The 120741-nt window shown below is 38.4% G+C and overlaps 5 protein-coding genes across 6 annotated transcripts; 1 reads left to right on the top strand and 4 right to left on the bottom strand.

Moving 5' to 3' along the window:
• Positions 1 to 1225: 1225 nt before the first annotated feature.
• rpp25a (ribonuclease P and MRP subunit p25, a) lies at positions 1226 to 1970 on the bottom strand. The gene has a single exon (XM_056271043.1). It carries the CDS (start codon positions 1968 to 1970, stop codon positions 1284 to 1286), a length of 687 nt encoding a protein of 228 aa, XP_056127018.1. The 3' UTR covers positions 1226 to 1283.
• Positions 1971 to 11030: 9060 nt separating this feature from the next.
• parp6b (poly (ADP-ribose) polymerase family, member 6b) lies at positions 11031 to 29517 on the bottom strand. The gene is made up of 25 exons (XM_056270982.1): positions 29366 to 29517; positions 28736 to 28912; positions 28410 to 28487; positions 24776 to 24870; positions 24275 to 24335; positions 23822 to 23912; positions 23678 to 23744; positions 23435 to 23584; positions 22953 to 23091; positions 18323 to 18454; positions 18062 to 18157; positions 17895 to 17969; positions 17500 to 17503; positions 16169 to 16182; positions 15208 to 15333; positions 15037 to 15102; positions 14705 to 14772; positions 14586 to 14634; positions 14383 to 14495; positions 14218 to 14290; positions 14046 to 14115; positions 12719 to 12798; positions 12420 to 12483; positions 12223 to 12307; positions 11031 to 11773 (listed from the first exon to the last, which is right to left on the bottom strand). Exons 2-25 carry the CDS (start codon positions 28778 to 28780, stop codon positions 11677 to 11679), a joined length of 1938 nt encoding a protein of 645 aa, XP_056126957.1. The 5' UTR covers positions 28781 to 28912; positions 29366 to 29517; the 3' UTR covers positions 11031 to 11676.
• A 5951-nt stretch (positions 29518 to 35468) lies between these two features.
• pkmb (pyruvate kinase M1/2b) lies at positions 35469 to 63528 on the top strand. Its single transcript, XM_056271052.1, has 11 exons — positions 35469 to 35544; positions 37064 to 37239; positions 37334 to 37425; positions 42959 to 43090; positions 43187 to 43373; positions 43517 to 43787; positions 47064 to 47214; positions 47312 to 47464; positions 57895 to 58061; positions 61368 to 61549; positions 63397 to 63528. Exons 2-11 carry the CDS (start codon positions 37089 to 37091, stop codon positions 63501 to 63503), a joined length of 1593 nt encoding a protein of 530 aa, XP_056127027.1. The 5' UTR covers positions 35469 to 35544; positions 37064 to 37088; the 3' UTR covers positions 63504 to 63528.
• A 4267-nt stretch (positions 63529 to 67795) lies between these two features.
• Positions 67796 to 93932, bottom strand: hcn4l (hyperpolarization activated cyclic nucleotide-gated potassium channel 4l). The gene is made up of 8 exons (XM_056271050.1): positions 92880 to 93932; positions 83410 to 83833; positions 81201 to 81362; positions 78843 to 79061; positions 74590 to 74736; positions 74236 to 74476; positions 70909 to 71073; positions 67796 to 70262 (listed from the first exon to the last, which is right to left on the bottom strand). The coding sequence occupies exons 1-8, from the start codon at positions 93518 to 93520 to the stop codon at positions 68695 to 68697; spliced, it is 3567 nt and encodes a 1188-aa protein (XP_056127025.1). The 5' UTR covers positions 93521 to 93932; the 3' UTR covers positions 67796 to 68694.
• Positions 93933 to 97100: 3168 nt separating this feature from the next.
• Positions 97101 to 120228, bottom strand: nptna (neuroplastin a). Of its 2 annotated transcripts, none has more exons than XM_056271055.1 (8): positions 119948 to 120228; positions 110788 to 110962; positions 109462 to 109556; positions 105336 to 105469; positions 104555 to 104828; positions 100784 to 100793; positions 100502 to 100577; positions 97101 to 98040 (listed from the first exon to the last, which is right to left on the bottom strand). In XM_056271055.1, the coding sequence occupies exons 1-7, from the start codon at positions 120018 to 120020 to the stop codon at positions 100517 to 100519; spliced, it is 822 nt and encodes a 273-aa protein (XP_056127030.1). In that variant the 5' UTR covers positions 120021 to 120228; the 3' UTR covers positions 97101 to 98040; positions 100502 to 100516. The 2 variants fall into 2 exon arrangements, with proteins under 2 accessions (XP_056127030.1, XP_056127029.1); XM_056271054.1 differs by having other exon boundaries at positions 100784 to 100805.
• Positions 120229 to 120741: the final 513 nt, after the last annotated feature.

Here is a 120741-nt window from a genome sequence, read left to right on the forward strand (position 1 = left end):
TATGGATCGCAGAAGAACAGAGAAGAAAGTTGACTCAACACTTACTTCTGCAATAAAAACGAAAAAATGAAACACAAATGTGATGTTTAACTGAAGTAATTTTTGCTTATTAGAATGGTTGAATTGGATCATAGATCAGCAGCAAAGAAAAGTGAGATTAAATAGTTTGTGTTAACATATTTATTGCAGGTTTGTGTAATATTCTGAGTTTGCATTTCACTGTTTTTATGCATTTTGAGGAATACTGAATGTATTTGTTCAAGTGAGATGAGTAAATGCATGCTCATATTTAATCTAGAACTACAATAACCATCATGTTCACACAGCGAACAGAACGCCTCCGCACGTACCTATGATTTCTCATGTGGACAGAACAGCTGTCAGTTTATAAATGGGAAAACAAAGCAACTTGTGTTACTTATTTGAAAAAAAGTCACTCAGATATTTTGTTGTACATTTAAAAGTAATGCTTTACTTTACTAGTGACTTTAAAAAAGTACTCTGATTACGTAACTCGCATTACTTATATGAAATAGTAACTCAGATATTTTGTTGTAAATTTAAAAGAAATGAGTTACTTTACTAGTTACTTGAAAAAAAGTAATCAGATTATGTAACTTGCGTTACTTGTAATGTGTTCCCCCAACACTGTAACTCCTTTAGAAGGATGTCGTAACACTATGCAAAACCTTACTGTCTTCAGTCATTACTAGGGAGTTATCATGCTTTTCACTTTAGAAAACTGTTCCAAATAATCAGTAATTCCTTCTGAAGGATTTGGTAATACTTGAGTCATTATAGTGGGTTATCATGACCCTCATTTTAAAATGATACTTTATGCATTATTCACATTAATTATGAACCTGTATGGTAGTTCTGGGAAGTATACAGTGATTAGCTAATAGAGAACTACCACATTCAACTGAGCACTTACTTACTAATTCATAAATCAGAGTTTCTTGTTGGTTAAGGTGTTAATATTGCGTTACTCATTTGTTCATAGTTATTAATTAATGACGGAACAGTTTTCCAAAGTGTTACCAAATGAATATTGAATACAAATATGAATAACATCGAGCAGGCAAGATGAAAGTGAACGTGTAAGAGAACTAGCCGACAATAAATTATTTGGTTTTATATTTTGGATGTAATTTAAACACAGACCATGAGGTAATACTAGCAAAATTACTCCATGCATTTTATCATTCAAATTACACACATATGGCCAAGCTGTATGACAGTTATAAGCATATAGCAAGTTATACACAAAATATACTTTTATATTAACATTTTTTAACTGGTTCCAAAGCTGCCATTTTGTCCTGTTCCAGAGCAGCTCTTTTAAGACTGGGAAGATCATGAGAACAAGGACTCGGTGGTCTTTTTTCTGGCTTTCCATTCCCATGCGGTCCATCTGCCCATTTGCTTTCCTCCGGGAGAGTCTCGACTGGAGGCTGATATCCCGGCTCCTGCTGGTCCAGCGGTTCTTTGGACAGAAGAATACAAATGGAAGGAAGCGTTCTGTGTATGGTCATCTGAACCGGGCCGCTCTCCTGGCTCTCCCACACCTCAGTCACTGTCCTGTACTGGAGCTTTGACACCTGGTGCAAGCCCTGCACTTTCCGTTTCATAATCTCCGCACAGGTGATGGTTTTGGTCACGGCCCGTCCCGTCCCACTGAACAGAACCTGCGACGTTGGAGCCGCGTGCCCGTCGCCTTGAAACCGAGACATGGCAAAACCCAAAAGGTTCCTGATCTTGCTTCCTTCCTTCACACGCATTTCCAGCACATCAGACGCCAGTCCTGGGATTGGACATGGGATTGGTTCTCCAGTGGAACAGACCTTCCTGAATCCTTCTTGCTTTGGTTTGTTAGGAGATCCAGTAAAGTTTGTGGGATTCAGTTTAGAGGGTTGGATAGATGTGGTACATGTAGATTGTGTGTTATCATGGAGCTCTCTGCCCGCCATAAACATATTTATAGGTTATTTATATGTTCTTGAGAAGGCAAAATTTAGTACGACTTGATAATATTTCCCAGAACTGAGTTCTAGCCCTATTGTATTCCAACATAAAAGAAGTTGCACAAACGTGAGGGAAACCAAATTATATTAAATGCTAATGTTCTGTTATTCCCAAAGCTCTGAACTGAATGACAAGGCAGTTGACATGAAGAAAAGAAAAAAATCTGTTCTGTAAATCGAGCAAATTCATCAAAGCTGAAAGTGCTGAGTATCAGCAATTTCTCAGTCACTACCTTTGAAGCATATTTCAGTGTCCGTTAGAGGGGAGCTGTAACCAAACAAGGGGAAAACATGATGAATTGAGAGGCAAAACCACATTTTAAATTTAACTAGCTCATTTTGGGCATAATGTCATTTTTATCCAAACTTTTAAATATTGCATCAAAGTTTTCAGCTTGTAGTTGATGGATTATACCATGTACAGTATAAACAAATGTATTCAAAATTACACAAATAAAATAATAATTTTAAATAAAATAGAATTGCAATTAATAATTCTAAAATAAAAACACATAAATAATAAACACATTAATATGAGACAAAATCTGCTAAGTGGTAATAATGGAACAACAGTTTTAAAAAGCGATTTTCCACAATTATTTGCAACAGGATCTGCAGGATCTTTTTGTCATCAGAGACAATAGAAACAACTGTGCATCAAAACCACTCCTTTCCTGGTTAAAAAATCAACTTGATTTTCAAAAGTCAATGAATTTGCGACAGCTGAACGTAACACTTTTGACAAGCCAAACATGTCGGCCTCTGAGTTACATGTAATTTAAGCTATACAAAATAAACTTTATTTCAAAAACACACTCATGGGCATCAATCACTTGACTGAATACTTTGCTGGCTAATAAATTATTACCGCAGGATCCTTTTTTTTTTTTTAAATCCACATCATTTGAATATCACGACATCGAAGTCTGTCAAAAAATAACATGCACAAGACAGTAGTATTTACGAGAAGCAGAAGTCCAGCAAGTACATGCATTTACTGGAAAACCCACACTACTGGATGTTTTGAGTGCGTCATTGCTTTCTGAGAAGAGGAAAAAAATGGCGGCCTGAGTGACTTCAACATTCGGGCTGCATCCGAAATCTCATGCTTCTCTACTATATAGTAGGTGAAAAACAGTATGTGACAAAAGATGTATGTTTGAATTCACAGAACTCATAAAAGAGTAGAATAAAGTAACCGGATGACCTACTTCTTCTGGTGAGATTCTGAAGTGTGCAAACGATGGACACTTTACTATCCCATGAGGCCATGGGAGATGATTTATGAATGACAGTGAAGCGACATAACATGGCAGGTCACATGATAATGGCAACATGGCGAATGTAGTACGTCCAGATTACAGTCATACTACACACATTCATACTATATAGAACATACCTTTTTAGCAGTCATGAAGTAATTACTTATTCAAAATAAGTACCTACTCAAGAGAGTATGTGATTTCGGACCCAGCCGCTGTCTGTCAGAGACGGTAACGTACGTAATACATAACGCACACAAGTATAAATGTGAATGATCAGGGAAGTGAGTGAAATACTTCCCACTCCATGCTAAAGAGAATAAATGCCAATCCAATAGAAAAACCTCACCGGGTTTGTGAACATCGTACAACGCGTTGATCTTGAAATGAGTCTCATATGCTGATGTAATATAAATTTGACAGTTGATTTTTAGAAAATGCAGTTTGATCACTATCCTCTCAGTTGTTTAAAAGATTAAGGCAATAATCAAAGTTTGATCAAATGTTGTTTAATTTTCCAATAAAAGATGATACATTTTGAACATGATTTGTAACATTAAATCATGACCCCTTAGCAGATTTTGACTCGTATAAGAAATCAAAATAAATAATAATAAAGGCAATTGTATTTAGATATACAATTACACGCAATGGAAATAAAATGTGTATATAATAAAAATGTAATTGAATAAATAAAATAATAATAATATAAAAGTCAAGCGTATTTAAACATGCAATTACACACAAATACAATAATAAAATAAAAATGTAAGAACTTTATGGAACAAGAACAAATTAACGTTGAATTGACTTTGAAGAAACGTCTAGTGATGCATTTACCTTTTTGCTCTAAGAACTCTCATAAACGTCCACTGTAAGGTGAAGTTCTGCATCTGTCACCGCGTTTCACCCTTGACGCCTGGTCATAATCTGAGACCTTTCGCATATTTACTCTTAAGTGGTGACTGCCACACTCCAGAATGCACTGAAGACCCAATCTGAGAGGTTGTGAGGGACATAGAGAGGGAGGAGGAAAAGAGCAAAAGATCTCTTAAAGAAACAGTAACTGTGTCTGGCAAGTGCTCCGTGCAGAATTGAAAATTTCATCCTGGCAAATGCTTACCCGAGTTCCCCGTTTAAAATCCTCAGTGTTAATTAAGTCCTGTCAATCAGCGCGTGTCTGTGGCTGATTAACATGCGTGACTGATTAAGACTGAGAGTTTAAAAACACATCCTCCCATGCATGACGGCACAATCCAGCCAGTAAACAATTATCTATATAAGCACAGTTGACTTATGCCAGGAATCTGCTTTTAAAAGTTGGCTTTGGGCCAGCTGCTTAAATGATGAAATTATGTTTATATATAAAAAAACGAATGCCAAATTGATACAGCAACAACAAACCGCCCGAGTGAAGATTTACGGTGAACCAAAGGTGGCTGTTTCGTCAGTTCTATTTCTGCATCTATTCCCACTGTGGCTGCTGAACGCTCTCAAAGTGTTCGAGCCCCGAGGCTGTGATTTCAATCAGAGAAGAGGGCCACGCGGTTCTGCTTGACAAAATACACAGTCTGTATCCTGAAGGGGAGCATCCAACATTCTAGAGACTGGGTCGACAGAAGGCAAGGCAAGCTTTCTGTTCAACGAGACGAAGCGTGGAAAGAGTAAAAAGCACAATTATACACTGTAAAATGTACAGTAAAATATATTTTATACGCAGTTAGATTAATGGAGGGTCTTAAAGTTTATCATAAGTTGCTTTTCCTGTAACTATGGTCAGTACTAACATATAGACAAGGTACAAAAACAAAACACCAACACTAAAAGAATGCAGTAAAAATTAATGTAAAATACAACATTAAACACTCCTTTGTACATAACCGATAACAAAAATAATAAGAAATATAACTATAAAGAATTCGATACAAATGTGGTTGTTCATGCAGTGATTGTTACGGTACACGGTGGTAGGAAGCACGAGGAGACGAAGAATAGAAGTAAACAGGATTTAATTCCAAACTCAGGACAACACTGTAACTTTACACACCAAACACAAACGTACATACGAACGTTACATAAACGTACATACGAACGAGAACCGACAAGGAGTGAGGGAGAACACGGGGATTACATACACAGAGAATAGATTAGGGAAACAAGGCACAGCTGGGGCAAATGAACTAGACACAGGTGAATAAACTAAACACTAACGAGGAGCGGGAAACTGGAAACAGGACTGAACCAAATACACAAAGAACGGGGGAAACACAGGACATACATGTAACATTAGCTCCCCCTCCTGCAAGGCGCGTCCTCGCGCCGAGTAACATCAATAAGGGTGGGGGGGTGGGCGCCCTGGAGGCTGACGAGGGAGTGGCCTACCCGGAGCAGGAAGCCTCCAGGGCGGAGCAGGACATGCAGGAGGCCAGGGCGGAGCAGGACGTGCAGGAGGCCAGGGCGGAGCAGGACGTGCAGGTGGCCAGGGCGGAGACTTTCCCTCGGGTGGCCAGGGTGGAGACTTTCCCTCGGGTGGCCAGGGTGGAGACTTTCCCTCGGGTGGCCAGGGTGGAGACTTTCCCTCGGGTGGCCAGGGTGGAGACTTTCCCTCGGGTGGCCAGGGTGGAGAGGCCACTTCAGGTGGCCAGGGTGGAGAGGCCACTTCAGGTGGCCAGGGTGGAGAGGCCACTTCAGGTGGCCAGGGTGGAGAGGCCACTTCAGGTGGCCAGGGTGGAGAGGCCACTTCAGGTGGCCAGGGTGGAGACTGTCCCTCGGGTGGCTTATATCCCCCCCCCAAAATTTTCTTGGGGGGAGTGACGGGTTCAGAGACAGGCTTGGGGGAACTGGACGGGACCAGCGGAGAAGGCACGGGAGGACTGGACGGGACCAGCGGAGAAGGCTCGGGAGGACTGGACGGGACCAGCGGAGAAGGCTCGGGAGGACTGGACGGGACCAGCGGAGAAGGCTCGGGAGGACTGGACGGGACCAGCGGAGAAGGCTCGGGAGGACTGGACGGGACCAGCGGAGAAGGCTCGGGAGGACTGGACGGAACCAGCGGAGAAGGCTCGGGAGGACTGGACGGGACCAGCGGAGAAGGCTCGGGAGGACTGGACGGGACCAGCGGAGAAGGCTCTGGCGGGCAGGCGACGGGCTCAGGCTCTGGCGGGCAGGCGACGGGCTCAGGCTCTGGCGGGCAGGCGACGGGCTCAGGCTCTGGCGGGCAGGCGACGGGCTCAGGCTCTGGCGGGCAGGCGACGGGCTCAGGCTCTGGCGGGCAGGCGACGGGCTCAGGCTCTGGCGGGCAGGCGACGGGCTCAGGCGGGCAGGCGACGGGCTCAGGCTCGGGCGGGCAGGCGACGGGCTCAGGCTCTGGCGGGCAGGCGACGGGCTCAGGCTCTGGCGGGCAGGCGACGGGCTCAGGCTCTGGCGGGCAGGCGACGGGCTCAGGCTCTGGCGGGCAGGCGACGGGCTCAGGCTCTGGCGGGCAGGCGACGGGCTCAGGCTCTGGCGGGCAGGCGACGGGCTCAGGCTCTGGCGGGCAGGCGACGGGCTCAGGCTCTGGCGGGCAGGCGACGGGCTCAGGCTCGGCAGGGCTGCAGGGGAGCTCAGGCTCGGCAGGCGTGCAGGGGAGCTCAGGCTCGGCAGGCGTGCAGGGAAGCTCTGGCTCGGCAGGGCTGCAGGGAAGCTCAGGCTCGGCAGGGCTGGACGTGACCAGCTGTGAAGGCTCGGCTGGGCTGGACGGAACTAGCTGTGAAGGCTCGGCTGGGTTGGACGGAACCAGCGGTGCGGGCTTGGCTGGGCTGGACGGAACCAGCGATGAGGGCTTGGTTGGGCTGGACGGAACCAGCGGTGCGGGCTTGGCTGGGCTGGACGGAACCAGCGGTGCGGACACGGCGTGCCATGGGAGAAAGCTCTCCAGACATCTGGAGAGTGCCTCTCTCCAGTCCAGACCAGAGAGATCTGGAAGTTCCCTTGGGTCGACCACCTTGGCCCCTCGCCGGTAACACGCCTTGATTATCTCATCGCCCAGCGAGCAGGAGGCAGCGAGTGGAACAAAGCCCCAGGTAAAGTGGAACAGATCACGGCTATCCAGCGCCAAAGCAGTGATCTGTCCCGCGAGCTCCCAGATCTCCATCTTCCTCTTCTTTCTTTTCCTTTTCCTTTTTGGTCGGTTCTTCTGTTACGGTACACGGTGGTAGGAAGCACGAGGAGACGAAGAATAGAAGTAAACAGGATTTAATTCCAAACTCAGGACAACACTGTAACTTTACACACCAAACACAAACGTACATACGAACGTTACATAAACGTACATACGAACGAGAACCGACAAGGAGTGAGGGAGAACACGGGGATTACATACACAGAGAATAGATTAGGGAAACAAGGCACAGCTGGGGCAAATGAACTAGACACAGGTGAATAAACTAAACACTAACGAGGAGCGGGAAACTGGAAACAGGACTGAACCAAATACACAAAGAACGGGGGAAACACAGGACATACATGTAACAGTGATGTGTTTCTCCATAATTATAAAAATATAATTAAAAAAATATTATAATGGTAAATATACTATATTTTCATATGAAATATCATTACTTTTTTTTTTTAAAGAAACTGTTTTAACTATATTACACAGAAAAAATACTTGTCAGGTTTTTTAATTAATAATTAAAAATTTATTAAATTATTAAAATATTGTTTATTAATATGCTACTTTAAATTGCAATACAACATTAAACCGTATAATGTACACAATAATAGCAATAATAATAATAAGAGAAAAACCCTTTAATAAATCAATGCAAATGTGATGGTTCATGCAGGGATGTTTTTCTCCAAAATTATAAGGCGATTCATAATTAAAAAATATACTTAAAAATATATTTTACTTTAAAAGTATATACATTGTATTTTAAAATATAACACAATTTCATATAAAATTATTTATAATGTTTACTTGTAAGAAACTGTTTTATCAATAGCAAAATTACTACAAAACTGTATTATTAATAACTTAATATGTATTGAACTATTAAAAATATGTTACTAAATAATATATACTTTATCATTTAGAGTTAAATTGCACAAATTATGAATTACTTATTATTATTTATACTTTTTATATATATAGAATGTTTTTGTTTTATAATTTTATTTTATTTGTGTGTATTTAAAAAAATATATATTTATGTTTATCTTGCATATTTGGTTAGGTAAAGATTTTTGCTGTAGCATTTTTACATTGTTTCCCACCAAAATGAATGCTATTTTACAGTGTAAACATGTTCTTGTATTAATCTGAAGAGTGGACACATTTCAGTGAGTGTCTTTAAAGATGCTATAGGACCAGTTACAGATATGCTGGTGGTAAAACTGGGCCTTTCAAGTGCACTGCCAACCAGACGGTCTTATTTTAGTAAGCTCCCAGAACAGATAAAAGCGAACATGTTGACAATTACTGTTTCAATTACTTTATCAATCTCCATAGACGACACACACTCACAGCCGTTATCTACCCGACAACAGAAACCAAGCCGCAGGGCCTCTCTGGCGGATTTCTTTGGAAGTCTTACTAATTTAATTAAAGGGAAATTAAGTCTCAAAGAGGAGCACTGCAGATTGCAACACCCATAGGGAAATGAAGTCAGAATGAAGTTTGTTTAATGGTGTGAGGCAACTGAGTGGGGCTTCAGTGAGAACTTTGGTTAAAGAGGCAATCTCTCTTACAAAGGGATGAGAGGAATATAAAAGATTTGCTTTTTACTTCACGTCCGCTGGTGTGGAAGGAGAAATTGGGCGCCAGTCAAGAGCGTTTCAAAAACAAACTGTAACAGCAAGTTCCTCTGTAGCGAGAAATATGCAAGCTTGAAAACTGCCCGGGTAATTTTCTCGCTGATGAAAAATTGGGAAAGGGCTCCTTCATGCCTCACTTCCATTCTGGAACAGTTCTCCCTTACGGCACAGGCCAAGTGCTTTTTAAACACTTTTTGCTGAGGGTGTCAGAACTACTCGAGCTGGATTGTATCGAGGTGTGTTCAGCCGTGATCTGCACTTGTACAACATTTGCGAGGGTCAAAGCATTCAAATGTGTCCCGAGAAAGATAATAACCACACTCAGTAAAAGGTAAAGTGTAAAAGAAAGGGGAATAGAAGGACAAACAGAATAAAAAGTGGATCATTTAAACTAACATCGGGATGTCTCAGTAGTGATGTCTGCACTGGGAAAAAAATAGTTGTTTCAACTTAAAAAATTAAGTGTTCGTGCTGCCTTAAAAATGGTAAGTTTAGTCAACTCAAATATCCCAAGTTGTCTCTTAGTACACATTTCAAGTCGACTAAACTTAACATTTTAAGGCAGCACGAACACTTACTTTCAAGTGGAAACAACATTTATTTTACAGTGTAATTTAATGAAAGATGTGCTAGACATCAATCCATTTTGCACATCCTGTCAACTAAAAGAAAACTAGAGTAAATGATAAAGAAAAACCATGTGCACATTATCATACGAAGCAGTTTTCGGAAGTCAAAACATAATTTAGCCTACAAAGAAGAGGAAATTTAGTCAAAGTGGATAATTAGGACAAATTAAAGCAGGAGATGTTCCACTGCCTTTTTCAACTTTGTTATTCTAAAATAAGAAGATAGAACAATTGTGTTTTATATGACATAGGCATCTTCAAAACAGAGATTGTGTTGGACCCCCAGTTACATAATATATAAAATGAGTGTTTTTAAGCCTGGCCTATAACATTTTTGTATATGACCTTAATGTAACCTATTTACAACGTAAACACTTTGTTAATATAATAATAATAATCATTTTTTGAATGGCTTTATAATTGCACATTATAATTTTGCTAAATGCATTTTAATATGGGATGAATATGTAGCAGAACTTTAGCAGTAAAGTTAACTTAACATTGTATTATTATTAATATTATGTTGTATCATGTTTTTTATTCATATAATACATTATATAATACATAAATAAAATAAATAATTATAAGTAAAACTATCTCTCTCTCTCTCACACACACACACATATAATATTCTAATAAAATGATGAAGGCTAATTAAAAATGTAATATGATAAAAAAAGGAAGGGTATGGGGTCTCGGAGCAGATGCGGGGCTCATGTGGATGTAGTGCACTGTTATGAATTATTATGTGTTTCTGCTTCAGAGGAGAACAGACCCGCTGGCTAAACCGAGAAGTCAAAATGTCCTTTGGGACTTTGGCGCGATGCAACACACTATTAATTTTTTTAGGGGTCGTGACAGATAACAGTATGACAACAGACCTAGCCTATTTATTTCTACCATTATGGGGACTTTCCATTGACATCTATTGTTTTTACAAAGTTATATTTATAGACTGTACACCAACAGTTTGCAGTAACGTTTCGGCAGGTTTAGTCATTATTCAGTCCGTTTATAAACCGTTTTCATTGTTAGGGAAATTGAGAGGTCTTAAAGGGATAGTTCACCCAAAATTGAAAACTCTATCATGATTTACTCACCATCATATGTTGTTTTAAACCTGTATGAGTTTCTTTGTTCTGCTGAACACAAAAAAATATATATATTTTGAAGAATGTTGGTAGGCTATGTTGTCGTTATGCTCTAAATTTATTGAAAATGAGCTAACATAATAAAATGGGCCGTTTGAAAGCATGACCCTCAGATTAGTTTAGTCTTCTTAAGTTTGACATCTACAAAAATCATACCTTTTTCGTCTGTAATGTGTCATTACGTGTAGTTTATTGTCAGTCTTCTCCGCTCGAAGCTCTCTGAAGAGTGAATGAGAACACGATGCCTTTATAGTGCACAGCACCAAACTTGTTAACATTTCATGTAAGACGTTTAAGATCCATATAACAAGTGGCATCACAACATTCTCATGAAAATAAACTGACGGATATGCTGCATTTCACTAGTAAACATACATTAAACAGGACCTATAATCTCTAGTGGTAGATGTAAATAGACGTAAACACTTTAAATGGCAGGTTTATAGAATTAGAAGCCTTTCCTATTTCATTTCCAAGTTATTTTTTATGGTTCTCTTTAGGCAATAGAGACCCCCAGTGGGCAAAATGGGAATGAAACATTTTTTCAACTGCTGTAAATTCAACGCTAATTAACAGCACTTCTCATGATGTAGAAAAAATGTAAAGCGAACATGACATAAATAGACACTACATTAAAATTCAAGAAAATGTTTTATCAAAAAAGTTACAAAAGGGGTTTCCGTTCTTTCCATGTAAAGACAAACTTGACTGGAGCGTCACCAAAAACATCTAGTTTGAGGTAATTCTTTCCCATATCAGTTGATATGTTCCCTTGTAGAGTTTCTCAAAGCGTCACAGTGGTGAAACGGGTCAGTCAGGTCGATTGTCCTCCAATCACCCGCAATATCTCCTTCTGTATCCGGACGTCCTGTGTGTTTATGTTAGCATCTCCTACCTGACCGTCCTCGTACCTGAGGAATGACAGACCAAGAACATGCTAAAGCGTAGACCCAGCAAACAAAAGTTATGATTGTTTTGTTAATGTTCACATTCATATTTAAAAATGTTATATCTGAATGTTCTCTGAACTTTAAAAATATCCACATATTTAAATGTTTTAAAAACGCCTTTTCCCCCTTCATTTTCTTCTTCATTTATGGGATTGTTACTTTTTAATGTTCTCTGAACTTTCTTACACAAGTAGTACAATTTTAGAAATGTCCAACTAAACGTTTCAGGTAAAAACGTTCCATGAATGTTCTATAAATTATGTTTTTTTATGCTAACGTTTTGAGAACTTTAATAAGACCAGATAACTTTGAACATATGTTTTATTAAAGGCGAAATTTAAATGACCAAAATGGACAATTTTTTTTAATCATAAAAGTTAACCTCCCCTGTTAGCTGGGAAGATACTCACACAAAAAAGAACCGTGTGCAGACGTGATCAGAAATCGGGCAAACCCAAATATTTCCATGTTTCTGTAGATCTTTGGATGTTATCACTGTTGAAAAAAAATGTAATAAGGCACTTTTAAAATGTTTACTATTAGTAAAAAATCTCTACAATGATTTGAATGACATAATTTGTATTTCCAGGTATTATTAACATCATACCCTCACACAGAGCAACGCAGTTCAGATTCCGACTCTGAAGAAACCTTGAATGTACGGGTCGACACTGCAAAAGAACAATAACACATTTAACAGTGATACATACAATACAAGAAGTGTCTTTCCTTTAGCTGACAAACTAGCGATGTGAGTGCAATCCCAAAAGTGAACAAATAACACTTATATGACTCTGCTTATATTGTTTCCAATCAGGTTCAACTCACCTAGTACGATTAACTACAGATTGCACCTGTAATACATCCGTATCAGTCCAATCTCCACAGCACAGATAGAGTTAATACCTGTAAGACAGTGTTGACCCGGTTGTAGTGCTGTACTAATTCCTCTTTAGTAGGGATGTGGTGCTGTCCTTTTCCCATTCCTGCACACAAATACAGCACCATTAATTAACACTGCAGTAAAACCTTCAAAATTAGTTCAAATACTTCAGAAAAGTTTCCTTAAAAGCATAATCTGGCAGTGGTGTTGATGGTACTTGGATATAAATCATAGTACAGAATGATTGATTATCATATTCAAATATTATTTATAAGGGTGTTTGTTTCAGAGTTCTTGATGCCAAGGACCCTCAAAACGTATGGTACCTTTGTGAGGGGCCTCCTCCTTAGAATATAAAGGCAGCTGTATGTTTTAATACATGAAGATACATTTATATGAAAACCATTTATTATGATACTATAAAGTGTCTATAATACAAAAAAACCATGTTGTTTTCTAAATGACTTTAATCCCAATAAATATAAATGATTTATAATTACTTTTTAATAAAAAAAAAAAAAAAAGTTATAAATAACTTATAAAAAATCTCATAATCTGAGCAGTTTCTACAGAAAATACAATTAATTCATATTTATTGTGATTAATCTCAAAATTCCGAACAGTTTCTATAGAATATACAAATAATTTATATTTATTGTGATTAATCTCATAATCTGACCAGTTCCTATGGAAAATACAAATAATTCATATATATTGTGATTAATCTCATAATGTCTGTCCAGTTTCTATAAAAAATACTAATAATTTATATTAATTGTGATTAATCTCATAATGTCTGACCAGTTTTTAAATTCTATATATATATATATATATATATATATATAATATATATAAACAATATAAAAAAATGTTAATTTATATTTATTTTGATTCATCTCAATCTGGTATGTTTTTAGGAAAATAAATTATAGATATATTGTGATTAAACACAATATTGTGAAAAAACATTTTTTTTTATAAATAATTTATATTTATGGTAATTAATCTGACCAATAATATCTGACCAGTTTTTAGAAAATGATCAATAAAAAATGTAAAATTATTGCATTAAACATATTTAATTAATATCTTAAATTAAGATTAATATCTTACACAATAACCTTGAAAAACCTAAAATACATTTCAATATGCTTTTCTTTCTCTCAAATTTTCTGTGGACCCCCTTGCAGCCATGGTGCATGTCTAGAAAATTATGGTATTAACATGGTTCCTGTCCCAAATTGTCAAAATATGAAAATAATAATCCAAAATGTCTCTGTCTCTCAAAATGTCCAAAACGATTTACTTTTCGATGCATATTTAAAAAAAAATTGCACCAAAGACTCCTACCTGAGTATCCAAATGAGATGCTGGAGATGGGGCTGAGGTAGATGCCCTTCCCATAGGCCGCCCCATGCAGCTTGTGTCAAAGAGAACAGGAAGAAATATTGGCCAAGGCCCAATATGCTAATTAGCAAATATGTGGTAGGGTAACACACTACATTAGGGGTAACCGTGGTACCTGCAGTTTCGTGTAGGAGGCATTTACAAGTCCATTTCGTAGAATGGAGTGCCAGTTTTCAATATGAGAACCACTGAAGATAGAGAACCAGGGATTAGTCACAAAAGTCAAGATTTTCATGATGCTCCAGGCTGGTTTATGTTAGCGATCATGATATGAACTCACTGAAAAGCGAACGTGCTGCCGTGGAGTTTTCGGGCGGTGCGAAAGCGGGCCTCTTTGGCAGGAGGACTGCTGAGGAGCAGGAACTGATGGGAGGTGTGCATGAACCTCAGTTGCTGGAAGCACAAAAACGGAGGAGTGAGACAGAGGAAATAAAGGTTTAGGCACACTGTTATTTGAGAGAATATGTGATCAAACGCCCTTACCCTGCTGGAGGGGAGCTTGACAAAGTGAGACCTGTTGCTGGATATAATCCTGAGAAGAAAAAGAAGATTAAGGGTCATTACGATGACAGGAAGGAAGGAGGAAATACAGCTTCACTCACCACTGTAGCAGAGGATGTGCAAGCGGGTCCATTTTGTCCATCTGTTTCTTTATTTCAACATAAGGGCCCTGTAAAATATTAGTTTAGGTGTCAATCATTTCCTTAACAAGGACTATGGATGGTCTATAAAATGTGAACGTTGATGTAGCTATTGTGAGTCACAGTCATAGCGCCACCAACTGGCAGCAGGAAGTGTGTCACAACAACAAGGCTTTGAAATTGTCCTCTTATATTAACCAGAATCGCTTCAAACTCGGTTAGAATAATGTCAAGACACGGATAATGTAAAATTGCGTATCTCAAATAGTGTTGGCATTTTGCAAATGACTCACTTGTGTTATTTCTCGGATTGACATGATGCTGTCTAATGCTCTCTGCAGCCGCTCGTAACTTCTTTTCTATAAGCGAAACATGAACGAAGAAAGTCACACAGTCATTCTAAACAGGAAATTCCAGAATCCTTAAACTGAAATTAGAAACGTTTTGTTTGGTAAAGAAGCTACCTTCGGATTGAAGGCCAGAGACTTGGGGTCATGAGGGTCAACGACAGAGGGGTAAGGGTCAAAGATAATGCTTTTACGGGCAGATTCAAGTGCAGCACGACACATTGCCACCAGCAGGTCCACTACCTGTATAAAACAGTCATTTTATTTAGTGTTTTTAAAAAGGTATTTTATGCTCAACGAGGATGCATTTATTTGATCAAAAATACACTAAAACAGTAATATTGTGAAATATTATTAGAATTTAAAAGATTTTTTTTCTATTTACTGGTGAATATACACAAAAATGTCATTTATTCCTGTGATAAAAGCTGAATTTTCAGCATCATTACTCCAGCCTTCAGTGTCACATGATCCTTCAGAAATCATTCTAATATGCTGATTTGGTACTCAGTTATTAATAATTGTTATTATTATTGAAAACAGTGCTGCCACCGTGATACTTGATATGTGATAGAAAATTCAAAAGAAAAACATTTATTTTAAATAGAAATCTTTTGTAACATTATAAATGTCTTTACTGTCACCTTTGATAAATGTAATGAATCCTTGCTGAATAAAATGATTAATTTCTTATTTAAAAAAAAATAAAGCACCATAAGCACCAAATCAGCATATTAGAATGATTTCTGAATGATCATGTGACACTAAAGTAATGATGCTGAAAATTCAGCTTTGACACCAAAATAATTAATAACATTTTAAAATCTATTCAAATAGAAAACAGTTATTTTAAACTGTAATAATGTTACTATCACTGTTTTCCTGTATTTTGATCAAATAAATGCAGCCTTGGTGAGCATAAGAGAGACTTCTTTCAACAACATAACAAAAATCTTAATTATACCAAACTTTTGACCGGTAGTGTATCTAAATTTGATATAAAACCATCTTATAGAACAACAATAGAAGTCTACGGTGTGGTATGGCTTGATTTAGCTAAGTGAAGTGTGTGTGATACCTCAGCTCCTGTGGCTACATCCAGGGCCGGTTCTAGACATTTGGAGGCCCTAGGCAATATTCATGTTGGAGGCCCCCCACCCCCAATAAAAAACTCTTGAAACAAATATGATTCCTAACCTTTTAATTTATACAACATTTAATTTTAGATGTTGTATATTTTTACTTACACAGTACATAAGATTGGACACATTACCATTTTTAATGTTTTTGAAAGAAGTCTCTTATGCTCATCAAGCCTGGATTTATTTGATCAAAAATACAGAAAAATATATAGTGAAATATTATTACAATTTAAAATAATGGTTTTCCTATTTTACTATACTTTAAAATATATTTCTGTGATGCAAAGCTGAATTTAGTGTCACGTGATCCTTCAGAAAACTTTATAATATTCTGATTTATTATCAAATGTTAGCAATGGTGCTTAATATTTATTTTATAACCTGTGATACTTTTTTTCAGGATTTTTTGATTATTAAAAACTTGTTTGAAAAAAGTCTTCACTATCACTTTTTATATATTTAACACATCCTTGAAGAATTTTTTTTTTTTTATTCAAATAAATGCAGGCTTGTAGAGCATAATAAGAAACTTCTTTCAAAAACATTCAAAATAGTAATTGGTCCAGACTTTTTACCAGTAGGCTACTGTATGTAGGCCTACATATTAATCAAACTTTAATCTCTTTTTTGTTTAATGAAGATGTTATTGTTATTTTGCTGTTTTATTCAATTTATTCACAGTTCCAGAATACCACTTCAGGAGATGAACATAGCCTAAGTGCTTTTATCATTTTTTTCATAGCTGCGGTATTGGCAGGGTTTTTCCCTCCCATTTAATCAATATTGACTGTAGATATTGTCATATTATTAATATAAGTAATATGATATTATGCATTGCATTGTTAGCTTATGCTATACACAATTCAAGAGAAAGACACGGTCGCTACTGATTAGAAAAAAAATTCTAAACTGATATTATTGGCGATATTATTGGCGTAACTAAGTAGATGATGTCAGGGTAGGCTATAATCTAATCATCAGCAGAATTTAGAAGATAGACCCGAGATCCTTTATTTTAAACATTTAAAATGTTGTAGTGTGTTGGCTTTTTTTACTTTTGTAGCGTTTTTAGTCAGCTCCCGACGCGATGTTATTCATTGTACGCGCAAATTCAAAGCGTTAGTGCTGGGCACGTTAATGACGCTCGCGCTCTTTTAAACTCGTAATAAAGCGGTGAATGATTTTTCCAGAAATGACGCTGATCTACAGTACAAGTTTATATTTAGAATACATTGCAATCACTCCAAAATAGATGACGACAACTCACACACCTGCATTACGAGCTGTGCTTCTTTGCGTGCCTATTTAGGCTTTTGCTTCGCAAGCACCTGATGGATGCGTCCGTTACACACACTTTCAGAAGCCGGCACCCGCTTTGAAACGGAAACATTAAGTGGTTTAACTGCAGATGAGTGACAATTGGCGCCTCTATATGTATACAGTCATGGGCTGGCGTTAATCTGAGGTAATGTAACAGTCTATGGTTAAGATAAACATCGTCACTATTTTTAGTTAATTAATAAATATTGAAATAAATTGTAGATAGGACATTTGTACATTTTTTTATTTTTTTATTTTTGTCCCTCTGTCTGGGCCCCATCCCGCCAATCGGGCCCTAGGCACGTGCCTAGTTTGCCTTTGCGTTAATCCGGCTCTGGCTACATCTTCCGCAGCTCCTGACATGACGCCCAGAGTGTTGAAGGAGAACACGCACAGTTCTCTTGTACAAACAGCAGGCTGAACGACACAATGAGAAAATAGATTGTGATTATATAGTGGTATGGACGTACCGGTGTATTTTAATGGAGATTTCCAAGTATGTGTTGTACCTTGAGCATGGAGCCGTTCTGAAAGACATGCTGTTCATCACAGACCACGCAATAATCGTTCAGAGTTGGGATCCTTTGTTCTGAGTACTTCATAACCTAGAGGACAAAAAAGGATAATTAGGTAAATTTAAGGTTAAATAGTTGTAGGAATAAAACAGCAAGAAAGAATACAAGAAATAAGACCAATTGCAATTCATTATGCAAATATTAGAAGTGTTTTACATTTAAACGTAGAATGCATTGAATAATGTTGAGGTTTACCTGAACGAGGAAGCCGTACTCCAGGGTCGGGATGCTCTTGCAGTGCATGAGCGCTTGTGAGGAGAAGAAGAGTTGAATGAGCTGCCTGGTGGTGATGTGTACTGTGGATCTTGAGCCTGGGACGGCCACAGTCTGTTAAAAAAGCACTGCGTCAATCATTTGACATAAATAGTTTAATAGATTAAAGGGACACTAAGTAAGAATTACCCCCATCTAGTGGTGAAATAGTATTTTGCATTCAAACGAATTTTGCTCTCCAGCGCCTCGAGTAAGGGGAGGCTGCAGACCTGGAGCCGGCAGATATACGCCCCTGGCAGTTTTACGCCCCTGACAGTTTTACGCCCCTGTTGTTCCTGACGCGTCCAGTAGGGGGAGGCTGTACAGCGACACGAATTGAGTTATGTTAGTAAATAATCTTCTTTCTTTTTTTTAAATTAAGAAATGTATTTATTTTGTGTTGCAAATGAAAGGATACAAGACATTAACAGTGAGAAAGAGAAAAAAAATAACAAAGGGGGACATCAAAAGAGATTGAGGCTACACAAATCAATACAATTTTATATTTTGTCAATATAAAAAATTAAAGGTTTACAACAGACTCAATGATATTATTTATTTTAGAAACCTTTGAGTTTAAAGGTTTTGACATTTTCTTAAAAGAAGAAAAAGGGGACTTTATATCAGAGGAGAATATTCTTAAATCAGGATCATTGAATGGTTCTGTCTTTATGAAGATGAATCTTGCCCAGAAGTCAAGTCAAGTCAAGTCATCTTCATTTATATAGCGCTTTTAACAATGGAGATTGTTTCAAAGCAGCTTTACAGAGATAAACATACAATTTACGGTAACAGAGATTGTTTTGGCTTTATAGCGAACAAAAAGCAGAAGACAAAGTAATAATACCGTATAATCAAGATTTTTATCGTTAGAATGAAAATCTGACAAAAAATTATAGATTCTGTCATTTGTATGTTAAATAATCTGCTAAAGTTATTGTTGTTTAGTAATGATGCAACATTTAGCCTATTATTTATAAACGATTAGCTTGGTATAGGTAGCCTAGATATCAATTCATTTCTATATCAATGGATGGGTCTATAATTTATTGCGAAAGACAAAAAGTTCTTGATGGTCAGGTTTATGTTCTATCTGGCTTAAACTTAGCTAACCACGTGTAGGTTTAGCTGCCCCTAGTCTTCTCACTTTAAAATTCATTTTCTTTTTAATTTTCTTTTGTTGCCTGTCTTTAGCTTGCGTGAGATGGCCTCTTCTGGGAAGACCCTGTTTACTCCTTACATTAAAACATACTCCACATGGTTTCTGGGGCAACATTACAGTAGATATTGGAAATATATTAACTTGCTTTTTTACAGTCTATGGTGTGAACACACAAAAGACAGATTTATAATAGGCATATTGTATATATGTATGTAAATCTCAAGTAAAGAGTTGAACTGCACACTCACTCAAATATTTTGATGATTTCCAACATCATTTCTTAAAATAGCTTACTGACTAAAATGTAGGGTATGTGCACTTAATGTGGGTTTTATCATACTCTGTCTTTACCAAATTCTTTTTAACTTGCATCTCATAAAGCTGTGTTTGCTTTAGCTATAAGAAAATGAAAATCTCTCTAAACTTAAAGACCCATCTTTTTTTTACGACTTACAAAATAAACTTACAGAGACATACATGGACGTGGTTTTAAAGTAATTTTCAATTTTCTCTGCACAGTCCATCATTGGTGGCCAAAAGAAATTAAAGTGGCTTGACACTTTTTTCACTATTGTTCCACCAACAAGTGTGCCGTTGTACATTGAAGATCAGGAGCAAATTGATGCAATCCACACACACCTGACATCAATTCTGCACACACACACACACACACACACACACACACACACACACACACACACACACACACACACACACACACACACACACACACACACACACACACACACACACACACACACACACACACACACACACACACACACACACACACACACACACACACACACACACACACACACACACACACACACACACACAATAAAATCACCATGGATGTCCTTTTAAAAAATAGTTAAAGAAGAGGGGCAAACCATAGGGGAGTCATGGAATTTTAGAAAAGGGATCAATTGTGTTTGTCTTCATAAAATGCTGTGTAGGACACTGTTTTGTAGCTGTATGACGACCAATAGAGAATAGTACAGCTAATCAAGGATCCATATGATTACATGGTACTGTATGTCTAATGGGCTAAATTCGGTTAATATCTAAATGTAACTATAAATTCACAACAACATATTTCACTCAGTCTTCCATATAACAACCTACGGTGAATAGGCCTATAACTGCAGTAGGTCATATACTTGTCATAACATAGTTGATCCAATTGTGTATTTTTAAATGTTCAATTCACAAAAACACATAGGCTAGTCTTCTGTAGGCTGAGTGAAGAGAGTTAAGCCCAACTGAATAGCTACAGACATTTTAATCCGTGCAGATCTACACTGTAACGTTTATATTTAAATGAACAAAACACACAAAAAATGTCTATGGACGGGTTATTAATGTGTAAGAGTCGATTTAAATATGTTATTTCGCAGTATATCCCCCTACTGGACGCATCAGGAACAACAGGGGCGTAAAACTGTCAGGGGCGTAAAACTGCCAGGGGCGTATATCTGCCTGCTCCAGGTCTGCAGCCTCCCCATATAGAGCGCCTCGCTTTTTCAAGTGCGTATTGCATCTACGGTTGCCGTTATGTACCAAAAATGCTATGACAGGATGTCTTGTAGTAAAGACTTCATCGAGTTTTTCTCCGGGTGAACAGCAACATGACACAACGAACAAACGAATGTTACAGTATGAGTTGCTGAATAAAGCAACTCATAAGACCACACTGAAAAACATGAACTGTTGTAATTAGTAGTAATGCCGCCTTTATTCGTTATATTTTCTAAATTACGTGATTGTTAGATATCATCATCGGATGATTCAGCAGTAGGGAGAGGAAGAGGGAGAGGTAGAGGGAGAGGAAGAGGACAGAGAGGCAGTGGATCAGTGGGATCTAGGCGAGGAGATGGACGACGAGGAGCGCGAGAGTCAACACAACGACGACAAAGATGCCCGGCAGCTACAAGAGACGATCAAAATAGAATTGAAAGTTTCCAAAGGCAGCGAAGAGAAACGACCGAGGTTTGTACAATTTATGTGTCTAGCAGTAGTATAAATTAATTGTAATTCTCAGTACAATCTTATGCACATAGCAAATTCACAACTTGAGCTAATATTAAAAACTTGAAGTAGCCTTAGGTGTGCAAACCATGCAAAAACAATCACTATCTCTATATTCTTACTGAATTTATAGGTTATAAAGAGTAAACTTACAAACCTTGTTTTTAGCACCTTCTAAATAGCAGCTATTGAGTAAAGTAATCAATAGCTGCTATTGAGTAAAGTAGCCTAATCAATAGCTGCTATTCATCAAAGAGCCTGTTTAACTTTTTTGACTATAAATGTTATACTGTCTATATAATAAAGTACACAACCAAGCAATGACAAAAAAAAAATAATTAAGACTGTAACATTGACTTAGCTGTCGAGGAGAAAGCAGGCAACTTCAGCGTCTCTTCTGAAATCTTTCTGCTGCATTAACGTTAGCTCTTTCCACCTTGAAAACGCTATCCCGACATTTACTCTTTTTTTTTTGCAATCTCCGGTCACGTTTCCTTTTTCGTTCAAGTCTGGCCTTTTTTTGGGACGAGGATGTCTTCTCCTGTGGCTCGGCATATGTATGGTCCGCCATTACAAATAATAGAGCAATCAGCAATTATAGGAGTGCAATACAGCCGTTTAAACTTGCCGGGAATGCGCCTCTCACTGCTCTCCTCCTCCGTTTCTGCTGCTTTCAGTCACGTGACGCTGGCTCTGAGTCTGAACGAAAACGCGTTGTGGAAACGCGTTTGGTTGGTACTTTTTGACCCTCTCTGCTATTATAGTTTTTCAAGATGGCGGAACGACATGGAAGCCTCCGTGAACCTACCCGTCCCATGTACATAAAGATAATAAATTCTTCATTTACGAGGATAAGTCAGATAATTTGCAGAGGTATTTGTACACCATTGAGGACATATTTATGAATAAAAATATCGATTTCAGATAATAAAATACCTAAAAACCTACACAGTGTCCCTTTAATATATACAAAGAGACAGTGTGTTTGTGTGTGTGTGTATATATATATATATATATATACACATACATTACCGTTTGGGGTCAGTAAGAGAAAGTGATACTTTTATTCAGCAAGGATGCATTAAGTTGGTCAAAAGTGACGACAATATAATAGATTTATATATGCTAAATATATAATATATAAAAAATGCTGTTCTTTTTAACTTTCTATTGATCAAAGAATCCTGAAATAAATGCATCACAGTTTCCACAAAAATATTAAGTATTAATATTAATATTAACAATTGTTTTCAACATTGATAATATTAAGAAATGTTTCTTGATTTCTGAAGGACGTGACATTGATGAAATCTATATGTATCATGTGATATCATGATACATATAGATTACATTATTATATGTAGGCATGTTTAAACGCACTTGTCCAATTGGGTTGGAGGTGTGCAGATCTCCTTTGGTGCAGGACATAGAGCGGCTCATCAAGCGGGTCACTCTCAACTCTTGTCCTGCTGGCCTTGCTTTCACCCCAGGGCCCTGAATGAGAGGAACACTGGAGCACCTGGGGGGGAAAATAGCCGTTAACATGTAACACTGTTAATATTACTATTAGGATATTTGGCATATTTTTTACTCTCTAGATCAGTGGTTCTCAACCTTTTTTTACTCCAAGGTCCCCCTTCTTCTCCAAATCAATACTGCAAGCGGTTCTATGAATATGCAAATTAGCCCCGCCTCCACTCACTCACACCAGCTCAGAGATCCACTAGTTGTCGATCACACGGTGACGTGATTGGTTACAATGTAGCTTGTGAATTCTTTTTTTTATATTATCTCGCGGTTCCCTTTGGATGATCACTGAGGCTAGTGGGAGAACCACTGCTCTAGATTGGATCTTATCTTACTTGGTTATTGGTGAGAAGATGCTGAGTCCAGCTCTGAACTTCTTGATAGTTCCTCCAGCCTTAAACCAGCTGTGTCTCTTCCTCTGTTGTGCGTTCAGGAACTCGTTGCTGAGATGTTTCCATTGATTAGATACAAAAGTGCTGAGAATTCTGGGCGAAGACATCAATATTTGTTGGCGTAATCATTACCGAGGCATATGCAGTATGTCAGTTTGGACAAAATAGAATAGAAACACAGCTCACCTTTTAAGCTGCACCCCAAGGCAGAAACCATCTTTACAAGTTGGCTGGAACACCTCCACAGTGGGTTCTTAAAGAGGTGGAGATGCTGTCAGCGGATTTAAGTGGAGTCACTTCCTGTCTTTCGTAACTAAAATAGTTACTCACCTGGTCCATCCAGATACTGGGAGAGGGAGAAATGAAGGCGTAAAATGATTGGCTCTGTTCTACTGACCTTCCATGCTGATGCCACCTCCTCCTGCAGAATGCAAACATTATTTTAGTAGCATTACAGTTTTTTTTTTATGTTGATTTTTTTTTTTTTTTTTTTTTTTTTGAGTTAAAAAAAAATGTACATCAATCTAAGCTCAATGAAAATGTTGCATTGGGAACTAGCTGTAATGAAATACGTTTTTTATATTTTATTTGAGTTAATGTTTATTTTATTTCAAGTAACAAAAGTTTTATGGTTTTAGTTTTAGTTAAAGTTAACTATAATAGCCCTGAGTAGGGGATGTGAACTTTTTCCTACGTGATGGGGCATTTCTGCCCTTTTTCAAATGGCTCATTTGGAATATGTTAAATATGGAAATGATTAAAGTAAGTTCCAAAAGCTCTTACATCCAGGAAGCTGACATTAATGTGCAGGTCAATGTCCACATCGTCAATGGTCTCATAATCCCTGAAATAAAGAGAGCAGGTAAAAACTCCAGTTACATTGATGGCGAACATTTTGTGGACAGAGGCTTCCCAACCAAGCACTGTACAAAATGTGGCTGCAATTAGATATAACAACTTAAAATTTGCTGAGATAACTTAAATATCCAACTTAACTAAACTAAAGTTAACTAAACTTAATTATTTTAAGTCAAGCATGAACACATACTTTTTAAAGTTGAAACAACGCATTATTTCTTATTCTAATGTTGAATTTTTTAGTTGTGATAAATAATCACAGCAATCAGGTTTTCCAGTGTAATAATATAATAAAATAATCATGAACAATGACCTCAAACACAGTAGAAATGACACGATCCTCATATACAAGCTTAGTTGATTTCCTTTTATTCCCATGTTAGCATTTGTTGAAGACTTGTTGAAGCTTCGTAGGTCAAAATGTACCTGACAAAAACGGCACTTTCAGAATAGATGTCCTTCACTGCACCAACATCGATGTCCAGCTGCGGGTGTCGACTCAGGTCAGTGGCATAATGACCCTGCATAGAAACTTGCGTTAGCATAAGAGTCATCAACAACGTACAAGGATACATTTCATGTCTATTGAGGATAATAAATATAAGTAATAAAAATAAAACGTTTTATTTAATGACAATAACCCTCCCTGTACTAAACGAAAAACTGGTGTATCACATTCACAACACCATGTGACAGGCATCTTATGGTGTTATTTTAAATACATTATAGGAATAAAACGAGAGGGCTCTTACAATAATGTATCTAAAATAACATGTCAAGTCAAGGAGTATATTAATTAACTATCAACTATGTTGGGTACATTGTTATGGTTTGCAATATATTTATGTTATATACACTCACCGGCCACTTTATTAGGTACACCTGTCCAACTGCTCGTTAACACTTAATTTCTAAGCAGCCAATCACATGGCGGCAACTCAGTGCATTTAGGCATGTAGACATGGTCAAGACAATCTCCTGCAGTTCAAACCAAGCATCAGTATGGGGAAGAAAGTTGATTTGAGTGACTTTGAACGTGGCATGATTGTTGGTGCCAGAAGGGCTGGTCTGAGTATTTCAGAAACTGCTAATCTACTGGGATTTTCACGCACAACCATCTCTAGGGTTTACAGAGAATGGTCCGAAAAAGAAAAAACATCCAGTGAGCGGCAGTTCTGTGGGCGGAAATGCCTTGTTGATGCCAGAGGTCAGAGGAGAATGGCCAGACTGGTTCGAGCTGATAGAAGGGCAACAGTGACTGAAATAACCACTCGTTACAACCGAGGTATGCAGCAAAGCATTTGTGAAGCCACAACACGCACAACCTTGAGGCGGATGGGCTACAACAGCAGAAGACTCCACCGGGTACCACTCATCTCCACTACAAATAGGAAAAAGAGGCTACAATTTGCAAGAGCTCACCAAAATTGAACAGTTGAAGACTGGAAAAATGTTGCCTGGTCTGATGAGTCTCGATTTCTGTTGAGACATTCAGATGTTAGAGTCAGAATTTGGCGTAAACAGAATGAGAACATGGAACCATCATGCCTTGTTACCACTGTGCAGGCTGGTGGTGGTGGTGTAATGGTGTGGGGGATGTTTTCCTGGCACACTTTAGGCCCCTTAGTGCCAATTGGGCATCGTTTAAATGCCACGGCCTACCTGAGCATTGTTTCTGACCATGTCCATCCCTTTATGGCCACCATGTACCCATCCTCTGATGGCTACTTCCACCATGTCACAAAGCTCTAATCATTTCAAATTGGTTTCTTGAACATGACAATGAGTTCACTGTACTAAAATGGCCTCCACAGTCACCAGATCTCAACCCAATAGAGCATCTTTGGGATGTGGTGGAACGGGAGATTCGCATCATGGATGTGCAGCCGACAAATCTGCGGCAACTGTGTGATGCCATCATGTCAATATGGACCAAACTCCCTGAGGAATGCTTCCAGCACCTTGTTGAATCTATGCCACGAAGAATTGAGGCAGTTCTGAAGGCAAAAGGGGGTCCAACCCGTTACTAGCATGGGGTACCTAATAAAGTGGCCGGTGAGTGTATATTTAGTTCAGTTCAAATATATGTTCAAATGACGTTAACCTGACCAAGAAAATAGCATGTGGTTGGCCAGAAAAGGCCTGCAATTGAAATTATGAGTCAAAATGGTGAAATTGTCAACTATGCGACCTATAAACTTCTAGAGCCGATTCTTACATAACAAATACTGTCCTGGCTCTATGTGATTATGTCCACTGGCACTGATGATAATGAATTGTTTGCCATAGACATGAAAACAATGTCCCGAACGATACGTTAATTTGTTATTCATTAAGAGAGGACAGATACTCTTCATTTTACCATGGAATCTGAACCAAGTTCAGGTAATCTGAAAAACTGGAGCCATCTCTCTCTAAGTCGTCCTCAGACGAGCCTTCCATCGTTGCCTCCAGGCATCCCGATTCTCCATGCATCCGGCCAGTTCGTTGGTGCTCTGAGCTCCTGTATCCCTCTTGAGTATGTCCACGTATGTTAGCGTGGGACGTCCTCTTGACCGATGGCCATGTGTTGGTTCCCATAGCACCAGCTTGCTGGCTGGCAGCTCGCGATGCCTTCGGCAATGTCCTGCAAGTCTCATTCTCCTCACAGCAATCTTGTTGCTCACTCTTGATACTCCCTCATACAGGATTTTGTTGGTTACATGCACACTCTTACTGATATTAAGCACTGCACGCAGCATCCTGGTGTAGCACCCGTCCAGGGACTTCTCTAGGGTTGGATTCAGGGTCCAGCATTCACTGCCATAGAGGAGAACAGACTCTACTGTCGCGTCGAAGAAGCTGAGTTTGATTTGGCGGGAGAGGTTGGAGTTCCATACACTGTTCATGCCGTTCAGGGCCCTCCATGCAAGTGCCTTCCTCACTTTTAGATCTTGCTCAGTTGAGTTGACCCATGCGCCCAGGTACTTAAAGTCCTCAACTTCTTTCAGCACAGTGTCTCCTACTGTTATCAGAGGTTGATGTTCTGGTGGTACGTTGTAGGTCATGACCTCAGTTTTCTTTGCATTTACCCTAAGGCCAACCTTAGTGCACTCTAGCTCCACCCTGTGTAGTAGTTCCTGAGCTTGTTCCATGTTATTGGAGAGCAAACTAATGTCATCCGCATAGTCAAGGTCTGTCAAGACTACTGCCGGGTGCCGACTTGACTTCCTTGGTGTCAACGTGAAGCCAAGTTCCTGCTCTCGCCCACTGATTGCCTTCTTGAGCGCATAATCAAGGACTATGATAAAGAGGAAGGGTGCTAATGTATCCCCTTGCATAACTCCAGCCAGGATGTCAAACTCCTCGCTGTTGCCATCTGGAGTCACCACCCTGGCCCTTGTTCCTGAGTACATGGACTCTATTGCCCGGAGTAGTTTCGGAGGAATTCTGTATGCCTTCAGGATCTTCACCATCATGCCTCGATGAATCGAGTCAAATGCCTTTTTGAAGTCTATGAAACATAAGACTGCAGTCAGGTTGTCCTTCCTCACCTCCTCTATCAATCTCCTGAGTGCCAAGATCTGGGTTGTAGCAGTTCGCCCTACTCGAAATCCATTCTGATTTACTCTCAGGTGAGGGTCGATTGCTTGCCGGACCCTGTTTAGAATCATGCGGTTGTAGATTTTCGCAGTGATACAGGTCAGGCTGATACCTCGGTAGTTGTCCGGCTTCGAGAGGTCTCCGGATTTGGGCACTGGCACGATGTTTGATAGAGACCACATATCAGGCTGCCGATTGTGAAGCAGCTGCTCCCAATCTGCTGCTCCTCATTCTAGGGAGCTGCCTTTAAACCTACACTAATCCCCTGAAAACCCCACAATGCACTTTGGTAACCCCAATGCACTCTACATTCAGCCACTGACGTATGTGCAAAATTAACAAATTATAGATAAAATACATGTAGATAGATAAATAAAATACATGAATAAATGAACAAAACTAGCTTTGTTTACTAATTTAGCTAATTAGCTTCAGGTTTAGCTTGAGTTTCTAATAGATTGTTTGGTAATATGCTAACCTGGGCGCCGTAGATGAAATCCTCACCATCGCTGTCACCATCCGAGTCCTCGTCACTCCACAATTGCTCACCGATGCTCTGAAAAAGATATCAGGGGTCAATCACAGCTAATTTCCCCTGTGAAGCACTAATTCATTACCCATCCCCCATTCATTAGACACTGAATAGCCCTTGTCAGTCAGTCAGTAATCTACTCAACGAGGTGAGTGTGTCAGTAGGGCAGCCTTCATCTTAGATCATCCGCTTGGTCTGGTTATACTGTCCGTCGAGGCATGTTATTTGCGTACAGGGGGTTAGATAATGGTTAGCATGTTTGTTTTCCCTACCATGCTGTTCATAGATGCTGCTCTAGTGAGTTTCCTCTGCCACATTCATCCATTCCAGCGAAGTGTGGTTTGGCTAGGTTGGGAATTGTTTGGGAAGTCAACGCAGGTTGAACAAAGCCGACTGAAGGGCTGAGCTCATTTATTGGGGTCCATTAGCAAAGTCATCTCCATGGCAGTCTGTGACAACACAATTCAAGAGTGGTAATTCATTAAACATTCATTTAGAGTTCATTTGTGTCACCACATATCGACTTTGTGTGTGGTGCACATTACAAAACACTTAAAATGTGATTTCATGTATGTATTTTATATGGAGGATTACATTTATTGATTTATTTTTAATATATATATTTTATATCGAATACAGTATTTTTAAATAAAGTAATTATAATAATCAATAATGTGGACACTGTATAAGTCCATTGTTTCTGTTCTTTACAGACGTCATTTGTCTTTGTTAATTATCCTGTACACCTGTTGGATGTTCTGATGTTTTCTTTAAACAATAAATAAATGAACACAAATATGAATGAATACAACATAATGTGAGCACAAGAATCCATCAAATATTAAACTAGCTATATTACATTTGCAGTAGTTCTGCACTGTAAAAGAAAATTCCAGTCTTACCTCTTGAAGACAAGGCAGATGCTTTAAACGAGGTTTGTATGGCATTACCTTAATAAAACATCCCAAAATGCTCTACACCAGGAAGCGTGTGTATATATAAAGTGAGATGGCTGACACAAAGAGTCTTAGAAATGAGTCCCCCTATTGTCTGGCGTCACTGTCTCTCGTCTGGCTCCTCTCATGGCTTGCTTTTCTCGCTGTCTCCGCTGTGCTTTCTCCCTGACAACACCCGACAGCTCGGGCATGCTCAGTGTGTGCCGTCCGGGTCATGAGACCGGCAGCTGACAGCCAGTGTGTGTGGTAGCAGGAGAGGAGAGGAGGGGTTGAGCTGAAAAGACATGCCTGGTAGATCATGGAACAGAAGATCAAATGCAACCCCCTGCGTGCCATGACCTGATATTTCCATCTCTTAATGCATGCTGTGTTATACACACGCTGTGAGTGTGTGTCATTCATTAAACAAAGGGCTGATCTGTTGCTGTATTCTATTGTGCTGAGTTGTTTTCTATTCTATATTCTATTCTATTTGGTCATATTCTATTCTATTCTATTCAGTGTTTGTGGCGTGTTAAGTTCTATTCTATGCTATTCTTTATGGCGAGTTAAATTCCAATGTGTTTTCATTTTTTTTTTTGGTGTTCTATTCTATTGTGTTTTATTGTATTTCCTTCTATTATTTTTCTTATAAATTCTTTTCTGTTTTGTTCTTTTGTGGTGTGTTGAGTTCTTTTTTATCATATTAAGTTTAATTATATCCTATCCTATTGAGTTTTATTCTAATCTGTGCTTGTGTGTTGAGTTCTATTGTGTTGACTTGTGTCCTATTCTATGTGCTGTTCTCTTCTAGTCTTTTTTGGTATCTCTGTTCTATTTAAAAAAATTTCTGTTCTGTTCTTGAGGTGAGTTCTATTTGTGTTATTTTCTAGATAGTTATTTTATGGTGTGGTAAATTCTGTTCTATAATGTTTATTATATTCAGTTAATTTATGGTGTGTTAAGTTGTATGCTATTGTGTTCTATTCTATTGTGTTGTTTTATTATATTCTATTATTTTGTAGGTAAATTAAATTGTGTTCTGCTCTTTTTGTGGTATGTTGGGTTCTACTCTATTGTTTTTATTATATTATGTTCTTTTATTGTGTGATAAGTTCTATTCGGTTGTGTTCTAGTCTATTGTGTTGAGTTTTATTCTATGCTTTTATTCCACGAACATAATGAGAGACAGGTGCAAATCATAAGTAACCATAGAAACAAACAAGTGTATAATCAGTAATCAAGGAAACCGAAACTATACAAAGCGGAGGAAAAAACAAACAAACAGAATATCAAAGAAAGGGTCAATAACGTAAAAGTTCTATTTTATTCTATTAAATTCTATTCTGTTTTTTATGTTCTATTTTATTCTATTGTTGTGTTATGTTGTATTTGGATCTGTTGAGTTGTGTTCAATTCTATTTGTTCTATTATGTTGTGTTTTGTTTGTTGTTCAATTGTATTGTATTTATGGCATATCACTGGGCATTGGTATTACACTTAAAATGAATTGGCTGCCAAAACTATAGAACATGGACAAGCGATACATTTTGCAGCAATAATGTTTGGAAGATTGTGAATTTTAAAAGATTATAAAACATTTAGATGAATTGTCCTGGAGGGCCTTAGCCCTCAACAAATCATACCTTCCTGTTCCAGGTATATGTTAAGCTGCTCAACAAAGTCATTTTCATAATTTATCATTTTAACAAGAACTTTGAGTGGATAAAAATAGGTTACTTTGTGACAGTACCTCATCATTTAGTCATTACGGCGGGTGGGGAACAACACAGGAGATCTGAAAGAGATGGATGGCGGTGGAGACATGCGAGAGAGATGGAGAGAGGCCCATATAACTGTACAGAGCAAACAGTGCAAAAGAGATCATGACACAAACACTTAGCCTGTCAACAGCCGAACCCATCCAATTTGTATCATGTTCACGTTACACTAGGGGCGTTTTCTGTTGACATACTCTGTAGCTACAGATGGTGCCACAATCATTGCTTTGCAATAAAAAAAATATATATTTTACAGTTTATGTTATATATTTTGTAACTATTGCAGCCTACTATAGCAATTACAATACGCAAGTAACGTGGTTTGTGTGTTTTACCTGATGTCAGACACAACACCCTGGCCTTAATCTGTAATTATCCTCGTCTCAGACACCTCCTAAAGCAGGTACTTCAGAAATAACATTAACAACTGCAGTTGCTGTGGACACTACAGACGCACCAAAAAGTATTTGGATACTTTTAAGTCACAATTTAAATGTTAAAGGGGCTATGTAAGAATTTTTATGTTTTACTCGGTTTTTTATTGTCAATGTGTGAACAGCTTGAAATGAAACTTAAACAACGACTTCCTGGGTTGCCTATGAAAGCCTGTAAGCTGATTTTTGTGTGGAGGGACGTTTTTGCCAGGAAAATCAAAAGGATGTGACGTTTACGCGTGCAACCAAGCTTCTCTGTTTGTTCTGACACATGAAATGAAATCTAGACATACAATGTTCCTGATTATGCCGAACGAGCCATTCTGTTCTTTAATTTCAATGTGTCATGCAAATAAAATGGATTCAAACACACATACAAGATCTATGTCTTCAAACAAACTTTATGTTCGAACTACCTTAACAGTGTATTTATTTACCTCATCTGTCGACATGATGCCGGTGAATTGCAGAGCTGAAACAGATGCTTTCTCATCCGCTGTAATTTTTGTTGTGTTTAGTTACACATTCATCTAAAAACGTCACGCTCAGCAGCACGGACGGCGTCTGGATGTTCGCTAACATTGTCGCTCGCTACAAAGGTATTCAGCTTCTTTTAATTTTAAGGGAAGAACGAAAAAGAACTTCGCCGTGAGTATATCCGGGTCTTAAAATCACGTTCAGTCTCTCGTATGTTACGTGTGAACGAGTGCGCTAAAAACACTAATAAAAAAAGTTTTTTTAATTCTACATATAGCCCCTTTAAATGTTTAATCCGACTCTTTCTGGTCAGAAAGTGTGCTGTCTGTTTTTGAAATCAATGCCACATGGTTTTATATTTTAGGATATTTGAATGAACCATTTCTATATTTTAAGTGTGGCTTATACTTGTATTAGCCAATGTACTGTATGTGAATGTTCTGGTTGTGCATATGTATTTTATTTGTGTATTCACGCAAATTTTAACCAATATATTTGGTTTTCTGTTACACAATTAACAATAGGATTAAGAATCAGTAAAACTATTTAAAATCCTAAAAATGTTCCAGAAAAATACAATTAAATAACAAAATGTTTTTTTTACATGAAATAATTCAATATAAATTAATTAATATATAAATACACACACATGCTTGTATATATTTAAGAAATATTTTCATGTATATACTGTATATAGATTTATATATAATTTATATTATATATAAATATAAATATTTTATATATAAATAATATTTTTTTCTTAAATATACATGTGTGTGTATTTATATATACAAAATAATTATACACAGTGCACCCACATATATTATGTAAAAAAAACTTTTATTTTGGATGTGATTAATCGTGATTAATCATTTGACAGCCCTATTAAGTACAAAAATAATTACAGTAATTTAAATAAAATAATTGCATTAAAATTAACTGAATGCCTCAACAGTTCTCACAAGCAATTTGTCTCGTGTCAAGACTGCTTTATGTTGTATGAAACGGTACATACGTACATCACCGCACATGCGCCAGAGACAGCTGAACTGTGAACCTCATAAGCAAATGGATCTAAAATGAGGACAACAAACCTTATTTCCCAAAGTCTGATACAAAAGAATTAAGCTGTGTAAAAACAGTATAGAGAAAATAACTACAGGACAAACTGTTCCACAAGAGCAGTGCTGACTGCTGTAGATGTAGACTGTGTGAGTATGGGTGTGCCTTGAGTGCAGGTTGTTTAAATATGACCTTATAGAGACAGGAGACACTTTCAGACACTAGTTGTCCATGGAGTTAGCCTGATGGTTTTTATATTGTCCACTAGATGGCTGTATGTTCAGACTCATTTGGTCTCTAATAAAAAAAAAAAAAAAAAAAAAAAAAATCAGATTACACATTTGACCACATGTTCTCAAAGAAAGCAAATCTTTCTGACAATTAATATATATTTTAATCTTTTATAAAATATTTATTTTGCATATTGGCCCATTAATATCCCTCACTTTCCAATGAATTTGACACAGTTATGTGAATAATAATAATTTACAATCATTATTTAGTGATTGAATTTAATTTAAAGGTACACGATGTAATTTTTCGGTTAAAAAACAAAACTAAAATATAAACACTTATAATAGGCTTACCATATACTGAATCAGGGTATAAGACAAAATCACGTTTTGGAAGAAGGATTGATGATGTGTTGACTCATTATTTAAATGTTGTCAATTCAGAACAAAAAATGTTACATGGTGTAAGTTTAAATGATATTTACAATTTTAAAAATATACATCAATAAGTAATGTTCATGTTCTTAGCAGATGCTAAATGTCTTCTAATACAGCGCAAAATCACATTACCAGTATGTTGTGTATGTTCCATATGAAACTGCAAACCTATAATTTAGACCAATGTGCAAACCCGTGTAAAGAAATCCCATACCTATAGGTGTCCATTCCTTATGCATTTTTGGAGCTTAGTCCAAAGATTTTCGAATGCCAATGGTAAAGGGTTTTCTTTGAGACATGTTCTCCCTATGACAGAGAGAACATGTAGTACCAGTGAACAGAATTGGACTGTGCATGATTGCTACATTGCTAAAATGTTTGGTTGCCTTCAAGCAGTCATTTTGGCTTTAAAGTTGATTTGTTGTATTCCAGTTCTGATGTTAGTTGATGTCATGCGATACTGTAAACAAAACAAATATTCACATTTAGAATTTATTACTACAACATCTCTCACATGCATCCGTCTGTGCTTGCAGTTACAGCCTTCTTTAGGAGTGAATAAAAAGATAGACAATTGTAGAAACATGAGTGGCGGACTTTATTTTGTCCATAGGGAATTGATTGGATGGTTGTGGTTTGCTATTGGTCGATCTCATGTGAGTGACAGGTTGCCCTGCCCTCACGCCAGTAAACACATCATCAGAGAGAAGAGATGACTCTGAAACAAGAAAGGGGAAGTGATTTTGATTAAAGATGAGGGCACATGAATAAATAATGATGTGCACGGATAAATCATTTATAATAAATCATACAAAATAAGAATTGTCAATTTTGATTTAACGGTGGCTTTGAAAGCAGGTAGAATTAGTTACACCTGAACTAATTTTAGACAGGAAGCTATGGATTTTTAAAGGTCACCCATAGGCCTACTGTTACCATCTATCCATCAACTTGAAGGGTAAGTATGTGTAGTGAATTTAATGACAGAGTAATTATGACAATACACACAATATTTTGATATAATATATGCAAAACTTCAGATGATCTGACCTTTCCTGATCTGTGGAAATGGCATACAGAGTGGGCATCGAATCAAATGAGCAAGCCTTTCTATCATGGGCATCAAAGTTTCAGCTGTAGGCCTTGAGCTATTATTAGTACTCCAGATGCCAGTAATGGCTGGTATTTATGAAATGACATGAAGGAGTGGTGAGGGTGTTGGGGGACAGTCATGTCTACTGTTCTTTTCATTGAGTGAAACAGGATCATACAATACTCTGAACAGCAATACAAAATCAAAATGGCATGCAAAATTGAAATCTTACAACATGGGAATTTGAATTCATGCGATAATGTGCTTTTAGTTCGTTAAATCCCAAAATGAAAACAGCACTTACTTCTTCAGATAACGGTCTCAAGTTCATTCCTATTTACTTGCAGGTGGCGTCTGATTAACTACATTCGCTCAAGATGAAATAACACCTAATACATAACAGAAGTGTATACATATAATCAATATATATCGTATTATTAATATTATTAATGTAATCATATGCGCTAGTGCTACATTGAAAATATCGAACTATAATATCCATCCGATCCCGTCGGAAGAACACGGAGAGCCTGTGGGAAGTAGTGCCGGTCAGTTCAGACTGGATAAGTTCAGACAGTGGCGGTGATAGAGATCAGAAGTTCTGACCTGCAGGCGTTCATCTTCTGAGGTAGGAGGACAGAGGATTTACAGCGAAGATCAAACTCACTAGATGCTTATTACGACCTGAAAACAGGCTTTAAATAAACGGAGACGTTTTAACCTCTAAAATAAACGTTTATTTGAACCATTCCATAAATATAATTAGACATAAATATTTTTTTCCACGTAATTACAGGCGCATTTTGGAGATATGGTTATTTATTGACAAATTACGCACTTAGTTCATTGATTTATAGAATATGTTTAGTCAAAACTTTTGCATATTCTGATGTTTATGGATATTTGATGTTTATTTTATATATTTTAAAATATATTCTTGAAAATATATATTTTGTTAAATATTAGGCTAATTCAATTTGGCCGATTATTGTACATAACATTATTTAATATGTATGTTCATTAACAATAATAATAATAATGATGATTATGATTATTTATTAATTTGACAAGTTGTCTTTTTTTCCATGAGATCACTGTTTGCTGGAATGTGTGTGTAAGAGTGTGTGCAGCCCTAATTTAAACCCACTCCTCCTTTCTGGCTCAGGCAGAGCTGCCAGTGGCTCTCATTTACTCTTCATGTAACTTGTGGGTTAAACATAGAGAAACATATAACACCAAATATAAGTAAAGTTGATTAGTGTCATTTTATTAACATAAACACATCTTACATCAGTAGTAAAATAGGGTTTGTGTTCTCCTGTTGACTGGTTGACTGATCTTTTCTTCAACTAACCTGCTACAGAAGTTATACAACTAAATCATATGATAGCTAGCCTATGTGCAAGGATCAGAATTTGTCATTATTCTCTGAAAATCTTGCTTTTCCAAATTGTTCACCCTTGTGAAAAAGAAGTGCTCCTAATTGTATTGATTGTGAATTTTCTAGTGAAATTAAAATCTTTTTTTTATTTTTTAATAAACTGTACTTGCAGATAATATAAATTAAAAAAAATTGTTGATGTTGACTAACATACTAAAGCACATGTACATTTCAAGTTAACATATTTCAAATGTACTAAATTGCAACTTCATCAATACAGATGTGTAATAACAAATATACTTAAATACATGACAAACAAGTTTCAATAGAAATTGCATGTATATTTTAGAATACAATTAAAATGATAAAATTCCATATGAAGATGTACTTAAGTCCTACTTAAGTGGGTCTAAAAAGCACTCTTAAGTTCAACTAATGTAATTTAATATAAATGTACACTTTAATACATTTTAATTTAATTAGCATGCAATTAAGTGTCAAAAACAAACATTCACACAAGTATATTCTTTTAATGTACATTATTTTTGTAATTAGTTCTTAAAAGTATGCTAAAGTGTACTTCTTTTTCACAAGGGCAATCTTGTTAGAAATTGTGGTGGGAAATTGTTGCAGCTTGGACATCTTGTCCATTTGTGTTCCACAGAAAAAAGGAAAGTCAAAGGGGTTTCAGGGATAATAAAAAGCTCAACATAATCAGTGTCCTTACATAAGCCACCCAAACATGCTTTGTCCATGTTTCTTCCAGGACTTTCCTAGTCGCAGCTCCAGCCATGTCTCAGACGAAGACTACGGGCTCTGCCTTCATTCAGCAGCAGCAGATGCACGCTGCTATGGCAGAAACCTTCCTGGAGCACATGTGCCTGCTGGACATCGACTCTGAACCTACAGTGTCTCGCAACACAGGCATCGTCTGCACCATCGGTTAGAGGACCACATTAGGAAGTTCTTAATGCAAATGGTCCCTCAAAACGTTAAGGAAAAGTTTCCAATATTGCGTTTTTTTTTCTTAATGCAGGACCTGCTTCCCGATCTGTGGAGACACTGAGGGAGATGATCAAGACCGGCATGAACATTGCACGTATGAACTTCTCCCATGGATCTCACGAGGTACATGATCGCATCCATTCCGCAGTCTATTAATCTTACTTATTAATATATTAATAGGATTTCTTCAAAAGTCTCTCATCCCCTTAGCTAGACTTTACGTTCGTACCATCGTAGATCCTCCGTTATTGTGGCATTTCCCATGTGCCTCTTCAAATGTCAGAAGTTGTAAGCTGATCTTGTCAGCCGCTCTGATCCGTCTGCTCAGTACTTTGAGTCATGTTGGGCTCAGGCCAGAGCGTGAGTTTAGACTGCTCTGACCTCTCCCTTTTAAAAGTCATGGCTTTTTACCTTTTTCTGCATGGCACCTTTACTACAGATTACTACATAAGGCATATCATCAAGTGATGCAGTAGATATTTCCATCTCAGGGCTTCAGAGGTTCAAAAGCTCATGTTCCTTTTTATAAAGGTGCTTCTAGTGTATGACAGGTAAGTGTGAGCACCAGTGTTGGGGTAGTTACTCAAAAAAGGTAATTAGTTACTAGTTACTAGTTACTTCTGTAAATTGTAATGAGATTACTTTACTAGTTACTGCGTTTGAAAAGTAACTTCACTACTTATTACTTTACTTTCCCGTTTCTTAATTTATGGACAAATATCATAGCCCTATCATCACTTTGCCTGTCTACATAGTGTTTATTGTATAAATATATACAAAATGGCATGTAAAACCATATGAAAGAACAATATCCCTGTCTGCACAAGGAAATATATCTCACTGTAAAATCCACAAACAACAGGATAAAGGAGGCTATGGTGCGGTCATTTTAAAATGGGGTCAACACACAAGTTTTAAAACACAGGCTTTGGGAAACATGAGAATAAACTCTTCTCCTGAGAACAAAACAAGCTTTTTATTCGACTCATGGCAATAAAAATAAAAAATGAAGTGGTCAATGAAAAATAATAAAATAAAGGTCACTTTTACATTTTTGATCTTAATTTAAAATGCATTTTTCTTGGCGATTCAATAGTCGGCAGGGGAAGCATTCCTCTACAATGAACCCTGCAACAAGCCTGTTCATTTTGTTTTGTGTTACCTGCTGTGCTCCAAGACTTGAGAAGAGTTTTTGTAACAGCGTGCGCGGCGCCGAATCCGAGGATGAACGACTTCAAGAAGCCGAATCTGCCCGAGCATGTAGCCTACGTCTCACCGTGACCGCATCGGCACACAGTTTGCGTGTCTAAATCAGTTGCTTATGTTTACAAAATGAGCCTACAATAGCATAATAAGCATTTTTAATAGAAAGATCCATGTTTTATCAAATGTCCACGAAACTTAATGAAATGTTTAGTGAAATTAGAAACCATTTAAGAGATCGTTGATTTAGTTCTATAGTCTACATACATGTTTTTATATCCACATTTTGTTCTAATGTCACAAGTAATAATCTCAGGGTTTACTGGATTTTACGTACACGATTCTTTTTGTAGTGTTATTGGTGGTGATGTAGCCTACTAAAATAAACATCGTCACGTGTGGACCTTTCTTCTTCTCACCGTTGATTCCTGATGGTTAAGAGGACAATTACTCGAGTCGCCCCGTCGTTTCACAGAATATTACAATGGCGAGCGCGTCGAGTATAAACACCTCGTCCGTTTGGGGAGGTGCGCGTGCAGTCAGCGGAGACTCGCGCTGCAGAGACCCCCTGTCTCCGTCTCCGTCTCCATTTCCCTCTCTCCTTCGCACCGGCAGCTATGTCACTCAAATCGATCTCTATGGCAACGGTGCGCACGCACCACTAGACAGAACTTTACACACAAGCAAACACGGCTTGGGTAACGCAGGAAAGCGCGTTCCTATAGTATAGTAAAGTAGTGTAGTTACCGATATTTTTAGTGTAATGCGTTACTTTACTTCGTTACCCAAAAAAGTAATATCGTTACTGTAATCCGTTACTTTGTAACTCGTTACCCCCAACACTGGTGAGCACACAGTTCATTGAAAGGTCCAATGAATCGTCCAATTCACAAATGTCTAACCTTTCATTGAAGTAAAACAATTGGAAATGGGGGGACAATCTCATTATGAAATAAATGTTTTTCTCTAATACACATTGGCCACAATTAATGGGACCCTTTTATTCAATATTTTTTGCAACCCAAGTCCATGTTGATACACTCTCCTCTTCAGTTTTCTATAGGGTTCAGGTCCTTAATTTTGTGCTCAGTGACACATTTTTGTGTTGATTTTGATGTTTGTATTGGTTCATTGTCCTGATGGAAGATCCACAAATGGTCCATTATATGATTTCAAGCAGAGGCCGTCAGGTTTAGATTTTTTATCTGTTGGTATTTGCTAGAATCCATGATACCATGTATCCAGGACCTCCAGCAGAAAAAAAGGCCCACAATATTAAATATCCAGCATTATATATAACTGTGGGCAAGGGGTACTTTTTATCCCTGTGTGCACTAAACCCATCTGGTGGGTTTGCTGCCAAAAAGCTCTTTTTTACTTTTATCTGACCATAGAACCAGGTCCCTTTTGAAGTTCCAGTCGTGTCTTGACAACTGAATATATGCTGGAGTTTGTTTTTGGAGGATAGCAGAGGAACACTCCCAGACAACTTGTGTTGATTTAGGTGCTGTTTGATATATTCTTTTGAGGCTTTCTGACCACAAGAATCAACTAATTTCTGCAATTCTCCAGCTGTGATCCTAGGAGAGTCTTTGGTCACTTGAACTCTCCTCCTCGCCGTGCATTAAGACAATATAGACTCACGTCCTCTTCCAGGCAGATTCGTAACTGTGGCAAGCAGGGAGGGGCCGAGAGCCATGGGAACGAAGGCCTGGCCTCCCTGTCCGAATATCGTCACGCGATTAGTTTTAATATTTGTTAATATCAAATTTTGGATCTGAGGTCACTGCAAATTTAACAAATTTAACCTGAGATCACTGTAAATTATTTCTAATTCATAAACTAAAGAAATATGAAACTGTCCTTGTATTATTGTACTCTGTATTGCATTTGTTACTCATTGAAATAATAACTTGTTAATATAATGTTGTTATATAGCATTGTTACAGTTAGCCATTGTGGTATGGTTGTAAAGTGACAGTCTTGTACAGGGTTCTCAAGTCTCACGCATTGGCCGTGAGACACACGCAATTCAACCAGTTCACACGCTCACACGCCACACCGTGTATATCTCACGCTGAAAAGGCAATGCCATTGCCAACCAAGTTGTCCTGCAAGCTTTATATATAACGTTGTATACGAGGCGCATGCACACAAAGATAAGTTTCCTGCCGCCAGCGCGTCCGCATCTCGGCCAGATTGAGTTCGTTACTAGGCAACTTATAGACGCGCGAAGTCCGCGAACACACACGGAAGTTCGGCCACGGCACCGACATCGCGCGAACACACGTCGTGATGGAGAAAGTAAGTTGGAAGAAAGCTCGCCTAACATTTTTAGACTAGAACATTTAATATATAGCCCATCGTATACATTATTGATGCAGTCAAAAACTCTACAACTGCTTTGCAACCAGGCCAAAAGCTTTGGCTCAGTTTGGCTAAGGAAATGTTATTGGGTATGGGAAGGAATGAAGATGTATTTCTTCAGTTTATTTTAAATTCTATATTATACTGTATTATATGTAATAGTATTTCTAGTTACATTAAGGCTAAAGCAGAGTGCTCTTGGTAATATTGTATATCCTGTCAAAACATACATTAGCCTAATCATTGCCATTGCATTTGTATTTTTCAAAGATGTCAGGGAAAAATGCAAAAATATTGTTTTTCCAAACATTTTGGAGCAATTTGTTATATATTTGTAGCCTAATTTTGAAATATAACATTAAAGAGTAGGCCTATATTTGATATGATGAATTGCTCTGTCATTTATCAGATTTACCAATTGTTATAATTTCAATTTTTGCTGGTTAATTATGAACAATGGGTAAAATTGGGGGCGGGGATAGGTGGGGGCGGGTCTCCATTTAGGCCCCTCCCCTAACCGCATGTGATCTCACTCCAAGCTTTTGATAAAACTTGAGAACCCTGGTCTTGTATTTTGACTACATACGTTCTGTAATGAAAGGGATGGCAACCAAAATATTGACTGAACTATCGGTAAAGCTGTCAGACCATTCATATTTATTCACTGAGTTCAGAAGCTGTCAAATGTTTGTGTGGGTCCTTGGAAACATAACCTCTCTCTCCCTGATTCTATATATACCTCTCTGTCTCATGCCTCAAGCCAGCGATAAGACAGACAGGACAGAGACTAGCATGGCGATTGAGCGGTAGACTTTACTGCAAAGACATGTTCACTTTGTCCTTTTTATTTTGCATTCGGTAGAGTCCTACGGTTCTCAGAGCTCATGCTATCAATCGATAAAAACAAGAATAACCCCCCCCCCCATAAATATCCGTCCTCCTGGATGTCAAGTTGAAGTTGGTAAATGTTTTTAAATGTTTCTAAAGGAGTGTTCTTGAACAAAACATGGTCTCATATATAGATTTGGGGCCGGTTGCACCAGCTGTGCGTAAGCCTAGTTTTGACGTAAATGGGCACTAAGTTACAACTTACGCACTACTAAATATTTTTCCGTTGCACCATTAAACTTAGTTTAAACGTAACTCTACGTTCCAACTAAATATTTACGGCAGCCTCCGATCAGGAGTAACGGTTGGAATAAAATATCAGACAGACTGAACTGCATCAATAAGCTCTTCTTTTACCTGACAGACTTCAATTCTTTAGACATATATGATAATGCTGACATTTACACTCGCTTACATTTTAAGAGAGAGAACATTATGTGAAAAGATTACTTTGTTAGCAGCTCTTTAACACGGACCCGTCCTAAACAGCGCCGCTGTGTGTGCATCGGTCCATGTTGTGGATGTCAAATATCAGTCATAATCAATAAACGTAATTTCTTGTTTTTTGTATGAATATTTATTTATTAATCCTTATTAATTTCATTTCAAATACAGTTTCTGAATGTTATTTATATATAAAAACACTTATGTTATTCATGATCAAGTTTTACCGTTAGTAACGTGAGGCAAAAGAAGTTAGAATGAAGGATAAACTGAAATTCAAGGCATTTCAACACAACTTCTGCTCACGTATTTGAAGGCTGCTATTGGTTCAACGAGGCTAAACGTCATATTATGCGACTACGCATTACTTTACGGAGAGTTTATGACCTACTAGCTAAGTTCTACCTTACGAACAAATGGTGCAACGGAATAAAGTACAGAGTTAGTTACAAACTAGCTAGTAGTTACTAAGCCTCTAGTGTGGACTTTACGTTACAATTTAAGAAAGAAGTTACGAACGGCTGGTGCAACCCTACCCAGGTCACCTGGATGGCATGCTGAAGAAGTGCTGGCTTGGAATATAGAGTATTATATATATATATATATACAGTATTGGCCACTATTGTATATTCTTCTTGTTCATGCTTATTTGTACATTTAAATAAAAACCTCTCTTATGCTAACTTAAAGTTAATATTTAAAACCATTGACACTTAATTTTACAGTAGGCCTACATTACCTTTTTTTCATGCAGTACCATGCTGAAACCATCAAGAATGTCCGTGAAGCCATTGAGAGTTTTGGAGCTGGTAGCATTGAGTACAGACCTGTGGCCATTGCCCTGGATACCAAAGGCCCTGAGATCAGGACCGGACTTATTAAGGGCGTAAGTATAGCGTCTCACTCTCTGATGTCTTTTTCAATATTAGAAACTCTGTTATAGATCTATAGGTCTAATTTCTCATGTATTTGGTTTCTTCAGAGTGGCACTGAGGAGGTCAAGCTTGTCAAAGGTAACATGATCAAGCTCACTCTGGATGACAAGTTCATGGACAACTGCGATGAGAAAACCCTGTGGTTGGACTACAAGAACATCACAAAGGTGGTGCAGCAGGACAGCCATATTTTTGTGGATGATGGTCTTATTTCACTCAAGGTTAAGGAAATTGGTGAGTTCCAAGTCGAAATTGACTTCAATGATTCTCTCCTCTCATTACCACATAAAATGTACAACCCTTTAGCACATAATAAAAGTGATGCATCATGGCAGGACTGCCAAGTTTCAATGTGTTAACATGGTTAAATGTTCCAGGTTCTGATTTCCTGAACTGCGAGATTGAGAACGGAGGCATGTTGGGCAGCAAGAAAGGCGTGAACCTGCCCGGGGCCAATGTTGACCTGCCCGCAGTGTCTGAGAAGGACATTCAGGACCTTCTGTTTGGTGTGGAGCAGGGCGTCGACATGGTTTTTGCCTCCTTCATCCGCAAGGCTGCTGACGTGCAAGCTGTCAGGAAGGTGCTCGGAGAGAAAGGCAAGGATATCAGGATCATCAGCAAGCTGGAGAACCATGAGGGTGTACGCAAGTGAGTGATAATATAAGTAATATATATATTTAAAAAAAATAATATATATATATATATATATATTTTTTTATATATATACAGGTCCTTCTCAAAAAATTAGCATATTGTGATAAAGTTCATTATTTTCCATAATGTAATGATAAAAATGAAACTTTCATATATTTTAGATTCATTGCACACCAACTGAAATATTTCAGGTCTTTTATTGTTTTAATACTGATGATTTTGGCATACAGCTCATGAAAACCCAAAATTCCTGTCTCAAAAAATTAGCATATCATGAAAAGGGTCTCTAAACGAGCTATTAACCTAATCATCTGAATCAACTAATTAACTCTAAACACCTGCAAAAGATTCCTGAGGCTTTTAAAAACTCCCAGCCTGTTTCATTACTCAAAATCGCAATCATGGGTAAGACTGCCGACCTGACTGCTGTCCAGAAGGCCATCATTGACACCCTCAAGCAAGAGGGTAAGACAGAAAGAAATTTCTGAACAAATAGGCTGTTCCCTGAGTGCTGTATCAAGGCACCTCAGTGGGAAGTCTGTGGGAAGGAAAAAGTGTGGCAAAAAACGCTGCACAACGAGAAGAGGTGACCGGACCCCGAGGAAGATTGTGGAGAAGGACCGATTCCAGACCTTGGGGGACCTGCGGAAGCAGTGGACTGAGTCTGGAGTAGAAACATCCAGAGCCACCGAGCACAGGCGTGTGCAGAAAATGGGCTACAGGTGCCGCATTCCCCAGGTCAAGCCACTTTTGAACCAGAAACAGCAGCAGAAGCGCCTGACCTGGGCTACAGAGAAGCAGCACTGGACTGTTGCTCAGTTTTGCATGTCATTCGGAAATCAAGGTGCCAGAGTCTGGAGGAAGACTGGGGAGAAGGAAATGCCAAAATGCCTGAAGTCCAGTGTCAAGCACTGTGTTTTATCAAGGGCAGGGTCAATGCAGCTAACTATCAGGAGATTTTGGAGCACTTCATGCTTCCATCTGCTGAAAAGCTTTATGGAGATGAAGATTTCATTTTTCAGCACGACCTGGCACCTGCTCACAGTGCTAAAACCACTGGTAAATGGTTTACTGACCATGGTATTAATGTGCTCAATTGGCCTGCCAACTCTCCTGACCTGGGGCCGTATTCACAAAGAATTTTATCTTACCACTAGGAGTACTCCTAAATCGCACTAAAATATTTTAGCTAGGAGTTTTCTCTTAAAAGTTATTCACAACGCCTTATACGCGTCTATCGCTTGAACATTCGCTCGAGTTCAAATTTTTCAACTTGCGCGGAAGACATTCGCGGCAAACGCGTCGCCCAATTCGCGTCATTTGCAACGCCCGGCGCGAATGATGCGCCTATTCGCGTCTTTGCATTGACTTTGTATGTAATCTACTCGCGCAAATAATTAAATTCGCGTTCGGTGTGAACACACCATAATAGTTGAATGACGGTGGATTATGAACTCGCCAAAACGGAAAAGAAAGCCCAACTGGACGCAGGATCAGTTACTGCTGCTGGCCCAAAAACATAATAAAAGTGAAATTCGGCACTGGGATATCAAGCAAAACTAAGCGTGAGAATGGGAGAGGATTTGTTTGCAGATCAATGCAGCATTCCTTCTTGTGTCGCGGACCCCGGACGACTGCGAGAGGCGGTGGTATGCGCTACAATCCTTTGTGAATAGGTCTTAGTGAGTTAGGAGTCCTCTCGACTTCTTTTAAGCTGTCCCAGACTTAGGTGCTACTTTTAGGGCTAAAATGCTTCGTGAATTACTCTTAGTGAAAAAAATTAGGAGTCCTAAAGTTAGGAGTGACACGCCCATTATTTTTAGGAGTTGCTCCTAAATTTGCCAGTTAGGAGCTACTTTTAGCCTTAAAATTCTTTGTGAATACGGCCCCTGAACCCCATAGAGAATCTGTGGGATATTGTGAAGAGAAAGTTGAGAGACGCAAGACCCAACACTCTGGATGAGCTTAAGGCCGCTATCGAAGCATCCTGGGCCTCCATAACACCTCAGCAGTGCCACAGGCTGATTGCCTCCATGCCACGCCGCATTGAAGCAGTCATTTCTGCAAAAGGATTCCCGACCAAGTATTGACTATTGAGTGCATAACTGAAAATAATTATTTGAAGGTTGACTTTTTTTTTTGTATTAAAAACACTTCTTTTATTGGTCGGATGAAATATGCTAATTTTTTGAGACAGGAATTTTGGGTTTTCATGAGCTGTATGCCAAAATCATCAGTATTAAAACAATAAAAGACCTGAAATATTTCAGTTGGTGTGCAATGAATCTAAAATATATGAAAGTTTAATTTTTATCATTACATTATGGAAAATAATGAACTTTATCACAATATGCTAATTTTTTTAGAAGGACCTATATATTAGGGATGCACCGATATGAAAAATTTGTCTGATACGATAACCGATGATTCTTTATATTTGAAAGCCGATAACCTATATATTGTCCGATAAATCTAAATCCAAATTTGTATATAATTTTTGAGAGCCTGATTACAAAAACAAAAGCCTCACCATTAAAAGCCATGTCCCAAGCACACAATTATAATGTTCTCATTATAATTTTATGTAGCCGATATGACAGCACATGTTGCATTAACTGTATCTTCCTTTTTTGAAGTGATTCCAATCATATTTCAAGCAATTCAAAACCATCATGGCGAACAGTGCTCATTTGAAGTGTCTCTGCTGAAGGAAATAATCCATTATTTATCGTTTTTTATATATCGGCCAAATTTTCTTATCAGGCCAATAATAATAACATTAAAAATCAATGCATCAAAGAATGCAGAAAGAAAATATATCCTGGTTTTCACAAAAATATAAAGCAGCACAATCATTTTCAACATTGATAATAATAAGAAATGTTTCTTGAGCAGCAAATCAGCATAGGATCATGTGACACTGAAGACTGGAGTGATAATATTGCATCACAGGAATAAATTACATTTTAAAATATATTCACATAGAAAACAGTTATTGTAAATATATTCACAATATGTTAAACAAACAAACCTCAATTTAAGTGAGTGTAATGAAAATGATCTGTTCTATTTTGGTTTCATTTTACTCTGTTTGCCTTTATTCATTATTAGTAGTTTATTATCCCACACCTCTTTCTGTTCTTCCAATTAGCTCCCTGTTATTTAAACCCTGAGTTCTCCATAGTGCTTTGTCCTGGATTGTTGTGTTATGTGGTTATGCTACCTGTTCCCGGAGCCTCTGATTATTTCTTTATTTCTTTATTTGTGTAGGTTTGATGAGATCCTGGAGGCTAGCGATGGTATCATGGTTGCCCGTGGAGATCTGGGTATTGAGATCCCTACTGAGAAGGTGTTCCTGGCTCAGAAGATGATGATTGGTCGTTGCAACAGGATTGGGAAACCAATCATATGCGCCACACAGGTTAGGACTGATACCATGCAGAAGCAAGTGAGCCGGCTCAGTCCAGCGAGCACGAATTGACTGTTGTTCATCCACCGATTTTCTCTTCGACTGACAGATGCTGGAGAGCATGATAAAGAAGCCCCGCCCCACCCGCGCCGAGAGCAGCGACGTGGCCAATGCCGTGCTCGACGGTGCTGACTGTATCATGCTGAGTGGAGAGACCGCAAAGGGAGAATACCCAATAGAGTCTGTGCACATACAGCATCAGGTATGATCAAGAGCGCCCCCTTCTGGCTGTGCCCTGACTGGTGCCTGATAAGTGTGGCAATGCTAATATTCTAATAACATACTGTAAGTTTAGCATGCTAAGCAGAACATTCATGTAATCTTACCCCAGACCTCTTAACTCTAGAAGCACAGCTAGCAAAACTAAACAGTAGATTAATGCTATTGCTGTAACTGTACTGACTACACGTGCAATTAACAATTACTCTTATGAAAAAGAAATACAGTTTAGCAAATTTTTTAAGTACTTGTTATTATGGAAATAATGTGCTTTAAAAGAATATACTTAAAGGGTTAGTTCACCCAAAAATGAAAATTCTGTCATTAATTACTCGCTCTCATGTCGTTCCAAACCCGTAAGACTTTTGTTCATCTTCTGAACACAAATTAGGATATTTTTGATGAAATCCGAGAACTTTCGGATACAGCAATGTTATTACCACTTTCAAGGCCCAGAAAGGTAGTAAAGACATTGTTAAAATAGTCCACGTGACTACAGTGGTTTAACCTTAATGTTATGAAGCGACGAGAATACTTTTTGTGCACAATTATCATTATTAAAATTATAATCAAGTACTTTAAATGTGCTTTAATATGTTAGTCATCATCAAAATAAGTGTTTATTAAAACACAATGATTTAAAACGTAAAGTAAAACGTTTCATTTGACATCATCACAAAGTGCACTTGAGTGTGATAAGAAACATAGTCATGAAAGTGTACTCTCACACTTAAGTGGCCTTTTATTTCATTAATATTACATTACCTGCAAGTACTGTTTTTTAAAGCAACACCAAGGAACTTTTCCTCAGCGGTCGCCCTACAGGTTGGAAGCGGAATTGTCCATTACCGCTGTCGTAAAATAATTTAGCCTACCGCAGCCTACTGTCGCACGCGCACGCTCGCTGTTTATCCAGGACCGACTTTGGAATCAACAATGGCAGACATCCCAACCTGCAAGAAGTCATTTCAGGGAGGTATATCTTGGTGACTGGATTGTTGACGGGGGGGTGGCGGGTTGACTAGCTTTCGTGAGGCACACTCGCAAGGTCTCTTGCTCTCTCCCTCTCTGCCGTGCTCGCGCTATGTATGTTATGCGCGCAGTGTGTTCTGTCTCGCATGCGCGCTCTAGATTCCGGCAGATTTGAACTAATTTGCGGGCATCAGGGAGATGCTATAGACTTGGGATGTCTGCAATGGCCATAGACAATTTCAGGAAATGGTGGGGAAAGTGACGTATGCCGTAAAGCAGTCGAGTTTTGTAGTTCCTTTTGTGCTCGGGTTACTACCCGAAACCCGAAGTTACATAGTGCGAGTAAAAGCGATACAGACCACGTCAGGCTATGGCAGACGTGTCATTTAACCTATTGTAAGTCGATGTACCATCACAAGGGTCTTGGAAATATATTATGAAGGTTGAAAAGTTCCATAGTGCTGCTTTAAAAATATACTTTTTAGATTTGAGGTACACTACATGGGCACAATTAAGTGCACTTGTTTTTCACAAGAGTATGTTAGCCTACCAGGATTTGTGCTTTGACATGCTTGTTTCTGTGCCATTTGTAATTAAGATTACCTGTTGGGCTGCTGTGGCGATGATTTCTTGCATGCTTATGAGGATCTGCAACACGCTAGACAGTTCCAGCTTCTTCATTCACTATCAAAGGTTCCTTATCAAATTTACCAGCTATCAAGGTTTTTATCATTATCAAACGGAGTACATTTCCATCAATAAAAGTATTCTGGTGGTATCATGATACCAATGAGGGTATCAGATGCTAATACTGTGATCTATACTATGACAGAACACTAAGGACCAGATTTAAGCCAGGGCAAACCCTCTTTTGCCGTTAAAAACTACTGTCAGGATTTACTAAAGACACAAGGTGATAAAATTAGCGCTGAAAAGGCGTGGACAGGGTTGTTTTTGTGGCTGATCTTATTGCATATGCATTTGTAGGAGTTTCCCATTCAGACGAAAAATGTATGGGAGGAGAGTATTTAAAGGGGAACTTGGCAACTATTTCAACTTAATAAAACCGTTTAGAAATCATTTGAATGGTTCAATAACCTGTTCTGGAGCGAATGGTGACTTTCCACCGCTCCCCCCAGCGTTCCCAGGTGGAAAACTAACCTTGCAACATCGGGACTAACGTCCCGGTAAGTTGGAAATAGGAAGTCTCGTGAGAAGCGAGAACGAGCGAGAAACACAAACTGCTTTATGGCAATTCGACATAATTCTATGATACTGTGTATGATGTATTACCCACCTCGGTAGACATAGCTCCACACGATAAAGTTGGCCGGCTCCGATAATAACAAATGCACATAAGCAGCGGTAGAAAGCGGGAGAAAGGTGCCGCAAGTGAGGTTTTTTTATGACAGTGTTGTGAAAATATACGCCGCTCAGCTGTAGGGGGAGCTTGATGAGAAAACATGCGACAACAAAAGTAAAAATCAGCGAAGAAATGGCTAGAGTTGCTGTAGCGGCAACCTATAGCCGCTGAGAGGCTAAGCAGCAGGAAATATCCGTGACGCGTTTTCTTTCATTGAATAACCAATAACATTTTATTGGCATGATAACAGACTATCCACGTAAAACATGATAAAGATACGTATAAACGGTCAACAGAAAGTGAGCACTCCCCGCTACTCACCCCCTTTCTACACAATGAACCAAACAGGAAATACTACCAGGTATATACCCACTGATACCCATGTGACCAAACCACCTGGAAACGTACACGCAAAAATACAAAATAAAAGACAAACATTTTCTGCACTTACATTCCAGCCCCTGATTATTACACAATAAACCTGCAATAATCACAGACACAATCAAAATATGAACAATATTAACATACATTACATAATTAATTGTTATACATGATCTTCTTTTTCCTTTTTTTTTTTTCAAAAGCTTAAGGAAATGTGAAAAAACATGTGTGCAAGAATGTCCAGAGCACTCAAATGTTCATCATTGTAAAGTTGGAGTAAAGTTAATGTAAAAGTCAAGTCTAAGTCAGTAAAGTCAGTAATTCGATCAAGTCCAAGTCAAAAAGGTCAAGTCAAAAAAGTCAGTTGAGAGCTCTCAAATGTCAGTCATAACTAATCTTTAGATTCCTCAGCTTCAAGAAGACGACAAATTTTTGTAATTGGCCTGGTCAAGCAGGTACTCATAGTCTTGATCTTAACTTGCCGTGTGAATCCTTTTTTGTCTGTTATCACGTGAATAATTTTACCCATGATCCAGGAACTTCTTGGTGTGTTTTCATCCATCATCAGTACAACATCTCCCAACTGATAGTTCCGTGTCTTTACCATCCACTTTTGTCGTTCTTGTAGTAAAGGTAGATATTCACAGATCCATCTTTTCCAAAATTGGTTGGCTAAATACTGAATTTGACGCCATCTTCGACGAGCATACAAATCTTCCTGCTCAAACAATCCAGGTGGTAATGTAAGCTTTGTTTTTAGAAGGAGAAGATGATTAGGTGTTAAAGCTTCCATGTCGTCAGGATCCAAAGATGATCTAGTTATGGGTCAGTTGTTAAGTATAGACTCTACTTCACACAAGAAAGTATGAAGACCTTCTTCATTCAGACTTTGCCCTCGAAGAATGGAGTTCAGTATTTTCTTTATTGATCTGATGAGCCTTTCCCAGATCCCTCCGTGGTGTGAACCGGTAGGAGGATTGAAAGTCCATTTAATTTTCTTTTGTAGAAGAACGTCGTTTATCTGACTGTGGTTCCAATTTTGTATCGCCTCTTTTAATTCACGATCGGCCCCGACGAAGTTCGTTCCATTATCTGAACGTATTTCAGCCACTTGTCCTCGTCGGGCGATAAAACGTCTGAGTGCGTGAATGAATGAGTCGGTGTCCAGTGATGCAACCATCTCAATGTGAACGGCTCTAATGTTCAAGCAGGTGAAAATGACTCCATAACGCTTTAGAGTGGTTCTTCCTCTCTTTACTTCAAATGGACCGAAACAATCCAGTCCAACATGAGTAAAGGGTGGTTTGTCTGATGAGACTCGATCATGAGGTAAATCAGCCATCTGTTGATGACCTGCAATTGCGTTAAACCTTTTACACACTACACATTTTGACAGAAATGTTCTTATGGCTACGCTAGCTCCAGGGATCCAATATCGCTGTCGAAGAGTTGCCAGCATGAAATTCCGTCCACTATGTCCCACTTCTTCATGAATTTGTCGCAGGATTAGGTTAGAAATGTGTAAGTCCTTTGCCAATATAATTGGGTGTTTAGAGTGTTCAGGAATCAATGCGTTATCAAGACGTCCACCAACCTTGATGATATCACACTGAAGTATTGGATTAAGACTATAAAGAGGACTATTTCGCTTGACTACTCCACACTTTCGTAGACTATTTAGTTCCTCCGGGAATCTCTTTCTTTGAGAAAGTCGAATGATTTCCATTTCAGCCCTTTCCAATTCTTCCAACGACAGTAAGTCCTTACGCACTGTAGGTTCAAACTTCTGTATCTCCTGATTAATAATCATCTCTCGTTGATATGGATCTATATCAGAGCAGACAAAAACAGTCTGCAGTCGTTTCCTTTCCTTGCTACGGTCCATCAAGATTTGTCTCAAACGAAGGATCCATGCTACGGCTTTCTTTAGTCGAATCCAAGAGGAGAAGTAATCAAAGAGATATGATATGGAGTCAAAATTTTCATTGACTTCTATCATGTTTACCAAAGCACTCCTTTTAATCTCAGGGTCACGAGGCAATATTACATCCCTATAGGTGGGGTCCATAGGCCACTCCTTTTGTGATCGAACGAGAAATGCGGGACCAGAAATCCACGTCTCATTCTTCAAAAGTGAATCCGCCTTCACTCCTCTAGACGCCAAATCTGCTGGATTACTTGACGAATTCACGTACCTCCATTGTTCTACATCGGAAGCCTTCAGGATTTCGGACACTCTATTAGCCACAAAGCACTTAAATCTTGAGGAGCTATTTCGAAGGTATTTGAGTACCGAAGTACTGTCAGTCCAAAACACGGAGTTCTGAAAGGGCATCTTGAGTTCTTTCATCCAGATCTTGTCAATACGGCTTGCAAGAGTGGCAGCTGTAAGTTCCAGGCGAGGGATTGTAATGGATCTTAATGGTGTAACTCTTGCCTTACTTACTAAGAGGGTAGAATATGCCTGTTGTTGGTCATTATGGAGCAGCAAATAGGATACCACGCCATATCCTTGCTCGCTAGCATCTGAAAAATGATGCATTTGAGCAGAAATTACATCTCCAAACCCATCAGGCTTCAAACATCTTCTGACCTCAAAACTCTCCAAGTGATGCAGATCATCCAGCCAGTTCATCCAAAGTTGAACATACACTGATGGAATTTCATTGTCCCATCCAATTCCCTCCCTACATAGATCTTGTAGTATCCTCTTGGCAGACAGAATCACAGGTGACAAGAACCCCAAAGGATCGTAAATGGAACTAACCACTGAGAGAATTCCTCTCCTGGTAAGAGGTCTATCTTTGACTACCACTTTGAATTGAAAGGCATCCGATTCAGCACACCATTGCACTCCTAATGCTCGTTCCACTGGCAAAGTGTCACGATCGAAATCCAAATCCTTTACCTTTTTCTCTCTGTCCTTCTCAGGTACTACACCCAATACAGCACGGCTGTTGCTCGTCCATTTTGTTAAACGAAATCCACCTTTAGCACACATACTAGTAAGATCCTTGTACAACTGAACAGCATCTGATTCGGAAGATACGGAAACAAGGCAGTCATCCACATAGAAATTATTGAAAACGACATCCATTGTCTTGGGGTCGAATAGATCCTTTTGATCCATTGCACATTTCCTCAATGCAAAACTCGAGCAACTTGGTGATGATGTAGCCCCAAATAGATGGACCACCATTCTGTATTCCTCCAGACTGCCGTTTACATTACCTTCTGGCCACCACAGAAATCTCAAGAGATCACAATCTTCTGGGTGAACTCTGATTTGATGGAACATGGCTTCAATGTCGGCCATCAGGGCAACAGGTTCCAGCCTAAATCGTAGAAGTACACTCACCAGTGAACTGGTCAAGTCTGGACCTTGTAGAAGCTTGCTATTCAGTGATGTACCCTGATAAGAAGCTCCACAATCAAACACAACCCTAATCTTGTGTTTCTTGAGATGATATACACCGTGATGGGGCAAATACCACAGACGTCCGTCACGTCTCTCCAGTTCAGCCGCCGGTACCCTTTCTGCATAACCCTTATGGATCATATCCTCCATAAAGGTGGAGTAATCTGCATGAAAGGAAGAATTCACTTTAAACCTTTTTTGAAGAGTTAAAGCACGTTGTTCTGCAATTCTCCTGTTCATAGGCATGACTACTTCAGCATTTCTGAATGGTAGACCGATGTAATAATGACCCTTAATCAGTCTTGCTGAATTGGACACAAAATTCATAAACTGCTGATCTTCTTTAGATGTTCCTACCATTTCTTCATGAGCAGTCTCTGGAAAATCGGCCTTAAATTGCTGCTTCCACAACTCTTCCAACTTCATTACTGCAATCCTATTCACAGTCACAGGAAGTTGGTTGGCAGCATCATCTCCATTCATGCCTACTCCTTTAAGTGGTCCATTAACAGTCCATCCGAACAGGGTCCTTACAGCATATGGGCCATTATTTTGACTACGTATGACCTCCCAAGGCTCCAGTGCTTCTGGAACATTAGCTCCAATCAAAAGCTCAATGCCAGCATTAATCATAGGTAGACAAATATGACTCAAATAAGGCCAACGTTCAAGATCTTTCTGTGAGGCGATATTTGCTGTGGTCACAGGCATGCTCTTTTGAGTATACACTTCGGGCAATGCACAGTAATATTCTTGACTCAACCCAGAAATCTCTAAATCCTTTAGAACGTAGCTACCGACTGATTTATCTTGACTCATAGTTCTGAGAAGAATATTAACTCTCTTTCCGGGGAGATTGAGCTTGTTCATCAAACTTTCCGTACAGAAAGAAGCAGAACTTCCAGAATCAAGAAAAGCATACGTCATCACCACACTGTTTCCCTTTCTTGATTTAACACAAACTGGAACGATAGGTAACGCACAGCTGTCGTTACCAGCCCCAGTAAGCCCACTAGTTTGGAGAGAGACCATGGCACTAGCTACTGCTGAATTAAACTCAGCTTTCTTCTGGTCCAAAGTATCTACCTTTTCATGAGAATAAATGTGAAGAAGACTGGGGTGTTTAAGACTACATATATTACAGATACTTCTCCTTTTGCAGTCCCTACTGAGGTGACCTGTATGCAAGCAGCCAAAGCAAATTCCTCTCGTCATCAGAAAGTTCATCTTTTCTCTATGGCTTTTTCTGATAAGTTTATTACAGACATCCAGTAAGTGTTCACCACCACAAGAGACAGGTTCTGTTGGTTGATATCTTATGGTGTTCTTTCATTTCAGGTATAGCAGTGACAGTGGTTGCAAAGCTGCTTCTAGTTTTTGGCTGACTTGCTTTGAAATTAGTCTTCCTACCTCCAGCAGGCGATACATCCTGAATATTACCAAATACAGGGTCAGATAGAATTTTTACTTGTTTCTCGATGAAGTCAACAACATCAGAAAAGGTGGTTTGATTGTGGCGTCGCTCCTTTAACTCATATGCAATGACTCTCCATCTGTCTTTGAGTTTATAAGGAAGCTTTGAGAGGATAATTTGCATGTTAGTGGTGAGATTCAGCTCATTCATATAGTTAATATCTTGCATAGCGTTGCAACAACTCCTTAGGAAAAGACCATACTCTTGCAGAGACTTAGCATCTTCAGATTTTATAGCTTTCCATGAAAGAGCCTTTTCCATATATGACGAAGCTATTTTTACCTCATTACCAAAGTTCTCCTTAAGCAATGCCTTAGCCTTTAAGTAACCTTGTAACGGGGTCATGAGCTGGCAACTTCTGACAAGTTCTTTCGACTGTCCTCGTGTATATTGCTCCAGAAAGTGCAGACAATCTCCTGGGTTGTCTGCCTTCTTTTCCACAACTTCCTCAAATGTGCGCATAAACTCATGAAAGCGCAATGGATCTCCATCAAAGTACTGTATTTCTCTGGGTGGAAGTGAAGACAAGTTATGCTGTTTAACCAATAGGGTAGCTATTTCATTCTGCTTACCCATAAGCTGAAGCATGCTTGTATGGCTTGCGTCAATTTGAAAACTTGATCCTGACCCATGAGCATATTCACTATTCTGATTATCCAATGATGACCTATTAGGCAATGTAGATTGTGAAGGTTTCATTTTAGATCTTGTTGATTGTTGTTGTCCTGACTGAGATAGAGAATAATTTGAAATCCTTTGTATATTATCGACATGTGATGTACGTGTTACAGGTATGGACTCTGATGCTGCTGGCACATTAGCAGAAGGAACAAATGGTTCCGCCACCGAATGAAGGGGTTTCGACACAGTCCTATCCGCAGATGAATGAGATGCAGAATGAACGTCTTGATACACCTTTACTCTTGCCATTGACTCTGCTAATTTAGTTTCCAACTCCAGTTTTTCCCTCCTTCTCCTCAACAGTTCCTCTTGTTCCTCTAAATCATGTTTCCTTTGCAGCATTTGTTGAGAAGCCAATAAAGCAGCCAGTTCTGCCTCAGCCTTAAGACGAATGGAAGATCGGCATGATCGAGACCCATGAGATGTAACTCCAGAAGATCTTTTACTGCTTATATTTGAAGCGCTGTCCATTGGTTGAATTTCATTTTCGAGGTTCCCAGAATCCATTCCAGCTTGTAGATGTACATTAAAGGGGTTAGTATTGTGTGTCGTGGACACCACGTCAGCAGAGGGTGAAATATCAGATGCACGAACCCCTTGAGATGTTGTATATATGGCTTCCTCAACCACAGGCCCGCAGATATTAGAAGGAGCGGTGCAGGTATTCAATTTCCCAACTTCATTCATCCATTGTTTAACGTCATCCACAAAGCCATTGTAATGTTCCAAAATGGAGTCAAACCATTCATTTTGTTTACTTTGTTCCTCCGGAGGAAGTAGAGGCAATACTCCTTTATGCAGCGCAGATGCATCATCCATAAGCAGCTGTGTCGTTTTCAGCATAGAACACACTTGAGACGCATTGTCATCGCATATCATCAGCTCTTTCATTGACCCAATCAAACTCTTCACTTTATTCACTTTACTCTTGCGATCCCTTTGCAAGGCTTCAATTTTAGCCACCAGGGCTTTTGCCGTGGGTTTATGCTCTCGTTTGCCGCTACCAGCAGCGTGCTCCATATCCTCAGAATCCATCATTCTCCAACGCAACGGACAATGTGAGCTCCGTTTCAAACAGCGCGCTCACAGAGCCAAACAATGAATGAACGTAACAAGGCAGCACACGAGAGCCCATAAATATGCACGAGCAGCACAAAGCGCATTCAACCCAACTCCAATCCAACGACTACAACAGCGTCTTCCACAACGGTGATACAGCACAATCCATTAAAACCGCCAACATACCTCGTTTGCCGTCTGTATGTGCGTCGTGTCCGTCAATCTACTTCATGGTGCACGTCGGCCACAACATGCTGTATGCAGAAACAGCCGTTTCCAAGTCGCGTCCATAATCCATAAATTGTGCAGGTTTTCTGTTGACTAATGTAGCGGCAACCTATAGCCGCTGAGAGGCTAAGCAGCAGGAAATATCCGTGACGCGTTTTCTTTCATTGAATAACCAATAACATTTTATTGGCATGATAACAGACTATCCACGTAAAACATGATAAAGATACGTATAAACGGTCAACAGAACAGAAGCACGTCTTAAATCAGACTCAAATTTGCACTGCTCTTGGTAGATTGCCTTAGTCATTATGGAAATGATCCGGCTGCGTCTGTGTTCATTAATTTGCATGTCGTCAGTTGATCACATGCAGATCTTTCCACTCCCAATGGCTCTTTTGTGGAATTGCGCTCTAACGCTAATTTAGCCTGTAGTAAATCTGGCCCTAAAGGTGCAGCCACATTTACGATATTTGGGCGTCCAAGACATCCATGGTCTGTTATTGTAGTGATACACGAAACACCACTCACATGGAAGTCAAATTCAAACCAACCAGCTTTCTGTTACGCAATATCTTTTGCCTTCACTTGAAATTCCCGATCAAGTGGATTCCAGTTAAAATGACTATTAAAATGTATTTATTTATTTTGTCCATTTTCAAAATTCCAAAATGTAACCATATTATGAATGTGAAATTTATTAAATTCCTATTAAATTACCGGATTTCACTGAACAAGAGTAAACGTGACCACACCTTTAGTCAGAGCTGCATTAGCTTGACAATAGAATAATAAGGTTGTTGTAGACTCATTTGTTTACATTTTTTGTTGCCTCAGATCGCCCGTGAAGCAGAGGGTGCCATGTTCCACAGGCAGTTGTTTGAAGAGCTTCGTCGTACTTCCCATCTGACCCGTGACCCCACAGAGTCCGTGGCCATTGGTGCAGTGGAAGCCTCCTTCAAGTGCTGTGCCAGTGCCATCATCGTCCTCACCAAGACTGGCAGGTCAGAGACAACCTTTAAAACCCTAAAGTCTTACAGTGGCATTTACACACACACACACACACACGGTTCTAATATTAGGTACAGTAACCTTAACTCAGTGTTGTGCACATGAGCTAAAGAATGTAAAACTTATGAATGCAAATGCTTTGTAGTATGCACCTCTTCTTATGCCATTTTAAGAGAGATTTTGCTTCCTCTTAAAACACATAACTTCATTTGAACAGTTGTGTAGAGTTAAGTTAGCCACATTAAAGAGTCTCTGTCTCTTTGTCATTCTCATACATTATCCAACTTGCCTTGTGGCTGATCGAAATGCATCTCGTTGCGCTGAGCGAGACAGTCTGACCTTTGCAGGCCTGAACCTTGACATTTCATAGGCTAATTTAAACTCCTTATTCACTTGTCCCGCAGTAGGTTGCAGAAAGGCAAAAGTGCACACTTGCTGGGGCTTTTATACAGGAGTACGTGTTTTAGACTGACTCCAACCAGAGGAGATACAATTTCAAACAAGCATTTGAATTATATCTATTTATTGCACGGCTATCTGGAGTATTTGATTCTGATTGGTCAGTTGCATCATGTTGTCTAGTATTTTGTATAATAGTTGCTAAACTGTATAATTGACAGTGGTACACTTCGGGTTTATAGGGTTAATGATACTATTTTATATTGTCACATGTATGTTCTGTTTTGGTTTAGTTCTAATTCCTGTACCTGTTTTCCCATTTTCCCGCCACTAGTCTGTTTCTATGGTTATTGGTGGTTACTGATGAGTTGATTAGCCTCCCTTGTGTATTTAAGCCCTGTGTTCTCTTAGTTCTTTATTTGCTGTTGTACATGTTGCTTGCATTTAAGTGGTTGTGTATTATTTCCTGTTCCTGTTGGATTTATTGATTTAAAGGATTTATGGATTTGTTGGATTTATTGTTTCTTGGATTTTCCTGCGCTGTGTACCGTATTTTCCGGACTATTAGTCGCACTATGAAAAGTTTGGCTGGTCCTGCGACTCATAGTCAGGTGCGACTTATATATCAAAATTAATTCAGACTGAGATGAAGCAAGAGAAAACATTACCGTCTACAGCCGCGAGAGAGCGCTCTAGTTGGCGGAGTTGTTCAGAAGCGACATCGAGGATGAAGAATTCAATGGATTCAGTGATGTGGAATGAGATTGCGGGAGCTTGGTGAACTTGACTGATGCGACTTATACTCCGGAGCAACTTATAGTCCGGAAAATACGGTAATTATTATAAGAACACGAACCAACCCAACAAAAAATGGACTTACCAGCAGTCCGCCTGCTCTTCTTAGATCAGGTGCAGCATACCCTCGAGGACCACACAATAGACTTTTTAGACCTGGCGTGCCTTACACACTTTCCAAACCGCTCCCTATGTATTTTTTCAGGCAAGTCTCAATGAGCGAACTAAGGCACGCCTCCTGGTGATAGTCCTTGAGGGAAATTCGCAGGATCTGTGGAGTGGGTGCTGGTGAGCTGCGGCTCCCCATTCACCATCTACCCAGCTGAGGAGGACATCACCAGCCCCACTCCAGACCCAGAGCGCAGCCAGTCTTCAGCCTTGCCACCTATGAACCAAGAACCTGAGCCTACCGTAGACTGGGAGAACGAGCCCACCACAAAGACAGCGACAGAGCTCAAAACTGAGGCTGTCTTCGTCCTGCATCCCGAGCCCCGCAGAGAGCCTGACCAGGTGCGTGAGCCGGCAAAACCGTCTTTTCAAGTGGGCATCCTCGTGGAGTACGAGGGCATGGATGAGAACCCCGCCTATACTCCCGCTGCTGAGAGGGAGCTGTGCCAGGTCTACATAGAATGTTTTGAGGAATTGGAGGAGGTTATTCCCCTAAGTCTCCTGTCATCGCCTGTCCCACCCAGCGCCAAGTCTCGCCATTGGTCCCGCTCTCCTGCATCTCTGATGGTCCCACCCAGCCTCCCTCTCCCACCTCCTCTACCAAAGCAAGCCAGTCCTCTGGCCCTGCCTCCGCTGGTTTCCTTCAGTTCTTCGGCTTTTCCTCTGTTTTCACTATTCTGCTGCGCGAATCCACCTTGGGCCTTCTGTTCTCCAGCTTCGGCAAAATTGGGGTCCAAATGGGGATCCCATGTCTCTGTCTGCCGAGCCCGTCACTCCACCTTGGCCCGTCGACCAGTCGGCTACGTCATGGATTCTCCCTCCCTCTGCTCCACCTGGGAGTGTCGTCCTTATGACTCCACAGGGCTCCCTCGTCCCTCCGGCTCCACCTGGGTCAGTCGTCACTCTGCCTACGCCACAGACTTCCGGGCCTTTGGTTGCGCCTCATCCCTCCACCCCTTCGGCTCAGTCGGGCTCCGCCGAGGTCCATTGTACTTTGTATGCTCAGGTCGCACATGCGCATTTAATTAGTACTTAGTTTATCCAAAAAGTACCCTCATTTATACAACTCAAAAGAATTCAAAGATATTTACATGGGTTGTAACTTGTGGCAAGAGATTCCTCAAAGCTGCTCGTGTCGAACGCCAGTTTACGCATACGAGTCAAATAAAGTATACTTTGCAAGGCTGTGCGTTCTACTGCGTAAAAAACTAATTATACTTTCTGCTTCAGTCCTCTGACACCCAACGGTGCAAGGACACGAGTTCTGGGAGGGGGGGGGGGGACTAATGTCACGTGAATGTTCTGTTTTGGTCTAGTTCTAGTTCCTGTACCTGTTTCCTTTGTTCCCATTTTCCTGTCACTAGTCTGTTTCTATGGTTGCTGATTTGAGTTACTCACCTGTACGCTGTTACGTTGATTAGCCTCCCTTGTGTATTTAAGCCTTGTGTTCTCTTAGTTCTTTGTTTGGTGTTGTACGTCATTTGGTTGTGTATTATTTCCTGTTCCACCTGTTGCTGACATGTATGTTTTACATTTTAAATATTAAAATACATGCATCTTGTGTCCTCACGACCTAAAGAGCAATTAAACAGTCGTGTTCTATTAGCAAATTAAAATCTCATGTAACGTGAGCTCATTTTAAAAGGAGACTCCATGACTTATAATATTATTAGCTCTTTAAAATATGAATAATTTGAATTAATATTAATAATGTTAATTAATTATTTATTACACATAATACAAATATGTATTATTAATTTTAATATTAAGAAGAAAAATAAGAATTTATTGTGGTTGAATCTTAAAAGGAGAATAATTAGAATAATTATTGTATTATTATGTATATTATCATTAAGAATCAATTTATTATTATTACTTCTTTTATAATTCTGTCTTAATATTTTGTGTTAAACTTCGACCTGTTTATGTCTCCTCAGGTCTGCCCAGCTGCTTTCCAGATACAGGCCACGTGCTCCTATCATGGCTGTGACCCGTAACGGCCAGACATCTCGGCAGCTGCACCTGTATCGCAGCATCATCCCCATCCTCTATACCAAGCCTGCTAATGATGTATGGGCTGAGGATGTGGATCTACGTGTCAGCTTCGCCCTGGAGATCGGTAATGAGACATCTAGACAAATCTAGTACTTCATCTAGTGTGACACTAACAGATGCACATTGATTTAGTCTTTAGTCACTTACCGAGCTGGTTACCTTTTACAGGGATGCAGTTAGGGAAAATCACTTTGTTTAGTCAATAGTTTTTTTTTTTTCAATAGTCAATACAATACAATACAGTTTATACAAAGCCATAATTTGTTGCTTGTTATTGCTAATCAAAAGTAGACAATGGCATTTTTCTTCTAGAGATAATTTAATTAGAGAAAATTGAGTGTATATGCCCCTGAGTGCAATATGATGTCAACAATAATTTTGGTTCCTTTATCGCAGACAAGAATATCAATACCGAATATACATTTAGTTAAATTTAATGTTAAATCCACTATTGTATACAGAATTGTTCTATAGTCTATTCAGTATTTAATGCAATTACATCAGAAGTAACTGTAATTAAATTACAGAAAAATTAAGACTAATCCCTTACTTTACTTTTTCAAGGGAAAAGTAAATAAATTACAGTAATTAATTACTTATTAATGCATTACACCCAACACTGATTATAACTATAAAGTTTCAATATTTGACTACAGGTGTGTCTCAACTCAGAGGAATGATATCATTACTTTTAGAACGTTTTTTTCCTCAGCTGATGAAGAATAAGAACATTTACACTCAAGTCAGAATTAACTGACTTCAAACAGCTTGCCTTAAAGGGATAGTTCGGCCAAAAATGATATTTAAACCATGCATTACTCACTCTCAAGCCGTTCGAGATGCATATGTCAATCTTGTTTCAGACGAACACATTTTCAGTTATTTTAGAAAATGTCTTAGACCCTTCAGTGGATATAATGTGAAGCAATGGGGTCCACCTCCTTCAAGTCCCAAAATGTGCATATATCCTTCACAAAAGTAATCCATCCGGCTCCAGGGGGATAAACGAAGGCCTTATGAGGGTAATCCGTGCGGTTTTGTCGTAAAAATATACATATTTAAAACTTTATAAATGAAAATATCTGACTTCCGGCAACGATCGACGCGCGTCCACGGGTGATGGAAGTCGGCGTACGAGGTAGGACGTAGCGTCGTGACGTAGAACGAACGCGCCCGCGCAGCCAGAGAGGCAGCTATGCAGAGAGCAGAGCAAAACATCACCCGTGAACGCGCGTCGATCGTTGCCGGAAGTCAGATATTTTCATTTATAAAGTTTTAAATATGTATATTTTTACGACAAAACCGCACGGATTACCCTCATAAGGCCTTCGTTTATCCCCCTGGAGCCGGATGGATTACTTCTGTGACGGATATATGCACATTTTGGGACTTAAAGGAGGTGGACCCCATTGCTTCACATTATATCCACTGAAGGGTCTAAGACATTTTCTAAAATAACTGAAAATGTGTTCGTCTGAAACAAGATTGACATATGCATCTCGAACGGCTTGAGGGTGAGTAATGCATGGTTTAAATATCATTTTTGGCCGAACTATCCCTTTAAGCTGTGCTTGGTGTGAAAGGCCTCAAAGCTAAAGCTAAAAGCTAAAAGCATGTAGCCTATGTAGTAAAAAATCACAAACTGTAATTTAACATGCAGTTAGTAAATCATTGATTATATGTGATTATATAATCTGGGAAGGGTCATAGAACTTGCATAGTGTTGTCATATTGTTAGGTTAACTGCTTCTATTGTTTTCATTTGTAAGTTGCTTTGGATAAAGGCGTCTGCTAAATTAATGTAAATGTAAATGATTAGATGTGGTCAAGAGTGTTTGATATCCATATATCAGACACTAAAACCATTTACATGTAGGCCTACTTGTTTACAACCTCCATTTTGATTTTCAGGTAAGACCCGGAAGTACTTCAAGTCTGGCGACGTTATTATCGTTGTCACAGGCTGGCGCCCAGGATCTGGCTACACCAACACCATGCGCATTGTTGTGGTGCCTTAAACACGACCTCATGAACTGTAAACCCCATATGTTTTCACATGCAAACAGCTGTTCATCCTCCAAACAAGATATTCAAGTCCCAAAAATAGACTTGTGGTTTAAATTCCCATCAAACTCATGTTATGTCGAGGAGATCCTTTTAATCCCTTTTCATCCCACTGCAAAATTATTTTCATCAGAACTGTACTGTATGTGTTTACAGTGACCTTTTGAGTATCCTGAATTTATTAATGTATTGTGGAATTCCATTATTTTCCCTGTATGTTTTTTTCTCTCTCTTTGAAACAGCTTATCGTTTTGTATATGTTGTGCTTTCGCATAAGGCATTTTGGCAAAGGCAAATATTCCAATAACGCCACCTCGTGGACTAAATTGAAAATACAGAATCTCGACAATTCAGGTCAGTCCAATGTCATTTCTCTGTGTTGTTGGTGTGTTTATACTTCTAAATAGCACCTCATGCAAAGTAATATCAAATATTTTTAGAGAAATTATATTGAGTTGTTGGCTACATGTGCTTGGATTAGAAAGTTCTGGATTTATTTGGCTATCAGTCTGTACTCGATTAGCTGTAATATTAAATAAATTACCTGAGATAAAAAGAAAGGTAATTTAATAATTCATTGGCTTTAGACAGACCACTAGGGGTCAGTGTGTAATTGGACACCCAAGGCGCATTATTAAAAACAAAACATGTTAAACGTTCATAATCTAATCCTTTAATTTAGTGCTGCTAAATAGCGACAACTAATACTCTTCCACCGGGAAGAGGGTGCTGGAAAAAAAGCACGGTCTAAATAAAAACTTATCTTCTGTGCAGGAGCCATTCGATTGCAGTGAGTCAGCAGTCCTGATATGCGCAATTAAAATTTACACAGTAACTTTTCAAACTTTCTCAAGGGCCGACAATAAGGGGAAACTTCAGGGCATCAGGTTTCAGTGCAGACTAGGGATCCATTTGGCATTAATATAAGGGGATCACGCTGTAATTAGCAGGGCTTGCAGTCTGGGTGTACCTTGGCTGCATTGTCAGAGTGACAGGGATCAGCTGGTCAATTTGTATGCAAATAGGGTGAGGCTTAGCCAGACTTTGATTTGCCAGCAGGGCTCGCTGACATCAAGCCGCTATGAGTGGAATTCTACGAAGCATCAGCGCCAGAGCAGGACAAAGTATTATAGCTGCCTGCCATAAACACCATTTCAGCCTTTGGTTTGTTCTTTACAAGCCATGGGAAGGATAATACTTCTCTGGTGAGCATCAGATCTGAGCGTAACGTACAGATTAGATGCTCTGTTTCGCGATGATACTGATAGGGGTTAAACAGTCCAGTATAGTGGGGGATGGAGAGCAAGCAGTGGGAGATTGATCCACTACTGTCTCGGGGAAGTGGACGATGCTATCTCAGTTCCCCACTGGAGCTACATCGAGTGTCAGAAGCGCTGGAAAGACTCAATAAGTGGGAGAAAACAGCAGTTTGGATTTTCAAGGACACGACCTTGTGATTGTCTCGTTCTGTGGCTGTGTTACAGAAGCCGTATGCTCGATTCGAGATGATGCATGAATGCGAGAAATGCATTAAGGCTGTCCTTCGATTAAACATTTTGACTCGAAATAATTAACGTTATATTGAATTTATTCATATTAATAATAATTAAAAAAAATAAAGTATAATTTCAATATTCAACACCTTATTTTTCAACAGGGAAGTTGCTTCTGAATGTGCAAGACCGATTCATCTGCTTGTTAAAGTCACCATGAAATCAAAATGAACAATTCTTATTTTTTATGGAATATTGCAGCATGTGTTATAAATGATTTATCCGTGCACACATCTTTTTTTAAATTATGTGCCCTGTAACTCCCTCCCTTTTGTAGCGTCATCTCTTCTCTGATGACGTGTTTATTGGCGCGAGGGCGGGGCAACCTGTCACTCACATGAGATTGACCAATAGCAAACTACAACTATAATCAATTCCCAATGGACAAAATCAAGTCGTGTCTTTTTTCATGTTTGAGAAGTTGTTTCACTGGAATAGATGTCACAAAAGAGAAAGTCAGTCTCAGATGTTGAATGACAAAATAACCTTATAAAATGCATACACACAGATGAGTGTACATAGTGCACAAGTAGTGCAGTGTGTAATTTGAGATGCAACTATACACTGTAGGCTAATAACGAAAAATCATTACCCTAACCTTAATCTCCATACCGAAATCTCAGATGGCCAGATAGTCATTCATCTTTTATGAATCCTTAAAATATTGGTGCCTGAGATATCATGAGCCAGGAGACTGAGGTGTACACAGTGAGTCTTTAAAAGCTTGGATTCATACAGGATAAATACAGGATTCATAAACGACTGCTAAGAGAGTAGGCCTATTCTCAATTGAAATGAGTAAAGGCTTGGACCCGGACACTGAATTTCTTAAGTCAATAGGTAAATAATTTTACATAACTATAGTAAATTAAAATATACCCGTTTGCAACATCAAGGAACTTGACAGATTGTTTTAGTACCGCTAAAATAACTGGAAGCCACTCTTACAAAAAAAGGGGGGGGTAGGTATTGTTTGTTGTATTTAATATCATTGAAAATTAAATGAATGTGGTATCATTAACAGCTCTGATACAAATATAATAAAATACGGGGAGGAACTTTACTCAAGATGGTACATGGTCAGGATGAAAGAAAGATAAACAAAGGTCTTTATAACGAAGACAAAGGAAAACAATATAATTTTTTTTTAACAATTATTTATCAATTAACAGCTCAAATGAAGTATCATATAGCTATACTCATGAATATTTGTACATACATGATTATTCAGTATTCATGATGAACATTATATTCTGTAATATTTTGATTCTGAAGCATGTTAGTCATATTACATCGTTACTATAATTATCATTATAATCAAGATAAAGTGAAACACTGACCAAATATGACAAGTTGGCTATCTAACTCCCAAAAAAAAGAGGGAAACAAAGGCTGTAATTGTTCAAAACGTGAAAATATTGCACTATGTTTGTGAATTCGGAAGGGGGCATATTGAAGCTGTTTAAGTTGGAAGAAAAATTATTTTTTTGATTAATTGAAAGTGCACTGCAGACTGATGCATAATGACACAACTTGTTCATCGTGGATATGCCATATGGCTTAACCATTTTGCCATACAGTGACTATAAAATCTGTTTTGAACTATTACAATTTTTAACCCAAAATGACTGAGTATCCTTTATGAACTCATAGGCCATCCATACGTGACCACCTCTTAATAAAGTCAGGCTGTCTGTAATGACGTTGGTGGGGTTTAAATGCTACTATAACGATCATAAATGATACCTCACTTTGGTTATGGTAAACAATTAATGCACAGAATATTGTAAAATGCTACAACATAAATGCACAGTAAAACGCACATACACTCACACTCAGACCTGAAAAGGAGAAATATTACAGTGTAATGCATTGTGTGCTCTGTAATACTAACAAAAACCTCTTTGATGCTTTGATATTTAACTCATTAATTTTCAACATCACATACCACTCTCATTTGCATTTTGCCTTGCAATTCTATCCGACTTCAATGGAGGGAAAAATGTTAACTTGAAAAAATCAGGCTCAGAAAATTAAAATAATGATATGATAATCAAATGCATATTGCAAGAATGGAACAGAATTGAGTGGAAGGACCGAGTGTTGCATAATGACAGTATCTGTAGACTGATGGTGACAGTATATAGATTATGAATATATAGATTAACAAAACAAACACATACACAATAAATAGATATATACATAGACATGTATTATAAAATCATATAAATTATACAATATATAATAACCTGGGACAAAGCAGGGAATTTCCATGATCAAGCTGTGTAAGCTTTGCTCAAAAGGAAGGACACTTAGAAAAATACTATTCCTCCTTTTACCACCAGCCACATATGACATGTCGTAGCAGGTGCTAAGCTAACTATTGTGTTAGTAGAGTTCTTTCATGTTAGTCTGCTGTACCTCTGCTGCAATGCATCTCAAATGGTCAAAAATGTTTAATTTAACAGATATGAAATATAATACATACTAACCAAAACATGTATTGCACAACCAGAAAACATATGCAACCTCATGCAAATTGTGGGGTAGCCTATAAACTAACTGCATTTTACAAAATGTGCATTTTAACAGATGCCAAATGGAAGTTAAAACATACAAACCAAATTCTAACATGACTTATGTAACTCATAAGCTTTGGTAACTGCAGTGGGCTCTTTTTTTTTATAACTGTGTCATATTGGTTGTGTCACTGCCATTAACAATCCTCCAGTATGTTTTGTTTGACAGGAAGAAAGCTGCAATTTACAGATCAACCTCTGTGCACGTACAAAAACCAAGCATACAGTTTTATTGCTTAAGTACTGCACAAATTCACATACAAAGCGCATACAAAATGATTGCAAAACATTCTTAATGTTCTCGGTTCTGTTGTGGAAGTGAGGGTGTAATTCCCTGGTGTCCAGACACTAAGGCAGTATTGTTACAAAAAGGAAAGGCCATAGATACTGAGCAGTACCTCTTTGTCAGCAAGGAGGTATGGGGTCAAGGTCAAGCGGAAAGTTCATACTAGGTCTAGATACTTGGGATGTTGAGGGCTAGGTTTTGATTGTGCATGTGTGAATGTTTGTGTGCATCTCTGTTTGTATATATCTGTGCCAGTGCCACCTGCCCGGAGAGACCTGTTCTTTCACAGTGACTGATGAAGTGCGATGGACAAATGTAGCTTTGCTTCCCTGACCCAGCATAATTCCCTTCTTTAAAAAGAGCACACTATTATAACATTACAATAGCAATCGCACACTCACACGTACACACAATCACAAACATACATACATCCTTTAGAATTATTACTTTGAAATAACTTTTTTTTGGAAGTCATAATTTGCATATCCCTATACAGTCTTATCATCAGACAATAATATTGCAAAAATTACTGACAGAACATGGAAGACAAATTTAAGTCCCACCTTAATTTTTCTATCAGTTTTTAATCCATTTCTTCTTTTGGCATAACAAATAGGGAAGTCATTGGACCAATAAAAAATCCAAGTAGATGAACATACACCCTCCTTCTCTGGTGAGAAATGTCAAAAAAAGTTGCTCAATCATTGCAGGAGGGTGCAGACCATTCTCACAAGTTCGATGGGAGTTTTGGGTGTAAGCTTGGTGTCCCAGGGGTGGACCTATCACTAGACCCATGGGCTGGTGACCCACCTGAGGACCCAGTCTGAGTTATGGACAACTTGGAAGTTTGTCTCGATAGGACAACATGACCAGGTATTGAGCTAAATGGTTTCATAATCGGAGGGGGCGATGGGAGAGGTGAGTAACCTGAAGCCGATCCTCTGTGATGGGATAAGTCTGGCGGTTCTGGTCCTCTTCCAACTAACTTGGACTTTTCAGGTAGTCCTGGGGTGGGGAGGGACTTGGAAATGGTGGTTAAGTCTTGTGAAGGTAGGTCAACTAGAGATCCACCCCTTTGTCTTGTTTGAGGTGGTGGTGGAAAGAGTGTCTGAGGGGTTATGAGTGAGCTTTGGGATCCAGAGATGCTAGCAGGGTTGCTGTGCATGGACATCCTCATCTTCTCCACTGTAGGACTCTGGCGCGTGGGACTCCAAGCTGAAGGTGTGCTACATGGGGACACATTTCCGGACCCATATTGTGCAAGGGAAGCAAGAGCAGATGGTTCTTGGGAAAGCTGGGAAAGAACATCTGGCTGTAGACTAATCGGAGTGTGCTGGGATGGGACTTGTTGGGATGAGATGGGACTTGTTGGACCCGAGACTTGTTCAAGAATGCTCCTGGAGTGGATAGGGGATTCTGTTACAGGAGACTGGGAGGCTGTCCTTTTAACTTTATTCAAGCCTTGACTTGGTTTTGTTGGTTGAGGATTTGGCTGAGCTGAATGCAGTTGGGTCAGGATGGGACTTACAGAGTGCGCTATCAAAGGAGTAAGGGTGGATGTAGGGGGAACTGAAAGCTGGACAGCCTCTCCTCCAACTGCTCCTTGTTGGAAGAAACCACGAAGTGATGCAGCAATGCTGGGGAAAGAGGCCTGAGGAAGTTGTGGTTGAGAATGAAGCTGGGCAACACTGAAGTCTTTGGACCCGTGGGAGACAAGGGGTCTATGAGGGTAGAAGGAAGACTCTGTGATGCTGGAGGTGGTAGTGGTGACAGTTGTTGTGATGGTGGATGGCAGAGAGCTGGAGGACGGTGGTGGAGGTGTGGAGGTAGATGATCTCTCGGCCCTGAGTGTGTCCAGAATTGGGGTCTCTATACAAGAGCTGAACTGTGAGCTGGTTGATGAGGAGCCACTAAATGCAGCAGCGCCCGAAAGTGCAGTTGGGAACCTTTTTACATATCCTGGCTGGTCTTTCAGCGAGCCAAGCAGCGGGACAGGGGGTCGGAAGAGGGAATGGGGCAAATGGGGGTGGCGAGTCAGGGCAATGGCTACGGAACTGGTGGCTGCGGCAGCTTGTAGTGGAGCCTGAATAAGAGGTGCCCAGATGACGGGGGTGTGGGAAGATGGTGTCGGTGCTGGGTGAGGAGCTGGGGGTGGTGTCTGCATGAGGTGGGCACAATGGGCCATATCCCTGTCATGCTGCACAATCTGCTGGATGATCTCGTTTTCTTGGTAGTTCAGAACTCCGGAATTAAGATCCCGTTGGACCTTGTGCTGGAGGACAGAGTTTTTCTTTCCTGTGAGGACAAAAAGGAGGACAGAAAAGCATGGATAACAAACTCAATAATGTAGTTTGACTTAAGCTTTAAAAGGAAGGAAAATGTAGGGCTGGGAAAATTAACATGTTTATTTAATGTGATTAATATGGAATGGTTCCTTTGATTGCTTAAACCTGTACTTGGATACTTTAACTGGCAATTCCAGAGCTAATCCGTGGAAATGAGTCCACATTAATCACCATGAAATCAAAATGGATCAAAGTTACTTGTCTTAGTCAAAAGGCAAAGAAAGATGCATATATAGTTCATGCCTTCAGGATCACTAGAAACTTCTAGGCAGGTGTGTTGGAGCTAAACTCTGCAGGAAAGTGGCCATACAGGAGCAGGTTTGGACACCCCTGACTTAAACCATATGGGTTGTTCGATAAATGTTAACCAATAGCCAAACAGCTATTTAAACATTGGTTTAGCAAAAAAAAAATTTCTTATTGAATATCCTGTTTCAGATTATAATACAACACATTATGCACGTAAAAAGGGTTGTGAACTGCAAAAATGACAAAAGCAGGGGACAAGATGTGACCGCTTATTAAACTATCCACTCTTCAAGGACATCTCAGAGCAGCTGTGAAGAACATAAGCCTGTTGAACTGACAGCTCTCACCTATTCGGTCAAGGCGATCGAGGGCTACGGTCTCAAAGGCGCGTCGCATCATAGGGTACTCCTCCAACACCTCGTTGAAATGGTCCACAGAGAGTGAGTACAGACGACAGTATGTGTCCGCTCTGACGCTGGCTGTTCTTCTGCCTCGAGTCAGCAAACAGATCTCTGTGGACATTTTGCAACATGAGGCAAATGAAAACCACACAGGAAGAACATGTATCCTAAGAGCAACGAAAGAACATGCACAATATATGTTTATGTATGTAAATAATAGAATGAATGAATAGTAAATAAATGAATGCATGATTGGGTATACCCTAGTATCCAGCCCCTAACTGACCATTAAACAGAAATGTTTCTTCAGCCTATGTTTAGAGCACTTCAGCACTATTAATATGTGCATAAATTCACAATAGCGGGAACCATGAATTAAATATACTTCCTGTGACTCAGACTTTATATACTTGGAGCCTGTTTTTTTTAATGGTCTTTTTTAATCTGCACCCAGAACATTAAAATACAATTTTGACAGCGTAAAGTTGTACTCAGCCATCATCTGTCCAGTCAGATCACAGAGTAAAAGCTGTATTTGAAATGCAGAGGAAATTTCTAAGCGACAGACAAGCAGGAGTTTGAGGAGAAGACACAGGGGACTGTCAACAGTAATGTGGTAATCGAGTGTTCCCAGTCAGTATCTCACCTTCAAACCCAAGAAATACAGTTTACTGCTTTGCCAAAAGTTCAATGACTAGATTATAGCATTTCATAAACCTGAAAAAGTGAATGTGCGTGGTTTTCTGTACACTTTTATGTAGAGTTAAAAACGCTAAGCACTGTTAGCCATTTGGTTTCTGAATGGCCAATGTAGCATGTGCTTAGGTTAATTTTGGCTGTTGGTCTTATAAGTTTTATTGCTCAATACACTAATTTCAATGATTTGTTAGTAGTAGTAGAGATTGGTATTCAAAATATAAGAGCTTATACCACTTTCAAGATTATTAAGAAGATATTTTTGAATGCTTGCATTTGCGCAGCTGATATTTCTGAAGGGTGCTGAAGAATAAGAATACTATGGGGATAAATGAGGTGCTGTTGGTCATTCAAGAACCTGAAATATGAGGTGGTGTTGTTTGGGTAAGACAGAGGGGTCTGGCTGTAGAGATTAATTTCACTCTCTTTCTCTCTGTCTAGTCGTCATGGCCAGAGTCATAAAGAACACACTGCCAAGAGCCAATCCATCAGAACACGCACATTCACTAACACACATCCTGAGAGAGGGCACGGGGGTCGAGAAAGATGGAAAAACAGAAATAAAGAAACAAAAAATACAAAGACAACATGTTACCATGATAAAACCATGTTTTTTTTTACTCTATTATGGTAAATGGTAAATGGAATGCATTTATATAGCGCTTTCACAGACCCAATGGCCACCAAAGCGCTTTACAATTTGCCTCACATTCACCCATTCACTCACTCACTCACTCATACACCGACGGTGTGAGGTATCGCCACTGCTTTTCTTTTACTGTATATACTATGAAATATGAATAGGAATCATATAGTACCATGAGATATTTGCTGTGATTTCCTTCTCGATTTAACTTAAGATTTTTTTTTTACACAAAAGTGGAAAAATTGGATTAGAAATGCAAAAATATAGTTAATCAATCAATTAGTTTAGGGTCAGTAATATTTTTTACGTTTTTGACAATGTCTAATGCTCACCAAGCTTGCATTTATTTGATCAAAATACAGTAAAAAAAGTAATATTGTGAAATATTATTACAATAATGTTTTTAAAATATAATTTAAAATGTAATTTATTCCTGTGATGCAAAGCTGAATTTTCAGCATCTTTACTCCAGTAAAGTGTCACATAATCCTTCAGATATCATTCTAATAGGCTGATTTGCTGCTCAAGAAACATTTTATTTCATATTAAATACAGTTAAAATATTTGGTAAACTATGATCATTTTTTTTTCAGTATTCTCTGATGAATAGAACATTCAAAAGAACAGTATTTGAAATACTTTTGTAACATTCTAAATGTCTTAACTGTGACTTATGATCAATTTAATGCATCCTTGCTGAATAATAATATTAATTTCTTAAAAAAAAAATCATACTGACCTCAAACTTTTGAATGGTACTGTATATATTTAAAGTTATGCATGCTATTTCACATTCTATTTTTCTTGAATTTTCTTGAAATAATAAAACAGTAGGTAGTTTACAGTGTATACTTTGCAGTGTGTTTGCAGTATTGCACCAGCATTGCATTCTCAACTAAACCCGATAGACAAGAGACAGAACAGAATGACATATGGGGACTGGGTGAGCTCGGTACTAGGCCACAATCCAGACTCCTCTTCCTTTTTGCACTTTCACACAGGGTTTATGGGAAAAGAGATTATGAGCGGCTTGTTGAACATGTAATGACCTCAAACGAGCCCGGGCAGAAGGGAAGGATTTTTTTGGAAAATATGATGAGATTTTTTTTCTTGCCTAAATCTGCAGCTCACTGATAGCACAAACTACTTAGTTGTGATCCCAGAATCACACAGGAGACAGTAATAGAGTTTATAATGGCACAGAACGCCAGGAAAGAGGCTAGCTTGCATACGGAGACCAGGTGGTGTATCATTTATTTCTAAATATTAGCATCACCCTCATTTTTCCTCAGAAAATAGAGAATGTTGATTTGTTTGTTAGACTCATCACCATTTGCATACAAGGTAAACTTTAATGTGAATAAATAGTTTGTCATTTTTGCAATTGTGAAAGGCATTTAATATTGTACATTGGACAACATAAACAAATGCAAAAATTAAAAACAGAAAATGTACAAGACAAGAAAACATGCACATCTATGTGGATTCATACAATGGTAATTGTAATGAGAAAAACTGCAGCGAACCGTCTCTGATGACAAAGCTCAACTCAAACGGTTATCTTCCCCTCCTTCCTCAATCTTGTGAGGAAAATTAATTTCATGAATGGTTAACTTATGCTGGGTGAGGAATTTCCCCAGGCTCCAAAAGCATGGCCATTCATTGATTTGGTTCCCTTGGAGAACCAGCCGATAACACTGAAGAACACAGTGGTACCAGCCTGAACATTAAGCACATAAAACCTCTCTAATAAAAACACAAACTTATTTGCTGCAACTTAAATGCCACTCCATCAACATTAGTTTCTAAGAGAATCCATACCAAGCGACATTTCAAAGCTATCATCATATAAATATTAATAAACATGTAAATGTTGCATCAAACCATCCAATCAGATCACGAACATCTTGCTGATATCAGTGTTCACTTACCTCCAAAGTAAGACCCGTCTGAGATCTTTGTCTCTTTGCTGCCCTTCGTCAGGACAGTTAGTACACCGTGTTGGATGAAATACATCTTCTTTCCGACGGTCCCCTCTTTGATAATGTAATCTCCTGGCTGGAACACCTCGAAACGTAGCTTTGTTAGCATGGAGGTCACAAAGTTGGGATCTGCGTTGGCAAACAACGGCATGGTGGCCACAAGCTTTCGACAGTTAAAACTGATGATTTCCTGTACACAAAAAAAATAGAGTATAGCAAAATAGGTGGATAGGTCTGTTCAATACTAGAATACAAGAAATGTAATAAAAGTATACACCAAGTGTCTTGTATTTTACTACTTACCTCTCTGAGCGGCTCGTTTAGTTCTCCCAGAATGCTCTCCTCGTCAAACATCTTGCCCTGATAGCGATGCTCATAGTAATCATGGATCCTCTGTCGCATGTCTGTAGGAAGTTTGTGGAAGGACATGTATTGCTCCACCTGTTTGTACTGCACAAATGACACATACACTATATTCATCAGCCTGAATATTACACAATTATCTACGTTTAGCAACAGTAAAAAAAAAATCCTGAAGGAATGTGGATGCTAATGAGATAATTTGGAACCATTCTTTAAGGACAATAGTGGGATCAAATATGAAACCAAATAAAATCAAGTAAAGACTAAAACATTTTTTTAAAATAAAAATAAATGAATAAATAAAAAGATGAAACAGAGAAATGTCAGTTTATCCAATAGGATCTAATTTGAATCTTATTGTTTCCAATTATTGCATTCATTTACAATTTATTTTCTATCAATCTAATTTATATGGGACCTTTGTTTGGCATACAAAACAAAACACACAGCAAAACAAAACACAAAGCAAAACACACAACAAAGCAAAACACACAGCAAAACAAAACACACAGCAAAACAAACCAAAAGCAACAAAAAAAGAAGAAAGAAGCAAAACAAAAAGCAGAGCAAAACAACAAAGCACACATCAAAGCAAATCAAAACAAAACACAGCAAAACAAAACAGAAAAAAAAGCAAAACAAAGCAAAACGAAAACAAAAAGCAACAAACTAAAATCTTTTTATGGCACCTTTGAAACATCATAATCCTTTGCATATGCACCATAGTACGCATATGGTAATGTCAAGGTACTATTATATTACCATCTGATACCATCACTTTACTATGGTACTGTCATTTCTTTTTAAAGGATCACAGTTGTACTTAAGTCTTGTCATGTATGATTTTCTGGTTTGGTATAAACAGACTTTAAACCCTCCTTAGACCCTGAGGTGTTGTCTCTAACTACACTGCTACTGATAAATAAATATTGACCAAATGCCTTGCAAAACAATAGATTGGTCAGTGTGACTGTCGGGCTCCATATTTACGCCAGTCTTCTCAGGCTCCATTTGCAAAGCCAGGCAGTGTTTTCACATCGGCGGCCATCTCCCCATTTATCATTGTCTTTCTGTTTGTCTCTCTCTCCATGCCTGTCTCTTTGACTTCAAGGAAAGGACGTACAGTATTGATAGGGTTTATTTTACCCACGATCCCCTTGTACTGTCTCTTTGTTATTTCATTTGTGTCTCCGAAACTGGCAGAGAGCGTCTGCAACACTGCGGCTCGGCGACGTTACGCCGCACGGCTCTCTGCCTCTGCTGTCCTTTCTAATAAACTTTGTTCTGTCACTAGCCATTTTGCTTTCTCTCTCCCGCTTCCATGAACTCCCGTCTCGGCTGTCGACGGTAGCAGGTTCCAATGTGCCCTTCACCACATGCTAATGTTCCTGCCATGTCAGCTGTGAACATCTCACTGGCGCAGGCACACTTGGTCTCTCCGAGTGGCTCTTCTATTATCATATTCAAGGGCAGGGGACAAAGCCAGCAGGATGAGTCCAAACAACAGGAAATAATGTCACGCAATACAGTTAGATTCCAACTGCGGAGCCCGGCGAGGGTGTGAAGCCGCAGAAATCCCAGCGTAAGGCAACCATGACTCATGGTGTTCGAGGAGAGAGAAAAAAAAAAAAAAAGTGTGTCATTGGAATTTGTCCTTTTTCTGGAAATGGATGCTGGTAATCGCATTGACACTGAGGACAGATATCCAATCGGAGTGTTGAAGCCCAAATACAGCAGGTAATGAAATCGCCAGCTAAGTTCACAGGACAAATTGACAACTCATTTTTATCCCTGTTGAACTCTCCCTAACCTAATCTTTCTCTCTCTCCCGGTCGTGTTTATGCGGAGCTTCAAAACCCTTTCAAACAGATGTGGAGAGGAACTCTAAATTATGTACTGTGAAACCATAATCAAAACCGTTGGCCTTCATGTGTTGGGCTTTCAAGAAAACAAAAAAGAAAGAGCCGTATCCTTTCCAGAAGGGAACCGCACATCAATACAGGCTCCTGTCAACAATGCAAGTTGCCACGACAACTGCAGTCGGGCTGAATTGACTTGAATCTTTTAACACAGCAGAGGTCAAAGCACTTGTATTTTCTTCTCATAGAAAATGACAACAGTTCAATTACCACTCCAGCACACTTACAGACACAATAAAACCGTGGATTGATCACCGCAGAGGTCAGAAGCCTCCGCGACTCGCCGCTCAAAACTCACGAACCCTCGTCGTTTTCCATTTTTCTCTCCACTCATTTGAGACCCGTGTTTTTCTCATTTTAAACAGGACTTCAAAGGCATTCTCGGATCTCGGAGTGAGGACATTTAGTCTGCTGGGAAATCTTTACAATGCTTAACAAACTGGGAAACGGCAGCTGCCCACCCTCATTAAAATGATCTCTGCCTTAATTGCTGGCTTACCAATTAATATTGCATTTTTGGGGGTTTTCCATTAGTAGCCTATATATAATCCACAACAATAAAACGAATACAGGAGACAGTTGTAACATGTTCCTTCATAACTTATGAACTGCTAACCAACATTATTTCCTTTGGTATGAGAAATAGTTATATGACCAAAAAATAAATGCACCATCAACAGTGTTGGTACAAGTAACGTGAGTAAGTAATCTGATTACTTTTTTTCAAGTAGGCCAACTAGTAAAGTAACGCATTACTTTTAAATTTACAACAATATATCCGAGTTTCTTTTTCATATAAGTATACCGAACTACAGCCATTATTTAAAATCAGAATTTCTCTGAGATTAAAACTCTTTGGGAACTTTTGGGATATTGTAAACTGCAGGAAATATATTTTATTACAAAAATCTTACATATTGTACCTTTAAATACTCTCCTCCCATAAATTTTGCATCTGAAAGGAAAACTCCTACAAATGCAAGTGCAATAATGTCAGCCGGAAAGTTGAATGGTTTGTTTGAGCTGCACCCTCTACTGTTTTGCTTTATTTATTTATAAAGCAAAACATTTATTTATTTATTTTTGTTATTAAAAAACAAACAAGCAAAAGTAACGTAACACATTACTTTCCATAAAAAGTAACTAAGAAATGCAAGTTTCTTTTTTTAGGGAGTAACGCAATATTTTAACGCATTACTTTTAAAATGAACTTTCCCCAAAACTGACTATCAATCTAATATAATATACACTACTGTGCAAAGTTTGGGGTAAGTAAGATATTTTTTAAAGAAATTAATAATTTTATTCAGCAAGGACGCATTAAATTGATCAAAAGTGGAGGTAAAGACATTTATAATTTTACAAAATATTTAAATTTCAAATAAATGCTTTTCTTTTAAACTTTCTATTCATCAAAGAATCCCGGAAAAATTGTATCACAGTTTCCACAAAATACTAAGCAAAATTGTTTTCAACATTAATAATAAGGAATGTTTTTTTTTTTATCAGCAAATCAGTATTTTGATTTCTGAAGGATCATGTGACAGAAGACTGGAGATGATGCTAAAAATTCAACAGAATAAATTACACATTAAAATAGAAACTGTTTTTACTGTATTTTTGATCAACTAAATGCAGCCTTAAAAAACATTTAAAAATCTCACTGATCCCATATCCTATACTCCATATATTATGTTATTAATATTATAATATATTACTTTTACTTTATATTTAAATATATGAACATATACATATGTAAATTATATAAATAACCATATAGCATGTTTTATACAATTGGATATTATTTATTGATATAGTATTTAATTAATAATATTACATTTTAACTTATATTTAAGATGCGTTTAAGCTAATATTATGCATTTAATTGATTTTTTATTTAATTCACAACTAAGAAACTATAACTATAAACACTGTTACAATGGTCCTAACTTGATAAAATGCTAATGCCAGCAACAGCGATAGCTTTAGTAACATTTGAGGAACAAATCAAATCGATATGAACTGGGTTTGAACAAGTGCATCAAGGGCAAGGGCATCAAAAAAGTATAATTTCTCAAATTCTTTCACAAACTTTACAGAGCATGTGCAGAGTATGTGTCATTAGCATATTTATAATAAAATAAATGTAGTGTTGCAGTTGCCCAAAGCTCCCCTACATTAAATTATTCTTAAAAAGATAACAATTTTACATCGCAGTGCAGCACACTTTATCTCAAGGCAAATGATTTCATCACCTCCTCTTTTTTTACTAACCTTCTCCTGGTACTGCCTGCGTGAGGAGTCCAGTGACTGAATGAGGGCGGTGGCGTGGCCCACAAACATGGCATAGCAGGTTGCGCCCACGATCATGCTGAGGATGGTCAGCCACACATCCGTCATGCCCACGGGAGGGTACATGCCATACCCGATACACAGCATGTGGCTCATGGCCTTAAACAGGGCATAAGAGTACTGCTGACCCCATGTGTCATTCTGTGAGGAAAGAGAGAAAGGGAGCGATGGACAGAGAGAGAGCAGGAAAGAGATAAAGAGAAAAAAGAACCCAAATTAAAGCATGAATATAATTATAAGCTTGAAAGACATCAATTGTGATTGAAAGCTAAAGAAATAGGAGAGACGGTGAAAGAAGGACAAAACGTGTCGTGAAGGGACAAAGGTACGAACCAATGAGAGGGAGAGGAGAGAAAATAAGACTGAGAATGACAGAATGTGAGGGAAAGAGCGCAAGACAGTGTTAGACTGGAAAAAAGAGAGACCGTTTCTATATATTTCTGACAGGACTCAGAAGGAGCCGGAGTACAGGCGGGAGAGAGAGAGAGTGAGGGAAATATCACGTCCTTTAGCAGAAGGGTCATTGCGAACGCTGCACATGCTTTCTTGATATCAGAAGATGGAGGAAAGCAGAAGGTAATGTTTTACAAATGCAAATGAAGCACAGTCGTGGACAGTATTCGTCTTTTCAGGCCTGGCATTTTTGGGCCAAATACTTATGCAGGTCCAGGAAATGATGCAGCTGGCCTTATTTCAGTCAAAAACATTAATTTTTATAAATATTAGTTCAATATGCAAGCCAGTTCCAGTTCGCCCCAGAGGAATAATATGAAAAAGTAATTACGACCTTTCAAGTTCACATAACTTAATTTTTTCAATTACGCATGAAGTTTGTTTACCTAACAATTTTAAGGCAACGGGTTTCCTCACTTTTTTAAGTCAACTGATCACTTTTTACAGTGTTGTAATTTTGACCTTGTTTGTCATAATAATTACTTTATATCTTACAAAATGTGTCTTTCTATTTCTCACAATTGTACTTTTTTTTCGTAATTGCATATTTATTTCTCATACTTGTGACTATTTCATGTAATCGCAACATAATTTCCCATAATAGCAACATTATTTCTCATCGTTTTATATTTCACAATGTGGCTTTATCTAAACCTGACTTTTGAGCAATCACAGCGCAGCCAAGAACGAGCTCCCACAGAGGTCCGACACTTTTTCACAGCGCTCCATTGACTTTAACACAGGCATCTCATATTTTTGGTCTCGGCAGGCTATTACCGTCGTAGTTTTATCAAAAATATGGTTAAATGTTGTGCCTGGGGCATTTGTAACACAGATACGCGTTTCCCAGAGAGGTTGGAGGGGGGTGTCCGTTTTTTCCCCTTCTCAAAACCGAAGTCAAATCCTGACAAGTGTCGTCTACCACACGCTGCTAATAAATCCAACGTTATACTCGCGTAGTCCGTTTGCTTTGTAATAACGGTTATAGAAGTGAATAGAGACCTACCCAGCTTTATATGAACAGTGTTGCTCCTTGATATTGTTAGTCCCAGCCTCCGTCTCGATTAGTAGGATATGCGGTGGTTCATTTTTTGACTCTGACCGGTATGCTTTTGCCCTAATTTGGATGCCTTGTTGTTCCTTGTGTTTCACCTGTATGTCGTAAATATAGCCTTCGAACGTATATTGCAGCCCCTTTTGCCTACTTCTATCGGACACTTTATTTGCTGCTTTATAAAAGTTTGATAAAATTTTAGCAGGAAGAGCTGTCACAGCATAAGCCATGTTGATACCAGAGCCCAGATGAAGTTTGTTTGTCGGACGTAGCAACAGTAACTAAGGGGGGCGGGGCTTAGCCAAAGGCGAATTGTGACTTTCTCGTAATTGCAACTTTGTTTCACAATGTGGCTTTACATCACAACATCTGACTTTCCATCTCAGATCTGAGATAAGAGTTTCTGAAAGTGCTCTGAAACTGCTACAGCAAATGCTGACCAAGTATTTGAAAGTTGAGCAGAGAGCTCATTGGCTACTGATATAGCAGGAACCAATCAGCTGTGCCCTATGATGTGATTGTAAGTAGATCGAGTCAAGTACCTATCACCCTGAGCCATTTAGAGTTTCATGGCATAACTTTGTATTTCTCTGTGTAAACTTATTCTCACAATTACCCTTTTATTTTTCTACTCCGAGGCAGAAACAGCCTTCCATAATTAAAAATGTTCCATACAGGTCATTTTTACAGAATGTGGATATTGGAATGAATAAACTTCTGCACATGGAAAATGCACATGGAGAAACAAACACGAATGGGCCCTTCGCACTTACCACCATTTTGTTTTTGGCCACCCAGCAGTCTGAAGGGAAATCCTGCAGCATGGGCACCAGGAACTGCAAGCATCCGTCCCAGTGGCACAGCAACAACATCATTCCAATGAGATTCACAATGCGCACCATGGCACTAGCCAGGTCATAGGTCATGTGAAAAATCTAAAGGAAAAAAGACGTCAGAGATGTGCAACCATGATGGCAGAACTAGAATATGCCGTATTGGGTCACAATTAAGATTTAATCCTCACTCAGTTCTAGGCCACATTGTCCTTAAGCTGGTTTTTAGCAGCAAAACGCTTGGCTTGTGGAGTATTACATAAGGTACTGTATCTCTTCTGCTAATGTCACTAATAGTTCCTAGGAGATCAGTGGGAGGCCAAATAAGAGGCTGATGTTACCCACAATCCATAACGGCACCAATGCACCACCCCCCAGTGGACAAAAAAGCGGTGTTCCCAAATAGCGGTAATTAAAGTGCGAAATCCAATAGATTTCCGTTAACTCGCAAGGTTGAGGGCTGATAGGGTTGAGCGATCGAAGCAATTAAAGGGTCATGGTACACGCTTTTAACTTTGCCATGGACAAACAATGGTTAGGCTGAGTAGCACGTTGCTGTCTGCAATTGTGGTTAATTGTAGCTTGATTTAGAAGCAGCTATTTTTTGGCAGAGCTAAAACTAAATCCACGTGATGGCAAAACAACCTGAGTTTCAGATACGAGTGTGAAGTTGATATGACTTTCTGTCCATTATTGCTGGCCGTGATTTTAACAAGTAGGGCATGTTCCTGGATCAACACTGGTTGGTCCTAGAACAACATTTCCATTAGCCATTTTATTAGGTCACTATTAAGGCCAATTCACATGGCACAGACAGACACCGACCAACAGAAACAGATCATTTGTTGGGATTTGTCAGATCAGGGTGTTACTCTTGTTTTCGCCAGTTGAACATTGTAGGGTCGTGGATTGTCTGAGAAGGGACTGTAATCTGGTGATTGTTCACATTGGTCGGCATCTGTTGGTACAGGGTGAAATGACCTTTAGAGGCTTGAACAACACTGTTATCTGTTACCAATCATTTCCCCCTAATTTTAGGGGTAATTAAAAGAAGAGTCCATCCAAAACAATTTCTGCCATCATTTAACATGTTGTTCCAAACCTAAAGGTGTCACATAGTCATCTATCCTCACCAAGGCTGCATGTATTTGACCAAAATATAGTAAAAACAGTAATATTGTGAAATATTATTACAATTCAAAATGAATCTAAATGTAATTTATTCCTCTGATGGTCAAGTTTCAGCATCATTCTTCCAGTCTTCAGTGTCACCTGATCCTTCAGAAATCATTCTAATATTATTATCAATGTTGAAAACAGTAGGGATGCACTGATATGAACATTTTGGTCGATATCGATAATTCTTTATATTTGAAAGCCGATAACCGATGTATTGGCCGATAAAGCTAAATCAGCTTTCAGCTGAAGGGAATAATCCATTAATTATCAGCTTTAATATATCGGCAAAATGTTCTTATCAGGCCGATAACATTAAAAATTAACATATCGCCCGCTACCGATATGGTGGCCGATATATCGCGCATCCCTGGAAAACAGTTGTGCTCAGTGCTAAATATTTTTGAGGAAACCATGATAGAGAATTCTTTGAAGAATAGAAAGTTCAAAAGAACAGCATTTTTTTAAATATAAATTGTAACATTATTAATGTCTTTACTGTCACTTGAACAATTTAATTTATGCTGTATAGTTTATGCTGGAGTATTCATTTCTTGTAAGAAAAAAAAAAAAAAAAATCTCACTGACCCAAAACTTTTGAACAGCAGTATAAAGCAGTATTTTTGGTACTCCTATTTATAATTTGTCATTTTAGAGCTCAACAACCCAAATCACTTTAGAACAACATGAGGGTGAGTAAATGATGGCAGAATTTTCATTTCAAGGCAAAAAAATTCCTTTAATGGTTTACATTATGGTTACAGTTGTGTTTAGGAAATGAGTATATTCATTTGACAGAAATATTGCTTCAGGACCACCAAAAGAAACCACAGCTAGCTCCATTATTAGTATGGGAATATCAAACAAGATTAATATCACAGTTCATTTTCTTTTCAACATTTACAAGACACAAGAAAAGGTGTTTATTTGTGATAGATGTTACAATCTAAAAGTCTACACAAGTGTATCTTACCTCCTCCCATTGGTGGATGTATCTAATGAGTCTGGACAATCTCAGTAGCCGGAGAAGACTGAGTATTTTAGTGAAACGCACAATCCTCAACGCTCGTGCCGTCTTGTAGAAGTCCGAGTCGATTCGTGTCTCCACAATGAGGAAGATGTAATCCACAGGGATGGAAGAGATGAAATCCACAGCGAACCAGCTCCGAAGGTACTTCACCTTGATCTGCTGAGGGTCCAGGATGATTTCCGTGCTGTCTTCCTTGACGATCCCGGTGCGGAAGTTCAGCACCAAGTCAACCAGGAAGAATGTATCAGAGACCACGTTAAAGACTATCCAGGCGGGGGTGTGTTCATCTTTAAAGAAGGTGATGCCTACGGGGATGATGATCAAGTTGCCCACCATCAAGAGGAGCATGATCAGGTCCCAGTAGAACCTAGAGGCCATAAAAGACAAAGTGTTTATTTAATGACTTCGAAACAGAAGAGTCTAAAATTACCTTTGGAGCCATTCCCGATTAAAGGCAATTAAAGATTATAAATTACAAATATAGCTGCGAGCAGCAATTGTCGGGGTTCAAGCAGATTGAGGACTTTAAGCACATGCGTAAAAATATATTATGTTTTATTTAGCAAGCCTGTAACCATCTCAATCATAGATGGAAATGGGCATTTACAGCCTATACAGGAAATATATGGATTTAAAGTTGTTTAACAGTTAACAGTAATTCATTGGGCGATGGTGGTTGACATGTTTTTTGACATACGTCAATGTACGCATATACAATTATGGCAGCTCGGACAAAGACACGGCGTGTCAATTTTCAAGTCAATCGGACTAGCGATGAAGTAGTTTTAGCCGTTGTCCTGTTTTTTCCTGTTATAGAGCCACCTATTGGCCAGTCGCCGTGTCCTTTTCAACCATAGACAGTAAAAGAAATGGACACAGCGACCCCATAGACTTCAACGGAGAAAAGTGAAGTCAATTAGAAGCACTCACTTCCTGATTGCCAAGCGCACTGCGCAGGCTCAAACTGAGCTTGACGACGTAGATGTGGCGTGAGCAACTTGTACGTCTTCTAGTAGCTGTGCCAAGAGGAATCTGAATCATTCCCTTCCGAATCTTGCAGAGCCGGAGTTCGTGAGTATTAGCAGTCCATGAGCTAGCAGCAGGAGCAACTTTATGACACTCTATGGGCTTCTCCCTTGACTTTATGCCTCCACGTCCCCCCGATTGCGCGCAAGCTTCTACTTCTGTCTATACGGGAGTGCGACAGAGAGTCGCGTGTTATGACGCAATCGTTAGCCTATTTTTACAAAAACGGCTTCTACGGGGCCATAACGTAAGATACAAGGTAATCGAGCCTTTTATACATTGTAGTGTTTCTTTAGAAATAAACAATGGACAAATGGAGTCTTTAAACGCGTCAGATGTAAAATTATTCGCTGTCAAAGTGACGCAAAAATGAATGGGAGTCAATGGGATGCTAACAGCAGGTGAAGGCTTGTTAGCCAATGGCGGCCCCCGGGGAGACTTCAGTTTCCGGCTGGTGGATTACCCCCTTGTTTTCAACGCAACCACAGAATGAGCTCTTACATAGGTGCGCCGAGTTTGGTGAAAATATTTCATTCTGTTCACGAGTTATACCCTCCCACTTCGAACGTTTTGGCTACGCGCTTAAACCCCCTAGGAAGCTCAGACAGAACTGGAAAGCATGTAGCTCTGTAGTTTAACTGATGCGCCAGGGAATAATTGATGAGACGCATGCCTTGAAAGCACTGTTAGTGGCTTTGGGTAAATGCATCTGCCAAATGCATAGATCTAATCGTCTACCATCATTTCCTCAAAATAAGTATTATGATGTTAGCAATCACAAACACTAATCTAAAAACCGTACTCAGGATTCCTTGAGAACGCTTCATGAGCACACGCTCATGACTGACTGACGCTGGAAATGGCTGGCTGTCTGGTTGGGCTATTACTTCTCATTTATGGATGAGTTCCCTGTTTGGTAAATGGATGTGTCGTACGCATGTAAATGAAAGTGGCTGGAAGACATCCAGGAGACCTCCTCTGGCAAGACCGCCATTTCATCAATAAAAGATCTGCTGGGTGAAACATTTACACAAAAATAAGCCACCATAATTGCTGAACGCAGCATAATTACCCCATTGGCCTATACATACAAAAAATTGTCTTTTTTGGGTTGCTTCTAATATTTCATGATATTTTACAGTATTTGCCTGCCTCTTTTCCCCCTGTGCTAATATTCTTTTACATCATTTGATATACAACACAAACTGAAGTCGTTGATTAGCCTTCTTCATTTATACCGTGGTAGAGAGCTATATAGTTGGTTAATAAATTCCAGTCTTTTGCTGCGGAGTTGTAATTAAGCAGGAATCGATCACACAGAGGGTTGGTAAACCGTCCAGCTCGGTATAGATTGCAATGAGAGAACGAGGCTCTCAGCATTTCAGAGTTGTCCAGTGGGATTAGGTGTTGTTTGACACCACAGACAAGAAAAAAAACATTCGGTTCGATTTTAGACTTGGCCCTTATATTTGTGTATAAATAGCTCACAATGTTTTCTTCAGTGACAAATCGCTTGCGAAAAGCAGATTAACCGTGATCTCACACAGTATCAGATCATGACTGAAGGTTACTTTTCAGCAATCACATTAATGTAAATAACCATAAACGCATAAATAAAGCTACATTTTGTTTCACAGATAGTTATGTGTCTGTTAAAAAAAAAAAAAAAAATGGGGTTTTGATAGATTTTAGTCTAGTACTCCATATGGTAAAAGTATATAAAATCTAATTTTTTTCTCTCAAAGTTATGATAAAAATGTTCATCCAGTAATGTTAATAGAATGTTTGTTCAATGTTATGTGGCCTCTAATAATGTTTGCACAAACATGTTATTTGTACATCGTTCAGGGAACATTTTAGTTCATCTAACATTTTTATTAATGTTACTACTTGTTTCAGAACATTTAAAGAACATTCAAAAATAATGCTCCCATAATTTGTGCAAAATTATAAAATAGAATGTTTCCTTAACATTCGCATAACCAAGAAAAAAATAAGTTTTAAAATAAAATTAAAATAACGTTTTGAACGTTCAGGGAACATTCAGACATAATGTTTTCATAACATTAGCTAAATGTTCTAGAAAATACTTTTATTAGCTGGGTTCTTGTACAAAACATGTACAAAATATATGTAAACAAATATATGAAAAATGCTCATCCTGCACTACACAGATTTGTCCAATTAAATTCTCCCAATGACTGGCCCACTGTAAAAAATTATATGATCAATAAGTTATGACAACATATGTTTTTATATTGCTTTAACTCATCAAAATAAGTTAAGTCAGTATAATGCAATTTAAATTGAAATTACTTAAACATCCAAGTTGATTGTAAAAAAAAGTTGCTGCCTTTAATTAAGTGCAAAAAAATAAAATAAAAGCCTTATGATACATCTCACTCAAACTTACTGTTTTAATAGGAAACACTGTGCATCCACACAGCAACAAAAACTGTGCTTTGCCTGTAAATCTATTTCATGGAGTTTTTAAATAAATCAGATGGCACTTAGAATAGAACAAATGAAGTATCTGAAAAAAGAATTAAGCTAATATTATATGCTGCTTCTCTGGCAAGATAATACTATAATCACATGTATGTTAAATACCTACATTTAAGTAATCTAAAATCTGGGTTTAATCAAATGGAAAAATACTACTTCTGCACTTCAGCGTTGCATGGCTCTATTTTACATTGCTTGAAATGAGCTTTGGGGGAGATTAAACAAGAACAAACCATCTATAGGAAGTGTCACTAAATCTGCCAGATTATTCTCAGACAGTTTTCAGATTATAAAGGATTTGCCATTGACATTTAGCCTTGGACAGATGCTCCAGTGGTCAAAGCAGTCAGTAGGCAAAAAGAATAAGTAATACAGCAACATGTGCTGAACTGTGTACCATACACATGCAAGAACTAAATGTGATGTACCAATACCGTAACAAGTTTTAAAACTATATAAATGTAGTGATTAAATGATTTAACAAAACATACATTTATATCAAATAAAATAAATAAATGTTACGGATGTGGAAGGAAGAAGTGCGGCAAGGACCGAATTACAGCCGTTTTATTTAAACAAACACAACGAAGATCATCCAAACCAGGCAAAAGTCCAAACAAGAAACACATTCAGACAAGGTAGAAGAAGACAAACGTAACAGCTTTTCAACAGGGAGGTAAAGACTACGGCTGCGTCCAAAATCACATACTCTCTGGAGTAGTAACTTATTTTGAACAAGTAATTCACGACCGCTAAAAAAGTATGTTCATAGAATGAATGTGTGTAGTATGAATGTAATCTGGACTCACTACATTCGCCATGCTGTCATTATCATGTGACCTACCAGCATCTGTTGTGTCACTTCACTGTTATTCATAAATCCTCTCCGATGGCCTCATGGGATAGTAAAGTGTCCATCGTAGGCAAACTTCAGAATCTCGCCGGAAAAAAGAAGGTCATCCGGTTACTTTTTGCCTACTCTTTTATGAATACTGTGAAATTAAACATACTTCTTTTGCCACATATTGTTTTTCGCCAACTATATTGTGGGGAAGTATGCGATTTCGGATGCAGACTTCAACTGACAACAGACTTCTGAAACACAGGGGTATATATACACAGGATAACAAGAGGCTAACTAGGAACAGGTGAGGCTAATCAATCACTATGAAAATAAACAAGAGTAACCATGAAGATAAACAAGGCAGCAATGCAAACAAAAGCAAACAGAAACTAAACACAGGAAGTGAAACAGCAAAACAATAGGAACAGATAATACACTTTAACATAAGAGTCCTTGAATGCAAAACAAAGGAGGACATAACACTTATATAAAATGATTAATACAAATTTAGTTAAAACTATTCCAAACATATATTTTTTAAATCTGAATACAAAACTACATTATAATAATTCCTATAAAATGTTATATTTATAGTTTTCAATAAGACACTATGCTGTATTTAAGCGTTTGGTAATGAAATATTTTAATAAATAATATATTTCTCCATGTTTAAACCCAATTTTTTCCACAAAATAAGCACGGAAATTGGAAGGAAGAACAACAACAACAAACAGATTCTGCCTGGACCTACCAATTAGTTGGTATAATCTCTTCATTTCATATCACATCACATCACAGTATTTTCTTGGTCCACTTAATCAGGATTATATTATATCCTGTAAGCTTCCATCATGTGTATATTAGCCTTTGCACTGCCTGCCTATTTGCAACATGAATATGCAGTTGTCCACTCACACTGTTACTGTATTGGAAATATCCAACTTTAGTATCGCTGTAACCACATTATAGACATTATTCTCTTTTCTCAATTCCCATGTGTGAACAAGGGATATATCAAATAAGAACATACACTATAAACGACCAGAAACCACAAGAGGCAGTCTTCAATGTCATTTGCAAGCAATGCTCTGTGAAAAGGTCTAGCATTGTTTCATTGTTTGTGTTACATAAAGATCCATACGACTTCAAAATGAAGGGGAATCAAAGCTTAAACAACCCTATTTAGGCTAAAAATCAACTAACAGATGAGAGTCACTGTTAAATGACAGCAGTGGGAACACATTTCATCCAAACAAAAGCCTTTCCAATAATCAGCTTTCTGTTACAATCTGCCAAAAATACACTCTCCATTCTCCTTCTCTCTATCTGTTGCTGCTTAGCATATTATGAGTCCTAATTGTCTTTCCCAATCCCCATCCCTCCAATTGTGATGATCTCTCTGTGGAATCTGTGTCAACTCTACTCACCAGATCTAGCCATCATCCCGAACGCTCTGCACCAGAGCTCAACCAGTCGCTCTGGCCGCTGGAGTTCCCTGCAGAAAGCTAATGTGTTGGGTACATAATAATAGGTTTATGCAAGCCATGATTCACTTGGGTGGCTGTCATGCAGCCGTCATGCAAAAGAGTAAAATGGATACAGATAGCCTAAAGGGTGTTTCTTCAACTATGGCCACTTATGGCCTTGTGAAAGTGAACTCAACCCAGACCTACACTCACTTTAGTTCTGTCATGGCAACTCTCTGAGTGTATTGGCATGCTAATGGATATGTTGATATGAATGGTCTTGGCGGAATAGATATTTTACGCTTCTGCTGTTGATTATTGCTGCTGCTGCAGAGCAAGTACAGGACTTGCTACTGTAAATACACACACAGACACACTGCTGTGAGCAAGTAAGACAAGCTGCTGCTGCTGTACAATATAGCGTACATGAATTACCTGTAGCAGATCTATACAGGTGGAGCTGGGGAGGTGGAGGGTTTCCTGAAAACGCACTGCAACTGCTACAGCAAATGCTGACAAGTATTTGAAAGTTGAGCAGAGAGCTCATTGGCTACAGATGCAGCATAAACCAATCAGCTGTGCCCTATAGAGAATGATGTGATTGGTAGCAGACTGAGTTAAGGACCTATGAGCCAGCGCCATTTAGAGTTTCATGACAACTTTGTATTGATGAAAGAAACGGGCCCCTTTCCTGTATTTTAAAACGATCAAACCTATAATTCACAAACTCCCAAATGTCTTTATCACAGAGACACAATGCTATCATGAGCATATCAAATAAGTTTTCATAATAAATGTTAACATTACATGGCTATTGGCTATAGGAAGATATTTTGAAGAATGTTAGTAACCAAACAGTTGACTTCCATAGTATTTTTTTCCATATGGGGTCCAGCAACTGTTTGGTTACCCATATTCTTCAAAATATTTTTTGTGTTCAGCAGAAGAAAGAAATTCATACAGGTTTGGAACAACTTGAGGGTGAGTATAGAGGGTGAATTTTCATTTTTTTTTTTAAATATTATAGAATACAAATTATTGGTTATTGTTCATTGCATTTAATTTCTTAGCCAATTAAAGGCCAGAGATAAGAAAAAATAAAACCTGACAATTGGACAAAGATCAGAAAAAAATGGTATTATATTTGACATTTTCTGTCCTTGAAATAGTTCTTGAAATAGTTGTAAGATATGATATGTTGTTTATATACTGTATATATATATATTAGCTTTTAAAAAAAATCAACCTCTGGGACACATAAGTGCACGATGTTGAAGAAACACATATGAATCTTTTGAGCACAGAAATCCACATCTAATGCAGTAATATATTTAGTGCATAATTTAAAAAAAAAGTGTTTGCTCTGTTAGTTCTCTTAAGATGAGTCGTGACGGAGGAATTTTTTTTATCTCTTGTGAGAGAGCAGTGCTTTCATTCTCCAATGAAGCTAATGGAGAAATGATGTGATGCACCATATTGTTCAGCAGAAAATTATATTTCCTACGCTTTCCAAATGCACTGCAGAACAGAGCTGCTCTGTGGTGATTCATTAAAAAAGCACGTCTCTTTGCTTCCCTTATTCCAGAAACCCTTGAACACTGACGCTAACCTTCCACCCCCTCTCAACAGCCTCCCGCTACATTCTGACACTCTCTTCTCATTTTCTGCATCAACCAGGTGATGCAATCAGCAAATGGAACTCCCTGCATCGCCCGTCCCCTTCCCAAACAGTGCTGAGGGGAGGAAGGTCAGAGAGCACGAGGAGAGAGGGATGTAGCAAGCGCAAGAGGAAGGAGACAAGGGCAAATGTGAAGATGACACCTGAAAATGCCAAACGACTAAGGACGTTACCTCTTGTGACAGGTGATTCTTTACAAATCACCTGCTGCTGTGTTTTTCTTTTTTGGTACACAACAGGTCTCGCTGAATTAACATTTCTCTTAAAAATAACGTTTTTTTAATTCCCGGCGTTGATGGTTTCACGAAGAGCCTCTGACATCCATGGAACCTCACCATTGCACAAAAGGATCTTTATAAAGAAATGGTTCTTCAGATTATTAAAAATGTCTTCACACTAAGAAAAGAGTGGGTCTTTTAAGAATAGAAAAATGGTTCTTGTGGCGTAGCTGCAAAAAAAAAAAAAAAACTATATTTTCAAGAGTTTTCAGTCAGACGACATGCATTTTGGATGGTTTTGCAAGTCCAAATGCCACTGACGTTAAAGAGAAACACTCTAGGAAAAATCCATAAAAATAGATCCCAATGTACTGTGTTAATAAGGAATTTTTTGTATTGATTTTTCACAGGTGTTTGTTTTACTCATATTCTGAATTACGCATTGCATTGTGATGTGTTTTAGGGTTAAATAAATGCAAACAAAATGAACAGAATGAAAATTCTGTTATCAATGTCTCACCCTCGTGTTGTTCCAAACCCGTATGACTTATATGGGACAGAAAGGAAGATTCATACAAAGTCCATACAAAGTCAATGGTGTCCAAACAAATCAAAAAATGGTTTTGTTTGGACCCCATTGACTTTCATTGTATGAACAAAAGCAGTTGTTAAAAAAATATCTTCTTCTGTGAAGAAGAAATCGTACAGGTTTGGGACGACATGAGGGTGATTAAATGATGGCAGAATTTTCATTTCTGATGAAGCTGTTGATTCAAAATCCACCTTCTGAAACGAAAACTCTGTTTTCAAATCTATCCGGATTAATGGAGACGTAGCCAAAATCCAACTTCGCATCACTACTGCAGCACAACCCTGACTTACATCTTTAATTTCAACTGATATCCAAAACAATGTGGCAATATCTCATTAGGAGCACACAACTGCTCGGCTTACACGCCGCCCTGGCTGTGCGAAGGCCATGTGGTCCATTTCAGCTATACCTGACTGTTACTGCCCCCTCCAACTAAGACCGTTCAGCCCTCACCGACCAGAGTGCCATTAAATAAATTGTGTTGTCGTAATCCTCTCTGATGTTTGCTCCCAATAATGCCTGTCGTCATGTTAACCCATTTTGATCACCCTATTTCCCGGACTGTGCAGAACGGACAACTCTGTTTGAGTGAAAACAGCAGCGTTGCACGAGAACAACACAAATCTAAATATGATTGTGACTTATTTCAATGCAGTAAAGTGAGAGATTAGGGACAGCTCACTACTGTGATTGGTGCAGTGAAAGTTTCACACAACGAGTGCCAAAACAATCTCAAAAACTCATAGGCACGGAGACAGGAGGTGGTGTTGGTGACACCGTTTGCCCTTGCATTTTGTGTTCTGGCAATGTGGATGGTATCAATGTCATTCCAACAGGAAAGAGGTGAATATGACCAAGTGAAGGCAGCAGCATGGGCCTGATTTTAATATCCTCAGCAAGCTCAAGGACACAGAAAGACGTTTTAGAAAACAAAACTATTATGAAATACATTAAAAGGAGATGTATTTAATCTGCTCAGACATGTGAGCAAACCACGAAATCACTTTAATTTTGGAGAGCTCCTTGCTAGGGGCCTGATGGCAGTGGGAACATTTGCACAGACAATAATTTGACAGTGGATTACCTGAAGTCACTGTATGGGTGAATGATCCAAAAGCCTGCAGATTTGACCCGTTCTTGCTCGCGCTCCACTGCCTTCTCGCTCCCGAACATTCGAAGCGAGAACTTGTTGACTCCCGGTTGAAGCATCGCTCCAAACTGCCTGTGCATAAAGCCCGCCTGGTACAACCTCTCATCGTCCGGCAGGATCTGATCGATACCCTCCAACTTTACGAAAGTCGACTGTTCTTCAGAGGGCGCCTGCTGTGCCCCGTCGCCGCGACCGCCCTGCGCGCCCTGGCTCTCCCCAGGTCCGGTGTGCTCCAAGGGACCTTCATCCTCAGGGCTCGCATCCCCGATGAGGCGCCTCTGCTCCGCCAGATCCGCGTCTGAAGCATGTCGGCTGGTGATGGAAGAGAGGCTGCCCCTGAACCTCCGGCAGTCCCCGTTCACGTTGGTTCTGAAGGGTCTCCCCACATCGGTCTCCGCGTCTCCGCTCTTGGCCTCGCTAACACCTTTAGAGCTCCCCGTGGAGGGAAGATGCTTCATCTTGACACTTTTCCTCCGAGTGTCCTTGTCGCTGTCTTCACCGTCTCGAGTCATAGCACCCTTGTATCCAAACTGATGTGGCAAGCTATAGAGTCGTTTGCGCATGGAAGGATGCATTGTGATCGACCACCTTAACAGAAACAATGACAGTCGGTATCATCTGAGAAGAGACGGAGGCAGGAAAATAGGTCGTAAAAAATATGAATGCACATATATGCATCCCGCTGCATCTGTAATACTAGACACTGATCCCGAGAGCGCAGAATCAAAGCGCGCACACTGGATGCGGGAAGACAGACGGACGTGTCTGAACGGGAAACAATTTGACGCGCGTCTCAATGACAAATCATATAGCACCCTCCTTTTCAAACTACTCTTGAAACAGCACTTACGAAGCCCCCGGCCATTGACACATCAGTAATCCAATGTGCAAAAGATGTCCAGTTCAGATGTGGTAACGTGCATGGGGATGGATAATCTATTACGTTGCCATAGAAGCGCAGACAGCAAATAAGCACGCACCACCGAAACAGACTGTTAAGGGTGTTGCAAAAAAAAAAAAAAAAAAAAAAAAAACATAAACACACACACACACACACACACACACACACACAAAAACATGGCATGACATTGCCTGTCTTCAGCAAATGATTTGCTTATGTGTATTTTCGCCAAACAATAACATAAAAAAATTTGAATGGCAAAAGTAACGTTTTACGTCATTCAGTGTAGGCTATCATGAAGCTTATGGAAAAGAATTTGGTATTGTTCCATGCTAACAGTAGGTGTTGTTTATCAGATGTCTTAACGAAGAAGTCCAAACAAAAAAGTATGTATTTGTTTCACATAATTATTCACGCAATTCAACAGCTTTTTCAAACGTTTCAGTATCGGACGTAAAGCGACAAAACACATTATTCACACAACACAACAAATATGATAAAATGGACTTTAGTGTTAATTAAAAAATGTCTTCAGATCACCAAAAAATTTAAATGTTTTTTTAATTGAATATTGCAGTAGTCTATTTATTGTTAAAAAAAAAATTATCCATGCACTGATGCACATATTTATCATCAATCAGAATATCTTCCTCTGCCTCTTGCAACATCTCTTCTCTGATGACGTGTTTACTGGCACGAGGGCGGGACAATCTGTCATTCACATAAGATCAACCAATAGCAAACCACAACCATCCAATCAATTTCCGATGAGGACTATCGCAACTTCCGTTTCAAGCCGACTTGGTACTTGATGGTTACTTGGGATGCCAGAATACAATATTGGGTTGCACGACAAACCTGAAACGATTGCGCCCTGAAAATTACTAACAGAAATTCCTCTGAAGGTCACTGAATAATTCGCACACTGCTTATTTATTATTCATATTCAGGTAGGCTACTTAGTTTGGTAGAGTTTTATGAAGAAGATGCGATGAGACACTATTGCGCTCATCAGGTTAGGTCAGCATATTACTGTCAAATCGATTAATCGCATTGAACATACAAGTTTTAGTTTTATAATATATGTGACACACACACATTTATTATGGCTATATAAACAAAACTTCTATGTTAGATGCGATTAATCGCGATTAATCGTGATTAATCATTTTGACAGCAGTAATATATCTATATATGAAAATGAAGCAAAACATTTGTTTGCTAGCTGACAGCTTTCAGGTTTGGTTTATTCAGGTTTGGTGTAGCTGGTGGGCAAATAAAGTAAAGCTGCCTGAATAGTTGCTGTTTATATTAATGAAGAGGACAACAGCTATGATATTCTTTGATGGGTCTTGTTTAGATGTATATGACACATCAATGTAATGAATAAACAAAGAGGAGCATAATAAAGGGCATCACAGCCACAACATGTAACAGTCAATACATATTATTCTTATTCTTATGAGTAATACAATTATCTGATCTGACACATGCAAGCCATTGATTATGTTAAATATATCCATGTTATGGCATGTTTCACGATCAAAAACAACAGCAGAAACCCCTTGTTTCAAAACAGCTGTGCTTCCGCCAATGTCCTTGCTTTTACTGTGCAGTCCAGATACAACATAACATGTCAGATGGTGAAATCAGGGCACCAAGTGATATGATGAAACTAGATACTGAGGGAATAATGGCACTATAATCTGTAAGCGCCTGGGCAAAGACAGCTTTCTGCCTTTTGAGCAGAAAAATGCATTGTGACAAACACGGCCTTTCCAGGAATCATCCATCCCTATGGCTATAGTGGAGAAACGGCTGTGAGATTATTCTGTTTGGATGTGATTTGTGTGTGTGTGTGTGTGTGTGTGTGTCATATGGTAGCCTGCATGCTGTCTGTGAATACAACTCAGTCAGATAATTTCCCCGTATAGATTTATAACGTACAGGTCACATTTATTAGCTATTTAATGAGATTTTAAAAAATGCCTCTCATATTTCAGTGTTGTATTTTATACACTGTAAAAAATATTATTGGTTTAACTTAAAAAAGTAAGTTACCTGGTTGCCTTAAAATTTTTGAGTTCATTGAAATCATTTTTTTTTTTTACGTATGTGTTAATACAATGTAGGAGATTGGTTTAATCAACAGAAACACAAAATATGATGTTATCTGAACCACATTAATTATCTAAGTTGTGATGACAAATAGTGAAAACAAATTTTTAGTGTAGTAATGTGCTAAATAAAACACATGCAAATAAAATTCATATTTACACCATGCACAGAAACGGGGTTTGAATTGAAACGCTAATAATGAGAGTAGATGATAAAACGTATGTAAATGGTATCTCCAAATACAGTTGCAGAGCTCATTGTTGTTGAGTGGAAACAAACATTGAAGCGTTTGGAGGGTCTGAAGTTTCAGCGTTGGTCAGCAATGCCCCCCTCTGGTGCACAGACATATTTGTTTTAGGACTGCAGGCACAACAGTGCCAAGCCTATGCTAGGATGATTAAAAAAATCAATTAAATAAATACAAAAACTTGATATATATAAACACCCACACAAAGATGTTAATACTGAAGCAGATGGTATCTAAACAATGCAGTATTCTCCACTTATATATTTTTAGCTTGCACTCTAAAAATTCTATATACACTGAACCATAGACTGTAAAAACACGCACTGAATTTTTTTTAACTCAGATATTGCTAGTAAATTTCATAAACGATTACAAAAAAAGGGGAAGCAACAATTTGAATTAAACTTGAAATTTTGAAATAGCAAAACTGAAATAGTATTTTCTTGTAAATCTTTGTTTTATTTACAACTTTTTTTTTAGCATAGAACCCTAGGGTTCTTCACTCAAATTTAAAGAAACCTTATGCCAAGAACGTTCTATATAAGGAAAAATGTCTTATGATTGCATAATACTTTAATGTTAAACAGGTTATTTAAAATGTTTCTAATGATAAAGTATGTTTACGAGTTTACGAGCTTCTTAATTTGTACACATTTTATTTAAAATGAAAAGTGAATTAAAACAAAATTAATTAATTAAAACTAAAATGATCCCATGATGGGAACGATTCTATATATGAAGAGCCTGACAGAACCCTTTCAGATTCTATATATATCCTTTTCTTCAAATGTCATTATTTGCTAGTTTATCATGTATTTAAATAATCAAATTGACATAAACCTGTGTTAAAATAAACAAGGCATCATGTTATAAAAGAGGACAACGCATGTGACTTTGGATATTTTAATTGTTAAAAATGACTGTAGGCTATTGCCTTGGTCAATTGATAGAATATTAATTTCTCTTCACATTCTGAATTAGTAGACCTTTTATATGCGTAAGGACTCATGCAGTGACGTATTAAATCATGTGGATTGTTTTTCATGGTCTAAACAGTGCACTCTGCTAACTTATAATATTAAAGCTTAATTATACACAACCAAAAGCTAAAAAGTGTGTTCTACTGTAAAGATATTGCATAGAATAAAAGCCATGCTGTATACTATGCATACATAAAAAGCAATCAGAGAAGATAAGGTACATGAGTATAAAATGAAGTCACTGGTTTGCGAGAATATTATTTGAAGAGATAAGTGCATCAGTATGAAGAACATTCAGATATCTATAGATATTTCAAGTGATTTCATACATCAATGTATAATACATGTACAAATTAAACATTGCAGGAGACTTTGCAAAGCCCTTAATTGATACGTTTGATTGATAGAATCGTATCCCACCATACCGTAACATGATAATCTGTACAAAAACGGTCATACCAGAATCATGGTGGCATATTTGCGATAAGATAAAGGCTTGCTTGAACAGAAGTCATTCATAAATACACAAACGGAGGGGAAAAAAAGCCTGTATCAAACAGTAGAATATCTTGCATGCAATTATTATTTTTGTACTTTTGCCTGACGTGGAAAAAAAGTTGACTCGAATGAAAGAGATTCTAAAGAAAACGCAACACAATCATGCAAGAAAATGTTCAGAATCAGGTTCCGTTCTGTTCACACGTCCTCCTCACACCAGATTTATAAGGCATGCCTCGGGTGCTCATTCATTCCAGTCTTCCATTTAACTCCTCCACCTTTCATTTGTTTACCAATGCGCTGAACCGTTCATGAGTAATGTTCATATGGTCATGATGTGAATGTCTTTATCTGTAAGCAAGAAACAGAAGTGAAAAAGTTTGGTTAATAATGTGGGGTTTTCAGAAGAGTTACTGTCACGGGTGGTTGCAGGAAGGCAGATGAAGATGAAGAATAAAGTTCCAATATGAAGTTTTAATGACGATAATACAAATAATACTCAGACAGGCAGGCAGGGCAACACACACGTAATGTAACTGTGAGGGAAGAACCTAAGTAGAGACTCAAACAAGATCATTAATGACGTGCATTTGAACAGAGTGACTTAATAACAGTAGTCATAGAAACAAAGGAGTGGTGGGAAAATCAAACAAAAGAACACATGATGTGAATGAAAACATGATAAGTAAAGCCGGGTTCACTGTCCGATTTTGGCCACGATCTGGTCGTCTGAGACACATTTTTGCAAATCCTAAAAGATTCCTCTGATCCTAGGCTAAAATCTGAAGTCTTTGATCGTTGGTTTGACATGTTCACCGACAGCCGATTAATGACCGTTGCGTTTAAATTTTACCTTTACAAATTGTAAATTGTAAGTCCTACGACGACCATCAAATTGTCTTTGTTTTTCAAGACAAGCCATGACCAAAATAAACGTTAGAGATTTCTTTGTAGCCACCTTTTCAACCCCGCGTGTAAAGACAAACTGAACATGTGACAGTTACTGATTGAGAAACGCTTATACAAAATAACATCGCTGCCTCTGTCTAGTTCCTTGACTTTCAATACATGGCTCTTTGGAATACTTGATTCTGATTGGTCAGTTGCGGCATTCGATGGACATATATATATATACTAGTGCTGTCAAATCAATTAATCGTGATTAATCGCATCTAACACAAAAGTTTTTGTTTATATAAAATGTATATATATATATATATATATATATATATGTGTGTGTGTGTGTGTGTACACACAACCATATATGTTTGCACATATATATAAATATACTGTATATGTGTACGTGTATATGTGTGTGTGTGTGTGTATGTACACTCACCGGCCACTTTATTAGGTACACCTGTCCAACTGCTCGTTAACACTTAATTTCTAAGCAGCCAATCACATGGCGGCAACTCAGTGCATTTAGGCATGTAGACATGGTCAAGACAATCTCCTGCAGTTCAAACCGAGCATCAGTATGGGGAAGAAAGGTGATTTGAGTGACTTTGAACGTGGCATGATTGTTGGTGCCAGAAGGGCTGGTCTGAGTATTTCAGAAACTGCTAATCTACTGGGATTTCCACGCACAACCATCTCTAGGGTTTACAGAGAATGGTCCGAAAAAGAAAAAAACATCCAGTGAGCGGCAGTTCTGTGGGCGGAAATGCCTTGTTGATGCCAGAGGTCAGAGGAGAATGGCCAGACTGGTTCGAGCTGATAGAAGGGCAACAGTGACTGAAATAACCACTCGTTACAACCGAGGTATGCAGCAAAGCATTTGTGAAGCCACAACACGCACAACCTTGAGGCGGATGGGCTACAACAGCAGAAGACTCCACCGGGTACCACTCATCTCCACTACAAATAGGAAAAAGAGGCTAAAATTTGCAAGAGCTCACCAAAATTGAACAGTTGAAGACTGGAAAAATGTTGCCTGGTCTGATGAGTCTCGATTTCTGTTGAGACATTCAGATGTTAGAGTCAGAATTTGGCGTAAACAGAATGAGAACATGGAACCATCATGCCTTGTTACCACTGTGCAGGCTGGTGGTGGTGGTGTAATGGTGTGGGGGATGTTTTCCTGGCACACTTTAGGCCCCTTAGTGCCAATTGGGCATCGTTTAAATGCCACTGCCTACCTGAGCATTGTTTCTGACCATGTCCATCCCTTTATGGCCACCATGTACCCATCCTCTGATGGCTACTTCCACCATGTCACAAAGCTCTAATCATTTCAAATTGGTTTCTTGAACATGACAATGAGTTCACTGTACTAAAATGGCCTCCACAGTCACCAGATCTCAACCCAATAGAGCATCTTTGGGATGTGGTGGAACGGGAGATTCGCATCATGGATGTGCAGCCGACAAATCTGCGGCAACTGTGTGATGCCATCATGTCAATATGGACCAAACTCCCTGAGGAATGCTTCCAGCACCTTGTTGAATCTATGCCACGAAGAATTGAGGCAGTTCTGAAGGCAAAAGGGGGTCCAACCCGTTACTAGCATGGGGTACCTAATAAAGTGGCCGGTGAGTGTATATATATAAAAATATAATAATATACTGTATATACACACATATGTTATATAAACAAAAACTTTTAAGTTAGACGCTATTAATCGTGATTAATCGATTTAACACACTAATATAAATATATAATATATAAATATATAAACACTTATATATATATATATATATTTATATATATGAAAATGAAGCAAACTTTTTTTTTGCTACTATAACCACAGTTTATAACATAGTTTAGAGTTCAACTGATATGAATATGCTCAGTGTAACTGAATACTGACCTTGTAATGATCAAATCAATTTGTATTTCTCTGACGTAGGTTTTTATCTTTGTGGTTGTTGGTGGAATTAGTTTTCCTTGAAGGTGAGATCATAAAGATGAGTCAGTGTGAGTGTCATATGACAATCCAAAATGAAGTTACACCAGTATATAATTACATTTCCTTCATTCAATGTTTCTTTATACACTTCACATTCTGTATAAATTACACATATGCTGTCATCACTTATCCAGGACAGTTGCATCAAACCAATTCTTATTTAAATGTAAATCCGATACTTACATTGGCCCTGCTGGTTCGTCATCTGAATGGGAAGCAAAACAAAGACAATTTTAGTTTGAGGCAGCAATGCTTCCAGCTGGCACAGTATTCACATTATTGAATGAATTCCGTAAACCGACTGAATTAAGTAGCTATAAACAACAACGCAATGCTATATTGTCTTTCAATATTTAAGTTATTGTTGCGCAGTAGAATTTCACAGAACAAAACTTCACTCCTTCAGCACTGGTGTGAGTAATTAACTGGCTCGCAGTACAAGAACAGAGAAGAAATACAACCATGCAAACAAACCTATATTCCACTACTTTCATATCACTTAAATAGCTTTAAAATTAATAAAACTTGATGTTACATTCATGCATCATATATGTCTTTAATTTATGTAATGTATTATATATTAAATTATATAGGATGTTATATAATATTATATATATATATATATATAGCTTTTCAAAAGATGATAATTGAAAGGTGAAAATGAAGAAAAATCTCATGCACATGTCAACATGAATACATTTGAAGAGACTCCAGTGAAGAGGATGTACAGATAAACGAAGGTCATTTGAAGGTTAAACAGCAACAGACATCATTCTCATAATGAAGGCAAAATAAAAACCCATTTCAGCCTAATCCAAACAAGACATATATACAAAACCAAAGTATAGGGCAACATAGAATATGTGCAATGCTGCTATAGGTTCACTCAAGCTGCATGCAGGTCTGTCACTTACCAGTGTTTAAGGTTGAGCCATTCAGAGAGAAAGAAATGAGTTAACGTTGTAAATTCTTAATGACAGGTACGCCCTCTCATATTAAACTCCAAAAGTGTGATTTAATTGCTAAATTAATGCTGCAGTGATTCACAAATGACTAGAACACTTGCACAAAACATGCAGATAAACCAAATAAGGCTGAAACTGAATACTGACTTTATACACCTAATATTGTATTTGTACATATATGCCCGCCCACATCCACGAACAATTTACAATATGAAACACACTTTTATAAAAACAAAACGCATAAATTGGTTGTTTCTGGGTTATTTGACCATGGCGATGAAATCAATACCGAGGGAAACCACTAGGTGGCGATGCTGGACAGGCAAAATCCCAGTTAACGTCACTCTCTATTTTATCTGAAGCTGTCCAGTTCGTTTGAAAATATCGACTGATACTCATTCAATATACGAAATAACGAATAAAATTCCACCCGAAAGCTAAATAATTTGCTTTAAGCAGGCTTTAAACGTAAAAATATGTCGTTTTATATAAATCCCGTCTAAAGTGAATTTACTGGCTTGCAGCAATACTTGACACGGTTTTGTTTCCCCTCGCAATGCATTGTAGGTGAGCACGAGAGCAGTAAAGTGGCGTGGGACTACACCTCCACGCGCATCAATAATTCACAACCCACTACCTACAGATACACCGCAGAGTCATATTTCTCTTGAATATCAGATTAGTGTCCAGATGACCTAACACCGGTGCCCTACAGGAAAAGAATGACGAGTATGTATGTGTGTGTTTGGTCTGAATGGCATCAGACTGAATTATTAAGAGTCCATGTCAGGATCAAATAACAAAGTGAGTTAAAGGTCTTGTGACGCAGTGAGAGAAAACTAGGTAAGAACTGTATACGATGTAAAGGATGCTTATCTTCCTAATAAATAAATATAATAATTTGTAAATAAACATTACCTAGACTAGGCTACTGTTCAGTTTGGGGTTGGTACGATGTTTCAATGTTTTTGAAACGAGTACTTTATGCTCAACAACAAGGCTGCGTTTATTTGATCTAAAATTTAAATATAATTTAACATGTAATTTAGTCTTGTGATGCAAAGCTGAATTTTCAGCATCATTACTCTAGTCTTCAGTGTCACATGATCCTTCAGAAATCATTCTAACATGCTGATTTGCTGCTCAGGAAACATATTATTATTATTATTAATGTTGAAAACATTTTTTTTTGTGGAAACCGTGACTTTTTTTCAGGATTCTTTGATGAATATGAAGATCAAAAGAACAGCATTTATTTGAAAAGGAAATCATGTATTTACTGACAACTTTGATCTATTTAAAGGGGTGGTATAATGCCCTTTTCACAAGATGTAAAATACGTTTCTGATGTCCCCAGAGTGTGTATGTGAAGTTTTAGCTCAAAATACCCCACAGACGGATATTTTTATATAGCATGTTAAAATTGTCACTTTTTGAGGGTGAGCACCGTTTTTGTGTCAGTCCCTTTAAATGCAAATGAGCTGCTGCTCCCCTCACAGAGGAGTTTCAAGAGCTTGTGTGTGTGTGTTTCTGTGTGTTAGCAGCTCTAATTTCCTCACACAGACACCATACCTGTCGACCCTCCCATTTCCCCCGGGATTCTCCCGTATTTTACCTTGCTATCCCGCAATCATCCCGTTTAAATATTTTCCAGTAGGCTATTTCTCCCGTATTTTTAATCTTTCTATAAAAATAAAAATCCCACTGGGATCCCCACAAAGTAGTTTGGGGGGGAAAAAATCGCACGAAGAAGAACAGCAGCATCCCGAGGATGGACGAACATGAGAGAGATGGCATTGGAGACTATGGATGTAATGTAGGCTATTATGTATGCAATACAGAGATTATAATTATGTTAATATCTGCACAATTAATGTTTATTTAGCCTGCCTCTGCCACCAGAGGGTTGGTGATGTCACTAACCCGGGAGGAATGTCGTGTAGTTCCTACCAGCCATTTGTTGTAGTCCTTAAAAAAGCAATTTCTTTAAAAGCAAATATCTTCCTTTGCTTTGAACTTTGAGCGTTGTAACTTTGCAGATGTTGTTTATGCTCAAACAGCAACATTACACACTAACTGAAGTTAGAAAAGTGAAATTCATAATTCAACCACCCCTTTAATGTGTCTTTGCAGAATTGAAGTATTCATTTCTTTCAATAATAAAACAACTTTTGAACAGTAATTTAAGTTTATGTCCAGTGGCATCCTTTTTTTTATTTATTTTTTACTTGATGTAATACAGAAATGTGTCAATATTTCTTAGTCAATATCTACAGTATTTACAATGTAATTCCTAGTAAGAAATTGTTTTCTATATTTTTCTGACGGACTTATAAATGAATTAACATTGTCTGTTTTGAAACATTGTACCAACCCCAAAGTATATAACAGTAGTCTAGGTAATATTTATTTACTAATTATATTTATTTATTAGGAAGATAAGCATCCTTTACAATACATCATATACAGTTCTTACCTAGTTTTCTCTCACTGCGTCACAAGACCTTAAACTCACTTTGTTATTTGATCCTGACCTGGACTCTTAATAATTCAGTCTGATGCCATTCAGACCAAACACACACACACATACTTGTCATTCAAAGTATTTGAACACTTAAATCACACTTAAAAATGGTAAAATGTCACTGGATTAGATATAAAATACCAAACCAAGTGGCATCTGCAAACAAATTCTGCTCTATCGTTTCTCAGAAATGACGTTCCGAGCCATTTTTGTGGATAGAAAATTTCCAAATCCTTTTTGTCTTAATTTTGAACAACATATCTTGATTTGATGTTTTGTTCATCTGACATTCATACATTCCTGAGTATCTTAAGTGTGCAAATAAAGTGTGGGCACACTGTAGGTCTATGCATTGGCACTACAGTATATTAGGCAAACTGTGGTTGGGACAGTCATGTTTCACATAAATATCAGCCTAGCATCAGTAGTTCATATTGAGACAGTAACCCACCCTTTTAAACTCACCGTCAGGCATATCATCGGGCTTCTTGCGCTTCTCGTAGATGACGATGATCAGCACCAGGATGATGATCTCGGCGAGGACGCCCAGGAGGGGCCACAGGGGGGCCAGGTAGCTCCTGACCCGCAGGACTGATTTCATGGAGGTGGAGCCGATGTTGTTGGTCGCGTTGCACTCGTACTCTCCGGGGTCAGACGTGAGGTCGAGGTTAATGATGGACAGCTCGGTGTAGCCATCCCTGCTGCTGATGAAGAAGCGGCGAGAGGAGTTGTCGATATCCTGAGTGATTGATGGAGTGGGAGGAACAGTGACAGGTGAGGAGAGGTGAAAGACGGGGGAAGGAAAGCCACTGATTATTCGCTCAAAAAGTATTTCTGATTGAAAAAAGACTTTTTCATCAAATGATGAATGCTTAAAGATAAAGTAACAGAAACTACATTTAAAGGGATAGTTCATACAGGTAAGCCTACTGTATCATATTCAAATTTCTAAGGCCTCAAAATGATCAACATGATCAAAAAAATAGTCTTTTGCTGTGAAATCTTTACTGATTTTTTTAAAGTAAACGAGAATAGCTTTTATATTGTTAGTCTTTTTTTTAAAATCATGTTTAAATGTGAGTATCAAATATGATACATCAGGCTTTTGTTTTATTTGTAAAAAATTCTCAATCATCATTATATTGCAGTCGCCCCCACAATTTGATCATAAAACTAAGCAATTAAATAGCTTACTAAGACATATTATTGGACATATACTCTCACTCTTGTGTCAAAATGACCATACCATATTGGCTCCACTATCGAGTTTACGCCAGGTCCACAGGGGATAAGGATAACCCACAGATTTGCAGTAGAGGACGGCTGTCTCACCCTCATTCTTATTCTCACTGCGCTTGTGCCCCGTGATGTCTGGTGCAGCTATGAGAGGAGAGCAGAAGGACAGTGAGTCCTTCAGTATCACAAAAGATTTCATTGCAGAAACCTTATTAAGCATTGTGATCTTCAATCACTGTGCGGATGTTTATTCTTGTGCCATTTGCAATGTCATTTTGTGTGGTAAATATAGCATAAAGCATAATGTTAAATCTGGAGGGTCACTGTCCTGAAGAGTTTAGCTCCAACCCTAATTAAACACACCTGAACCTGTGAATCAAGGTCTTACTAGGCATGCTAGAAACTTCCTGGCTGGAGTGTTGAGGCAAGTTGGAGCTAAACTCTTCAGGACAGTGGCCCTCTAGGAGCAGGACTGGACGCCCCAGGCTTAAAGCTAGTGGCGGATCAGGAAATGTTAAGAAAATACACCCTGATTGCCCAAACAAATGGTAATCAACCAAGAACTTAAGTCCACAGCAATTTGATATGCTGCTACACAAGCGGATCTGGATGTTAGGTTCGGGTTAGTAGAATAAGTTGACATGAGCAGGGATGCATGATATATCGGCCACCATATCGGTATCGGACGATATATGTTCATTTTTAATGTTACCATTATTGGCCTGATAAGAAAATTTGGCCGATATATTAAAGCCGAAATATGATTGGAATCCCTTCAAAAAAGAAAAATACAGTTAATGCAACATGTGCAGTGCAATTTTGTCATATATAGGCTATAAAATGATAATGAGAACATTATAATTGTGTGCTTGGGACATGGCTTTTAATGGTGAAACTTTGGGTTTAGATTTATCGGCCAATATATTGGTTATCGGCATTCAAATATAAAGAGTTATCGGTATCGACCAAAATCTTCATATCGGTGCATCCCTAGACATGAGTTTGCAAAGTTACCTAGTCAGTAATGTCTGTTGAAGAGCATCAGATTAAAGAGTCAGCAGATATTAAGCAGACAATCTTCATTTATTTAAAAAGCATGAATAAGCCTATAGGTACATTTAATTACATTTAATTAATAATATAGAATTTTGAGATGTTTAAAATTGAGATAATACTGAATATACTATCATTTAAAAGATTGCTTGGTGTCATTAAGACATTTTTTGAAAGAAATGAATACTTTTACATAATAAATTACATTTTAAAATATATTCAAATAGAAAACAGTTATTTCAACTGTAATAATATTTCACAATATTAGTGTTTTACTCTATTTTTAATTAGATAAATGCAGCCTTGGTGAGCATAAAAGAATGTCAAAAACGTGTCAAAAACATTTAAAAAACAAACAACATACTGACCACAAACTTTTGAACGATGTTTGCTCTTGTCACTGACATATTAAATCTAATGTGATAATATCTCAAAGGACACTTGTGTTTTACAAATGTAAAAATATATACACTGAATATATGGGGCCATAATAAGATGATTCACAATCTCAAAGGATTAATCACTGAAAGTATTGAAGCATTAGCATCAAAAGAAGGCTATATCATTCATAATATGCCAAGTACCCCCACAAATACGCAAACCATCTACATGTAAATCATCCCCACATCTTGTGATTCAAAAGTCAAATGACGAATCATGACATGCAGGTGATTTTTAATTTTTTTTAAAGGTTAATTCAGTCTAAATGACACCAAATACCTCAGTTAAGAGACACAGAGAGAGAGAAAGAGTGACAGATTTACATCCCCACCCCCTCAGACATGCAACCACCATCTGGTGCCTGTGAGCTGACCGCAGGATAACCAGAAAGAGGTGACCAGGCCACGCTTAAACCGCATGGCACTTTACCAGCTGCTGATCTCTAACACACAAACCAAACAGCCTGTCAGATTTAAAGGCCATTATTAAACACATGATCACAAGGAGATCTGGGCTGGCTGGCATTTTGCTTTACACCCATTGCTGATTTGAGGCCTTAGAAATTACCCAGTAATAACAAAACAAAAATGCTCTATATATTATGATGGGGCCAAACAAGAAATATTTGTATAAAATCTGAATATATATAAACCCTGAATATAAATTTAAAATTCAGGATTTATAAATATAAGACTCAGACATATAACTATAGGATTATATATTTGTATCTATCAACCCTGCTGAGAAATTCGGCATAAATTAGAATGAATTCCATGTTTGTCCAGGCTGGTTTATTCTATAGTGCTGGTCTAGCTGATGGATCAGCAAGTCATACTGTTCCTAAATATAAATTCAGATTTGATAGAATTGTTTCCTCTTTGGCCCTTTATAATATACACAGATGAGCTAAAACATTATGACCACCTGCCTAATATGCCGTTGGTCCTCCACATGCTGCCAAAACAGCTCCGACCCGCTGAAGAATGGACTCTACAAGACCCCTGAAGGTGTCCTGTGGTTTTTGATGTCAGCAGCAGATCCTTAAAAATCCTGTAGGTTGCGATGTGGAGCCGCCGCGGATCAAACCTGTTGGTTCTGCTCATCCCACAGATCCTCAATTGGATTCAGATCTGGGGAATTTGGAGGCTTGTCCTCCCACAGGCCATCCTGGCACCATCACTTCCCCAGGTAAACGGCACACACGTACACGGCCGTCCAAGTGATGTAAAGGAAACCGAGACTCATCGGACCAGGCGTTCTTCTTCCTCTGCTTCAAGGTCTTCACGCTCGCTGAAGCCATTGTAGCCGCTTTCGACCGGTGGACATCATAGGCACACTGATTGGTCTGTGTCTACGCAGCAGAGTGTGATGCACTGTGTGTTGTGACACATTCATCGCATAACCATCATTAACATTTACACAGTAGATCTTCTGTTGGCTCGGACCAGACGGGATAGCCTCCGTTTCCCTCGTGCATCGATGAGCCTTTGGCGTCCAACACCCTGCCGCCGGTTTGTGGTTCATCCCTCCTCGGACACTGTTGGTAAATTCTCAGCACTGCTGACTGAGACCAACTCAAAAGCCTTGACGTTTCAGAGATACTCTGACCCAGTCGACTTGCCATAACAATTTGGCCCTTGTCAAAGTCGCTCAGATCTTTATTTCTGCTCATTTCTCCTGCATCCAAAACGTTGATTATGAGAACTGATTGTTTGTTACATCTAATCTGCCCAGATCTTAATATGTGGCCTTGTTAGGAGATGATCAACAATACACTTCACCTGTGACTGCTTTAATAAAACTAAACCCATTTAAAAAAATTGAAATAAAATAAGCATTAGCAGTAATACAATTAAATATAAAACACTTCTTTTATTTCAATTGCCAAGGCAAAATTTCTTATTTTAATTAAGTTTAACTTGATGTACTAAAATAACAAAAAAACTAATAAAAACTATCTAGACATATTAAAAGACAGAACCTATTAAAATGCACAACAAAATGACTAATACTTTAACTCAAATTAGAATAAAAACAAAATACAAAAATTGTATTGAAATATTAATAAAAACTATAATATTATCTCAGTGACACTAAAATAACACTGCTGTATACTACTAAAATGCTTCTATTTGGTATTTTTCATTAAAAATTATATTAGCATAACATTTTAACATTATAATTGTATTTTTATTATTATTATTATTATTAAAAAATACTACTACTACTAAATATGCTAAAATTTATAAAAAATAAATTGTTTTTATTATTATCCAAATATTGCAAATTAATTACTTATTTTTATTATTATAATTGTTATTAATACTATTCAGATATTGATAATTATCAAATACTACTAATTATTAAGATTGCAAACAATGTATTCACATTCACCTGCCTAGTGAACAAAAACCTGGATGTCTTTCCCACTCAACTAACCAAGCACACAATCATGCTGTCATGGCCTGTGTTAGTGTGACTCAGCATGTGTTGTGTGGAGGAGATGGAAAGACAGGTTCAAAATGTTGACAAACCATCTGAAAATCAAACTCGCTGTGATACTAGAAAGAAACCACAGACCATTCAATTTCTATACTTTTGTGACATTTTGAGAAATGTGGGGTATTTTGAGGGCATCTTACCTTTTACCTCAATGGTGGCATTAGCTTGGGGGACCAAATCAAATGTGTACACGCACATATACTCGCCCGCATCATCTGTCCTTGGTTTATTAATTCTGTGTAAAAGATAAAACACTTTTCACTTATAAAAGGTACTGTTTTAGTACCATTCAAATAGAATGGCATTCAGTACTGCGGAGTAATAAATAAGCAATCAGAATAAATAACACACCCACATGTAGAGAAAACACAAATGCAGATTAACTGTTAGCTGTACTAGTGTGCCTATATGGTTAGTCTGATTAGATTAGGAGTCAGGGAGAGAGATTAGCAACACGTGTTGGTAGAGAGAAAGGCCTTGCTCAGGATTTAGACCATTGCAGAGCAGTGCAGCATCAACAGACAGTGAGCCAAGGCTTGAGAGTCACTGAGATAATGCATTTACAAAACAAAGGCCAACTCGGGTAATGCAAATGACTACGTTTTTAACACCTAGAAGCCTATATTGCTATATTTTGATCTGATAGTGGCATAGTAATGATATTAAGGTCAATGTTTCTGCATTAAATGTCCTGCATTGAGTAGATTGTAGATTTTTCAGTTTATCTAGTATTAAATCAAATCATATTGTTTAAATAAAAAAGAAGGTTTCAAAATCACCTCTGTCTTAAAATTCAGAGGCACATATGAATAACTTGTCTATTGAGTTACAAATTGTCAATACAAAATATACATTTATAAGTATATTTATAGTATTACTAGCAGGGCTGCAGGTAACAAATTTTAATAATTAATCAATCTGTTGATTAATTAATGTATGCTATACACAGTGTTAAATATCACGTGCTTGATGTGGCAAAATGGTCACGTGAAATTTTTTTCTAATTACAATATACAAATAAAAGTAAAATTGAAAGTATTATTATATTATTTAATAATATTATTTTTATATTTTAACTCAAACTCAAAAAATATTTTATTAGGCATTAAAATAGTTAGCATCCATATAAAACTACTTGGTAAAAATTATAATCCCACACTTTTGATTAAAATATGCCAAAATGCACAAAACGCAGTGTGTGTGTATAGATGTGTGTATATATATATAATATATATATATATACACGCACATAAAATATACAATTACATTATTTATAATATATAAAACTTGTTTATATATACAAATATATATATACTGTATATACACACACAAAATCTTATTCAAAAATCAAAATATTAACAAAAACTATAATAGTATATTAATGACATTAATTGAATGAATTATTATTTTAGAAATTTCATATCATAATGTTTCAGTGCTCACAAAAGTCCAATAACAGCACCTACCTGTACTCTGTGTTCTTGGCTTCGCTCCTTGTGTCTAAGATCTCCTCCCCATTTTTCATCCAGAAGCTCTCGCGGTGGGTGTTTTGGGAAACTGTAAGGTTGCACTGAAGCGTGATTGGTGGGATGTGGTAACTCACAGGTAGATTCATGTGATCCGATGAATCGATTGATGGTTCTGAAAATACAGATGCGTCGGTCAAGGCCAGAGAAATACTACATCACATTGATTGAAGGCGACGGGGATCTATATATATATATATGTATGTGTGTGTGAGTGGAAGAGTGGGAGAAGAAAATAAATATGGGGGATGAAGCTGTATATACAGTATAGCAACAAGCAAAGGAATCACTGAGCATTTCCAAGCAGCTCTATTTTATAATTTGTGTAAATGGATTAATACAGTCTCACATGTGAATCAGACTCATATAGAATATCATATGATATTCAAAGCTCACTATTAAAATTTTGAATTTCATACAATAAAAAATAAATTATAAAACAAAATCTCATATTATAAGAGGTTATATAATAAGCGGTTATGGACATTATGATACGATTTTTAATCATACAAAATAATTTTCCTTTATTTCATACTCTTTATCTAGTGGGGTCCAAAAGTCTGAGACCACAGTTGTGTCACATACGTTTACACAACAACAATGTATTAAAAACAGAAAAGTGTTTTCTTTGCATTTTTCGTGTACAGACGACAACATTTTCAAAATGATCCCCGTTCACACGGATCTGTGAAAACTACTAAAAGCGCTGTATTATTCATGCCAGGCCAGTAGGTGCCGATGTCACTGTGTAAAGAAACACTACGTGCCGACAGACTGAACATGTAATACACATGTGCATGATGTCACCGTTTTCACAAATTCTAGTTTTTGTAGTTTACACAGAGATAATAACAGTATCAGTAAGATAAAACACTTTTCACTTATAAAAGGTACTGTTTTAGTACCATTCAAATAGAATGGCATTCAGTACTGCGGAGTAATAAATAAGCAATCAGAATAAATAACACACCCACATGTAGAGAAAACACAAATGCAGATTAACTGTTAGCTGTACTAGTGTGCCTATATGGCACACTAGTACAGCTAACAGTTAATCATCAAGTTTTGCATCAAAGTGCAAAACTTGCACTTTGAAACTCATTTTCAAAAGTTTGTGTTTTCTGGCTCCAAAACCACTGTTGTCGTGTAAATTAACTTTTTTTTCTCGCAATTGCGTGTTATAAACTGGCAATTGCAAGTTATAAAGTCAGAATTGCAAGATTTAAACTCGTAATTAAGAAAAAAAGTCCAAATTGTGAGATAAAATTTTATAATTACCTTTTAATTTTTTTTATTCCATGGCGGAAACAATCTTCCATAATTTATTATTAAGACAATACATTCAAATAATGGTAAGGAATACCAGTTTGCAATTTAAGCAACATAACAAACTGTTTTGTACAGCTAAAAATAACGAAGTGAATGACACCAGAGGCCAGACACATTCAATATACATATATATACATTAGCAATAAGGTGGATAAAGAAGTATAGTGGTCTCAGACTTTTGGACTCCACTGTATATCATATATGATCGTATAGGAAGTATTGCCATCGGTCATTGAAAAAACACATGGTTAAATACTACTGTACCTTACCAGATTCCATGGATTCCTTGGAACAGAAACTGATTGTCATAATCAACACAAAGAAAGCAACCTTGAAATATCTCAATAAGGAGGACAAGGACATTTGACTACAAAAATAGGTCACTGCCTGTATGTAGCAATTACAAGCTACTAGTGATCTAATAAGATGGTGCTCTAACCGTTTTGTAGTCCGGATGAGTAAGTAGGAGGAAAAGGGAAGATCTACTACAGCAAATGTTAACCATGGCACTACGCTAAATGTAGGTAAAATCAAGGGGGGCGGATGGTTTATTTCGGCCACACCACTAGCGGGGACAGTTAACTCACTCTGCAACACCGTAACTGTTGCCTGGGCTCGAATCCAGGTAGTGGACGGATTCTGGCGCAAATCGTTACGCCGCGGGTCGTTACTGGCTCTGCACTCATAAATCCCAGAATCCTCGATGGTGACGCGAGTGACAGCTAACACGCTTACACCATTGACGCCGTACGCGGTGTTGATGGACACGCGTTGCCTGCGCGCGCCATCCCACAACTGGAAGAAGTTGTCGGCCCTGTTCACCTCGGCGTACCACCACTGGATCTCAGGTGTGGGCTTCCCCACAACATCACAGTACAGCTCAAAGGTGTCGCCCGTCAGCTTAGTCTCAGAGAGGGGGGACTTTACAAACCCCGCTGAGGGGCGGCACAGAGACGGGAAGACAGGAGAAACGTGACAAATAAAGAGATGGGAGGGGGAGGTAAAGGACAGTGAAAGGGCAGTGGGTGGAAAAAAGAAAACATAAAAGATTAAACTCAAATTACAAACCAAAAGTGCAATGAGAAATGAATCATTTAACAATTGATCCATGAGAAAATGCAAAAAAAAAAAGTCATGTGCAAAGTGAAAGATCCTGCACTGCACAGAAGTGTTATTTACTCGTGTATCTTTAGAGGAAATTAAACTGGGTCAGGGGCCTGATCTATATATTTTTTTTTTCATGCAAGTACTGATTTTAAAGGAGTACTTCACTCAAAAATGAAAATGATCCCACAATTTACTCACCCTCAAGCCATTCTAGGTGTATATGACTTTTTTTCCCCAGCCAAACACAATCAGAGTTATATTAAATAATATCCTAGCTCTTCCCAGCTTTGTAATGCCATTGAATAGTGTCTGAGATTTTGAAGCACTAAAAAGCACAAAAACCACATAAGTGAAGCCAGAAGCCAGTGATTATAGTTTATGAAGTTTATAATTATGGATATTTTTCTTACAAAAACCCATCGCTTCACTCCAGAAGGCCTTCATTTATCCCTTGCAGCCATATGGATTACTTTTCTGATGGATGGATGTGCTTTTTGGAGCTCAGATACTATTCAATGCCATTAAAAAGCTTGGAAGAGCCAGGATATTTTTCAATATAACGCCGCTTGTGTTTGGCTGAAAGAAGAAATATACACATAGGATGGTTTGAGGGTGAGTAAATTATGGGATAATTTTCATTTTTTGGGTGAACTATTCCTTTAATTTCTGGTCGATGCTGAAAAGCCAATAAGTAATTTTCATTGTATGGCTGACAACTAAATAAATGGCATAAATAATTCTATATTATTTTGTCTAAAACTAAAATATATATATACAGACAGTTTAGCGTTCAAAAGTTTGGGGTCAGTAAGACTTTTAATCTTTTTGAAAGAAGTCTCTTCTGCTCACCAAGGCTGCATTTATTTGATCAAAAATACAGTAAAACTGTACTATTGTGAAATAGTATTACAATTTAAAATATCAGTTTTCAATTTGAATATATTTTAAAATGCAATTTATTCCTGTGATGCAAAGCTGCATTTTCAGCATCATTACTCCAGTCTTCATTGTGATCCTTCAGAAATCATTCTAATGTGCTGATTTGCTGCTCAAGAAACGTTTCTTATTATTATGAATGTTGAAATCAGTTGTGCTGCTTCATATTTTTGTGGAAATCATGATCCATTTTTTTTCAGGATTCTTTGATGATTGGAAAATTCAAAAGAACAGTTTCTTCCCTTTTCTTCCACAGAAACACAAAGTGCACAGCCGGTGCCTTTTGTAATCTCACTATTCATGTGTGGGTGTCCTGATGGACAGGCGGTTTCCATAGAAGCGTAATACAGTAGAAGAGCAGGTAGGCCTTTTATCCCACCATCCCCTCATTAAATGCTGTCTAAACTGATTGCATTCAAAGTAGGGCTGTCAAATGATTAATCACGATTAATCACATCCAAAATAAAAGTTTTTTTTACATAATATATCTGGGTACACTGTGTATAACTATTTTGTATATATATAAATACACACACATGCATGTATATTTAAGAAAAAAAATATTTATATATAAAATATTTATATTTATATATAATATAAATTATATATAAATCTATATACAGTATATACATGAAAATATTTCTTAAATATATACAAGCATGTGTGTGTATTTATATATATAAAATAATTATACACAGTGCACCCACATATATTATGTAAAAAAAACTTTTATTTTGGATGTGATTAATCACGATTAATCATTTGACAGCCCTAATTCAAAGATATGAAGCCTCGCAAAGTGTTAACAGTCATATAGTAAGTGTTTGCTGTGTGCAACCTAGGAGCAAAACTGACAGAGATCAATCAACAATGCTTTATGCTTTTCATTGTAAACAGCAACAACAAAAATTCAGTCAGTTTGTGCTAAGAACATATCAATAGCACAAATTTTTCAAAAAGTAATAGAAAGTTTATTTTTTAGGTTATGTATGCAGAGAGGCTTTTTGATTGTTGCATTGTATCATGTTAATCTGAACATTAATTTTACACACAGGAGTCTGGTTCTGTTGGGATTGTGATATAAAACAATCATATACTAATGAGAACTAAATATATGGTTATTAAATCTAAACCAAGTCCTTTAAAGGAATGAAAACAGACTTTTTAAAGTGCGTCTAAGCTTGAGGAGCAAATGGACTTGTAGTTACTGTATATGTGGACAGGGATTGTATGTTTGTATTGCATACAAATAACAAGCGCACACTAAAAATAGAAGCAAAAACCTTGTTAGCCTGAAGGCATCAAGCGCTGTTGTGCTTTTATGCTTGTAATGCAAAAACATCTATGCCAAAATGATCCATTTGATCAAATGTGTCTGTGTGTGTGTGCTCACATTTGTTCCCAAGAGATAAAAAAGCGTGTGAGTGAGATGAAAGGAAAAGTGTCAGGTTTGATCTTCATATGAGCTTATGGCTCCTCACAAACAGGCAATGGGCCCCAGATCTGTTCTGAGAAGCCCGCCGACAGCAACAATGCTAATTGCAAATTCTAAATCGCAACTATAATCGTGATAAATAGGCTTAATTATTTACCTCTAAAAATTAAGAAAACATTCTTAGTTTTTGACATATAGCCTACAAGATTTTGGCACACATTCATTTGTTGTATGTTAGAATCTAGTCAAATTTGGCAGGGGTCAAAAACGTTGTGCGACAACATGAAAAAAGAAAATATGATCCAGACTAAAAACTAAAAAGGTTCACTTGAATATTGTTGGACCTATACGCTGTAGTGTTGTCACGATACCAAAATTATTGTTTCGATACCGATACCAAGTCAAGAATTGCGATTTCGATACTTTTTCGATACTTTTCCTGAAAAGGGAGAAACACTCTCAAATATCATTGCTGTGCTTTATTTTAAAACTGGGACAACATTCCAATCATAACACACTAATAAATGAACATTTGAACAGCAGATAGGCTATAATAACCATTTGAACAAAATATGAAATATGAAAAATATAAAAAATAAATTAGAGCAATGACATTCAAGGTAAAAAAATAAATAAATTTAGCAGCATTATCTCAGTTATCATAAGAAACATAAGATTTTATCAATATCAATGCCACTGACGATTCTGCTTATCGATCCGATTCTTTAACGATTCTCTTATCGATTCATGATAGCATTGTGTGGAAAAAAGTAGTCATGCTTTTTCGGGGGGAAAAAACAAGTGTTTTTATTTGTTTTATGTAATAAATGAAACCTTATTACAAAGTGTTAACGATTAGTTATACACCGATTCAGACAGATCAGTTGTTTTAACCATTCATTAAAACGAATCGGTTCAAATGAGTCATTAGTTCGCGAATTGGACGTGTCATTATCGGACGTGTGCGCGTTGTGTGTTTATCCAGGCGGTTACATCCCACTGTCATCACAGAAAACATTTCATGACTGGATAGTTTTTTTCGTTTATTTAAAGTGTGGTTTATGTCAGCTGAATGTGCGGAACGATTCAGAGAAGATAAGGCAACGTATTTTTCCACAATTTACCATGGGCGTCAGTTTGGTTTGAAATGTGGTGGGGACAGAGACGCATTCGGAAGGGCATTTTCAAAAGTGCTGGGTACAATGACGCATTCATTATTTTTTCTCTTTCGCGCAGGTCATGGTTTGAAAGACGATGTCCTGTAGCTTACTGATTGAAATAAATAAAAATGTATGATGTCCGACCAAAAATGTGATGGTACTTTGGGTTTAATTGGTCGTAAAATGAGATCTAATATAATGTTGTCAGAATCGAGAATTTTTACGTGAATAAATAAATAGATCCGCCTGCGTTGCATATGTATTGTGATAGTCCAGTGGCAGAATTTTTGCCAAGCGTGTCGGGGGTTGAGGGTTCTAGTCCGCACTCGGTATAGTTTTTTCCCCTCATCAAAACCGATAATGTTTATCAGTGGTTGTATATCAAGAATCTTGATATACTTTATCACTGATAAACATTATCGGTTTTGATGAGGGAAAAAAAAACTATACGAGTGCGGATTAGAACCCAGAGAAGCAGGGACACGTTTGTGTGCATTTTGAATTGTGATTTCTCTGGAACGAATAGAATCTCTGCAACGGATTGAAGCGCGCGTCCGAGTGAAGACAACACATTTCAGCGCTAGATCGCGTCTTATTTAACAAATGAATGAAACGAATGCTGCTAGTTAACTGGAGATGTTTTATTTGTATTGTTACATCCGTGACGCGAGATGTTTCAAAAGTGGTGGGGACAATATCGACCCTGGCAAAAAGTGGTGGGGACATGTCCCACCCGTCCCCCCCGTAAATGACGCCTATGCAATTTACACCCAGCGGTAATTCAGAAAAAAAAAAAAAAAACTCCGAATGCTCCACATGAAACTTTAGTCTCCCGACCTTACCATCGTGTCGAATTATTTTGATTAATATGTGCGAGGGAGAGAGAGAGAGCAAGACAGCGCTTAGTTTTGAGACGGTGAAGCCTTGTTTATACTTTCGCCTGGCTCCGCAGAGAGAGAGAGAGTGCGCGCGCGCGACCGGGGCTCGCTCACTCTCTCTCTCTCTCTGCTCGTTCAGTTCACGCGCCCTGTCACACGCGCATGAGGAGAAAAACACAGACGTCCATAGGGAGGCACTGGAAGCGTGCGTTGCACACACCAACATGCAATACTCTCTTACAAATCTGGAACGCGGACATTCTTAGAAGTATCGATACTAATACATTTAGGTATCGTGAAGTTTTTAATTTCCGAGTATCGCGATACTTTTGAAGTATCGGTGCACCGTGCAACACTAATACGCTGTAAATATTTGGGCCTATAAACGCTGTTGGTTTAACTTAAAAAAGTAAGTGACATGGTTGGATTGGAATCTTGAGTTCGTTGAAATATTTTTTTTTTAGTTAATTCAATTAAGGAGATTGGTTTAATTAACAGAAACTCAAAATATTATGTTATCTGAACAACATAAATGAAGTTGATTTGACAAAAAAATAAAAAATTTGGGATAATAAATCATGACAGTATGTTTTATACAATGCGATGAGTTGCAAATGAATATCCTTAAAGGTATAGCGGAGGATTTTCTTTTTCCGGGTGGGTAGTCTATACTATTGGTCCACCTAAGTGTCAATCGATCTGGTGATACGTTTACGTAAGGCCGTCGTACGTGCTCGTCCCTATGTAGTTTTCGCTTTCTGCGCATGCACACTTTCAGTTGTATTATGTGTGATGAGTTACGGTTTCAGCCATTCCTTTGAAAATGGCTGAGGGTTGAAAGAGAAAAAATGTATACGAAGTGTATGATAAGAAGAGAAAGGCCGCAGGATATAGAAACAAGACCAGAGTGATTTTGGGTGAATATTTCACACGCTGGCTTGCGCTTAATGCGCTAAAAACACATGTTGGGCTTCTCACTGATGCAGCAGTCGCGAAGATTCTACTAGACAGGTAAAGTTTGTCATGCTATTTGGAGAAATCCATTTAAAATCACTGCTAGTAAAAGTTAATGTAAGCTATCATGCTCTCTCGTGCACACGTTTAATAGGCGTTCCCTCTCGGGAGCAAATAGAGTGTTGCGCATGTGCATTTTTAAAAAACATTGGAGAGGGTGGGTCTTCTCTAAAATTCGGAAAGATCCTCCGCTATACCTTGGCTTTAAGCAAAACCAGTTGAGAATCTCCGAGTCCAATCAATGGCTCACCTTGATTCAGATAACCTAGACATCAACTCAGCTTAATTAACACATTTTTCCTAGGATGTCTGTAGGTATTAATTGATAACATTTATATGTTAAAGGTGTAGGCATTATTTAAACGGCAGTAGGCTAATGCATGGCCAGGAGATGGAAGGAGATCGGAGGGGCTCATGTGTTACCGCTCATTAACTGAGCGCGTCCATGACGTCACAATGCACCGCGGTGCTCCTTCGTTAAGACTTTAACGGGTCCGCGCGCACGGGGAGGACGGGCATTAACGCCATGCATACCGCTACTGCATCGGCTCTATAAATAGAAACATGCAGCAGAATGGACTGCTGCTATTTACGGCGCTGCAGAGGACCGGTGCTTAAAGAGGGGGTAGCCTACCTGCCTCTACCGTTATATAGCTATATTTGACGAGCGAGCAAAATGATCGGTTTGCGTTGGAAGAACAAACGGGAACATGAGAAGAATTCCTGAGTCATTAGATTGGCCGCATGCAAATCAAGCACAAGTGCGGTTTGTGACAAGCAGCCGATGACCCATCTAAGCACATCCAAATCTGGAAAGGGGATCTTTTCTAAGAGAGTCATAATCACAGTCACAAATAGACGCTCCCCGTGGGACAAGTCACCAAACATTAAAATGTAACCTATTTGTTTGCATGAAGTAGAATGGCGAGCCGCTTTTAAGCATGTGAGACATAGGCTACACTGCTCTTTTAATGCGGAATGCAGTGCGCTTTGCCATTTAAACGCACAAGGACGCATTTTCTTAAATATGTAATACACACATATGTCACCTTTCTCAACCTGAGCGGCTATTTAGTTTTGAGAATTCCCAAAAGCAATGCTGAGGATTGGTGAGACTCGAGTTTATCCCGTGCGCTCGAGGCAAATTGCACCTGCACGTGCCGCAACCGTTCCCCTATCAAGAAAGCCTTCAAAATCTGCGATGAAACGGTTCTTTAATAGGAACACATGAAATTCCTTACCGTTCTCAGCGGAGCCCGAATGCAGCATCAAGACCCCGAATAATATCACCAACGGATTCCCCGCGTAAGACATTTTGTGGGTCGCCTGGCTACCTGGGATATGTGTGGAGGGATGCAGAGGAGAGGGAGAAGAGGGCTGTCGAGTAAGATGTGAGTGAGTGAGTGGAGAGGGAGCTGCTACAATGACGAAGCGACCCTGGATGGAGCTCGAATCGGGTCACGTAAAAAGCCCGTCGCCTAGCAATAGCGAGCGGTAAGTAGATGCCGCCGCTACACTTACATCCGGTTTAAAAACGAGCCTCGTGAAGACGATGGCGCTGTCCTCTTAAATTCCCGCGATAGCAAACCTGTCCTGCCCTGCCTACATAACAGACCCAGATAGATGGACACAATCCTCAGGTGATCATCAAATTCGCATATACACCCTAAAAATAAAGGTTCTTTATGGTTCCATTAAGAACCTTACATCCATGGAACATTTGCAATGCACAAAATGGGTCTTTAGATTGTTCTTAGATCTTTCCACTAAGAAAAAAGGGTTCTTGTAAAGAACGGTTAAGTGAAAGATTCTTTGGGGAACCCAAAATGCATCACTGCAAAACACCCATTTTGGAACCTTTTATGGAGGTCTTCAGAGGGTTTGTGGAGAATTTTTTCTTGTTTGTTCAGTAGACCTACTTTAGTTTTAAAGCTTAATTTGCTCAATTAGTAAGAACATTGTTAAGTTATGTTAGTTAATTTGCGTACATTGTTTTATGTAAGTTAGGCCTACCTGGTTGTCTTAACATTTTGTT

Source organism: Rhinichthys klamathensis, unplaced genomic scaffold, assembly GCF_029890125.1.
Source record: "Rhinichthys klamathensis goyatoka isolate OS25496 unplaced genomic scaffold, OSU_Roscu_1.1 h1tg000310l_1, whole genome shotgun sequence".
Lineage (NCBI taxonomy): Eukaryota > Metazoa > Chordata > Actinopteri > Cypriniformes > Leuciscidae > Rhinichthys > Rhinichthys klamathensis.

Coding starts and splice junctions, on each gene's coding strand:
- rpp25a (XM_056271043.1), bottom strand. CDS start 1,970: ATGGCGGGCAGAGAGCTCCATGATAACACACAATCTACATGTACCACA.
- parp6b (XM_056270982.1), bottom strand. CDS start 28,780: ATGTGGCAGAGGAAACTCACTAGAGCAGCATCTATGAACAGCATG. Junction 18,158..18,322: donor AGTACGGCTTCCTCGTTCAG/GTAAACCTCAAC, acceptor TTTGTCCTCTAG/GTTATGAAGTACTCAGAACA. Junction 14,116..14,217: donor CCTCCTACACGAAACTGCAG/GTACCACGGTTA, acceptor CTTTGACACAAG/CTGCATGGGGCGGCCTATGG.
- pkmb (XM_056271052.1), top strand. CDS start 37,089: ATGTCTCAGACGAAGACTACGGGCTCTGCCTTCATTCAGCAGCAGCAG. Junction 43,788..47,063: donor AACCATGAGGGTGTACGCAA/GTGAGTGATAAT, acceptor TTATTTGTGTAG/GTTTGATGAGATCCTGGAGG. Junction 47,215..47,311: donor CAATCATATGCGCCACACAG/GTTAGGACTGAT, acceptor TTCGACTGACAG/ATGCTGGAGAGCATGATAAA.
- hcn4l (XM_056271050.1), bottom strand. CDS start 93,520: ATGCATCCTTCCATGCGCAAACGACTCTATAGCTTGCCACATCAGTTT. Junction 79,062..81,200: donor TGGCCAAAAACAAAATGGTG/GTAAGTGCGAAG, acceptor CTTTCCTCACAG/AATGACACATGGGGTCAGCA. Junction 74,737..78,842: donor GCAGGCAGTACCAGGAGAAG/GTTAGTAAAAAA, acceptor TCATTTGTGCAG/TACAAACAGGTGGAGCAATA.
- nptna (XM_056271054.1), bottom strand. CDS start 120,020: ATGTCTTACGCGGGGAATCCGTTGGTGATATTATTCGGGGTCTTGATG. Junction 110,963..119,947: donor TTCGGGCTCCGCTGAGAACG/GTAAGGAATTTC, acceptor CTGTATTTTCAG/AACCATCAATCGATTCATCG. Junction 105,470..109,461: donor TGCCACCATTGAGGTAAAAG/GTAAGATGCCCT, acceptor CTCCTCTCATAG/CTGCACCAGACATCACGGGG.